Source organism: Pimephales promelas, chromosome 9 (assembly GCF_988280905.1).
Source record: "Pimephales promelas chromosome 9, fPimPro1.hap1.1, whole genome shotgun sequence".
Lineage (NCBI taxonomy): Eukaryota > Metazoa > Chordata > Actinopteri > Cypriniformes > Leuciscidae > Pimephales > Pimephales promelas.
In genome coordinates this window covers 1859184-1983453 of record NC_142777.1, presented here as the reverse complement: position 1 = coordinate 1983453, position 124270 = coordinate 1859184, and the positions used below count along the sequence as shown (strand labels likewise).

General features: G+C 38.2%; 5 protein-coding genes and 2 long non-coding RNA genes across 11 annotated transcripts; 4 read left to right on the top strand and 3 right to left on the bottom strand.

The window, feature by feature from the left end:
* The first annotated feature begins 9907 nt into the window (after nucleotides 1-9907).
* On the top strand, nucleotides 9908-19169 carry LOC120464396 (E3 ubiquitin-protein ligase TRIM39). Of its 2 annotated transcripts, XR_016169629.1 has the most exons (7): nucleotides 9908-10566; nucleotides 14010-14105; nucleotides 14312-14542; nucleotides 14660-14682; nucleotides 14764-14882; nucleotides 16654-18893; nucleotides 19012-19169. XR_016169629.1 is itself a non-coding variant. In XM_089134663.1 (6 exons), the coding sequence occupies exons 1-6, from the start codon at nucleotides 10171-10173 to the stop codon at nucleotides 17190-17192; spliced, it is 1404 nt and encodes a 467-aa protein (XP_088990789.1). In that variant the 5' UTR covers nucleotides 9908-10170; the 3' UTR covers nucleotides 17193-19169. The 2 variants fall into 2 exon arrangements, 1 of the variants encoding a protein (XP_088990789.1); XM_089134663.1 differs by having other exon boundaries at nucleotides 16654-19169.
* A 3591-nt stretch (nucleotides 19170-22760) lies between these two features.
* Nucleotides 22761-23815, bottom strand: LOC148977461 (uncharacterized). The gene is made up of 3 exons (XR_016169770.1): nucleotides 23651-23815; nucleotides 23497-23541; nucleotides 22761-22830 (listed from the first exon to the last, which is right to left on the bottom strand). It is a non-coding gene; the product is annotated as an uncharacterized LOC148977461 (long non-coding RNA).
* An 897-nt stretch (nucleotides 23816-24712) lies between these two features.
* On the top strand, nucleotides 24713-38667 carry slbp (stem-loop histone mRNA binding protein). The gene is made up of 8 exons (XM_039653869.2): nucleotides 24713-24872; nucleotides 25549-25656; nucleotides 27934-28038; nucleotides 28191-28253; nucleotides 32781-32930; nucleotides 33025-33165; nucleotides 34835-34946; nucleotides 38264-38667. The coding sequence occupies exons 1-8, from the start codon at nucleotides 24817-24819 to the stop codon at nucleotides 38321-38323; spliced, it is 795 nt and encodes a 264-aa protein (XP_039509803.2). The 5' UTR covers nucleotides 24713-24816; the 3' UTR covers nucleotides 38324-38667.
* A 732-nt stretch (nucleotides 38668-39399) lies between these two features.
* Nucleotides 39400-54850, bottom strand: LOC120464417 (E3 ubiquitin-protein ligase TRIM35). Of its 4 annotated transcripts, none has more exons than XM_089134666.1 (6): nucleotides 54250-54846; nucleotides 53579-53674; nucleotides 53236-53466; nucleotides 53096-53118; nucleotides 52896-53014; nucleotides 39400-40916 (listed from the first exon to the last, which is right to left on the bottom strand). In XM_089134666.1, exons 1-6 carry the CDS (start codon nucleotides 54643-54645, stop codon nucleotides 40375-40377), a joined length of 1407 nt encoding a protein of 468 aa, XP_088990792.1. In that variant the 5' UTR covers nucleotides 54646-54846; the 3' UTR covers nucleotides 39400-40374. The 4 variants fall into 4 exon arrangements, with proteins under 4 accessions (XP_088990792.1, XP_088990793.1, XP_088990794.1 ...); XM_089134667.1 differs by lacking the exons at nucleotides 52896-53014; nucleotides 53096-53118; nucleotides 53236-53466; nucleotides 53579-53674 and adding exons at nucleotides 41098-41216; nucleotides 41298-41320; nucleotides 41438-41668; nucleotides 41781-41876 and having other exon boundaries at nucleotides 54250-54845; XM_089134665.1 differs by lacking the exon at nucleotides 39400-40916 and adding an exon at nucleotides 51381-52743 and having other exon boundaries at nucleotides 54250-54843.
* Nucleotides 48082-52001, top strand: LOC120460391 (uncharacterized). Its single transcript, XR_016169631.1, has 5 exons — nucleotides 48082-49440; nucleotides 49598-49703; nucleotides 50427-50514; nucleotides 50984-51098; nucleotides 51323-52001. It is a non-coding gene; the product is annotated as an uncharacterized LOC120460391 (long non-coding RNA).
* Nucleotides 54851-61494: 6644 nt separating the features above from the next.
* ccdc142 (coiled-coil domain containing 142) lies at nucleotides 61495-85223 on the top strand. Its single transcript, XM_039653806.2, has 14 exons — nucleotides 61495-61768; nucleotides 61882-61908; nucleotides 61992-62048; nucleotides 63645-63703; nucleotides 65081-65144; nucleotides 68001-69413; nucleotides 72033-72119; nucleotides 72192-72335; nucleotides 73917-74080; nucleotides 76045-76164; nucleotides 77547-77661; nucleotides 80743-80920; nucleotides 82488-82699; nucleotides 84179-85223. The coding sequence occupies exons 3-14, from the start codon at nucleotides 61997-61999 to the stop codon at nucleotides 84433-84435; spliced, it is 2865 nt and encodes a 954-aa protein (XP_039509740.2). The 5' UTR covers nucleotides 61495-61768; nucleotides 61882-61908; nucleotides 61992-61996; the 3' UTR covers nucleotides 84436-85223.
* Nucleotides 85224-94100: 8877 nt separating this feature from the next.
* On the bottom strand, nucleotides 94101-98989 carry LOC148977460 (uncharacterized). The gene is made up of 2 exons (XM_089135193.1): nucleotides 97509-98989; nucleotides 94101-94715 (listed from the first exon to the last, which is right to left on the bottom strand). The coding sequence occupies exons 1-2, from the start codon at nucleotides 98610-98612 to the stop codon at nucleotides 94101-94103; spliced, it is 1719 nt and encodes a 572-aa protein (XP_088991319.1). The 5' UTR covers nucleotides 98613-98989.
* Nucleotides 98990-124270: the final 25281 nt, after the last annotated feature.

The following is a 124270-nucleotide window of genomic DNA, read 5'->3' as shown; positions in this document are numbered from 1 at the left end:
CACCGGCGACAAGGTGTTGGACACCAAGACTCATCGATGGACGAGGGCAATGATGGCTATCCCGTCTGGTCCGAGCCAACAGAAGGTCTAGTGTGGCATAAGTCACCATTGGTTCTGCAAAGGGAATAATTGTTTAAGGTCTGGTGTTGTCCAGACAAATATGGGTGAGGAACAGACAAGTAAAGTTTGAGTCTTCCTGTGTCCCGTTTTGTGCTTCCCATAGGGTTGCCAACTGTCCCAAATTAGCCTGTAGCACCACAGCGTGACACAGAACAGTCAGGGGTCAGAGGCAAAAAGAAATCCAGGGAACAAGCAGGGAATCCAAAAACCAGGGAGAAACGCTCAGAAATGCAGTGTGACAACATACAAGACTTCGCAGTGAGTGAATGAATGAACATGGTATATACAGACAGACTAACAGAATGAGACACAGGTGAATGCAGTCAGAGAATGAGGTACAGGTGAATGTGATCAGCGACGATGAGTCCGGGCAGTGAGTTCTGGGAAATGTAGTTGTGAGTGAAACATGAACATCTGGTGTGGAGTGGGCACTCCACCTGGTGACCGTTACAGTTACTGTGAAGAAGAAAAAATATAAAACGTTTAAATATCAATCTGCACATGTGAGGGACATTGGTTTTGCTAACCTTTGCTCGCTCCTTTTAAATTTTCTTGAGTAAAACCGAAAAAAAAAAAAAAAACGGAAGCGATGTGATCTGTTTTACAGAATGCGGAAGTAAGTTGTGCATAGAGCCTATTACTTTATCTTCCGAGTCTTTCGTTCATTTGACACGTGACAGACACAATGAACGGATCAAACCCTGCATCAGATACAAACCTCTTGCAGAGGCAGTGATCAGTAGCCTGACTACGTCAGACTTCCTACTTCCGCTAATTTCATTTCGCTCCTGTAGTGAGTCTGAGATAGCGGCCTATCTTTCAGTTTTCCACCGGCCTGAAAACAGCCGGCCAATCAACGAACAGAGGGCGGGCTGAGAGCCGTGACGTAGACACTAAGCGGCGAGTGTACATTGAGGGTTAGAGAAATCGAAAACCGAAATAACCGCAGAAATGGGAAACAAGACACGGGATGCAATTCGCTCTGTTATGGAGAACATTCCGGGGTTTTTCAAACTGAAGCAAAGGTCGTTTACAGCCATGTTCACTCCGGTATTTCGCTCGCATCATCAGTGTTTAGAGCTAGGACCGGCGCGTGCACTTCTGCCCCTCTATTTGCAACGTATCCCTGCTGAAAAATCCAGCTAAAACCAGCCTAGGCTGGTTGGCTGGTCTTAGCTGGTTTAAGCTGGAAGTAGCTGGTTTTAGTTGGTCACCCAGCCTGGCTTAGCTGGTCAAGCTGGTCTCCCAGCCTGACTTAGCTGGTTAAGCTGGTCTCCCAGCCTGGCTACCAACTTGACCAGCTAAGACCAGCCTGACCAGCTGAAAAAGTGTTCAAAACCCCTCTAAAACCAGCCTGATAAACCAACTAACCAGGCTGGGAGACCAGCCAAAACCAGCCAACCAGCCTTGGCTGGTTTTAGCTGGATTTTTCAGCAGGGATACCAGCAAAAACCAGCATGCTTGGCCATTATGTAGCTTGCACAACGCGCATACACTTTGATTCTCTCATCAACACAGATGCAGCCGTTTTCATTTTTGCAAATCATTATAACAAGGAAAAACACTTCAAGCTTAGGCATTTAGGCTACCCAATTTTTTCAGGCTAATTGTAGTAATGATGGCTCAGACCTGTTTGGCCATAACTATATGCATAACTATAGGGACATAACTTACCCCATTCAACGTCAGTTCACCGTCTTTTACGGCCATGATAAGAAAGTCGGTCTCCTCGGCTGTGAACGCTCCTGGCGTGCTCTTATTATCATATTATTATTATCATAATTATAATAATAATCCACCATATTTCGTTTCGACATCCTGCTGCATTAGTCCCAGATATGTGATTCATGAACGATCTGTTCATTGTGTATGTCACGTGACAAATGAACGTAACTCGGAAGGTAAAGTGATTATTTATGTTCCCAAATAATTTTTTACTGCATTATGATTTCTTAATTCAGAATATGATCAACATTGCGTAGGTGGATGTGATCGGGGAATTTGGCTGTTAAAATTATAACATTAAGCCACTTAAATAAACGAAATGACTCGAATGACTCAGAGAATCAGTAAAATGAACTTCCTATTCATGACTCGATAACCTAGTTTGTGAATTGTTCATTCCCGGTTGGCACACATTTTGCAGCCCTTACAAAAGCGCCGCTCCCTGTTTACAGTGGAAGTTCGATCATAGATTTGAGTTCGATGCGTAATGTCTCGATGCGGCCGTGTCGACGCATAACATACGTCATAAATAAACTTATCTGATTGGCTTACGAGTAACCAATGATTTTAAACTTCAGAGAAGCGCCCCCTTGCGAGAGAGAAAACACTTCTCTATTATGCCATTCCAGACTCTGTCTACGAAGCAAAGTGAAGTAGCAGAGTCTGGTATTACCAGGCTAAGTGATCAGGCCAAACTGCCACTGTGGTGTATATAACAGGCCTAATTTGTGAAACTTGTGTGTTGTGGTTTTCCTGGGAGGTGGAGTAACTATTATGTGTCCCTTTGGTTTTGAGATTTCTTATTGTTTAGATTTAGTTTTACATGTTTGTTATTTGTTATTTAATCACCTCTATCTTTATTTGATTTTTTATAGTGCAATCATTAAATTAATTGTACATTTTGAAAAAAAGAAGAAGAAAAACGTTTCCATTCTATTTTTTGTTGTTCTTGTTGCATAAATCAGGGTTTATACTGAGTAAACAAGGACTGACATTTTTTAAAGGTTCTCTGAGCGATCCTGGGTGTTGACGTTCGGAATATTTTCAAACAAATCGGAGGCTAGCTAGACCCTCCCTCCTCCTCCGCATCTCATCTCCTCCCCCTCCCTTCCGTGCTTCCTGCGTCGGCGTAAAAGTTGTCAATACTCTATAAATGAACATTCTAATTCATAATAAACAGTTGATGAAAACACTCATTTACATAAAATGTCGCTCTACTTATAATTTTATTGATCATTTACAATACAGATGGAACGCAAGCTGTTAAAAACAGATGTTGTATCCACCAAAGTTAACGCTGACTGCATAGTTCTAGCTAATTATATCCTTGTGTGGGTTTGGCGAACATCAGCGTCAATTTAGAAGAAAAAAAACAATTTAACGTTACCCACCTGTCCAGCAAAAATAGAGCAACCTGAATGTCGAACTGGAAGCCCTTCTGCCGCCGGAGTTCTCGCCATCGTTCAAAAGCTTTGCTACCGATGTAAATTCGGAACTTCGCACGTTCTTTATCCGACTCCTTCTTCTTTTTAATTTGTTCTTCAGAACGACGTCTCTTTGGTCGTGTGTAGGCCATTTTTCAAACTTCCCTCTGATGATACTTCTCTCTCCTTCACACACACACACCCTTCATGTGCACGCGCACTAACCCCCCAGACCCACCCTCAAATACTTCTTGCCAGTGATTGGCTGGAACACTGTTTGTTAGGTTTCGTGGTCCGGGTGAGACATGATTGTTTTTGTTGCCGTTTGTGGAGCCTGTGGTGTCTACAGAGACCATGTTTTTTTACAGTGTGTTTAGGGGACAGGCAGCTAGCCGATAGTGAGGAGACGTTTGATGTATGTGACAAAAAATGTTTTGGCCCCACATCGCTTAGAGAGGTCTCAAACTCGCGGCCAATTTTATGGCCCCCTACTTGATATTAAAGTTTAATGTTAGTGCGGCCCGCTGTTGCGTTTGCCGCGTTTTTTTATTATTAATATTTTTATCCCTTATGGGCTACCATATATAGTCTCGTGACAGCTTACGGTGGGTTTGTTGTCCGTTGTCATAAACAACCACGAAGTACAAATATACTGCGCCTGGAAAAAATGAGCGCGTCGCTTCAATTATGAGCGCGCTGGGCGCTTGATGCGCGCCTACATCTGAAACGTACTTGAGCGTGCAAAATATGTGAGCGCGATATGTGAACAAGGCGAGCTACCACCACCAAATCAGGCCACAGCTAATGATAGCTCACGAGCGACGTGTTGGATACCCCTGCTCTAAAACAATGTGAGAATAATCATTTTGAGCTTGTAATATGCGTTGTGTCTGAACGCGTTCAATGAAAGATATAGTTCATGATCTCGTTCATATTTTGGGCAAACGTGAACTGAATTTACTTTCATCATCATCAATCCAATCCAAGTTTATTTCTATAGCACATTTTAGATTGGATTGGATAATAAAAAAGAAGCTCGCAGCAACATATGGAAAAAAAGAACTAACTAGTTCATTTTAAAATTTGTGAACTGAACTTTGAACTAGTTCATGTAATGAACTTGGTCGAACAGGTTGATAAGAAGGTTTGCTTTGATATGTGCAAAGTCAGTAATTTTAGCAAAAAAGAGACACTATACATGTGTAGAAAGAATTATTTGTATTTCAAAAGCAGTAATTGTTTTTCTAAGTATAATAAAAGGAAATGTGCCTTTCGGAAAAAAAAATTCAATATAATAGTGTTGTATAAAGAAAATAAAAAGCAAATTTGACTATCATAACGAAGATGTTGTGTATAAGAAAAAGACAGAAAGTTTGTAAAATGAACTTCAACTGTCAGAAGGACAGCTCATGAAGAACCAATCATGTACAGAAAGGATGTTCAAACAGTTCAGGAACAGTTCAAAAGAAACGTTAATAAAGATTGAGAAGATTGGATCAGTTGTGCTCCATTTTTGGAATACTTAAATACAATTTTTTTTTTTTTTGTAATACTTGATGCGGCCCGGCCTGACCCAGACTCTATCTCCAGCGGCCCCCAGTTAATTTGAGTTTGAGACCCCTGGCTTAGAGAACCTTTAAATTAGGGTTAGGGTTACCAAAAAAATTCACCACGCGCACTGAAATTTTACAGTCTCACTCCAGCTAAAGTCCCAAAGTTGGCAACCCTGATGAAACACAGAAGGTAATTCTGGCCAATTTAAGTAAGGAAGATGGTTGCTCTTTATGAACCATGCAGGTTTTTTTCATACGGGTATGCTTTTCGCAAAAGCATCACTCATGTGCATACACGTGTTAGCTTAGCTAATTAACATCAGTACACGTGAGCATACTTAATACGTACAAATAAATCTGTTCAACACAGATTTATTATCAGCTCTTCAGACAATACTCACTCACTTTCATGAATATTTTTTTTCCTCCATATATAGCCAACAGGGAACATCATATGTAGTTGTTCAGACTTGGGTTGTCTCACTGATGAATCGGGCGGAGATAAACCCGGATTCTCCGCATCACTCCATCCTCTGTGCCAATCAGATAAGATCTCGGGACTGACGACACCACAGATCCCTGCATGTTCTCAAATGGCATGAAACATTTTCAGTTTCTTTTACCACATGGATCTGGGTATCACAATCCTTTGTCCTCTTAAATGAGGTCTCCCACTATGGAAACATGCCCCTGTTCTTGCCAATAAGCAAAGTCCTTTCAGGCAAGTTATGTCACTCGGCCGCCATCTTGGCAGCTATTTCGGACTTAACAAGACCAGGCTCTCTCTAAATGAATGGGCAGAAAGTCAGAACTGCACTTTCACTGGTCACCGGGACATAAAAACTGCATGTATAGAAACAGCAGTAAAATACAATAAAAATCGCTGAAAAACTTTGATGACTTTGCCCCAAAATAAGGTTTATAACGCCGTTTTCCCACAGGTTACCCAGATAGCAAACTGACATTGAATCAACGTGGAAATATGACATCGAAACAACGTTGATCTGACATTGTTTTGCTCATCGAATTAACGTTGAACCAACGTCAGACGCGTCATTCTTTCAAAACTAACGGAAAATCAACTTGAAATCAACGCGTTGTTTCAACGTTATGAAAGCAAACCAATTTTTGATTTTCATTTAGCTTTGAAGAATGCCGCGTCTGACGTTGGTTCAACGTTAATTCGATGAGCAAAATCAACGTTGTTTCAATGTCATGAGAGACGTCACGTTGATTCAATGTCAGTTTGCTGTCTGGGTATACTTTTACTGCGCATGCGCAAGGGTTCTCTCGCTCTCTGTCGCACACGCGCTGCACAATGCTCTTGCTCGCTCGCTCTAGATTATGGGAGATTTTAACTAATTTGCGGGCATCAGCGAGGCTCTATCAATCTGCGGGAGACACCCGGAACTTCTGGGAGACTTGGGATGTCTGATATTTACACAACGCACACATACACTGCATATCAAATCTGCCGCCTTTTCAAACAGTAACGTATTTAAATGTTTCCCAGCTTGACCGTTAAAAGCAGACGATTGGCTGTCCAGCGGGAGGGGCGGGGCATTTGCATACAACCACCATCTTTGGTGTTTTGTATTAAGGACTGAGGAAGTGGCATGTCTCTATATAAATAGTTTCTGCAATAAGCTCAACAGCTCTTTCTGCATGTGACTTTTCTCTGGCCACCCAGACTGGCAGTACGGACGGATTTTCTCACAGACCGAGTCAGCTTTTTGTACATCAACTATTTGTTTCAGCCTTGTTTCTGTGGCTGAGCTCTGCACTGTCAGGAGTCAAATTTGATTCCTCAGCTTGTTTCTGTTCTCCCTCTCCTTCACGTACGCTCTCACACAGCTGAACACAATCCAGAAGCCATATCACCCTGTAACCCAAGACTGGTGGCCCACTGAAGCTAAGCAGGGTTGAGTCTGGTTAGTACCTGGATGGGAGACTCCTGGGAAAATTAGGTTTCTGCTGGAAGAGGGGTTAGTGAGGCCAGCAGGGGGTGCTCATCCTGGGGTCTGTGTGGGTCCTAATGCCCCAGTGTAGTTATTGGGACACTATACTGTAACAAGCACAGTTACTGTAATGGGATTAAAAATGGCACTTCTCGTAAAGAGTAGGGGTGTATCCCCGGTGTCCTGGCCACATCCCACTGTAAAGTGCTTTGGGTGTACAGTAGTACATAAGAAAAGTGCTATATAAATGCCTCACTCAATCTCAATCTGCGTTTATGCTCTCACTCTTCTTCCCACAGCTGTTTCCCATTTGCCCCAGTCATCTTGCTATTTAGATCTCGTGTTCTTCTCCAATCTTTGTTGGTTTATTGTTTGTTCATTCATGCCCTTTACATACGCCTCATCATTGTGAGTTACCTCTGCCTAATCTTGTCCCATGTTGTAGTACTCGAGACTCGGACTCGTCTCGGTCTCGAGAGCATATTTTAATGGTCTTGGTCTTGTCATGGACTCGTGTCCATTTGGACTCGGAATTGACTCGTACTCGAACATTTTTTTTTTTTAGGACTCGGAATTATTCCCTAGTCCACTCGAGTTCAATTAAAAATATTTTTCATGATTATTAATGTATGTTAATTAAATATTTCTTTAAATTGATTGACACGCCCAGTGATTGGTGATTTTCTAGTGCGCAACTGCGCATGACAAATTGTAATAAAATTACTTTTAACACCACCTACTATGTGGCCTTTTTACCCTAAACTGATCATATTTTTTAAACTCTAAGTAAATTCAGTAAAAAAAAAAAAAAAGGATTTCTCTAAGTAAATAAAAGTAAATTAGGTAATGAACCCTCACTGGTCTCGGACTCGACCGTCTCTGGTCTCAGACTCGACTCGACTCTCTATGGACTCCGTCTTGACACGGACTCGACTCTCTCTGGTCTCGGTGTCGACTCGGACTCGAGTGAGGTGGTCTCGACTACAACACTGTCTTGTCCAGTTCTGTCGTGTGTGTATCAGACAAGAGATATCACCTGTTATCCTGTGCCAAGCCTGCTAGTCTGTGCTGCTGTATCCACATATGGATTAGTGATGGTGAGTGCTCATCATCTCCTGTGTGTACTTCCTGTCTGTGCATTTAACCCTGCCTGGTTGCAGCCTGGTCCTTTTCAGTTTCATTGTCCTGTTCTGTGTCCGCCTAGATAGCCAGTGAAGGGCAGACAGCCTATTTTTGACATTTATCTGATCCTCAATAAACCTCTGCAACCAGCTTTCACTTTTGGGTCCTTTTTGCACTGTGAGAGAATAAACCAACCATGATGGACCCAGCGAACAGTGGAATTGGACCCAGATGGACCCAGCGAACGGTGTACCCAGTGAACTCTCCCTCAGGTTCTGGGCATCAAGGTGACGCTGTTGGCGTTAATGTGGAGCCCTGGAATCCTGTGACGTCAGCGCAGATCAAAACGTTTGTCTATACGAATGTGTGAGGGAAACTCTTGTGCAAAAATGTCATCCTTCAGCTCCTCATTCAAACCTTCCTAAAAGCGTGCCATGAGTGCTGCTTCATTCCACTCACAGATGGCAGGGAAAGTCTTAGGGCTCAACGGAGTAGCAGGGAGGATTGTCGCGACCGCTGTGTCATTTCCTAGATGCTTGGAGGGCTATTTCGGGTGTTTAACTTTTCCGAACCTTCATTGCCGCTTTGTTCAAAATTTCAGTCATGTTGCCGACATCTGACTGCGCTCACATTCGCAAAGTCTTATTTTGTCTGGTCTGTGCTCAACACGCTTTTGAGCGTCTTAAGAGATTCGCATCCGCTCAAATTCTGATTTTGCCTGATCCGGAGAGTCAATATCGTTGAGGTGGACGCGCCTGACGTCGGGGTGGTTTCTCAGCACTCCGCTCTTGATATTATAGTTCACCTGTGCATTTTATTTGCATCGGCTCTTGTCTGGTGAACATAACTATGATGTGGGGAACCATGAACTGGCCCTGGAGTAGTGGCGCCATTGGCTGGAGAGAGCCTCCAGTCCGTTTATCGTCTGGACTGATCATCTCAATGTAGAGTATATCCGCTCCGCCAAGAGGCTTAACTCTAGACAGGCTCGTTGGGACCTTTTTCTGGGCCGTTTCAATTTCACGACCTCTTATCGACCCCGGTCCAAGAACATTAAGCGTGATGCTCTTTATCGACAGTTCTTCTCTTCCGAGGGCCGACCCACCCCGGAAACCATCCTACCGGAGGATCGCGAGGTGCGTCGATTTGTTGCGTCGTGTTCTGTCTGTGTCCAGCAGAAGTCTCTAACGTTTGGAGGGAATCCTACTGACCTTTGTGGTCTTTGCCGGACCAGGGAACGCACCCGTCGCATCGCCAACCGTCGCCGAAGCTCACAAGTATGTGTGTGGACAGAGTTTGGCTCTTCATAACAATCTGGCCCTCAGGCGCTCAGATCTTTATTCCCACCCATTACACTGACAAAGATTTGAACATGACAGAAATTTAATGCTGAATTTTCTGATTGTTGTTTTTGATGTAAACTCCCTTTTTTTGTTTTTAGATATTTATTTTGTTGTACAGCAACAACTGTTGTTTTTGTTGTGCTACAAAAATACAATTGGATTTGATTTTATCATGACAGACCCTGGAAAAACTCTTACAAATAAAGAGCAATAAATAAAACATGTATAAGGATTTTGAGATTGTTTATAATTAAAGGACAGGTTTGGTATTTTACACTTAAAGCCCTGTTTTAAGATCGTTTCTGATGAAATAGACTTGATTTCATTGACTTGACTTGACAAAAACTACAATAAAACTTGTTGGAAAGCATCAGTGAACACCCCAGACCATTTGGTGAGTTTCACGTCTTTGTAAACTTAAGTTTTATCATAAAATAATGGGGGTGCAACCACAGAAACCAAAAATTCTTGGGACAGCAGCATGTGTCCAAATTGTCCACTTATCCTTTAATAGTTTTGTATTTTACTTATTCTTTGGTGTTTTATTCAAGGTTTTACAGCATTATATTTTAACATTTCAATGCAAGTCCATTAGGAATACATTTTGCTTGAAGAAATCCTGACATTCCTGTTTGACCTGTTTGTACACACCCAAAGGTGATCATAAACTCCTCCTTCTTACAACACTCACCAGGAAGAGACTGACTTGTTATTTCTCCTTTCGGTCACACTGACTTTGTCTCAACAAAAGCAATAAAGAAAAAGCAATCAATGGAGAACAAAGAGAAAAACTTTACAGAAGGATTTTTGTGATGTTCATTTTTGAACAAACAGCAGATCTTTGACTCTCATTGTGATTCATTTTTGAAAACCGTCGTTCAGAAAGTGAAAGTAAAGTTTAGTTTGCGAGACTCAAACGGTGAAAATGGCTTCAGCAGCTGAAGAAGATTATATTTGTCCTGTTTGCTGTGAAATCTTCAAGGCTCCTGTTCTTCTGTCCTGTAGTCACAGTTTCTGTAAAGAGTGTCTTCAACAGTGCTGGAGAACTAAGAAAACTCAGGAGTGTCCTGTCTGCCGGAGAAGATCCTCAAGAGATGATCCTCCAGTTAATCTAGCGTTAAAAAACTTGTGCGAGTCGTTCCTGAAGGAGAGAAATGAGAAACGTTCATCAGGATCTGAGGAGATCTGCAGTTTACACAGTGAGAAACTCAAACTCTTCTGTCTGGAGGACAAACAGCCTGTGTGTATAATTTGCAGAGACTCAGAGAAACACACCAATCACACATTCAGACCCATCAGTGAAGTGCTTTTATCATATAAGGTATGACAAATGTTTCTTGTTTCACATGTAAAGAACAATAATTAGTCAAACATAGATATCATAACATTCATGCTTTACTATTTAAATTTTTACTCAACTTTATACGACATTTACTGTGCGGTAAAAGTATTTGCCCATCTAGATTTCTCATGTTTTTGTGTCTCATAATAAATAATGACTGACTGAAAGATCCAGAAAAATCCAGACTGAACATTTTCATAGATATCATTATTTTGCACACAAAAAAAGAGCACAATTGAGCAGACAACTTTAGTTCAGCTTCATTTGAGGGTTTTTAAGCATGAACTGCCTGTTTAAGGTCCTGCCACATCTTCTCAATTGGTTTCAGGTCTTTGACAAGGTCACTCCAAAACTGTAATTGTGCTTTTTTGAGCCGTTCAGAAGTGGATTTACTCACTATTCTCTGAATCAGTGTCTTGTTGCTTGAGCTTCAATTTACAGACTAATGATAGGATATTGTGCTTTAGCATTTTCTGATAGAAAGCAGAAAAAAATCAGTTTCTACGTTGTTGTTCTTGGCCTTTGGTGACTTTGAGCCACTTCTGGGAAGGTTTTCTGTGCCGAGTTTTTGGATATAACGGCTCTCGCTGTGGATCTTTGAGTCCAAGAGCCTTTGGAAAAGCTTTGTAATCCATCAAGACGGATGTATTTCAATCACTGTCTTCATCATTATTCCTGGAGTTTCTTTCACCTTTGTCATAGTGTTACGGTTTTAGACCTTTTAACCAACTTCATGCTGTTGAAAAAGTCCTATTTAAGTGTTTATTTGATTGAACATCTGCAGTGATCAGGACTGGTTGTGTTTAGTCCAGATGAACAACATTATAAATACAGTTTCATAGATTTGAGGAATTAGTCACTATGGGGCAAATACATTTTCACTCAGGCCCAGTTAGTATTGGATAACTGTTTAGCTTCATTAAATAAGATTATTATTTACAAACTGTACTTTCTGTTCACTCAGGTTGCCTTTGTTTTATGATAAGATTTAAAGCCACAATATGTATTTTTTTTCTGCTTTAAAAATAGCAAAAATAACTGTATCTACGTTATATATTTCTATTAGATGTGTACTTACATTATCCCGACAGTTTCCACCAACTTTCAAATACGGAGAAATTTATAGTTTAATTTGAAGACACGGGACGTTTCTTTATTTCCGTTTCGTCGCCCGTCTATGGCGTCATATAACCTTTGACTCCTCTATTTTCTCTAACTTCCTTGGGGAACCCGGCGAAACCACCAAACACAAAGGGGAACACTGGACTACCGCCAATAAAGCAAAGAAAATGACGAAATAAAAAAGTAGTACGTATTTTTATGTGTGTAAATCACGTGCCCGCTCACGAGTGCTCACTCTTAACAGACACTGTCCCCGGTGATGCTCGTGCATAAAGCGCTCCCCGTTCACAGTAACCGGGTCGTCTCATTCAAAACAGCCAACTGTTGCTGTTAGCGAGCCGCGCACATTGAATACTCATATGAGTCAGGCTGCGAATGTAAGTTACGTGCGCGCTGTAAGTTCAGCGCGCTCATGCTTACTAAATAAACGCCTCATCTCCGGCGCCGCGCACTCACTACAGTCATTCCCTTTAGCCTTACATAGTGGATGCATAACGCAAACCCAGTCAAACGTTTCTACAGTATCTTATGTGCCTTATAATCCGGTGCGCCCTATATATAAAAAATGTTCTAAATAGGTCATTCATTGAAGGAGCGTAATATAAATATTTATATTCGTCTGTATTATGGTTATGGACCACGATTACGCTTTACCTGCACGTTCTGCTGCTACAGCCAGCTCAGTAAAGCCCAAACGTACGGGTGAAAAATATGACCCGAAAAGGGTTTGGGACAGGAGAAGCATGACACAGGTAAACATTGGGGTTGCATTTAAAGCTTCTTGACAAGCTAAATCTACAGAGAGATGCCGTATCCGTATATTTTGTGAAACGATGATGTCATGTCATGAGCTGAGCTGGTTGTCATTGACAGCGACAACAACTCCCGTGAGTCCACGCTCTTTCCCGACGTCATCAAAGTACGTCTTTTGTTATTATTTAAAATAAGTGACCCCTGGTGGCCAAAAATCGCATACTGTACGCAGTGGCGGCTGGTGAAAAAGATTGGAGGGGGGGCTGAATAAGAGGGGGGTCTGGTGGTCCTCCCCCAGAAAATTTTGAATTTAGTAGATGTGATTTCCTGCATTCTGGTGCATTTTAGGCCTTAGGCCATGCCCTTACCTATACCAATAAAATAACTTAAACCAGTCAATACCAATGGTCAAATAATACAATAATAATAATAATAACAGTTTGACAGTTAATGATAATGAACAAGTTGCATGTTTATTAAGCTCTGTGTGCAGACAGAAAAAGTGCAAACGCATAATATTGATAAATTATAATATAGGTAATACAAAAAATAATAGATAATACAACAATCTAGTTTAATCAATCCCCAGCTGACTACATATTTTTGACAAATTGACAATTGGATAATGGATAACAATGTGTTGATACTAGCGAAAGAGAGAGAGAAAAGGCTCTGAAAGAGAGGGTGGGACAACATTCTTGAGGGTAACACCCAAGTATGAGAAGAAAGTTGATTTTAACTAGTATGAAACACAGTAATCTAGCTCAGAACTTAAAAACATCAAAAGCAAACACACAGGTATTAATATTCCTATAACTATTTTAATATCAAATGTGTGTGAAACAGTGTTTATGTGTGTGTGAGTGAGTGAGTGACAGAGACAGACAGGTCAATTCCCACGACTAACTTTACATTATTTCCACTCGACGTCACTGGCGCTGCCATTCTGCTCTCATCTGAGGTAAAAAAAATGTCCCGTGGTGCGCGTGCACGGTGCACTCCCCTAATCTGATACTGTGGGCGATATTTTCAGCACCCCCAAACCATAAAATTTGACGACGCTGATTGGCGAAATATAAACTTTTTTGCATAGCAACCGGGGAACTATTGGCTTAAATTCCAGCACTGTGGGGCTGAGCGAACTGGCGCCCTGAGAAGACAGCCTATTGGCTATACTACTACACCAACATGATAAAAGTAACGAAAGTGAATGCAAATATCATTCTTGTGAGTTCAAAACACTTTTCAAAGTAAAACCATTATTAGCATATAATTAACACTGATTATTTTTCAAAATGATAAATTATAATATATATTAAAAAAACAGACAGACAGGTCGGAGGGAGGGCGGCGCCCCAACGCCCTCTATGGGCGAGCCGCCCCTGACTGTACGTTAATTTCTGAATCAGTTTAGTATGAGATTTACACAAAAACAGAAGAAATCAGGGTGGGGGTGAATATTTTTGCACAGAATTGTATGATCATATCACTGTATTTTCTGCTCTTCACTGTAATCTGGTGTTTAATGTATTTTTGTTCAATTCTAGGAGGAGCTCAATACAGCACTGAAGTCCTTACAACAGAAACTTCAACACAATGAAGAAAAGAAAGGAGAGTTTGAGAAAACAGCAAAACACATCAATGTGAGGAAACTGAATCAAGATCATTTTCATTACAGCTCTAGGATCACTTTATACAGTTATGAACTGATATATTTAATATTATGAATTCCAGTTGATTATTTCTGTAAATGACAAGCAGCTTCTGCTTCTGGATTTGTTTGTTATATGTCGTGTATCTGAGATTTGTGTTGACTGAGATGACTGAAGTGAATGTGATGTGATTTCAGTCTCAAGCTGAGCACACAGAGCGTCAGATTAAAGAAGAGTTTGAGAAGCTTCATCAGTTTCTCAGAGACGAAGAAGAAGCTACAATCACTGCACTGAGGGAGGAAGAGGAGCAGAAGAAGCAGAGGATGAAGGAGAAGCTGGAGGAGATGAACACACACATCTCAGCTCTTTCACACACACTCAGAGACATGGAGGAGATGATGAAAGACAATGACGTCTCGTTTCTAAAGGTGACAAATCAATCTGGCTTCATTCTCTGTGCATAAAACAACTTGTATAGAGAGACTCATTGACAGTGAGAGTGTTTGATAAGATATTAAAATGTTTTCCATCTCTATATTTTCCAGAACTATAAAGTCTGGATGGAAAGGTAAGTGAGCTGCTCGTATCTCTTCTCTCAGTGGATCTGAACTCAAATTCACTGCAGTTCTGACTCCTGAATGTTCCTCAGAGTCCAGATCTCACAGCCGGATCCACGGATGAGTTCTGGAGCTTTGATTCATGTGTCGCGTTATCTGGGTAACCTGCCGTTCAGAGTCGGGAAGAAGATGCTGGAAACTGTCCAACACAGTGAGTCTCGCAGATTTGACACAGAGCAGAAGATAGTTCAGATATAAACACACAAAATCAATATAATATATATTAAAAATCACTGAATCTGAACTGTTTTAAAGTAAATCATCAGTTCATACAGCAAACTCATTATAAAAGTCTATTCCTCATGGTTTATGTTTATGTAATAGGATACAGTAGTGGGTAACACTTTAAAATAATGGTCAGTAGTTAACAAGTAGCTATGCAGGAAGTAATAGGTATTAGGTAGTACTGCATTAACACCGAACTTAATACTATTAACTAATATGGAAGCAATATTAACTAAGCATTAAGTAATAGGTAATTTAGTACAAAGGTAGTTCCTTGGTAGGTATTTGATTGTTACTAAAGAAATATATCCTCAGTGAGAACTACTTGTGAACTAAGAAATAATAACTAATTAATTACTAATCACAAAAGTAACATGTATAAAAAGTGAACAATTGTGGGGGTTTTAATCTTAACATGGTCATAACATTTCAGAAGCATGTGCCTCAAATGGTTTCTTTGTGGAAACCAGTTTATGAAGTTTATACATCCCCCCAAATACATTAGCTAGGTTGAGATTGTGACCACTACTCTTGCCAGGATGGACGCATGTTCTCTGTTTATTTAAAACTTAAACATAAAATAATCCTAATAAAGACAGTTTTTAAAAATAAATCTTAAATAATTAGGAAGTGATGCTGACACTCTCATGATTGGATTAGTTCACTATTATGAGCTCTATTGAATGTCAGTCACATATATCTCAGACTCCAAAGACCTATAACTTTATGTTACAGTAGCTGCCTGAGGAGGACTTCTCTTTAGGACATGAATATAAACATTGATGTTCACTTGTCAAAAACAATTTGTATCTTTAATGAAGAAATTGGCTGCATTTATGTTACGATAAGCGCAAAACCACATCTTGCAGATTACAGTGTTTGTTAGAATATTAGTGCCTCACAGAACCTGTACAGTATGTGTCAAATATAAAATTAAATTAACTTGTATCATTTGTGAAAAACATGTTAACTCCTCAATAACTACTTCCTTGTCATCCCGCAGGAACTACTAGTGATGTGGCCCATTATTTTAAAGTGAAAAACATGTTAACTCCTAACTAACTACAAGCGTTAACTACCTTTGTAACACAGTCTCATCCCAAAAAGTCATACAACTGACGTCTTGGGGCGTATTTTGACCATACGTCAATATCCGCCTTTTTAGGGCCCCCTTAAACGTCGGTAGATGGCGATCCAGGGCCGTCATACAACTGACGCTTTACCTTTAACGTCAGTTAGGTGACGGGTTAGGTTTAGGTCTGGGGTAGAGTTAGGATCCCATAACCTCATCTACCGACGTTTAAGGGGGCCCTAAAAAGGCGAATATTGACGTATGGTCAAAAGACGTCCCAAAACGTCAGTTATATGACGTCTTGGGATGAGACCGGGTTGACCTTTGTACTAAATTACCTATTACTTAATGCTTAGTTAATATTGCTTCCATATTAGTTAATAGTATTAAGTTCGGTGTTAATGCAGTACTACCTATTACTTACTGCATAGCTACTTGTTAACTACTGACCATTATTTTAAAGTGTTACCCAGTAGTGTTTATTGAATACTGATATTAAACCTGGAGCCTCAATCCATTCTGACAGTAACTGAGAGACCATTGTTATTATAGCATGATTTATGATTTATTTTCATTTCTAATCCATCATATATCATCCTGTAATCTGATGTTATTCTCTTTGCAGCTCCGTTGACTCTGGATCCAAACACAGCACATCCTCGTCTCAGACTCTCTGCTGATCTGACCAGTGTGTCGTACAGTGATGAAGATAAAACACTTCCTGATAATCCAGAGAGGTTTGACTGTTATGCATGTGTCCTGGGATCTGAGGGCTTTAACTCAGGAACACACTGCTGGGATGTGGAGGTTGGAGACAATACAGACTGGGCTCTTGGAATAACCACAGCATCAAACCAAAGGAAGGGAAAGGATTTCTTTAAGTCTAATGTCTGGCGTGTGCGGTTCATAGACAGCAAATACATCTCACTATCCCCAGAGCAAGCCTCTTACTTTCCTGTTAAACAGAAGCTCCAGCGTGTGAGAGTTCAGCTGGACTATGACAGAGGAACAGTGTCATTCTCTGATCCTGTAACTAACACACATTTACTCACATTCAGGACATCCTTCACAGAAACTGTCTTTCCATTCTTATATAATCGCTGCACAACTCCTCTGAGGATCTTACCAGTTAAACTGTTTATTACAGCAGAAAATCACAGTTAAATCTGCTTCTGCTTCTAGATTAATACAGTTTTGCTAATTATACTTCAATAATAACACTGTAATCAAAGGGACTCATTGATCAATCACACTTAAATGTTTCTTTGAGGACATGTTTGTCTCTTTCAGTTTATTTTATTTTTGTATAGTTTTTTCTTGTGTTCTGCATCGATTTTGGCACAGTGGAATTTTCTTATTTCCTTTCATAAATCACTGGGTTCACACAATAGAAACCCATTAAAACTGCAAATTTCTTTTTATCTCAGGGCCGTTTAACTATAAAATGATGCAGTCTTAGTTATTAGACTTTTGGTCTGTTGGCAAGGCTTTAAAGAAAACGTTTTTTTTTCTTTTTTCTTCTACAAGATGGTGCCGTTTTCTCAGGTTTGTTCTATAAAGTGAATACTATTTTTTTTCCCTGTGTTCTGCTTCTGCATATTAGAGTTAATTGGATAAATTATTGTGTAATAATTGTGTTTGTGTTCATTTGAGGTTTGTTTATATGTACTAACATTTTTATTTTTGCATGCAATAGTTGATAAAGAAAAATTGTTGTATTTTAAATCCCAAAGTAATTATTTGTATTATACATTCAATACCTCATATGTTCATATGTTTATTATCCTTTAACTCGAGCTCTTAAAACATATAAATGCACATATGAAATGATTCAGCTGTTTATTTTTTATACTTCTTTAGTGTAATGCTACATTCCCTTGAGGAAATAAAACTGCCTGAACAGTATATACAGATAATTAGTGATGGGCAGATCGAGGCTTCGTGAAGCAATGAAACAGTTGAAGCAAATGTGCCATATTGTTTCGAGGCTTTGAATCCGTCTCCACGGCGACACCTAGTCTTTCTTTCTTTCTTTGTATCTATCCATTCTATGTAGGCTATCTATCTATTAATGTCTACAGTATCTATTAATCTATCCGTCTATATATATTTCTATCTATGCATCTATTAATGTGTCACTATATGTACTATGTCTGTCTCTCAGTCAATGTGTAAATTTAAATGGAAGCCTAAATATAATGTGGGGATCTACTCAGGCAGGCATACAACATACAGTAGCTGCAGCACATCCAGGCAACACCCAGAATCATGTGATCTGTTATAAGATCACATGACTAATCAGGAACTGATAAATGTTTGCTAGCTGCAAAGCAGACATTCTTTTCGGTTGATGCTAGGTGTGGTTGTGTGAGTTGGACTCTCATTTCATGCAGGGTAATTCTAGAAGTGCACGTCTTCTCTTCACGGGGGACACAGGCTTCTGTTTGGAAGTTTAACTTTTATGAGATCACCTCCATTGTGACTCGAGCTGCAGGAACGCAGTGCACTGCAACGGAACGTTCCCCTTTTATCTGCATGTGTTAATGCGCTGTGGCCTGTGGGACAATTGAGCATACTGAAAAGGACCAGGCCAGCCACTGTTTCAATGTGATTTTCTAAGCATTTCTTTATTGCTTCCTGTTGCTTAATTTTTTGTTTGATCTTGTTTGGTTATCTGTATTTTTGCCACTCATGTGCCACAGTCATATTAGCATTTATTTTTCTTGACTAAGTGTTGCCTTTTATGCTGGTGGTTCTCCTCCCTGACTATGTCTTTTGCGTAGGTTATCCTTGTACAAGGCCGGATCTAGACTGATGCGTTGCCCCTTCTCTTCAGGGGACCACACTGGGCGAGACACCATAGTGGTGTGTACTTAATAACTACAACACGGTGTGACATTTTGTAGTGGTATCTAAAGGTCTTAAGTGTGTACAGCTTGCTGTGTTGCATGCTTCGACTGGTACTGGGTTGCTGTCTCCCTAGGGGCCTCCTGAGCAGGGGTTGTGCATTCGCTGATCCGACCTTCCTATATGGAGGAAAATCCACCAGCCATTTATCCCAGCATTTTTTAAGATCTATTTTAATAACTTTTCTACGTCTTTTTGCACAAAATTATGTAATAAATTTGGAGTATATTTACATATTTGTCTCTTGTTGACTGTCCCTTTGTGGGGATAAACTATAAATGTCACTATAAATGTCACTATATCACCAAAAATCCGCTACCTCAAAACCACCTGATGAAACACTTCGAAGCTTCATTTAGCCGTAGTCACGTGACGTGGGGGTTTTGAATCACGCTTCGGATCAGTGTTTCGAATCATCTGCGCTTCGGGATCTCGCAAAGCTTCGGAACGTCTGTTTCGTGTTCTGAATAAAGTGTATATGATAATTCATTTTTATGAGTGATTTGTGGATATCAACAAACGAAACCGGTTAAACTTGAATACTTGTATTAAGACGGGGTGTCCCTGGAGCGTGATGCCTCCTCGCCCCGCCTGGTATTACATCTCCAAATCCAGTTCAGGCCTTTGGCGACGACGTCCTCATAGTATCAAGAGAAGAGAACGTCATCACCAACATGCCGTCATACACTGATCGCTTTTTGCAATGGTCTGGTCTTGAAGTCAAGGGCCGTTTCTCAATATGTCTTCTTGTCTGTACTTGTGGACTTGTAATCCGTCATCAGTCGTGGCCCAAGTACTGTCCCAACAAGTTTGCATTTGGGCAAGAACGGTTAAAAATCCCGGATGTGTTCTTGACACTCCCATTTTACCGAGGATGCATCGGTTGGTAACTTGTGTGAACTTGACCCAGAAATATCCCATAATTCATTTCGGCGTTTGCGGAAGGAGCGGGAAGCAGAAAGAGGCAGGTCTATTTTAAGTTACCTGAATATTACCGGCGTGTTTTCCCGCCGTTGGCTAGTGATGTACTCAAACAAACAACAGAAGCAGAATTAAAATGAGACAGGTGTTGCTCTATTGTTATGAATATATATTACATTGTGCATGTAGAGTAATCCTTTAGGCTTGGGCGATAAAGCCTGGCTGTTATCGTCAATAATTCTCGTTGTTTGGGCACTGCAGACGGCGTCTGTGCGGGGGTAACGTTACTATTGCGCAATACCAGCAAGAACACATCGTCTCAAACTATCAGCAGCGCTCTGTGTGCTCGTCACCTCGTGAGTTCGTTCTTCCAAGAACAACTAGCAAGAGCTTTCTCTTCAAGAACACAAGTCCGTTGTTTGCATTCTTGGTTTTGAGAAACGGCCAATAATAACAAGTGTTCGGTGGTCTACGAGCGATGCAGCGGTGGCAATAGATGGTATATAGAGACAAGTATGATCAGCCTCTATCGTTCACAATCGCGGGAAGCACAATCAGAGTCTATTCAAGACATGAATCATACAATTATCTAGGACACATATTTAATGTTGCAGGAGAATGGCAAGAGCAAGTGAGTGATATCTGTAAGGAATACTCGAGCAGACTGGACATGATAGACCAGTGTCCCCTACTGATCTGCATGAAGATCCAGGCTGTTCGAGATATAGCTCTATCTAAGATTCAACATCTGTTTGCCAATGTCCACATTGATAAAAAACATCTGAAGGAGCTGAATAATAAGAGCAGGTAAGAAAATGGTTAAGTCTCAATACTCACACATCAAGAAGTATTCTCTTCATGAACAAATCAGAAAGGGGACGGGGATTCCCAACATTGAATGGATTTATACAGCTACCAGAATAAAACATCTACGGCACATGTTAAATAACGACGACCTTACAGTACGAGAGGTGGCCCGGTGCTGGATCTGAGTAAACGCAAGGTCCCTTACGCTGCAGATGGAGAACCAGGTTTCCTCGGCTTCTGAACGAAACCCAGTGGGAAGCTGGACACCAGGGGCCGGTTGCACCAACTGTGCGTAAGTTACAACTTAGCCTAGTTTTGACGTAATTGGGCACTAAGTTACAACTTACACACTACTAAATATTTTTCCGTTGCACCATTAAACTTAGTTTAAACGTAACTCTACGTTACAACTAAATATTTACGGCAGCCCCGATCAGGAGTAGCGTTTGGAATCAAATATCAGATCGATGAACTGCATCAATATAAGCTCTTCTTTTACCTGACAGACTTCAATTCTTTACACATATATGACAATGCTGACACACACTCGCTTACATTTTAAGAGAGAGAACATTATGTGAAAATAATACTTTGTTAGCAGCCCTTTAACACGAACCCGTCCTAAACAGCGCCACTGTGGGCATCGCTACATGTTGTGCATGTCAAATATCCGTCATAATCAATAAACATAATTTCTTGTTTTTTTGTATCAATATTTATTCATTGATGCTTACTAATTTCATTTCAAATACAGTTTCTGAATGTTATTCATATATAAAAACACTTATGTTATTCATGATCAAGTATATCGTATTAAATGGAAACTTATTTTTACCGTTAACGTGAGGCAAAAGAAGTTAGAATGAAGGATAAACTGAAATTCACGGCATTTCCACATAACTTCTGCTCACGCATTTGAAGGCTATTGGTTCATTGAGGCTAAACGTCATATTATGCGACTACGCATTACTTTATGGAGAGTTTACGACTTACTATACGTTCTACCTTACGAACAAATGGTGCAACGGAATAAAGTAAATAGTTAGTTACAAACTAGCTAGTAGTTACTAAGCCTCTAGTGTGGACTTTACGTTACAATTTAAGAAAGAACTTACGAACGGCTGGTGCAACCCTACCCAGCGACTACTGGGTGAACCTGCGCCTCCAAGGTAAGCTCGCATGCAGTGCGCGGACCACACAGTTTCACATTCTGCGTCGCGAAATTCAGCCGTTAATGAATGTATCCTAAAATTTGTTATTAAAGCTCGGCTACAAACTCTCTCGACTAAGTACAACCTCTCCATGTGGTTCCCAAAACATCACGAACCATTCTGCTTATTACACAGTGACAAAATGATGGAATCTACAGCGCACATAATGAACGGGTGCCCTGCGTTCAAAGGCCTTTACATTGAGCGCCACAATTGCATCGTAAATACAACAGCTGCGCAAAGTTTCTGGACAAAGTGCAATACATACAAATAAGACTGTTCGGACTAGTTGGTTTTTAAATCTGAATGGTAACATAAACTCTTCACGAAATGTCTTCAGGGACACTCCAGACATCGTAGTCGTCAATGAACTCTCTAAAAAAAATTCTGATTCTGGAAGTGGGCTGTTGTTTTGTCAGTCTTGTGTGTGGAGGAGGCGATGTCATCTTTATCCATAGTTTTTTTATTTATATATTCATGTGATTGTGACTATTGTCGATGTGTGTATTGTCGGGTGAAACATAACAGGCTCTTTGTGAATATTTGGATGCTGTGTTGTTTTAATCAGTATTGGTCATTCTAAATAAAATAATCAAATGTGCCATGCCTTTTTGTTCAGTCTTGAGCCTATGTTACCAGTTGCAAGCCAGCCTGTTAATGTTTAAGTTTATATCGTTGGACCCTTGTGTCTGTTTTTCTTTTACTGTTTCTTGGAAGCCTGGCTTCCTTTGTTTTGTTGTACCTTTTATCAGTAAAGAAGATTGTGTTTCGTTGAAGACCTTCGACTCCTTGCCTTTTTGACCACCTCTGCTCCTGGATTCATCCATTGGGGAGTTAGAGCTCAATCTGTTTAAAATTTAAAATTAGCTGACCAATATTATACTTACATAATTTGAAATCCAGCATAGTATATGTATTTTGTTTGGTATCCAAGTTCTTCTAGGAGTATTCTTCTTCTGAAAGAGGATTAGAATAAAAAAGTGATACAATTATCAAATAATTTTTAATTTGACAAAAAATATCAGCAAAATATAAAAAGCTGCAATACCAGCAACATCAGCTTGTTTTCTCTTTCTCCCTTCCACAATTTGCCACATTAGCAAATAAAGTAAGCAATTAAACACGTACAATATCAAAATTAATTGAATGCAAGGATGCATTACATTGATCACAAATTACAGTAAAGACTTTTGTAAATACAAAAAAAAAATCATCAAATTAATGGTCCAATTTTAAATATTTTTTACAACAACATTTCAAAATCTTGCCAACCCCTAATAGCATTAAGAACAGATATTATAGGAGTTTGCTACCTTTTCACTCAATAGGAATATATTTTTACTGAAATAGTGTTATATGAGCGAGTCACTAAATCATTCCGCTCCATGATTTCCCAAAACAGTTTACAGAGTGAACAATATTTCTTCACTTCTTTAAGGGTTTCTTAAAAACACCATATGTTAAAAGTGAAAAAGTGAAAAGAGAAATTTTCAAGCAAGATGGCACTCCACCATTTTCATATGTTCTTCATGTTTAGCTGTGTACATAAAGTTATGAATGAGTATAATTTTCAATTATATTAAAATGCATATAGCTACAAAAAAATAAATAGGCCTACTTACTTCAGTGAAGTCAGACTTCTGTCCCAGAACAACATACAGTGCGTACTTTAACATGCAAAGAAACACAGAAAAAGTTAAATGGGAAGCAGCACTTGATTACGATTGGATACGATCTCCTATAGTGAATATAACAATAATATTTTTGTTAACTTACACCTACTACCACCCAAGATAAATGGGACTGAAGGTGGCCTGTTGCCTGGATGTTCTCATCAAATGTTGTATTGTCCTTAGGACAAAGTGAAACTGTGAGAGTGTCCTGCATGCACATCTTTCACTGATAAGTGAACCTAAAACACAATTACATGCGTTTCACATTTATTTCACTGATTGTTATGAGTAATACATTTGATAAAATAATTTCATTAATCACGCACTGACACGCAGAAAAAAGCATAACTACAACAAAAACAAGTTAAGACATTTTTAAGACTTTTAGAATTTGAAAGTCAATGCAGTCCTAAAACGCACAAAAATAACACTGCCACAATACCTTATTATGGTCTTCAGAAAACATCTGGAGAGCAAATTGTAGAAAGAAATAGAATGCGGAAAAGATCTTGTCATGCACATTACAGATTTTGTCATTTGTGTGCTACTAAATTAAAACTACAGAAATTTATTTGGATACACTTTAACCTTATTGTTTTTGAATACACCAAAGACTAAAAACAGTGTAGCTACAAATGTTGAATTCCTGAATATAATTTTTTTCTTGGAGTGAAGGTCAACTTAAGAGCAATGAAACAAGCAGTCAGGACTGATCTCTAAAGCCGATGACAGAAGATCAATTCTGAGGTTATCTATATCTCAAAATTTAACGACACCATATTCAACTGATGATCACAAAACTAACCGTTTTTCTTGTATGAAAGAATTAGTTTTTAAAAGTGAAAGCCCCATTAGTTTTCCACCAGTCTCTTCATGACGTAGGCTACATATTACTTTTCCACCCTCATATAGGGATCAAACTAACTAACTTATATCATTTTTAAGAAAATAGGGCTTCAAGCAGTCCTTGTAGGCTTTGTCTGTTTGGATTCCCGCCATAGCTTTCTAAAGCGAAAAACAGAGCACTGACGCTATTTTACGCGCTCAACTCTTGATGTGATCTACACACTATAGACTGAGAGGAAAAAACAATCCCGATGATGTGAAGATCGACGGATGTGGGCGGGGCTGTGTGCGAGACGCGTCACTATCGCCGCCCCGCACCCGTCACGTGACCTGGATGTTGACGTACACTGCGGGACGTTGGCGCGGTTTAATCCAAACCCGGCTGTTGTTCGTGTGTGCGGTTTGTAATTTTCACTTGAAGAAATGTCCGAACAGCAAATTTACGGCTACGAAAACGACTGCAAACCTGACGAAAACAGGTAAGAATTTAAAAATGTGCTGTGTGTGTGGTTGTTTTTACTTTTCATGGTTATTCACCTTTTTGCTAGCATAGCAAGACACTAACGTTACAGCTATTGTCTTCCGGAGTGCAACATTTAGTCTATTTTGGGTCATTAAAGCATGTGTTTTTGCACTCCTTTTAACTTATTTCAGTTCCCCCGCATGTAGGCTATTCCTAACTCTTTGGGTATGGACACATTTCTGCAGCTAGTGAATGAGGTGTGAAGATCTCCCGCCTTCGTTTGGAGTGTAAATGAGTATTTGGCGCCATGAGAACATAATATTTTACCACCGCATTCATGAAAACTACATTAAACTACGTCTCTCAGTGTGTCTGTGTTATCCACTCGCTATATTTCTGTTGTAGTGAGCAGAGTGTGTGTTGACAGCAGATTATTTGTGGCGCCTTGGAAACAAAGGCTAACTTAACCAGCAATATTAGCCTGTTTTCTGTTAAAAAGTTGCTTAATGGTGCAAAAATAATATGTATAACATGGTAGATTTTATGGCCAAGTGTGTGTAATGATTAATGTTTTTGCATTGAGTTCATAATTTACAAAATAAATAGTGTTTATATTTGAATGCATGTGCAATGTTCAGAAAATGTGTATAAATCATTGTTTTTTAATGCTTCTCATGTCTTTTGTCTTGAAGGAACAGAGGCGCTTCACGATGGTCCCAGTGTAGGAAGCGGGGAGCAGATGGTAGTCTGAGGAAAGCTCAAGCTGAAGAAGATCAGAGATGTTTACACCGACCCGAGAGGTGCGTTCAGTGTCTGATCATAATAATCTGTGCATGAAACACAAGAGATGCAACTTTGCTTCGACATTTTGTTCAGTATATCAGATGCATCAATTCTATTCTTTGCTAATTTAATCAAATTCCAACTAATCTAATACTGGCATCCGAATGATGGTCAGTTAAATGGATAGTTCACCCAAAAATGAAAATTAGTCCATGATTTACTCACCCTGAAGTGCATTTCTCCATCATAAATTCCTCCATCATAAAAGTGCATCCATCCTAGTGCTGGGCGGTTTGACCAAAAATTTGTATCACGTTTATTTTCTAATTTTATTTTTTATTTTTTCATGCATAATCAGCTATTTAAAGCATTTTCTACTGTTGATAAGAGGAATTACTGCAATAAATTGACTTAAGGTGGTCTATTTTTGTCTTTAGTTAATGTTGTACAATATAGTGCCCAGTATAACCTAAAATTTCTTAATGTTCTAAAAACATTCTTATAACCAAGCGAGAACGTTAATACAATTCATAGAACATTCAGAAATAACGTTTTTATAACTTAATGGGAATGATATGAAACCTAAAATTGTTATCTGGGGACGAGGAGAGGTCGTGAGCGAGGACGAGAGCGAGCCCAGAGAAAATAGACCTATTCTTACATGAGCAGTGTGTATCTGAGAGCGGGTTAAATTAGATTCACGCTCATGCATTATATTAATTTACTTTCGCGCTACAATAGTGCGCTCTTGTGTGTAATTAAATTCATCCGTATGGCGGTATATTAAAAATGAACATCTTGACAAGAATATACACCGGTTTTCGGTATGAACCGGTATACTGCCCAGCACTAATCCATCCACCAAAAGTGCATCTATTAACCATAAAAGTGCATCTGTCCATCATAAAAGTCCATCCATCATAAAAGTGCATCCATCCATCATAAAAGTGCATCCATCTATCATAAAAGTGCGTCTGTCCATCATCAAAGTGCATCTATCCATCATAAAAGTGCATCCGTCCATCATAAAAGTGCGTCTGTCCATCATAAAAGTGAATCTATCATCATAAAAGTGCATCTGTCCATCATAAAAGTGCATCTGTCCATCATAAAAGTGCATCTGTCCATCATAAAAGTGCATCTATCCATCATAAAAGTGCATCCATCCATCATAAAAGTGCATCCATCCATCATAAAAGTGCATCTATCCATCATAAAAGTGCATCCGTCCATCATAAAAGTACATCTATCCATCATAAAAGTGCATCTGTCCATCATAAAAGTACATCTATCCATCATAAAAGTGCGTCCGTCCATCATAAAAGTGCATCTATCCATCATAAAAGTGCATCTATCCATCATAAAAGTGCGTCTGTCCATCATAAAAGTGAATCTATCATCATAAAAGTGAATCTATCATCATAAAAGTGCATCTGTCCATCATAAAAGTGCATCTGTCCATCATAAAAGTGCATCTGTCCATCATAAAAGTGCATCTGTCCATCATAAAAGTGCATCTATCCATCATAAAAGTGCATCCATCCATCATAAAAGTGCATCTATCCATCATAAAAGTGCATCTATCCATCATAAAAGTGCATCCGTCCATCATAAAAGTACATCTATCCATCATAAAAGTGCATCTGTCCATCATAAAAGTACATCTATCCATCATAAAAGTGCGTCCGTCCATCATAAAAGTGCATCTATCCATCATAAAAGTGCATCTATCCATCATAAAAGTGCATCTATCCATCATAAAAGTGCGTCCGTCCATCATAAAAGTGCGTCCGTCCATCATAAAAGTGCATCTATACGACTCTAATAAAGGCTATCTGAAGTGAAGTGATAAATTTTGTAAAAATATATCTGTATATTTATAATTTTCTAAAATATAATATATAAACTATTATAACTATAATCACTGTAGTTCCTGTGGAAGAGTGACCTCAGAGCTTTCCCAATCCGATCTTTATTCCCCCTTTGTTCTAAAACAAATAAAAATCCTATAAACACGGCATCGTCTCCAGAAATCTCTGCGTACGTGTGTAGTATACATGCCAAACCATTATGTGGCGCTGTAATGGAAGGAAACAGAAAGAAGCTTCTTTTTTTATTTTTAACCAAAAACTTTATTGAACAATACACGTGCATATATGACACAAAATATGAAATGTCTTAATCTGACAAGAATCATAGAATAAGAAAATATAAATAAATAATAGAGGCTCAGTATACGTGAACCTCACTGAACGTGTCTGACGTGATGTGTGTGTGTGTGTGTGTGTGTGCAGTTTCACGACCCCGGAGAGCGAAGGGCCGGTGTCGAGAGTGAGGAACTGGGGCGACGAGGTGGAGGCCGAGGAGATGCGCTCAGACGTGCGGCGCGACATGCATCGGTCCGTTGCCTCGCTGCATTCATGCTTTTCAATCAAATCAGATTTATATTGCATGCATGGCCATTTTACTGGGCTAAATATACATTTGATTTGTTAAAATGAATGTACAGGTGTCATTGATAAGCCGTTAATTGGAGATTTCTCTTTTCCAGATACAGGAGGAGGATTCTTGCAGTCGATGTTCCTCAAAGAGACAGAAAACACTCATCTGGAAGGTTTGTGATTGTAACATTTCCTGTGTTTACGGCCCTATAAAATCCATTTTATTCATTCCCAAATTCCGTTTTAATTTTTCGGAATTTACTTTTTTTTTAACCCTTGGCTGTTATTTTAGTCATAAAAAGAGTGTGCTTTTAAAGTTAATGATTAAAATGTTCACAAATAAAATAGGAATGACCTTAAATTTATTGAGGTATCAGACATTTACTCGGTAGCCTTTTCAGGACGAATACTGCATGATGCAACATAACACTGCACTCTTCAAGTAACAACACAATATAGTTATGAGCTTTAAACTGTCCACGGGGTCTTAAAAAGTCTGAAATTCTGAACTTTAAATTTAAGGCCTTAAAAAGTCTTAAAAAACGGCTAGATTTTCATCTGAGGTCTTAAATTTGATTTAGTCAGGTCTTAAAAAGATTTTACCCTCGTTCATTTGCCAAAACTCTGGCCGCAGAAAGTTATTACAAAGTAGCAAAACAGTATTGAGTCGTAGCCTACAAAGCGGAGCTCTAGTGCAGGGGTTCAAACCGGTTCAAACACGCCGCTCGCGTGCTAGCATTAGCTCGTGGCTTGATAACATAGCTTGATAGCGGTTTAAACGAACCGAAGAACCAACCAATCAGCCCCTTCCGTAACAACACTGAAAGCTCAGTCATCATGAAGGATCGCGGTGCACCCAAACACTACCAGCGTTTTTCTCTTCTCCGTGAATAAATCTTGTAGCAGACCTGACATTACAGCAAGCGTTTTTCGGTGGTGAATCCTTTGGCTACTAAAATGTCTTTGTCGTTATGGAGAGCGCAGTGCATGGTTGCTTAGCAACGACAGACGCAACAGGAAAATCGGCCCAAATTTTACTATTAATAATAAAAGATAAGGGGATGTGAATGTCAGTAATTTATCATTTTTTGACTCAATCTTTTTATAAAAGATTATTTAAAGGCTGAAATACGTGAGGTTTATCTGTTTATAAAACTATTTTTGTGAAGACTTTATTTTAACTAGACTTAACCTGTTGCAAGACACTCCTTTAAAATCTGGCCATCATTTTTAATGGTATTTTAATGTTTATGTAAACAAAAAGTGCATATTCATGCTAATTTTATTTGCTGGGTTTCGACATACATTTGGCAAATTGATTTCATAGTAATCATGAAATGAATTGTTCATGCCATTTCATCTCTGGGTATGATCAACTAAAATCTGTTTTTTTACAGTATAAAATGCAAAGTACAAATTTCACCTACACACACACACACATTATATAAAATCATTTTTTTCCGAATATTTTCTTATTTGAAATTTTGGTAATGCGTTGTGTAGGTCTAAAATTTCAATGTTTATGGTCTTAAATGTCTTAAAAAGGTCTTAAATTTGATTTACTGAAACCTGCAGAAACTCTGTGTCCAGTAAAAATAATTCTGTTAGTTTATATAAGTTTAAATAAAGTCACACTCTTTCTCTTTCTCGCCCAGTGTCACTTAGGCTTGCCACGGTAGTCGTGTTACGACTGAACACCGGTTTCATGACATGCCCACCGCGGTTGGCATGTGAAAAAAAAAAAGTTTAAAGCCTTAAAAATATTGAACGCAATTATGCAGTAGTAGTAAAATCCTGCCTATTAACACGCACAAAGACGCGTGTCGATATCAAGTTCTCTTTCGGGCTTGAACAAACCATAACACACAAATTATGCCAAAATGTCCATAAGAGCAGTCTTAAATGAACGTAGAGGTTTGTGAGAAAATGTGACGCGTGTCAGATCGCGTCTCTGTCAGCAACGGCTGTCCAAATTCGCTCACTCGTTTTTACTTGCTCCTTCTCATTCACTCCTTCAAGTGAACAGTATTAGTGGACTAATGAAGGGAATAGGCCTAGTAAATGAGGGTTTAGGGGGCGATTTGGGATTCAACCCATGTTCTCGAGGAGTAAAAAATAGAGGACACTGACAACGCGTTGACGGACAGGACCAAGCAGGTAATATTTAATATGAAACAGTCTCAACTTTCAAATTTGGTCAGTCAAAGAAAATCAAACAATAAATAGGCCTACCGTTTTGTGGATCTTTAATGTGTCGTGACAGATTGTCTGATAAAGCCAAGTTCCACCGACGTTAATCTACTCCTGACTGATCCTGTCAGATCATGTCTGTCAATCAAACTCAAAGCGAAGGATGACTTGACGCTAATTTAAAAGTGAAAGTTAGTTTCGTTTTCAAACTAGTGCATATTCAGGGCACAATAACAAAACAGTTCTTTCCCGAACTACAGCACCGTTATGTATGCCTGTGAAAACGTGCGCATTTTACGTTTGCCTTTAAATTAGCGATTTAAAAGCCCCCGCCGGTGAGACACCGGTATTACCGGTGTTGTCACAAGTCGATTAACCGGTGAGAAAATATCCTCACCGTCACAACACTAGTGTCACTCACGGAGTTCGCTTGGATTTTGTTCAGTCCGGCGCCTCATAGACAGACGCGGTGTGCACGTTGTGTGTGTGTGAGAGAGAGAGACGGAGGGAGAGCTGGGAAAGGAAATACAACTGTAAGAATACGCTGCGTGTTTTAAATAGTGTTAAAAAAATAAACGTAACACAATATGTGGCGGCGAATTAGTCTATGTGTAGGAAACACTGCATAAGTCACGTGCGAACTAGAGCCAGACCGATATATCGGCAGACCGATATTATCGGCCGATATTATGCATTTTCCAAACTATCGGTATCGGCAGTTATAATGGCCGATAAATGAATATTTCAAACATAAAATAAAAACGGACGAAACGCGCTTGAACCATGTCATGAGTGTTGGAGTTGTATAGTTTGTCCACCAGAGGGCACTCTACACCGTTCCTGTTGGCAACACTCGTTGAGTTGGTCACGATACATTCATTGCTTAAATAACAATTAAAAGAACATCCCCATCAGTTCTCTTAACTCAAATAAGCATGACAAAATTTGTGACTATCATGTCCAGTTTAAAAAAATAATTAAATAAATAAATAAAATATCGGCCGATATATCGGATTTTAAAACCCAAAAATATTTGTATCGGTATCGGCCTTCAAAGTTCTTTATCGGTCGGGCTCTAGTGTGAACTGCTCGGCTCGGCACTGACTGCTTATAGCGTCGAGTTTCTTAACTTTTTTGCCGACTAAAGTGGAGAGCCGCTTCGCCATGCTTTCGTTGTTTTGATTTCGTCATTGTAGCTGAAATGACGGGAGGGGTTGTGTCGCCCAGATTTGCTTCCCCCGGTCTGTATTTTCATCACACATGTTCTTCTCGCACACAAAAACAGAATTTCAAACCAATTATGTGAAATTACGCGTTGACACTAGATTCCACGATTATTTGCCAATTCCGTGATCGCGGAAATCATTTACGGGACTCTTTCCCATGTTAAAATCCTTTCTGCTGCTGATCCTGTTGGTTCCTCTGAAGAGCGCAACACTAAGACTGTGCTTTCAAAACAATGCAGGAACATCGGCTCAAACAATGGTGTGTTTGGTGAACAATGGCGGGTTTTTTCGGGAGGATATTTTTTATTTACTTTAAGCAAAATCTAAGAACGAAATCATGTGACGTCATTTCATGCAAAATTCAGGCCGATACGAAGCTTGTTTCGGGAGTTCAAAACCGCTTGCTGTAGAGAACTGTCCAGGAGGGTTCCGGCCTTCCAGCTCCCATTGGTCCAAATAGTCATGATGTCATAGGTAGGTGTGGCTCTTTATTGTGTTCTTACTTGTGTCATTTCTTGTGTTCATTCCGTCGAGGTCGAAACATGAACACACTGGAAAGGCACTATGAGGTTGAAAGAGACATTTCACTGTTTTTCCATGTTGCAGAGCTCTGCAATTCAACATTTCAGTATCATCATGTATAGTTATACTGCACTTTATACAGCATATTGCTTAAAATCAAGCAGCTTTACAGTATTAAACATGTAAAATAACTGTCGCTTTCAATTAGAATTACATTTTCTGTTATGTAGCGCCTCTCCATTGTGTTCATGTTGTTACTCGCATCTGACCTCTGGACTGAACAGGAGAAATTAATCACACAAGATTTATAGCTCAAAGTGGGCGGAGCCTCAGAGCCACACCCACATATTACATCATCACCATACGGACCAATGGGAGCTGGAAGGTGTTTAGTAGCAGACAGCACGAACTTCTCCGGAAAGTTCACTTTGGCAAGCGCTTTCAAACACAAAACCAACTATTTCAGACACATACCTCAAAGAATCCTGAAATAAAAATGTAAATAACTGTTTTCGACATTGATAATCATAAATGTTTCTTGAGCATCAGATCCTCATATTACAGTGATTTCCGAAGGATCATGTGACACTGAAGACTGGAGTAATGATGCTGAAAATCCAGCTTTCGGTTTTTGTATTTTTAATCAAGTAAATGCTGAAGAGTTCTTTTAAAACATTAAAAAGCGCCCTGATCCAATCCTTTTGGACGGCAGTGTGTGTTTAGGTGTATCGAGTCGTAACCCAAGCTTTTCTTGTCCCCCAGTTCCGACTCCAGAGACTCACGGGACTCTCGAGACTCTTCGGCTAAAGGCGAGATGGAGACCGACGAGGCCGTACTCGTGCGCCGCCAGAAGCAGATCAACTACGGGAAGAACACTCTCGCGTATGACCGATACATCAAAGAAGTGCCCAAGTGCGTGAGGGGTCTCTAAACACACAAGTAATCTCCTACGACCTCTCGCATAGTCTTCTTCTTACAGTATTTATGATCACTTTGATTATTTTAGGCCTATGAGAGAGCCGGGCGTTCATCCAAAGACTCCAAACAAGTTTAAGAAGTACAGCCGGCGCTCGTGGGACCAGCAGATCAAGCTGTGGCGGGTCAAGCTGCACGCCTGGGACCCCCCCGCCGGAGACCTGCAGCAGATGTGAGACATCACAGCCCTACACACACCGTTAGCAAGAGGATCGCCATTGGCTGGGACATTTTTTTAGTTTACTCGCCAGACTGATGTACTATTTACATGTGAAATTTGACAAATTTGAGTATTGTATTTCAGTAATTCAAATTAAAAGGTGAATCTAATATATTTAGTATATATAACTATATACATACGCATGATTATACTTTTCAGAGGCTCCACATTTCTGTGTTTTCAAATTTTTATTTTTTTTAATTTCATGTAATATTCAAATTTCCTGAGATTTAAAATTTGGGGTTTTCATAAACTGTACGCCATAATCAAAATTATAGCCATTGCACGTTCTAATTTTTTGAGTTTCATCTGTGTGTGTGTGTGTGTGTGTGTGTGTATATATATATATATATATATATATATATATACATACACTACCGGTCAAGCATTTAAAGATCAGTACGATTTTCTTTGTTTTTAAATGAAGTCTCTTCTGCTCACCAAGGCTGCTTTATTTGATAAAAAAAAAAAAAATGACAAGCAGTAATATTGTGAAATATTATGACAATTTAAAATGACTGTTTTCTATTTTAATGTATTTTAAAATGTAATTTGAAAGCTGAATTTTCAACATCATTACTGTTGCTGATTACACATCAGTTTTCAGTGTCACATGATCCTTCAGAAATCATTCTAATATGCTGATTTTATGCTCAAAAAACATCAATTATTATTTTCAATGTTGAAAACAGTCGTGTACCATTTCCCCCCCAAAATTCAATGATGAATAGAAAGTTCAAAAGAACAGCATTTATTTAAAATATGATCTTTTCTAACATTATAAATGTCTTTACTGTAACTTTTGATCAATTTAACTCATCCTTGATGAATAAAAGTATTTTCTAATTTCTTTCCCCCAAAAATAAATTCTAAATGAGCCCAAACTTTTGAACAGTAGTGATAAATGTTGCAAAAGCTTTCCATTTCAGATCAATTCTGTTCTTTTGAACTTTCTATTCATCAAAGAATCCTGAAATAAAAATGTAAAAAACTGTTTTCAACATGGATAATAATCATAAATGTTTCTTGAGCATCATATTATAATAATTTCTGTAGGATCATGTGACACTGAAGACTGGAGTAAAGATGCTTTGATCACAGGAATAAATTACACTTCACTATATATTCACATAGAAAACCGCTGTTTTAAATTGTAATAATATTTCACAATGTTACTTTTTTTTTTTTTTTGTATTTTTTATCAAATAATTGCAGCCTTGGTGAGCAGAAGAGACTTCTTTTAAAAACATAAAAAATCTTACCGATCTAAAACTTTTGACCAGTAGTGTATCAATATAAATATATAGTCAGTCTACCACACAATAACGCGTAGCTCAGTTTCGTTGGGTAATGTTGTGTTCACGCCCGCGTCTCTCACATTAGGAGTGCGCTTGCAACGTGTGACGTCCCTGCATTTGACATAACAAAATTTTGGTCAGCAGGAAAAATGGTCCAACGAACTGAACGGTTCAATCCGAATACGTGTATCGCTACATCCCTATTTTTTAGGCTCAAATGCGAGTGATTTATTCTCATTGTGTGGTTCAGCACAGAGGTAACACAATGATTAATGGTGTTTGAGTTCCCAGTGCTGGTATACTCAGTGTTGTGTTTCTGTCAGAGAGGAGATTGACCTGGGTGAGATCATGGACTTCGAGTTGGACGTGGAGTGTTCTGCGGATCCCGAATCCCAGTGTCCGACAGCCAACGCGGCGCCGCAGTCCCTGACACAGGTGAGATTCCCAGTTCCCAACACTGGCGCACATCAGATCACACACACCAGGAATACACCTTTTCTGTGGGATTAAAAAATGTCCAGAATTTTGTGAACCTCATTATATTATGGCATACAACATTTACAGCATTCCTACGCAAAGTATGGAGATTTGATTTTAGTCATTTCCAGGACTGGATGAGTGTGGGAAAAAAATACATTTTCAACACAAATAGTGTTTTCTATGCAAACGTTCAGTGATCCTTTAGTGATCGTCGAACACAATTGAATAAATTCAAGGTGCACATTTTTTTACTATGCAAAGCTCTTTGTCTGCCACTTTAACAGTGATGTTGAACTTCACTGAATGAATGTGTGTGTCCCACTCAATGTTTCTGCCATAGAAAATAACAATATTTACAAATGACTGTAAAAATGTTTTTTTTTAACTTAGTATTTCTGTCTTGTTTCCAGTCTAATATCCAAATATCTAAAAATTCCTAAATCAAGAAGCTTTTACTAGAGTAGTCCAATGACAGAGGTCAGAAAAATAACCTTATTGTAAATGGAAAACTGAAAATAATAATATCGGTTTGAATATCAATATTTTTCAAGGTTTCGTATCGAAATTAGAAATTCCAGTATCGTGACAACCCTAATGCCAACATGTATATTCAAAGAGGACCAATGCAAAATACCATTGTATTTCAGTTAAAGGTGTAAATCTACGGTAGAGCTGTCATGAGGAACCGTATTGTATTATAGATTGGAAATACTAATGTTTTTGTATTCTGTTTAGATTTGTTTGTCAACATTATAATGACGTAATACAATCACTTTTATTTGATTAAAATATGAGATGTTTTCTAAAAGGGTAGGCATTATAAGCAAGAGCTTCATCTACACCTGTTTCAGACTGCTGGAATTATGCTGCTGTTTGTGTTGAAACTGTCTGAAATAAACCAAATCAATTACCAATTATAAACCAATTACCAATCATGGGCTCTCGTAAAGCTAGAAAAGGTCTGAAAAAGTGTCTTTATTTGTCTTCTGCCGTTGTAACTTATCACAGCATGACTGTTGCACAAACATGGACATGAATAGGCATGGAGACTCTTGAGTCGGTACTAGTGCTGGACGGTTTGAACAAAAAATTATATCTCTCTTTTTTTTTTTTCAAAATGAAACTGGTTTGACTTTTTTTTTTTCATGCATCAGGTGCATGAAAGTTCAAAAAAGTTCAGGTGTTCAAAGCTTTTTCTACTGGTCTGGTTGATAGAGGAATTACTGCAATAAATCGACTTAGGATGGTTTATTTTACTGTCATTAGTGAATATTGTAGAATACAATAGCGCCCAGTGTAACCTAAAATTGTTATTTCTCTAATAACATTCTTATAACCCAGCAAGAACGTTAATACAACATTTATATAACAGGAAAACTGAACGTTCTTTTGATGTTTTGAATAACGTTCTTATAACCAAGAAATAACGTTAATACAATGTCTAAAACAACCTGGATGTTTTGAATGTTCCTAGAACATTCAGAAATAACGTTTTTATAACTTAATGGGAACGTTATGAACCCTGAAATTGTTATCTGTGGAAGAGGAGATTTCCACGTGCGAGCAGACAGATTTGCGCTCCCGCATTATATTAATTTACTTTCGCTCTGGAATAGTGCGCTCTCGACATTTGACAGGAAAATAACGCCATAGTTCTGCATCATCCACCTTCCCTGTAACGAGCACTGCTGTTTGGTTTACCCTCGCCTCACCGGCGCTGCTCAGAAGTGCAACAACGATATGGCGACGCTACTGCGATACGCATCACCTCAGATGAGCAGCTGAGCCCCTATTCATCAAGCTAACGCACCGCGATATATCGCAAATCAAAGTGACAGTAAGTCGCAGACGCTTAACACTACCATCTTCATTAAAAGTAAAAAAACGAAATGATCTTACCAGGGCTGATGCCGCTCTCTCTTATTGCTGTCGTTGTTGATTTTGAAATTAGCCGATGATCAATAAAATTCTGCTCATATCTGTTGCTTTCGATGACGTGCACTTCATTAAATCTGTATATAGCGCGGGAATTGAAGAAAACACATTTATGTGACCAGGTGTAAGGAATCGTTTTGATGAATCCGAGCTATCCGATCTGAGAAAACGCATGAAGTGGCCAGGTGTAAACAGCACCTAAATGTTTATTTTAGTAATGTTAGATGTCCCTCTAGTGGACCGAACGTGTAATAACAACCACTGGCTATAGTGGCATTGACGATCCTTAAGAATGTTGGTAACACTTTAGAATACGGTTCCTTCGTTAATGAATAACTACACAATAACTAATGAGTAACACAATATTAACAATCTAGTAACTATTATTAACTAACAAGAAACTCTGATTAACGAACTAGTAAGTAATAGCGCACAGACGAAAGTGGTAGTTCACTATTAAGTAATCAATAACTACTATTTTTTTAATACTTCCCAGAGAACTAGTGAAAAAGTTTATTAATAATCTAGTAACTACTTTTAACTAAAATAAATTCTTATTAACGAATTAGTAGCTCACAGATGAAAGTGTTACTAGATACTTCTGTGGGAATTACTAATTATTTGGATTTGTATTATAAAGTGAAGATCATTGGAACTAACTAGTAATTACTCAAGTGTTACTAAAGACATTTTCTAAAAGTTACTAAAGTTCACCAAAAAATCTCAGACATTTACACAAATCATGACTAGATCATGTAGTAACACTTGAGTAATTACTAGTTAGTTCCAATGATCTTCACTTTATAATACGAATCCAAATAATTAGTAATTCCTAGTAAGTATCTAGTAACACTTTCATCTGTGAGCTATTACTTACTAATTCGTTAATACGAGTTTATTTTAGTTAATAGTAGTTACTAGATTGTTAATAAACTTTTTCAGTAGTTCTCTGGGAAGTATTAAAAAATAGTAGTTATTGATTACTTAATAGTGAACTACCACTTTCGTCTGTGCGCTATTACTTACTAGTTCATTAATCTCATTAGAGTTTCTTATTAGTTAATAATAGTTACTAGATTGTTAATATTGTGTTACTCATTAGTTATTGTGTAGTTATTCATTAACGAAGGAACCGTATTCTAAAGTGTTACCAGAATGTGTAATGTCGTAAATATTAATAATAGGATAAATTTGAGCATTTAACATTCAAATATTACATAGAATAAGGAATGGAATTCGAATAGTATTATAGAGGAAGATTGACAGCCCTAGTGGTCGGTACCACTTCAGAATTTGAGGTTTTGAATGGTTTCTGAGCATGTCCTCTCGTCCTGCAGGACTCGTTCACAGGAACCCCTAAGAAGATGATGAAGATGGAGGATGCGGAGATGTGCTGAGAGTCGAGTCTCCGAGGGATCCCGAGCATCTGGACCGGTTTAATGCACTGTTCGTCTCACTGTTGGTTTGAGGATTAGACCGCTGTGTGTGATCCACTGATGGTGTCGTCCTCGCCCTCGTCACCGACTCCACCGGTTTATTTTTTTGGGTCTTTGAAAAGAAAATGTAAATGTGTAAATTGTGGTGTTCTGTGGTGGTCGTCCAGCGCTCAGTGAACCTCGTGTATTTATCAGCAAATTTACAATGTTTTAATGTTTTTTTAAAAGAATTTCTTTTTTTGATTTGTTAATTTCTATTTTATTAAGAACCTTTTGAAAATAAATATTAAACTGGAATGACCATATTTGTCAGTTATTTGTCTTATCAGGAGAATGTGTTCATATCAAGTAAATGAATGCTTTTACTGTCTAATGTGGGTGTTTTTAATCATGATTATCTTCATTAAAGGGACCCCATCCTAATTTTAAAAGACTTATAGATTTAATTTAAGTTAGTCTTATATTTTAACATTTCTTATATAAAGATCATTGCTCAAAATATTATTTTATGCCGTTACATCATTACCATATTATAATACTGTACTGTTATATTGCACATATTTAATCACTCATTTACTTATTATAATCTTTTTTTTTTTATTATTAAAAACAAGATATTCTCCATTTTAACCAATCAAAAAATCGATTGACATTCGGGAAGCTCTTTGATTGGTGGATCGTCTCTACAACGCAACAGCCTGACACAAAATCTTGTGCTTTGTGTTTTTGCATGATGATGAAAAATTGTATTTTAAGTAATTAGCTCCATAATCGTCATATCAAGTTCCTCATCAAAGTACTTTTGACTCAGAGCTTGAGTATATTTTAGAGAAAATCCTACAGTTGACTCTTGATATGAGAAGCGTATCATTATAACCTGAGAGCAACTGTACAAGTCATTACTAGTATTGTTTCACCAAATCCCAGCATGCACTGCAGTCACTGGTGCTGAGAATGAGTCCTGTTACATCATCAATGGTCATTATGTTGTATGTGTGTTATTATGACTTGCTGTATATTTATCACAGTAGTTGATGTTGTTTTTTTATTTATCCTTTATTTTACCAGGTGATGTCCCATTGAGATGTTCAAATCTCTTTTACAAGGAAGCACAAATTTCACAGAATCACAATAACAAACACAAACAGCAAAACAAATTTACAGTATGTAAAACAATCAAATTTGTACTTAAAATCCATTTAATTCCATCATTTTGCATCTTGTGTGGGGCTTTATATATGTATATATATGGAAGTATAAAAAAATCAAACTCTTTTAAATAACGTTTAGTTAAAGTAAACTATATGATTTAGTTTGTCTTGTTATTCTGTCAATCATTATGCATAAATATATAAACCGCTGCTGGCCTCACAGTGCATTCATGTGTATCAGAGCTCGAGTTATAGGAGAATATACATATAAGATATGAGGATTTCACTGGAAAGTAGATTACTAAAATATGTCGACACTTTATCTTGTCTTATATATTGTAAATGTGAATTTAAACAGTTTAATTATTGTAAGACTTGAAATTTTCGTGATCAAATATTACATGCACAAACACTATTATTTTAGTACATACACACAGTTATTACACAATATTTTATCCAATTGACCCTAATATGCAGAAGCAGAAAACAGGGGAAAAGCCTTAAAGCCTGAACAAAGACTGAATCATTTCATAGTTAAATGGCGGCGGGAAAAAAAACTGAATTGTTTTAATGAGTTTCAATGGGGACATTTTTGTCCTTAAGGTCCAAACTTGAGTGTAAGTGATTTATGAAAGGAAATAAGGGGGAAATATGAATAATATACGCAATAAAATATGCAACATTGGCGCAGTTGTCATTAACAAAGTAAACATAATCCAAAAAAATCAAATCGAGAAAAAAAGTCCTTAAGGAATCACAAGGGTTAAATTGGCTCTAAATGTTAAATTGATCAATGAGACCCTTTGATTACAGTGTTATTATTGAAGCATAATTTGTATTAATCTAGAAGCAGAATCAGATTTAACTGTGATTTTCTGCTGTAATAAACAGTTTAACTGGTAAGATCCTCAGAGGAGTTGTGCAGCCATTATATAAGAATGGAAAGACAGTTTCTGTGAAGGATGTCCTGAATGTGAGTAAATGTGTGTTAGTTACAGGATCAGAGAATGACACTGTTCCTCTGTCATAGTCCAGCTGAACTCTCACACGCTGGAGCTTCTGTTTAACAGTGAAGACAGTGTCGGGTTGCTCTGGGGATAGTGAGATATATTCACTGTCTATGTAACACACACGCCAGACATTAGAGTCAAAGAAATCCAGTCCCATCCTTTGGTTTGATGCTGTGGTTATTCCAAGAATCCAGAGTGTACTGTCTCCAACCTCCACATCCCAGCAGTGTGTTCCTGAGTTAAAGCCCTCAGATCCCAGGACACATGGATAAAAGTCAAACCTCTCTGGATTATCAGGAAGTGTTTTATCTTCATCACTGACCGACACACTGGTCAGATCAGCAGAGAGTGTGAGATGAGGATGTGCTGTGTTTGGATCCAGAGTCAACGGAGCTGTAAAGAGAAAAACATCAGATTACAGGATCAATACTGAATGATGATTATAGAAAATTAAAACACAAATAAAGACTTTGTTGAAATAAATCATAAATCATGCTATCATAACAATGATCTCTCAGTTACTGTCATAATATCTGAACTATCTTTTGCTCTGTGTCAAATCTGCGAGACTCACTGTGTTGGACAGTTTCCAGCATCTTCTTCCCGACTCTGAACGGCAGGTTACCCAGATAACGCGACACATGAATCAAAGCTCCAGAACTCATCCGTGGATCCGGCTGTGAGATCTGGACTCTGAGGAACATTCAGGAGTCAGAACTGCAGTGAATTTGAGTTCAGATCCACTGAGAGAAGAGATACGAGCAGCTCACTTACCTTTCCATCCAGACTTTATAGTTCTGGAAAATATAGAGATGGAAAACATTTTAATATCTTATCAAACACTCTCACTGTCAATGAGTCTCTCTATACAAGTTGTTTTATGCACAGAGAATGAAGCCAGATTGATTTGTCACCTTTAGAAACGAGACGTCATTGTCTTTCATCATCTCCTCCATGTCTCTGAGTGTGTGTGAAAGAGCTGAGATGTGTGTGTTCATCTCCTCCAGCTTCTCCTTCATCCTCTGCTTCTTCTGCTCCTCTTCCTCCCTCAGTGCAGTGATTGTAGCTTCTTCTTCGTCTCTGAGAAACTGATGAAGCTTCTCAAACTCTTCTTTAATCTGACGCTCTGTGTGCTCAGCTTGAGACTGAAATCACATCACATTCACTTCAGTCATCTCTGTATGAACACACACTCCACTAATGTCAATAATAAACTGTGTGTGTGAATGTTGAGTGTTTAACTCTTTATATCCTCACCGTGATGTGTTGAATTGTTTCATCACACTTCATCTTCACTTCTTCTCCGTGTTTGAGCTTGTTTTGTAAGGACGTCAGCGCTGTATTAAATTCCTCCTGCAGGTTAAAGAGAAAATCTGAGAAACTTATGCAGCTATAAGAGGTTTAAATATTGTATTTTTATTTATATGATGAATGGGGGAAGCGTTTGTGCCTGACAATTGCAGGACATTTACTTTTTAATTATTTCATTTTTAAAACATGAACATCAAGAAATCATGTTTTCATCAAACAAATGTTTTTTTTTTTTTTTTTTTTCAATGGCCAATTCTTAATTATTATATCCATGCAGTTTTAAATTTATGGTTGTGCAAAACAAATACAGAAGGTGAAAGTATGTTGGTATCATACACGTTGTGGTGTGTTTTAAATCACATTATTACTGAAAAAACAATAATAACCCATGATATTTAAACATTTTCATAACACGTTTTGTGCCGACGCTGTTACAGTCGAGAAGATTTGATCATCAGAGGGTCGGAGATTAGTGCAGAATTTTACATGATTAATAAATCATAGAGATTTAGTCTGAGCAAATATAAACACTGGTCTATTGTATAATGATAATGTATAAAAGGCTTTGACATTTTTGGGTGCCTGCCGCTTTAAGACTCTTCTTCTATGGTTACGGTAAAGGAAGTGACGTGTGTGTGGGCTCGAGTGGGAAGAGAGAACGAGTTCAAGTAAACAGTTCGCTTCTAAAACGCGATGAGGTTAAATCAGACATTAAGAAACTAATATTGAAATTCTGGAATAAAGCAAAGTCCGAGGGTGCTTTTGGTAGCAATTGGGAACTTCTGAAATTTAAAGCTGGCCAATATTTTAGGAATTATGGTAGTATGTTATCTTAAAATCGTAAATTGGAGGAAGAAAGAGTGATCTCTAATATATTTACCTTTTACCAGAAGGATCCTGCAGATATTTCTGAAGAGGAACGGTTATCTTTAATTTCGGAACAACTTAAATTAAATGAGATTTACTCCAACAAAGCAAAAGGTGCCTTTATAAGGTCAAGAAAAAGGTGGATTGAAGAAGGGGAGCAGAACTCTGCCTATTTTTTCGGCTTAGAAAGATATCATGGGAAACTTAATTTAATCCAGCAACTTAATATTAATAATACTGTAACTGATAATCCGAAAAGTATAGCTGTTTTCTGTGCGGAATTCTATAGAAATCTATACAAATCCAAATATTGCCATCAATCATCTACTACTTTCTTGAACTCTCTGATCGTCACTCCAATCTCTCAAGATGATAGGAAACTCTGTGATGACCCTATAACTTTGAAGGAAATTACTTTTGCAATTGAACATTGTAAACATAACAAATCTCCTGGAGTTGATGGCCTGTCTGCAGAATTTTATCAGGCTTTTACACAAGACTTAGCGCCCTTTCTGCTTGAAGTAATATTAGAAAGTATTGAAAAAGGTTTTTTACCCCCCTCACTGACCCAAGGCTTAATTACGTTAATCCCCAAACCTAAAAAGGATCCACTGTTTATAGACAATTGGCGACCTATCTCTTTACTCAACACCGACTACAAAATTTTTGCCTCAATTATTGCAAAACGTTTAAAAAATGTTTTAGACCCTATTATTGACGAAATCCAATCAGGTTTCATGAGTAATAGACACATCTCAAATAATATTCGGCTTGTCTTAGATATAATTGATTATTCATTTTTATGTCCTGATGAGAGCTTTATCTTTTTCTTAGACTTTTATAAAGCCTTTGACACAGTAGAGCATAATTTTATATTTAAAACCCTTGAGAAATTTGGTTTTGGGGATTTTTTTTGTAATGCTGTTAGAACATTGTACTGCAAAGGCAATAGCTCTATCAAATTAAAAAGTGGGACATCACCGAGATTTGAGCTGCAGAGAGGCATCCGACAGGGCTGCCCTGCCTCCCCTTATCTATTCATTTTGTGTACTCAACTTCTTTCCACCCATATTAAAAATAGTGCTTTAAAAGGAATTTCAATTGCAGATAGAGAAGTTATTCTCTCCCAACTTGCAGATGATACTACATTATTTTTAAAAAATGCCAGCCAAGTACCAATCGCTATCAAAACAATAGAGTTATTTTCAGCAGCTTCTGGACTTTGCTTAAATCTGAAGAAGTGTGAACTTTTTTCCCTTAAAGAAAGCGATACCTCCCAGATTTGTAGCATACCGATCAAAGATAAGATCACTTATCTAGGTATTACTATAATGAAAAATGAGGAGGAAAGATGCTCTGTAAACTTTAATTCAATTAGTGATAAGACAAAGAAAAAGTTAAATCAGTGGCTGCAGAGGGATTTATCCTTAAAAGGACGAGTTTTGTTGACAAAGGCAGAAGGTTTATCCCGTCTTACGTATGCAGCTATCCCCTTATTTGTCAACAAAAAGCTTTGTAATTCAATTGATAAGTGTCTTTTCAATTTTATTTGGAAAAACAAGACTCATTATGTGAAAAAATCTGTTATTATGAATACTTTTGAACGTGGTGGTCTAAACTTTCTTGATTTTACAACCCTCAATTATACTTTTAAAATAAATTGGATAAAGCATTTTCTAAAAAATCCTACATCTACCTGGAATTTTATTCCTAATTATATTTTTTCTAAGGTTGGTGGTCTAGAATTTTTACTTTTATGTGATTATAAAATAGAAAAAATTCCCCTAATTTTATCGAAATTCCATAAACAAATGCTCTTAGCATGGTCATTAATCTACAAACATAATTTCTCCCCACATAGGTGCTTCATCTGGAATAATCAGCTTATTAAATTCAAAAATAAATCCTTATTTTATAAAACTTGGTTTAATAATAACATTTTTCTAGTATCCCAACTATTAAATGATAATGGTTTATTGCTAAATTATTCTGAATTCCTTTGCATTTTTGGCATTCCGATCACCCCAAGAGAGTTCGCAATTGTTATGGATGCCATCCCTTCTGGTATCTTAACTCTCTTAAAAAGGTCTGGAAAACCTGTTTGCCTACCAGCTTTGGACCCAAAGTTAACCTCAGTTGGTAATATTTGTTTCGCAATCACAACGAGGAATAATAATAGGAATATTCGCTCTTTATTCCAGAGAGATGTCACATGCATCCCTAACGTTGTTCCCTATTGGTCTAACTTTGCTGATAACCTGAATTGGGGGATTATTTGGACCCTTCCTTACAAATACCTCCTTACGAATAAAGTAAGAGAAATCACTTTCAAAATGATACATAGGTATTATCCTGCTAAGCAATATCTTCTAAGGTTTAAGCTTGACATTTGTGTTGACTGCTCTTTATGTGGTCTAGTTCCTGAAACAATGGTACACCTGTTCTGGCAATGTCCCTACACCATCAGTTTCTGGAAAGATCTGTCTCGATATATTTCTATTAAACTCATTGCTGATTTTTCTTTGTTATGGAGGGATGTGCTGTTTGGTCTCCATGCTGACAAAGGTAAAAAACAAAAAGAAATATACTTAATTAATCTATTGATAATTTTAGGGAAATATCATATTCACAAAGCCAAATTTAGTAATTCAAAACCTTCCTTTATTGTTTTTGGTAGGGAGACGGAACAGTATATCAAATCCATTTATGATTCACAAAATAAGAAGGCTGCTAAAACCATTCAGTTATGCTCTTTCTTTAATGTATTTATTTGAAGCTTCCCCTGGCTCTGTTTTTGTTTAATATTGTGTTTTCTGTATTAATGACTTTATTTGTGTCTTACTGTTTGTATTGTTAAGATTTAATAAAAAATAAATAAATAAAAAAAAAAAAAAGAACGAGTTCAAGTTTAAAGCAGCGCTCAGTAAGACTGGAAACTTCTTTGCTGTTTTCTCGCAGGTTTCTCTCTCGAGTTCCCCCTACAGTTTCGGAGTATATATACATGAGAAAACTGTCGTAAACTCGTTGTCAACTCCCCCTCCCATCTCGTTCAGGCAGGCCATGTGAATTTGTTTTCAGAGAAGCCGGCGAACAAACGGATTTTGTCCCCACCACTTTTGAAACATCTCGCGGCACAGATGTACCAATGCAAATAAAACATCTCCAGTTAACAGCATTCGTTTCATTTGTTTGTTAAATAACAGGCGATCTAGCACTGAAATGTGTTGGCTTCTCTCAGAAACGCGCTTCAATCCGTTGCGGAGATTCTTTCCGGTGAAATCACAAATAAAAATGCACACAAACGTGTCCCTTTTTCTCATGGTTTCTAATTCCTCTCTCGTATATTTTCCCCCACTCATCAAAACATATAAAACCACTGATAAACATTATATCAATTCAACCACTGATAAACATTATTGGTTTTGATGAGGGGGAAATAAAAACTATTCGAGTGCGGAACCTCTGGCCGGACCATCACTGTATTGTGCTCATTTTTATTTATGTGCATCAGGAAGCTATGGACATCGTCGTTCAAAATATTACCTACTCGAAAGAGAAAAAAAGAATGAATGCGTTACCCAGCACTTTTGAAAATGCCCTTCCGAATGCGTCTCTGTCCCCAGCACATTTCAAACCAAACTGACGCCCGAGCCATGTCCACTGAGGTATGATTCTCAGAACAATATTATTATGTTGAGATAGTGTATTTTTATTGTGTTACCAAACGTTATCAGTAACATTATGGTTAAAAATCAATAATACTATAAGAAATATTTCCGCTATTTATTTATTTTTAGTTTAGCCTACAGCTATAGCTACTTTGATTATGCATTATCAAAATACATGTTACGTTACATTCATCATTTTTCTGGTGATCCGAGTTGTCTATCGTAACGATTGACCAAAGAAAGTCAAACACGTTTAATTTGTTTATTACAAGTTTGTTTATTTTATTATTGAAGCTTGAGACTGGTGGTACTGGTGGTCTGGGGTGCCTCGGAGTTGATAACACTTGCCAACGCTTGTAGCTAAAAAGGAAAAAGAAAATGTATCAATCTTTTATCAACATATCATTTATAGACAAGGTCAAAATAGCACAGATGGAGTTGCATGTGTGAAGTTGCAATGCAATTTCTCGTTTACTTATAGTTCTGTTTGTGTTAAATGTGGGTAAATAAATATAAAAAAGTTGCATTATTAGCTAGCAGCTCTCGTGTCGGTTTATGCATTATCAAGTCAGCAGCACAGTATAACGTTACTAATTCTGAGGCTGACGACAAGCTAAACTAATGCATAATTTGTAGAATTTCATATCGATTTATAGGCGATCTGAGAAACACAAATAAACCCTGATAGAGGAACGGACAAAACACTTACTTACAGAAAACAAGCAAGTTTGTTTGCTAATGAAAATGCTAACATCTAAGTTACAGTATCTAACGTACTAGTAAGCCGGTAACAGACAGCGAGCATAATATAATAAAAAAAAAAAACAGACAATAGCAAACATCCCGACTCCCGAGGTCACAATTACAAGAAATACAAACATTAAACACAGTTTATTATAAAGATACTTACAAGTGCAACAGCAAGAAGGCCAGGTCAGCATCGGTTTTGCAGGCTTCGCTTTCTTTCAGTTCTCTCTATTCTGAAAAAGCCGGTCCGTTTCTCTTCTTTGTTCCTCTGATAAACACTTCCGAGCTGTCTTCTTCTTCTTTTACATCAGCCATCACGAAAACTTGAAGAATTCAATATCTAGCGTTACCTTTTTCTTATAGCTAGCCGGCTCCTGGATGGCCGGGGGCGTGTACGCATGCGTGTGCGCGTATAGTGCCGTAAAGCAATTCGTTACCTCGCGAGACCTGAAATCTCACGATACTTCCTAACACTGAGGCCGGCGAGCCGCCGGCCCAAAGTTGCAAGGGTGGTTTTGCGGCTCACAGGCACCAGGGGGGTGCGAGATGATCACCATTCAACACGAAATCAGTAATATTAACATTACAATGACTCCAAAGCTGTTCAGTTAAGGTAAAAAAAGTTACTTAGTTCTGCTTTAACAGTGAAGACAGTGAGGCGTTGCTCTGGGGACTGTGAGCCGTATTCGCTGTCCATGTACACAGGAAAAATAGCAGAGTAGTTTTTCCAGAGTAATTATTTTTTTCCTCAAAAAGAGTTGTTTTTTATCTATTTTGAGTGAACAGAGTAAAATGTGTCCATAGAGTGGGAGCAAAATTCTAGAGTAACTGTGACTCCTCCCCAAAATCTTCTGCTCCCTAAGTTTCGTTTGTCAGCCATTACTGTTCTACACGGCCATCGCGATCGCGGTCTGCATTTGGATTTGGAAGAGATCGTTGTGCTACTGTTGGATTTAAAAGTAAGTAGAATTCCAAAGTTTTAGTACCCATTTTCATAAAAATCGCCTCTGTTTTGAGCTCAGATCAATTCCGCGGTTTTTGAACATTACATAGATAGCTTTCTCATGTTAACTTGATGTGAAGTTTAACGTGACCGTTAAGGTAGTGCTCGACAAGAAAATCACTAACGTTAACGTTAATCACTTGTTTGTTAAATGCAGTTGTACAGCCAAAATGCTAAGCCTATGTTAGTTAACTGGGAAGGCGAACACATAAGGATCACATTTTAAACTGGGCCCAAGATTGAACTAATGGGATAAATTAACTTATTTTTGTAATCACCCCAAACGCAAACAACGTTAGATGACATAAGTTATAGCTTAAGTAAACGTTAACACTAGTGAAACTAGCTAGCTGCATAATTATATGTGTCCACTGTCCAGTAAGCGGCTCGAGTTGTGCGGCACATGTACGTGACTCTATTAAGAGTTAAGTTAACGTTAGCCTTAATTGGAATGATGGAGGCTATTTACAAGTTATAGCTTACATAAACTTTAATTGACACTATTGAAACTAGCTAGCTGCATATTGATGTGTCCAGTAAGTTATACGTACATTAACGTTACATTACTGTGACGATGAGCGGCTCGAGTTGTGCGCCACATGTACTTGACTCTGTAAAGAGTTAAGTTAACGTTAGCCTTAATGATGGAGGCCATTTTGAGTGTTAACAATGCGTTAAATATTTGTTCATGATGAATAACTTACACATGAACAAATGATTAATGCATTATTAACGCATGAACAAATGATTAATGTATTATTAATGCTCTAGTAGAAAATATTAACTAACGAATTCTGATTAATAAATAGTGAGTAATAGCGCTCAGAATGTGGTAGTTCACTATTAGCTAATCAGTAACTTTTTCATTCCTCCCATAGGATTACTAATAAATAATAACTACTACTGCTTGCAGGTTCATAATTAACGTGAATAATGCATAATGTATAAAATTTTGTAATGTTGGTAACCCACTGATTATGACTCAAGTATTACCAAATAGTTCATAGGGAACTACTTATTATTTGGAACAGTATTCTAAAGTTAAAAGCATGATAACTTCCTTGTAATGAATGACTAAAGTCATTGTAAGCTTTTGATATAATCAGGGCTTCATCTGACTGTGAGTGTTAACGCCTTAACTGTCTTTTTGGTCCCTCCAGAATGCAAACCAACAACGTTGTGAGACTGAGAGTGAAGTTCAAAGACACCAGGAAATATATTTTTTCTCCAACACCTTTTACATTTCAAGAATATGCAAAGAAAATCATCTCCCTATTCCCATACTTGGCAGAATGGGTCACCCAGGAGCAAGCTTGGTTATGTACGTAGCTGTTGCCTCTCAATATTTTTGATTTACAGGAGGATGATATACTCTGTATACTGCAGAGTAAAGATTATCTACATTATTATTCATATGGTATTTATTTCTTTAATTGTGTAATGTATAACTACTAGGTCTGTGTTTGTTCTGGTCATAGGAGCATTATTACAATCCAGAAGATGGAAGTGGATATCTGGCATGGAGAATAAAAACCCTGCAGAAAGAAGCATCAGAGGGACGGATGAAACGGCAACCACAAACAGGTGTGAGATTTGATGTTTAGTCTGCTTTTATTAGCTTGAACGGAATGATTAATAAACTTTTGTAACTTTTTTATTGACCATACAACTTGGTTATTTTACGCATCTGTCTTTGAAGTATTATTTTGTTCCAGATTGGTCAGTCATTAAGTCATAATGTAAATAAGGTCGAGAGTAACATAGTATCTTTTCAAAATATAATTGCTGTTCTCAGGGATGGGCAACAATTAATCGCGAATTCGCGATTAATCGCATCCAAAATAAAAGATTGTGTTTACATAATATATGTGTGTGTAGTGTGTATAATTAATTTATAAATATAAATACCCACGCATGTATGTGTATATTTAAGAAGAATGTGTTATTAATATATCAAATATTTATATATAATATTAATTATGTGTAAATATACATAAAGTATATACATGCAAATATTTCTTAAATATATACATGCATGTGTGTATATTTATATATACAAATTAATTATACACACTACACACACATATATTATATAATTTTATTTTGGATGCGATTAATCGTTGCCCATCCCTACATGTTGGGCAAATTTAAAAGTCTGGGATACTCTCACTCTGGGATTATCCCACTCTGGGATACTGTATGTTTTCTATGTTTTTTCCTGTCATCTAGTTCTGGTATAAATGTGTTGTGCTTTTGAAAGAAAAGGAACAAAATATTTTGTTTTCATATTGTCTTAAATACTTTCAGGTGGGCCAACTACTGACAGGGAGCCCTTCAAAGCCGCGAGGCCTCAAACAGACTAGTGAGCTCCAAGACGTTATCCAAAATGCTGAAGGTAACTATTGTGCTATAACTTAAATTATTTAATTGGAAGTTATGCATTTATGACAGCATAGCTTTATTCAGATCTATAGAGTTTACTCTTTACTTTACCCATTAGACATGCTTGATTCATATGCAACACAGACTTGCAATGGGTAAACTGTCAGAATGAAAATCACATGTTTCTCTAACATTTCTACCCTGATCTTCTCTCAAAGACCTAGTAGAGGAGTTAACAAATTTACAGTTTGAAATGGCTTTCATATTGGTCTCTGAATAACAAAACTATGGTTGAATGGTTGAGATTTAGTATATAAAGTTTAACTCTTTGACCTCATTTCAATTTCTGTAAAAACGATATAAACACTGTTCGTTTTCTCAAACAAACCGCTCGTTTCGTGTCTTAGGCCATCAATGTGTACTTACATTTACGAGTCATTCAATCATGTTTAATTTGGACTTCTCTGTGCATGCTCTTTGAGGTGGTGACCATAGACCTCCATTATATGACTGACAGACAAGAACGGTTTGACTGAAAAATGTCAAAATTGAAAATACTGTGGAAACAAAGACACCTACATCTTGGATGCCCTTGAGGTAAGCTAAACCATTTTAAAAAATTAATTTCAAAGTGAACTATCCCTATAATACTTATTCTGTGTGCAGTATAAACTAAAGTACTGGAGTGGTTAAAGTATTTATACTGACACATCATCCAAGTGAAGTTAAGTCTACGTAAAACTAGTTCAACTGAGTATGTTCATCCCCTTCTACCTAAAAAACTAAAACAAATGTGTTTATTTTGTTTTCCTTGTCTTCAGGTTGGGACAGCGACATGTCATCGATTCTGATGCTGGTTCACCTTTTGCCACCCTCAAGTTAAGGCCGGGAAAGATCTCAGCGAGAAAAGCGTGATTCTTGTGAAATTCATCAAGGTGAAGCAACTGATGAAGCAGATAAAATGACACTAGTTCATATGAAGAGTTCAGATGCAAAAGCCTCTAAGTGCCATTTGAAATTTTCTTCTAGAATGATCATTTTTATCAAGCCTGTATATTTAAGTTCAGTAATTTAACTTAAATGGCAATGAAGATTACCTATTGATTGTCATTTAAGTGAAATTACTGAACTTAAATATACAAGATTGATAAAAATGATCATTCTAGGAGAAAATTTCAAATGGCACTTAGAGGCTTTTGCATCTCAACTCTTCATATGTTGTGTTACTGTGTGACCTTGAACTTGCTTATTTCTCAGACAGGTTCTTATAGATCACCTACCATCCAAATTGTTGTTCTTGTGCTATTCTTTTCTGCTTAGTACAGTAACAATCTGTTGAAACTATGTAATAAAGAAACTTTGGGGGAAGACACAATTTTATCACAATTTTCGATTATTTTATTATTATTGTTAATTTTTATTTTATTTTTTTGATCACAAGTGAATTGAGTGTAAGTGCAACATTGTTTAAACAGGTGCTTGAAAAATAAAATTGAGATATGAGTATAAAGTTGTTGATTTTTTTTTTCAGACAAAGCAAGTTTTTCATTTATATTTTTACGACTTTTTGAGGGTAAAACATGAATGGTGCAATTCAGAAAAATAATTTACTCTTTATAGTTTACTCATAATTGGTAATAAACAACTCAGAAGGGGAAAGTAAATTGTGGCAGAGTAAATTTAAAGTTCCCCTGAACAGAGTTAAAAAGTAGCAGAGTAATTTTCTTGTAGCTCTAAACTGAGTAAAATAGCATGAGAGTTGATTTTAAAAAACACTAAATAGAGTTAAATATCGTAGGAAAGAGTAAAATTGTATCACTAAATTGAGTATAATTAACTCTGGAAAAACTGCTCTATCAAAAGAGTAACTTTTACTCTTTTCAGAGAGGGACCAAATGTTATCTGGAATAGAGTAAAATTTTCTTCAATTTGAGTAAATTTTACTCTGACAAATTTACTGTGTAATCCACACACCAGACATTAGACTTAGAGAAATCCTGTCCCTTCCTTTGGTTTGATGCTGTGGTTATTCCAAGACCCCAGTCTGTATTGTCTCCAACCTCCACATCCCAGCAGTGTGTTCCTGAGTTAAAGCCCTCAGATCCCAGGACACATGGATACTCATCAAACCTCTCTGGATTATCAGGAAGTGTTTTATCTTCATCACTGTACGACACACTGGTCAGATCAGCAGAGAGTGTGAGATGAGGATGTGCTGTGTTTGGATCCAGAGTCAACGGAGCTGCAGAGAGAATAACATCAGATTACAGGATGAGATATGATGGATTAGAAATGAAAATAAATCATAAATCTTGCTATCATAACAACGGTCTCTCAGTTACTGTCAGAATATCTGATCTATCTTTTGCACTGTGTCAAATCTGCGAGACTCACTGTGTTGGACAGTTTCCAGCATCTTCTTCCCGACTCTGAACGGCAGGTTACCCAGATAACGCGACACATGAATCAAAGCTCCAGAACTCATCCGTGGATCCGGCTGTGAGATCTGGACTCTGAGGAACATTCAGGAGTCAGAACTGCAGTGAATTTGAGTTCAGATCCACTGAGAGAAGAGATACGAGCAGCTCACTTACCTTTCCATCCAGACTTTATAGTTCTGGAAAATATAGAGATGGAAAACATTTTAATATCTTATCAAACACTCTCACTGTCAATGAGTCTCTCTATACAAGTTGTTATATGCACAGAGAATGAAGCCAGATTGATTTGTCACCTTTAGAAACGAGACGTCATTGTCTTTCATCATCTCCTCCATGTCTCTGAGTGTGTGTGAAAGAGCTGAGATGTGTGTGTTCATCTCCTCCAGCTTCTCCTTCATCCTCTGCTTCTTCTGCTCCTCTTCCTCCCTCAGTGCAGTGATTGTAGCTTCTTCTTCGTCTCTGAGAAACTGATGAAGCTTCTCAAACTCTTCTTTAATCTGACGCTCTGTGTGCTCAGCTTGAGACTGAAATCACATCACATTCACTTCAGTCATCTCTGTATGAACACACACTCCACTAATGTCAATAATAAACTGTGTGTGTGAATGTTGAGTATTTAACTCTTTATATCCTCACCGTGATGTGTTCAAGTGTTTCATCACACTTCTTCTTCACTTCTTCTCCGTGTTTGAGCTTGTTTTGTAAGGACGTCAGTGCTGTATTAAATTCCTCCTACAGATTAAAGTGAAAATCTGTGAAACTTATGCAGCTATAAGAGGTTTAAATATTGTATTTTTATTTATATGATGAATGGGGGAAGTGTTTGTGCCTGACAATTGCAGGACATATATTTTTAATTATTTCATTTTTAAAGCATGAACATCAAGAAATCCTGTTTTCATCAAACAAATGTCTTCTTTTTTTTTTTGTTTTTTTTTTTTGCAATGGCCAATTCTTAATTATTATATCCATGCAATTTTAAATGTATGGTTGTGCAAAACAAATACAGAAAGTGAAAGTTTGTTGGTATCATACACGTTTTGGTGTGTTTTAAATCACATTATTATTGAAAAAATAATAATATTAACCCATGATATTTCAAATTTTTCATAACACGTTTTGTGCCGATGCTGTTACAGTAAAGAAGATTTGAACATCAGAGGGTCGGAGATTAGTGCAGAATTTTACATCAGTAATAAATCATAGAGATTTAGTCTGAGCAAATATAAACACTGGTCTATTGTATAATAATAATGTTTCTATGTTTAGCACTGTATTCAGCATATGAAATGAGAGATGTGTCTTACCTTGTAAGAGGAAACCACTTCACTGATGGGTCTGAATGTGTGATTGGTGTGTGTTTCTGAGTCTCTGCAAATTATACACACAGGCTGTTTGTCCTCCAGACAGAAGAGTTTGAGTTTCTCACTGTGTAAACTGCAGATCTCCTCAGATCCTGATGAACGTTTCTCATTTCTCTCCTTCAGGAACGACTCACACAAGTTTTTTAATGTGAGATTAACTGGAGGATCACCTTTTGAGGATCTTCTCCTGCAGACAGGACACTCCTGAGTTTCCTTAGTTCTCCAGAACTGTTGAAGACACTCTTTACAGAAACTGTGACTACAGGACAGAAAAACAGGAACCTTGAAGATTTCATAGCAAACAGGACAAGAAAGCTCTTCCACAGATTTTGAATCCATTTCCTCGTCTTGTAAAAATCTACAATTTACTTTCACTTTCTGAACTTTGGTTTAAAGAGTAAAGAACTATTGCAATCAAAATCTCATCGAGGTTCAATCAGAAATAAACAAAAATGCTATAATATAAAGTGTCTCCCTCTGTTCTTCACAACTCGTTTCAGCTTTCAGTAAAAATGAAAGTTAGAAATAATGACTAGTCACTTCCTGCTTTCAGCTTTCAGTAAAAATGAAAGTTAGAAATGAAGACTAGTCACTTCCTGGTAGATTAAGAGGGTGGAGTTTCTGATGACCTTCTGGGACTGGTTGCATAAACCGCTGAAACTTGTCTTACAAGTTAGTCATCTTTTTTTTTCTTTAAGACTGGTCAAAACTTTAAGTCAGTTTAAAGATTCTGACCTGATACGATATGGTGAATTTGCATATAATAATTAATAATTGATATTTAATAATTATTCATACAGGTTTGGACCAGATCAGCCTTACATGTTATTAAATCTCCCGAGACGGGATGAAATGTTACCTGTATCTGCATGCATGTGTACCTCGGCAATCAACCACAAATTGATTGTGATTACTTGCATAGACGTTTTACAGACAGGTAAAATGAGCTCAATTGTATATCAATATTTAATCAAACAGATTATAATTAAATATTAATATGTCAATTATTGTCTATCATGTGTTTACTGCGACGATATCCCTGTGAATCAGTTTGTGATCTGATGATCTGCTTGTCCAGCAGGCTAATTGTCATGATCCCGGTTCTTCCCTCTCTTTTGTGGGTATTTGTCGCCATCTTCTGGCTGTTCGCTCTCGTTTCTTTTCCCTTTCTCGCTCTTAATGGGCTCTATGCACGGCGGTATTTCCGGTGAAGATGTAATAATGCTCGATAACTTCTGCCAATCGTAGAGTCCAATGCAACACTGAGAATTTATATTGAATTTTATACTCCATTGTTATACTAAAGAAACGTTAGTCACAAAAACAGATAAAACAAACACCCCTCGTTGTGTTTATGCTTCTTTTTAAAATTATATTAAATAAACATAACTATATATAAAATTACATCTAAACGTATGTACGTTTCGTTTCAAAGACGGGAGGACAGTAAATATTGAAGACTCTGCCATAATCCCGTTTTCTCCGGTTTTCCTCCACTTTAATCTACACAACCGGAAATGGACGAGCATCCTTACGTCAAATGCGGAACTTATGCGTGCATATAGCCCATTACTCATCTTCTTCAGTTGGTTCTCGTTCGCTCATTCCCGCACCTGCTCGCTATCGCATGTCATTAACCGCTCTCTATTTCTAGTCTCTCTTTTCCTCCTTTTTTGTCAGATTATTGTTGACCGTCACGTAAGCTACAAAACACCTAATCCGGTGGATGAACGCCCCATTCAGAATGTGTTTGAGATCCAGGGAGCTATGCTGAGGAGACATGAAGAGGATCTTGTGGCTTCCCTCCAGGTCGTCAAGACGCTGGCTTCCCGATGTCTGATCTTACCGAGCAGTTTCTCCTTCTCCGGGCAGACTCCTCCAGACCATCAGACACCACCACACTTGAGCCTCATGTGAACAACCCCCCCCCCCCCCTGCTATGCGGGTGAGCCGTCTGAGTGTATGCCTTTCCTTACCCAGTGTGAAGTTGTCTTCTCGCTTCAGCCCCACACCTATACTAAGGAGAGCTGTCGCACACATCATCTCTCTTCTCAAGGGACGGGCTCGTGAGTGGGGAACAGTGGAGTGGAGCCTGCCTTAATCACTGTTCCCCTTTCAAGGAGGAGATCCTGAGAGACTTTGACCGCTCCGTGCGTGGCACTGAGGCTTCTCGTCTGTTATCCTCTCTACGCCCGGGAAGACGCACGGTCGTGACTTCTCTGTGGGTTTCCGCACTCTCTCTACTTCTTGTGACTGGATCGTGCCTGTGCTGGTAGTGCGTTTTGTTGAGGGCCTGAACGCAGAGATCAGGGATGAGGTTCTGGCTCGAGAGATTCCTTTATTTCTCGACCCCCTGATCGACTTAGCTTTGAGAGTGGAGAAACGGTTTGATCTGCGATGCTGCGCCCACGCTCCTGTCTCTTCCGCCTTCCCGCCAGCTACGGGAGGTTCCTCCTCTGCACCTACGGCTGATCAGGAGCCAATGCAGCTTGGTGCCGGCTGCCGAACGCCAGCATCGAATCATCAACCGACTGTGTCTGTACTAGGGTTGGGTATCGTTTGAATTTGAACGATTCTGATTCCGATTCCGATTCCTTGTTTCGATTCCGGTTCCTAACGATTCTCGATTCCGATTCTTTTAAGAGGCAGGGTCAAAAAAGTTAAGCTAACCAACGGCCTTTCTGAAGAAAATAATCCTTTCTGAAGGAAATACTCCTTTTGTCACAAATTTTGCATTTTGCCGAGATTTCGTTATTTTTAGAAAAGTGAAGCCACACTTTGGATCGCCAACGTAAGGTACTCATGTTCGACTCGCGCGGTTATGCCAACACTTCCGGTAGACGCTTCTTCATTGGTGTTGTTCAGCGGTTTCTTCTTCCGCTCGGCGGACTGTGAATATCGAAACTAGGAATCGAAATTTCAACTTTTGAACGATTCCGGGAAAAACGAAAAGTTAGTCTCGGTTCCAATCGATACTCGATTCTCGATGCCCAACCCTAGTCTGTACTGTGGTGCAGACGGTCATTTCGCTACCACCTGCCATTTAAAAGCCAAAGCTCACCAGTAGAGAGAGGGTTACTGGTGAGCGCTTCCTCTCTTCACCCTCCACATCCATGACGGACTACTTTTCTGGTTCACCTCCGCTGGTCCAACTCCAGAGTGACCTGTCAGGCTCTTATTGACTCTGGTGCTGAGGGGAATTTCGTGGATGAGTCCTGCTCTCTTGAGCTTTGAATCCCTCTTGTCGATCTTCAAGACCCCGCCGTGGTGTTTGCCTTGGACAGAGGGTCCTCACCAGGGTTCATCGAGCCACCATCCCTTTGAGTCTAACCGTTTCCGGTAATCACTGTGAGACTATTTCCTTTGTTGTCTTTCGTTCACCCAATATTCCTGTTGTCCTGGGTCACCCGTGGCTGTAGAACATAACCCGCAGATTAATTGGTCCGGAAGTACAATTTTTTTCCAGGAATTTGTCATGTTAAGTGTCTGCTGTTTTTCCTGTCTCTGTTTTTCAGGAGGAACCGGGTGATTTGTCCGGGGTCCCTGAGGAGTATCTCGATCTGAGAGTGGTCATCAGCCGTTCCCGAGCCGCATCCCTTCCTCCTCATCACCCTTATTATTGCAGCATAGAGCTTCTCCCGGGGTAAATTTGAATACAGGGTTTTACCGTTCAGGCTGGTCAACGCCCCCGCCGTTTTTCAAGCCCTAGTCAATGATGTTTTGCGTGACATGTTGAATATTTTTGTATTTGTCCATCTCGACGATATCTTGTTTTTTTCACCTTCTCTCCAGGTCAACACAGTCTCATCCCAAGTCGTCATATAACTGACGTCTTTTGACCATACGTCAATATCCGCCTTTTTAGGGCCCCCTTAAACGTCGGTAGATGGCGATCTCGGGCCGTCATACAACTGACGCTTTACCTTTAACGTCAGTTAGGTTTAGGGTTAGGTTTAGGGTTAAGTTTAGGTCTGGGGTAGAGTTAGGATCCCATAACCTCATCTACCGACGTTTAAGGGGGCCCTAAAAAGGCGGATATTGACGAATGGTCAAAAGATGTCCCAAAACGTCAGTTATATGACGTCTTGGGATGAGACTGCGCTGTCCAGGTTCACATTCAGCACGTCCGTCGTGTTCGTCAACGACTCTTTGGGAACACATTATTTGTCAAGGCTGAGAAGTGTATGGTCCACGCCCAATCCGTTTCTTTCCTCGGTTTTATAATCTCCGCCCAGGGTATCAGTATGGATCCTGCCAAAGTCCGCGCTGTCACTGATTGGCCCACTCCTGATTCTCACGTCTTGCTGCAGCGTTTCAATTTTTATCACCGATTTCAGTCAAGAACTTCAGTCAAGTAGCTGCCCCCCCTTACTGCGTTAACTTCTACCAAGTCTTGTTTTGTTTGGAGTGACACTGCGCAGACCGCTTTCGACCATCTGAAAACACTGTTCACCTCCGCACCCATTCTCGTCACCCCTTACGTTTCAAAGCCTTTTATAGTGAAGGTCAATGCCTCAGAGGTGGGTATGAGAGCTATCCTCTCGCAGTGGTCATCCGCTGATAGGAGGATACACCCTTGCGCCTCCTTTTCCCACCGTCTCTCACCTTCCGAGCAAAATTAAGATGTGGGTAATCGCGAACTCCATTGGTCTAGCACTGGGTGAATGGCGGCATTGGCCTGAGGAATCATCTGTCCCGTTCGTCATCTGGACTGACCATCGAAACCTCAAATACATCCGCACAGCCGAGTAATCATGCGATCTTTATCGATTCTCATACAGAAAATAATTTCAGAGACAGGAAAGGAAATTTCTGGCCGTGAAGATAATCTACCTTTTTTCACAAAGATAGCCTGCTAACGTTAGTTAAAGTACTTTTATACTTTGAAAGCTTTGTAGCCAAGATCGTACATTTTAGTGACCAGTATATGAGCAAGAGACATGAATCAATCAATGAATATAAATGAATTTAATAAAGGCAGAATAAGTATACTAAGGTTACATGGGATATACAACAGATAACAAACAAGCACGGAGAGGAGTTTTAAAAGTGAAAGTAAGAGTGGGAGAGAGAGAGCGAGAGAGAGAGAGAGAGAGAGAGAGAGAGAGAGAGGTAGAGAGAGTGAGAAGTTTGGCACAATTCACCTAGACAGTTTAAACCCTTTTGTACAACACAGAAAAACACAATCTTAATGCTCTGAAAGCTTGATAAAGAAATTATCAAACTTGCAAGTGGTTCTTACGGAGGCGTATTGCATTCACTTGAAGAAAAAAAATCTACTTTTTCTGAATTAACAAGTTAATTTTTCATGAGAAAAAAAAATTGCTCTGTTTTTCTGAATTAACGAGTTAATTTTTCATGAGAAAATTTATTTTTGCTGTTTTTCTGAATTAACTCATTAATTCAGAAAAACAGAGCAAAAAAATGTTCTCATGAAAAATTAACTCGTTAATTCAGAAAAACAGAGCAAAAAAATTTTTTTCTCATGTAAAAAATTAACACATTAATTCAGAAAAACAGAGCAAAAAAATTTTTCTCATGAAAAATTAACTCATTAATTCAGAAAAACAGAGCAAATTTTTTTTCTCATGAAAAATTAACTCATTAATTCAGAAAAACAGAGCAATTTTTTTTTCTCATGAAAAATTAACTCGTTAATTCAGAAAAACAGAGTAGATTTTTTTTCTTCAAGTGAATGCAATACGCCTCCGTAGGTTCTTTTTGTGTTGCTGAGAAAGCCTGCGTTTGGTGAGTGGCCTTGCGTTCGAACAAACGTTAGAAGTCTTTGAGGTAAATTACCAAAGAAACAATTCAGTTAAATTCATTTCCTTTTCTAGGTAGAAATACTTAAAGGTACTCTATGGAGTTTTTAGCGGCCTCTAGCGGTGATGTTTCAGAATGCAACAAGAGTGCTCGTGCTCGTGTGCGTGCTAGATCTCAAGAGCGAGCATTCACTACCGGCCACACGGAGACTTTCAATGCAACTGAACTTAAATCACATCCAGTTTATTAGCAACACGTGCACGAGCGCGAATCCCGTGATATCAGACTTTGATCTCACAGGTGTCCGACCCACTGTGAGAACCCAGATTTGTCCAGCTTGCCTGCGCTTTTTTCACTCCTCCTCTCACTGCAGCCGCCTATTCTCGCATACATTTCAGTCGAGGCTAGGCACATCTCAAACAAGCCTAATCGAACGCACATGGCGCCCATTAACGTCATGCTTCGGTTATGGGTAGGTCTGGGGTAGGGTTAGACCACTAGGAGGCGCCTTCTGGCCCATATATATCTGCGTCTCATATTGACGCTAAAAGGGGGCCATGTGCGTTGGATGTATACGCATTGTCAAAAACGTCAGTATATGACGCCTTGGGCTGGACCATGCACAGCACACCACCATGATGCGAGTGATGTTTCCAAATGTGTCTATATTACTGTGTGCAAAGTCCAAACTCCTCAAAAACATCTGATAACAAGTCATTCTGAGCAAGCACGCTTTACTTTCATATATTATGATGTTCAAGGCAAAATAGCGAATTAACTATCAGGCATTTCAACTGAAACTGTCATAATAATGTTGTCTACTAGAGGGAGCCAAAGGATTAGGGATCTTTATCTCTCAGAGAAGATTCAAGGTGGACTTTGCTGTAAAACCACATCATAAGACACATTTGAATCGATGACAGTTGTTTTTACTGTTCTTCACGCATTTAATACGAAAAAAAGAGAAGAAATAGTCTTTAAAAATTATTCTACTCGAATCGTTATGTCATTTGAAACTTTATTTGAATCACCGTTTCTTTCTTAACATTTCCACGGACCCGTAGCCTGTTCAACCACACTTTTAAAACCCCAGAAAACAAACTTTATGTATGAAATGACCTTGATTGAAGCTCGCTTTCTCTTCAGTGATGCAGTTTAGCGCCATCCGCTTCTGTTTCAATCTTATGGACTATTTTCTCTCTAGACAGTAGTACACTCTCCTTGTTATTCAAGTCTAATGACAAAAAAATGTACAATTTTAGGTAAGCTACATCTAAATATTATTTAGCGAAACAAAACATAATATAAAACACTTCTGGGCATCGGTAGTGTATTTCGGGCGTCATAAACGCTGCTGTCTATCTAGGCAGCTCGCTAGGTAATGACACACTGCCAGAGTCTAGCGTTCTCTCCTCTCATTGGCGGATCTCCTCATGCTATGCTAAGTTCGGGAAATGTGCTTAACTGAGGATTAACTAACCTGTTGCCACCAACATACCTCTCGAAATAGGCGTCTTCCTATAATAGTAATTGAACTGAAGGCTTGTCGTGTGCACTGATTAGTAACTGTTATTGCTAGCGGGCTGTACTGGCCAGTTAACTTCAGCTAGCCTGTTAGCATCAGTGTATTATGGAGGACTTTATACCAAAACACTGGAATAAAACACGTCCTGGAGCTTTCATGTGGGTCCAGTGACAGGTGTGTGTCGACCTAGTGTTGTGTTGTTCACCTGTTATTTATACTTAGCAAGGCTGTGTATTGAATCATTCTTCTGCTATTAATAATTTGCGCTTTATTTACGGGGACTTGAGATGAGAGATGCCCGTTGAGATGAACAGGTAAGCTCTCAGACGTAACGTTACTGTTACTATGATTGTGTTGTTTCTGTGGGTTAGTACGTGATGTTTGTGTGTGTGTTCAGGAGAGATGGCTCAGTCAATAGGAGGATCTCAGGAGGAACACACTCACACACACACAGGTGCCATCTTCACCTTTTAATCTCTCTTGTTGTCTTTAAAACAGGATACTGGCGCAGTCTCGCTAATACCAGCTTTATAGGTTGTACTTGTAACCTGGCAAATTGCCTTGAATTTTCTGTGGCAAATATTGACTTTTGATGGTTGCATAAACTACCTGTCAAACGTCACTACCGTTCAAAAGTTTGGGGTTGGTAAGATTTTTTTTTTAATGAATTGAAAAACGTCTGACATATGAAATAATAGGAAGGTTTTAATGGTATAGTATGATAAAGTGAGAACTTCTCAGTTTTATTCAGAGACTCAAGCATGAATACTGAAAATGTCTCAAATTTACCCATTTATTCCCTGAGCCGCATTAAGACCTCCATATCTCCGAGATTGAACCATATAGAGCCTTTAAAATGAAGATATCAACAGAAAAGTTTGATTTAAAAACTGATCTGAAACCAGAATCTAAAAGGATATTAATATATATTTCATTTTTCTTGAGTTACAGGCATTCAAACTTGAGGCAAAAAACACAAGAAGTGCTTTTTTTCATGTTTGAACTGTCACTGTTGGCATATACTGCAACAAACATTGATAAAATGAACAGATTTTACTAATTTAATATTGATTTACTAATAGTAATATTAATGATGCCGCCATCTTTCCAAAGTAATATTTACACCCCTGTAATTTGGCTCCAAATCTCTGGTGAATATTGTAATTTGACCCATTACTCAGTAAATATACATCTGTGACTTTTAATATTTTGGCTTTGAAATCTATTTATGTTTGTCTTTCTACCGAAAAAATATGAACAAAATCTAAAAATTTGAGCAGGGGAAGTTTCTGAAATTTGGTTGATTTGACACGGAATGTTCCTTACATAAAATGCTTATAAATAACAATATCTACCAATAATGTCTTAGTCAGATAATATTTCAATGATCAAAGCCCTGTAGTTTTAACACATATAATGCAATACAATACAGCGATGATTGAGAGATGAACAAATAAACCTTCCTCAAAAGCCTGATGATCACATTTGACACATTTAGTCTGATATAGTGAGATATCATCAGTTAGATGACGAAAGGGTTTCTGCAGAGTTTTTGATCATTTAGTTTCAACATGATAAATGGACCAACATGATCATTGATGTTGATGCAGTTTTAAGGCATTTATTTCATCAAAAAATACAGTCAAACTACAATTTACCATTTTAAAATAGCGGTTTTCAACGTGAATATATTATAAAGTTTAATTTATCAATGTGAATAAACTCAAAGCTGAAGTTCAGCATCATTACTCCAGTCCTCAGTGTCACATGATCCTTCAAATCACTCTAATATGATGATCTGATGATCTCGAAACATTATGAAAGAACACAAATGGAAGTAGTGACCGCAAAAACAGTATTAAATGAGGACACTTTTTCATGTGATTCTGATCAAATGAATAAGAGTTCAGATCATTGAGTACTGAGTGTAGAAACCGTTGTCCAGTGATGTCCGTTTATATTAAATGATCAAACCAGATCAGCAAAAGCCAATCAGTGCCATTGAAGCCTCAACATTTGCTTGTGTTCTGCCTTTCCTGATCCCTAACAGACAAAACGGACCGTTCTGCTGCTGACGGTCCTGACAACCAGCGTCCGGATCATGGACAGGTCAGACCCACCGCCTCACGCTCCCAAACACACCTGCGCATTACTGACCTCATTCACAGAACATGTTAAAGGTGTAGCTCACCTCAAAATGAACATTTCCTGATAACTTACTCGCCCCAATGCCATCCAAGATGTTCATGTCTTTCTCTCTTCAGTGGAGAAGAAGTTAAGTTTTTTGAGGAAAACATTTCAGGATTTTTCTCCACATGATGGACTTCAGTTGCAACCAACGTTTTGAAGTCCAAATCAATGCAGTTTCAAAGGGGTTTGAGGAGCTTCACACGGCTCTGCTGAGAAACAGGGTGTTATCTAGCGAAACCAGCGACCATTTTCTAAAAATAATAAACATTTATATTAGGGCTGTGCAAAAGTTAATTGCGATTAATCGCATCCAAAATAAAAGTCTGTGTTTACATAATATATTTGTGTGTGCTGTATATAATTATTTTCTATATATAAATACCTATGCATGCATGTATATATTTAAGAATTATTTGCGCTTAAATTCTGTATATATTTATAAATACATAATCTATATTATATAAATACAAATATTTTATATATGAATAACACGTTTTCTTAAATATATACATGCATGTGTGTGTATTTATATATACAAAATAATTATATACAGCACACACAAATATATTATGTAAACACAGACTTTTATTTTGGTTGCGATTAATCGCAATTAATTTTTGCACAGCCCTAATATATATACTTTTTAACCACGATTGTTCGTCTTGTGCTGGTCTGCGACGCATTATAACTGCCGATACTGATAGTTTGGAAAATGCCTAATATTGGTCTGCCGATATATCGGTCTGGCTCAAGTAATTACGCATGCAGAGGGAGGATGGGAAACCCGGGAGCGGTTCTAACAGACCAATCACTGCGCTTGCGGCACACGTAGTATTGACGTGCATGTCAGGGTATGCCGAAGGGTATGTGCGCTACACAAAACTTAAAAATATATAAATGTTTATTATTTTTAGAAAATAACCACTGGTTTTGCTAGATAAGACCCTGTTCCTCAGCAGAGCCGTGTGAAGCTCCTCAAACCCCTTTGAAACTGCATTGATTTGGACTTCAAAACGTTAGTTGCAATCCATCGTGTGGAGAAAAATCCTGAAATGTTTTCCTCAAACTTAATTTCTTTCCCACTGAAGAAAGAAAGACATGGACATCTTGGATGGCATTGGGGCGAGTAAATTATCAGGAAATGTTCATTTTGAGGTGAGCTCCTTTAATGACCGTTCTGCTCATCAGTGAACTCTGAGATAAATCTCTCTTGAGTTATAACCCCAGCAGACAAGGCGTCCTCACTCATGTGTTATGACATGTTTCTGATAATCATATTTGTGTGTGTTTTTACAGAGCAGGCCAAGTGACCTTTCAGAGATACTTCCTGAGGAATACATATCGAATGAGAAATATGATGGTAAGTAATGCCTGGCTCGCACTACAGGAGTTATAGGCCGATTATCCCAGATTTTCCCCTTCCGAGAATCGGAGAACAAATCTTATTGAGGACCTCGATCGTTTCCGATGTTCGGCGCATTTCTCCCATAGGAACTTAAAAAAAGTTATCTTGTCCTTTTAAAGAGTAACTAAACACTTAACCAACTTTTTCTGGTTAATGATCTGTAAGAATGGATCTTTATTAATACAGTCATTGATTCGAGTAATTTTTTGACATTTGTTTATAAAGTCTTCTATTTCTACAATATATGGTGTAAAAACGTCTTAGTGCTGCCCTCTTCAGGTTGAACGGTGGCTACTGCAGTTGGATGTTCCGCACTTCGTGACGTACGCAGGTTTCAGCTCACCGCACGAGCTACGCCCTTGGCAGTATAAAAACTATCTTGTGTCGTCAAAACCACTGTAGGGAGTCAGGAGTTGGAATTGTGAGTATTGAAAACGACCAGGATAGTGTTTTAGCATCTATTTCGTCCCCTCTTTCTCCGCTGGGAGATCAAATATTGCCAGTGGGTGGAGTCAGGCTCTGACCAGGGGTTTAGTTACCCTTTAACCGTTCTAAGGAGTTTTCCGTGCCCTGACACGCTAATCATTTGTCAGTTTTCTTCTCCGTGTTCTCAGTAAGGCTCAATCCCAATTCACCCCTTGGCCCTACCCCTTGTTTTCAATTGTACCCCTTGGCCCTTAAAACAGAGGTTGAAATATTCCCCTACGCAATGGAACAACCCTTCATGAACCCAATACGTCATCAGTCGTCGGCGATGGCTCTGCGTTATTATTCTGTTATTACAGAATTTCTCCATAACAACGACTGACAATCAGCGCAGCCTCTCTTAACCAGGAAACATGATGATTATAACATTCCTTCCTTCTGATTCGGATAGTAATTTATTATACCATTTCTCAATTTAAATGACTATAGTAGTATTATAAGGGTAAATAAAGTGCATGGTGGTGTCATCTGATGCTAAATTTAAATGTTTAACCGTTTGCGAAGCCATCTCGCCGGTGATTTGCGATGCATTCTGTGAACTTTCTCGTAGTCCTCCGTTTGGAGTGTGCATCTGAAAAATCTCCATTTCAAGGGCTATGTAGCCCTATCCCTTCGCCCTACCCTTCGATCTCAACAAGAATCGGGACACCCTACCCCTAGACGTGAACGCCCAAAACGGAGGGGTGAATTGGTATTGAGCCTAAGTTTCAGTCCTTTCAATATAAAGTCTTCTCTACTGACAGACTCACTCATAAACACGGTCTTTACTGACCCCTAATGGCGAAATAATGTTCTTCCGCTGCTGTTCACGGTCAGGGACTATTTTTTCCAGCGGAAGGAATGCTTATAGTGATTTAACCTCATAAAAGTTGCATTGATGCATGTTTTTGGGCTTTAAAGCTGCACTGTGTGATTTTTACCCCCATCTAGTGGTGAAAAGGTATATGACCATCCAGTGATTATTAGTTTCCGTTCCTCTCAATTCCGATTTCGTTTTGACTCCTACGGTGGCCAATGTAGTCCAAGATTAACATGGCTTCCGGTTCGACCTCGTCCATGAGTGTTAACTCAAACGTAAACGCGAAAGGCGAAGCGGGAATGTCCCTGTTTGGCTAATGTACTTTCAAGATGGAGGGGCAACATGGCGAACCCCTTACCCGTATGTATTTTCAATGGCATATTATACACTCACGAGAATACTTTATTACTCGAGCGAAGTAAATATACATTAAAGGTTTAGTTCACTTTTGAAAAAACTTTTGCTGATAATTTCCTCACCCCCATGTCATCCAAGATGTCCATGTCTTTCTTTCCTCAGTCGAAAAGAAATTTAGGTTTTTGATGAAAACATTCCAGGATTTTTCTCCATATAATGGACTTCAATGGGAACCGGATGGTTCAAGGTCCAAAAGACAGTTAATAACAGTTTCAGATGCAGCTTCAAATGTCTTTAAACGACACCAGACGATGAATAAGGGTCTTATCATGCGAAACGATTGGTTATTTCAAAGCTTATTCCAAAAATGTAACTTTTCTAAGGACAAATGCTAGCCTAGCTCTATTCAGGCGCGTTTGTAACGTCACGTAATACGTAATTACGTTCAAAAGGTCACGGGCGACGTAGCCGGAAGTACAGAATCAAAATCGTCCGACATCGTTGTTTTACCTTTTAATTCCTTTTTTGTAAACGGCGTTTGAGTTAGTTTTCACGTTCAACCTATGCGTTCAACTTGTAAACACTCTGACTCTGTACTTACGGCTACGTCGCCCGTGACCATTTGAACGTAATTACGTATTACGTGACGTTGCAAACGCGCCTCACAGAATAGAGCAAGTCTAGCATTTGTCCTTAGAAAAGTTACATTTTTGGAATAAGCATTGAAATAACCGATCGTTTCGCATGATAAGACCCTTATTCATCGTCTGGTGTCGTTTAAAGACATTTGAAGCTGCATCTGAAACTGTTATTAACTGTCTTTTGGACCTGAACCATCCGGTTCCCATTGAAGTCCATTATATGGAGAAAATCCTGGAATGTTTTCATCAAAAACCTAAATTTCTTTTCGACTGAAGAAAGAAAGACATGGACATCTTGGATGACATGGGGGCGAGTAAATTATCAGCAAAAGTTTTTTCAAAAGTGAACTACTCCTTTAATCAGCACATATATTTTTTTTATTTTAGCTAAGAATAAAGTAAAAGAGTTACACAGTGTAGCTTTAATATTTGTATTGTGTGATTCTTTAGCCGGCCTGTGACTTAATCACGATACAGCACTAGCCTCTTGTACAGTATTGCTTATTCTGCCTTTCTGTGTCCTCCCAGCGTCCTGGTACCAGGGTCCGTTCACCAAATCCCTGCAGAGGGCGGAGGCTCTGTTTCGCACACGCTTGAACCCCAGCCTGAAGTGGCTCATGGGGCAGAAGAGCAGGGACGGCAGCTGGGACTCGGAGAGCGAGAGCTGCTCCTCCAGGAGTGTCCAGCGCTTGGGTCAGGCGTTACAGAGCCTCGGCTCTCAGTGCCTCACGCTCCACGACCCGGCGTCAGGACGTCCCTTCGGCTGCGTCACAAACCTCTCTCTCTCCTCGTGCCCTGAGGAGTTTCACCATCACGCCCAGGCTTCAGCCTTCTCCCAGCATTACTGCCAGCTTCAGCAGCTGATGGAGCAGAGATCCCAGCTGCTGTTCCTCAGCGAGTACGCCCGGCGAACACACCTCGCCTCTTGTTTCGTAACTCAACTAGGTTTGGTTTTAGAAAGGACTCGCCTCCTGTTAGCCGACAGAGGGCAACCGAACTCCACGTGGAGCCTCAGCCTTAAAGCGTTATGTCTGGAAATGCAGGTTCACGTAAACCATTGGGATCTTCTCAGGACTAAAGCTCGGACTGATCGCAGTCTCCGGCGTGTGCTTTTCGTCCGAGTCGAAACGCTCGCGTCAATGCGGCGGACGCTCGATCTGTTAGGCTCACAGGCGGTGTGGCTGATGGAGCAGTGCATTCACACGGCTCTCCGCGCTCTCGCCGAAGCCCAGCCGGATCGTGTGCCTCGAGACGCTTTAGTGGACCTGCTGTGTGCCGTCGAGCTCTTCAACCAGATCCTGCAGGACAAGAGGAGTTTAGGGCTTCGACGCACCAAACCGTTCCCCGTCGAGCGGCTAATGACGATCCTAGCCCGGAGTCAAGCGAAGAAAGCCGCTGAGCAACTCTACACATGGTCTACCCAACAGAGTAACCTCGTACACATCGCAAACAACCCTCGACGCGCATCCTCACCCGCGATACACACACACACCGAAGCCGCTGTTGACGAGGCGTCCCGAAGGCCCGTTCACAGCCTCTGGTCCTCGAATCTTCCCTTCGCCTCCTTCATCTCTCGAGACCGAGAGTGTCTCGATACTCTCTTTCAAGTCCTGGTGACGTCCACCAATCTCTTAGCGCCGCATATTCCCAGGAAACCAGCGTTGGATCTGGAGGACTCGATGGTGATCTGTCGCCGGGCCAGCGAAGGCGAGGAGAGGCCTCTGAGCCGACCCAGAATGCCCTGCAGGACGATCAGTGTGGACCTGGGCGGTATGAAGCTCTTCGCTCACTATAAAGACCTGCTGTGGAGGGAGTTCGGGGACGCGGCCGCTCGACTCTTCCACCGTCAGTCGTGCAGCGCCGCTCTGGGAAGCCTCAACCTGTGGAGCGACGAAGCGCTCACGCTCCTGGTGTCGTGGCTCAGGCACGCGTGCGTGGAAGGTGTGTGTGTGATAATGATGGGGTGGAAGTGTCAGATGTGTGTAATGTGTATGTAATGCTAATAGATGAATCTTGCAAAGAAATGGCGTGGTCATATTTCACATCAAAATCTGTTGCACTTTATTCGGTATCACTTTATTTTACAGTGTGTTACATGTACTTACCGTAGCAATAACAGTAAACTATGCATAATTACATGCAATTAACCCTAACCCTTTAGTAAGTATGTTAATTAATATTACTCCGTACTTAAATATTAGGGCTGGACAAATTTCACAATTCGATTTGATTTCGATTATGATTCAATTCGATTATTTTGGATATCAGTTACAATAAATGGCGATTTTTCTCAAGGGAATCAAATCTCTTAACTAATGCTGTAAACTATGGGAGTCTAGTTGTAGCCTATAGGCTTCATTAGCCTAATATGAAGGTAATAATGAACTGTTTTGTAGCTATACAAACACTTAAATTACACTTTTATCTATTTTTATAATAAGAAGATTATATGAAATATAAACATTTAAATGGTGGCTGTCATAAAAACTTGCCAGATTTATTCAAATATGCGTTAAATATTGAAGAACATTAACGAGTGTGGACTAACGAGTTTATGTGGGTTTTCTGAGGTAAATATGACGATACATGACATTGATTACAAGCTGTTTAACTGACGTCTTTCCACGGTTGAAACGCTGATTGAGCGAATCAATGTGACATGATCCGGATTTCGATAAGTTGTACTATATCTTTTAACACACTTTCAGATGCTCATTCATGTTTATTTGGCGCTGTGACTGGTATTATTAAGCCGGAAGTGAGATCAGCGCTGCTGCTTCTCCAGAGCGATCTCACGCCACAGCGCCAAAACACTATCTATGTTTTTGAATTTCTAAAGAAAATGGACGTAATTTGAAAATTGAGACTTTGTTTCATATCAATAGTAACAAAGGACAAAGATTATTGCGATTTTTTTGGATGCGCGCAGCCGCGATACAATGATCCATTCATTCAAATGAAACAGGATGACTAATCGATTCTTGAGATTTAAGAATCGATATCGGTTCGTAAAAATGAGAATCGATTAATATCGAGAAATCGATATTTATTACCCAGCCCTATTAAATATATAATTACACTGTAACAATGACACCTTAAAAATAAAGTGTAACCCTTTATTTCAAGGTATCAGTGTCAGTGTAATTATACATTTAACTACTAAGTAATAACAATTAACTACCTGTACGTTCTCACTATATGGTTGGGGTTAATTGCATGTAATTATGCATAGTTTACAGTTATTACTACGGTAAGTACATATCAAGACACTGTAAATAAAATGTAACCTCAAATTCAAAAGAAAAACTACATGCAATCATGATTGTACACTACCGTTAAAAAGTTTGGGGTTTGTAAGAGCTTCTCATGTTTTTGAAATGACATGTTATGGTATATTATTACAATTTAAAATAGATGTTTTGTATTTAATATATTTTAAATGTAAATGTTGAAAACAAAGTATTTTTGTGAAAACCACATTTCCCCCCCAGGATTATTTGATGAATATAAAGTTCAAAAGAACAGCATTTATTTAAAATAGTAAAGATATGTAACAAAATATTCTTCTTTTTTTATCAATTTAATATATCCTTGCTGAATAAAAGTAATTCATACTGACCCCAAACTTGCTACTGACCTAAATATGTATCTATATTTTACGTTTTCTAGTGTGATCAGGACACTTTAATTCATTTATGTAAGTGAGGAGAGCAAAATAAAGTAAACTGTGATATATTATACCCATAAACTCTCTTATACAAAGACTACCAGTGACATTTATAAATATTTGGGAACAAAAATGACTCCTCCACTTTGAGCTGATGATGTTCTGCTGAAGTGTGTTTTCTGCTCTTTTTACACACACACTGAACAACATGAAGCATTGCTTGGTCACTGGTTGAGCTAAACTGGTATTATCTAATTGTGGAGTTCAATTTAACAGATATTCAACATAATTCATGTGTGAGAGTCCAACAGAAGGACAAAACCAGTCAAATATCCACTTCTGCTCATATTTATCTCCATTTTATAAACTATAGCGAATAAACTGATAATGTGAGAAATGTTGAAGTATATGTAATTGATGTATATCTCAATTTGCTTGCAATAAATTAATGACATTTGGGAAAATTTGCATAATGTTCATACAAATTACGTCTAATTCTCATCGGCTTAAGCTTCTTTATGCATTACTTGTTTCATTTTGGTGTGAAATATGGACATATGTGACCGTTTTTATGTGATTCTCTAAAAAAATGTTTTATTTCATGTCACGTTTCCAAGGGATGCACTTAATTAGACATGTTTTGCTGTGTTTTGTTGGCCAATTACAGATATGTGTGTACTTTTCTTACATTTATAGATTCTGTACAGACGTGTTCACAACGTCTGAAAATATGAACAGCAGAAAATATGAACAACTGTTTAAGATTTGAAACAGTGTTAACCAATACTAATATAGTGACTGATACTGTATATTGTGCGTAAGGTTTGACTTTTGTTATTCTGATATCAAAGTTGTGTTTAAACCTCTTCTCCGTTCCCTTTGTGTGTTTCCAGATCTTGTTCCAGAGGAATGTAAAGCAGGTTTGAGCAGTTTCTGCTCTCATGTTTCGTCTACGGCCGCCTTCTCACGCTGGGATGAGAGTGAGTAGTGTGTATTATCACATTATGACCCATCGGATGAGTCTTCGGAGGTTGATTGTGGTTGTGTTGCAGTGATGTGTGTGTCGCTGGGCTCGGGACTGAGAGAGAAGTGTGATCCTGCAGTAAAGCAGGAGAGATGTGTCGTGAGAACGGCCACGATGGATCTGATCCTCCAGCTCTTCCCTCCTCTACACACCGTCCTGAAGCTCCTGCCCGGTAACGTCACACACACACACACACACACTCCCGTCATCTTTTCAATTCACGTTTATTTGTATAGCGCTTTTCACAACACACATAATTTCAAAGCAGCTTTACAGAAAATCCACATATTACAGTTTACAGTGTAAACTTTGAAGTTGTTTGTTAACAGATGATGATGTCATTTAGAAAACTAGCATCATCTACACTACCGTTCAAAGCTTTGAGGCTGGTGACATTTTAATGTATTTGAAGCTCTTTTCTGCTCACCAATGCTATAGTTATTTATCAAAAATATAGTTAAAATTGTGAAATATTATTATAATGTAAAATATCTGCTTTCTATGTGATTATATAGTAAAGTGTAATTTATATCCTTTGATCAAAGCTGAATTTTCAGCATCATTACTCCAGTCTTCAGAGTCACATGATCCTTCAGAAATCACTCTAATATCTGATGCTCAAGATACATTTATGATTATTATCAGTGTTGAAAACAGTTTTTCTGTGGAAACTCTGATACGTTTTAATTTTCAGGATTCTTTGATGAATAGAAAGTTTTAAAGAACGGCATTTATTTGATATTTTTTTGTAGCCTTACAAATCTCTTTACTTTAATGCCCCATTGAATTACAATATTGATTTATTAAATAAATCACTAACATTCAAAAGTTTGGCATAAATTCACAGCAAAAACTAAAATGGTATATATAACTAAATAATATAAATATAATCAAATTACATTAAAATTAGTGCTGCGCAACAATTAAGCACATCTATAGTACTGTGTATAATTATTTTTTATATATAAATACACACACATGCATGTATATATTTAAGAATTTTTTGAATTATGTACTGTATATATATTTACATAATTTATATTATATATGTAAATATTTTATATTTATAAAGCACATTTTTCATAAAAAAAACATACATGCATTGTATATAAATGCATGTATTTGAAGAGTTCAGATGCAAAAGCCTCTAAATGCCATTTAAAATTTTCTTCTAAAATGATCATTTTTATCAAGCTTATATTTTCAAGTTCAGTAATTTCACTTAAATGACAATTAATAGGTAATCCTCATTGCAATTTAACTGAAATTACTGAACTTAAATATACAAGCTTGATAAAAATGATCATTCTAGAAGAAAATTTCAAATGGCACTTAGAGGCTTTTGCATCTGAACTCTTCATTTATATCTACAAAATAATTATACACTGTACACACACACACATTATGCAAACACAGACTTTTATTTTGGATGTGATTAATCGTTGCCCAGCACTAATTAAAACATTATTTGATACATTTTTCTATTAAACATAGCTTGGAGTTTTTCCAGATAATAAATTAACTATTGTTAATAAAGTAAATATGAAATAAAGAAATGACAAGCAATAATACAAATAAAGTAAATAGCTAAAAAATAGTGTATTGTGAATATAATTTCATATATTTTTTTATATATTCTGATTTTAATATTGCCTCTGTAAGGAAGTGGCAGTATTTTCCTATCCCCGGTTTGGCCTCTGTTGAAGGTGCACGAGACGCCTGAGCTCATCCCGCTGATGATGTGTTTCCCCAGGTGAGCGCTGGTGCAGGAGTCTCCGGGAGACTCACCTGGGGCTGTTGTGCAGGGCGGTCGTCACCGTCCAGGCCTCCACGCTCTGGGTCATGGGTAAAGCCTACCAGTTTCTGGCCTCCTGGTCCCTTAGTAAGTTCCTGCTGGTCACACAAGGAGATCTCAAGGTAAATTAAACACTCACCTCCACCATCCATACATATTTACATCTAAAATATAAAATATTTACATATAAAATACATATTTTTCTGCTAAAGGATATACATTTTAACAGTGTTGTAGTCGAGACCACCTCACTCGAGTCCGAGTCGACACCGAGACCAGAGAGAGTCGAGTCCGAGTCAAGACCGAGTCCATAGAGAGTCGAGTCCGAGTCGACACCGAGACCAGAGACGGTCGAGTCCGAGTCGAGACCGAGACCATTGAGGGTTGATTACCTAATTTACTTTTATTTACTTAGAGAAATCCTTTTTTTTTTTTTGCTGAATTTACTTAGAGTTTAAAAATATGATCAGTTTAGGGTAAAAAGGCCACATAGTAGGTGGTGTTAAAAGTAATTTTATTACAATTTGTCATGCGCAGTTGCGCACTAGAAAATCGCCAATCACTGGGCGTGTCAATCAATTTAAAGAAATATTTTATTAACATACATTAATAATCATGAAAAATATTTTTAATTGAACTCGAGTGGACTCGGGAATAATTCCGAGTCCTAAAAAAAAAAATGTTCGAGTACGAGTCAATTCCGAGTCCAAATGGACACGAGTCCATGACAAGACCAAGACCATTAAAATATGCTCTCGAGACCGAGTCCGAGACGAGTCCGAGTCTCGAGTACTACAACACTGCATTTTAATCTAACATAAGGGTTAAATTAAATAGACACCGATTCTTATTAAAGCTACTGAAGTTATGCAGTCAGGAGCAGTGTGTGCTTTTCTCTTTGTCTTTAGTTGTTTGATTAACATTAATGGGTCACTTCACCTCTGGAAAGATGAATGTGTATTTAAAATGGGTCATTTATGTATTAGAAATGTGAAATTATTTTTGAATTTGTAGCTTTCTAGACTGAGAAAAGCCAGAAAATGTATTTTTGGCTTATGTGGATGAAAGACAACAACTCCCATAATGCACTTGCTTCGCTGCCCTAGGAGGCCACGCCCACCGGTAACAGAGCGCAGTCGTTAAACAACAAGTCTAGGCTACTAGTGAGTCTCCGTGACGAACTATACTCTGAAAATAGTCCTCAGCTCGGTATTAGCCTATTTTCAGGCGCTGCGTCATATCATTACGCCTGATGCACTCGTGATACGGCAGTGAAGTTTCTTGATTAATGAGAGTATAGTTCCTAGCCATAATAGACTGAAAATCGCAACTTTACATTTTCCGTCGGTCTTAGTGCACGATGTAACTACAGAAGAGTCAAGTTTTAAATAGGAAAAATATCAAAAAACTTTAGTAATTTTTTTTTGAGTAATGCTAATGGTCATGTGCACTTCAATGATGTATGCTAAGCTATGCTAAAAGTGGTACCGCCAGAACCGGAGATCGGCTGAATGGATTCAAAAACGGTAAAACTCAACACTTTAACTCTGGGGGAGTTGTAAAATGAGCCTATTTCCAAAAAAAGTGGAGTATCCCTACCCATTTAGGCCTAAAACACCAGCTAAACAAGGCTTTTTTATGCCTAAGTACTTTTCTAAAAACCCCTCCCTTGGTTTCCAGAAATATTTGTCAAAATTTGTGAAATCCTACTAAAATCTTAATTTCTCAGGCTCTATAGCAGATAAAAACATGGCATAAAAAGCAGACACCATTAAAAATGATTGCCGGGCTTAATGGTGATTACGCTCAGATGCGCGAACCGGTCTTAAAGGTAAACACACACAGATGCGTGATCTGGTTTTAATAGGTTAAGTCAGAACAGTGTGTGACCAGAAAGTTCAGCTGGCAAGGCTTTAAAATGCAATGTCACGTGAGCACAACCTGCCTTACTGAACGTGTGTGTGTGTGTACTGTGTGTTTGGTCACAATACTACGAAGGCAAATCGTGGAGACGTTTTAATCGTTCACAATCTAAATCATCATATCACACAGCCCTGATGTAGTGTGTGTGTGTGTGTGTGTTCAGGATCTGAAGGGCTCGGTGGAGAGCCTGGTCCAGCTCGCTGCAGCCGTCGGCAGAGACTCGGATCAGCGTCTGGTGGTTCAGCACACAGCCTCACTCGCTCAGGCTCTCACACATCTACAGGTGAGCGCTCACAGCATCGGGATATTACAGGTCAAACTACAAACATTACAATATCAGGCAAAAGTTTGTTTATTTCAGTAATTCAACTTAAAAGATGAAACCACATCTCATTATATGCAAAACAAGATATTTAAAGCCTTTATTTGTTATAATGTTGATGATTATGGATTACAGCTTATGAAAACCTTTTCACAATATTCTAATTTTGAATTTGGGGTTTTCATAAGCTGTAATCCATAATCATCAACATTATAACAAATAAAGGCTTGAAATATCTCATTTTGCATGTAATGAGTCTATATAATATATTAGTTTCGCCTTTTACGTTGAATTATTGGACTTTTGCAGAGTTTCACCTGTTCATTGTTAGTTGCATTGTTCACCCAAAAAATTGCAGTTCTGTCTTCATTTACTCATCCTCGCATCTTTTCCAAACTTGTTTGACTTTGTTTCCTCTTTGGAATATAAAAGACGATATTTTGAAGAATTGAAATCCATACAAAGAAAGTAAAGGGTCACCAAAATTATTTAGGGTCACCATCTTTTCTCAAGTTCTATTCACAAGCAAATGTTGAGGCTTGAATGGCACTGATTGGCTTCTGCTGATCCGGTTTGATCATTTAATATAAACGGACATCACTGGACAACAGTTTCTACTCTCAGTACTCAATGATCTGAACTCTTATTCGTTTGGTCAGAATCTCCCTAAATGAAAGCACCAAAAAAAGTGTCCTGTATTTCCATTTCTGTTATTTCATAATGTTTGTAGATTTCACAATTATTCCAAAATTTTTAAAAACAGTAATAATGAAGATTAAGTACATTATCGTTCAAAAGTATGGGGGTCAGTACGAGTTTTCTTCGACGGAATCTACAAGGATGCATTAAAAATAAATATCATAATTTTATTTAAAATAAATGAATTTCTTTTGAACTTTCTATTCATCAAAGAATCCTGAAAAAAAGAATTGTCAACACCTGATAATAATCATAAATGTTTCTTGATCATCAGATCATCGTATTAGAGTGATTTCTGAAGGGTCATGTGACACTGAAGACTGGAGTAATGATGCTGAAGATCACAGGAATAAATTACACTTCACTATATAATCACATAGAAAACAGATTCTTAAAATTGTAAAAATATGTAACAGTTTTTACAGTATTTTTGATCAAATAAACACAGCGTTGGTGATAAAAAGAGTTCTTTTGTAAATAAAAAAAAAATCTTTATCTGAATTAAATCTGACTAACCCCACGCTTTTGAGCCATACCGCTGCAGAAACATTGAAATTAACGTTGTAAAGTAACAATAAAATGATAAACTCATTTGATCAAAATGCCTTATGAGAAAGATCTGTGCTTTCTGACTCGTATTGCAGGCTTTCTCGGATCTCGTCCTGAGGAACTTTTCTATGGACTGTAAGAAGATGTCTGTGGAGATCTTCCAGCAAACCATGCCGTCAGCGAAACACTGGAGGACCAGTCACAGAACGGGTACAGACACTCTAGTTAATAGGGGCTTTCGCACCGGACGCTTCCCCGAGATCTAATGTTTCCCATAGGAGCGTTTTCCTGGTTGCGTTCGCACTGCTAGTAACTCTGAAGTGACGTAAGACACACTTTTATTTTGACGGCGCTCACATTCTCCGTGTTCACAGTATACAAACTGTCTGATGGTCTAATACGCCGTCAGACAGAACTGTTGTACACAAGCAGACAGTGATGAACCGTTATTAGCGTGTGCCGAGATGTCCAGTGTTGCTCAGCAGAAACACAGTCATTTGACAACTTCTCACTTTGAGCACACAAATGCATGTGTAATTTTTTTTAGAAGGTAAACACGGAGAACAAATGCCGCTGACAAGCGCCCCACGTCATCATCCATTCAGAGCATTTAAAGTCCTAACCCCGCCCACATTTTGGCCAATCCATATATGGGTATGCTAACTGTTGCAGTGCCACTGCCCACAAACATTGATGCTAAATAGTAGGGCTGGGTAATAAATATCGATTTCTCGATATTAATCGATTCTCATTTTTACGAACCAATATCGATTCTTAAATCTCAAGAATCGATTAGTCATCCTGTTTCATTTGAATGAATGGGACATTGTATCGCGGCTGCGCGCATCTAAAAAACGCAATAATCTTTGTCATTTGATATGAAACAAAGTCTCAATTTTCAAATTACGTCCATTTTCTTTAGAAATTCAAAAACATAAATAGCGTTTTGTCGCTGTGGCGTGAGATCGCTCTGGAGAAGCAGCAGCGCTGATCTCTCTTCCGGCTTAATAATACCAGTCACAGCGCCAAATAAACATGAATGAGCATCTGAAAGTGTGTTAAAAGATAGAGTACAACTTATCGAAATCCTTATCATGTCACATTGATTCGCTCAATCAGCGTTTCAACCGTGGAAAGACGTCAGTTAAACAGCTCGTAATCAATGTATCGTCATATTTACCTCAGAAAACCCGCATAAACTCGTTAGTCAGCTAGAAAAAATAACTCTAGAGAGGAGCAATTTGCTAAATATATACACCATATTACATTATAATCTTAATGTTCTTCAATATTTAATGCATATTTGAATAAATCTGGCAAGTTTTTATGACAGCCACCATTTAAATGTTTATATTTCATATAATCTTCTTATTATAAAAATAAATAAGTGTAATTTAAGTGTTTGTATAGCTACACAACAGTTCATTATTACCTTCATATTAGGCTAATGAAGTCTATAGGCTACAACTAGACTCCCATAGTTTACAGCATTAGTTAAGAGATTTGATTTCCTTGAGAAAAATGGCCATTTATTGTAACTGATATCCAAAATAATCGATATTGAATCGAATCGAAATCAAATCGAATTGCAAGCTTGTGAATCGAAATCGAATCGAATTGTGAAATTTGTCTCAATACCCAGCCCTAGTTAATACTGCTAACTTAAGTAAAATAGTAGTGGAATGTCACTTACCGGAACAAATGGAGTGAAGTACAGTGTCGGTTAGTGCAGTTTATAGCAGAGCAACCCGTTTTATGTAGGATATTTCAATACAAATGTTCAGAAAGGATACAGAAGTGATGATGTGTTGTGTTGTGTCTTCTCGGTGCAGCCTGTTAGTTATCAGCTGTCAATCAAAGTTAACCATGCCGTTATTTGTCATATATTTAATATCTATATACGAACTAAACTAACAAGTTAGAAAAAAGATCCCCCCCCCCCCCCCCCCCTCACAGTTGTCAGGCACTCGGAACCGATCCAAAAATACAATAAAAGTGCATAGCTAAAACTAACCTGTAAAAGCATGAATCTATGCTGTGAATAACACGGGGTCTATTTGCTCCCTTTGGGACCGGCCTCTCGCGGATTTTCGCCGTATTGCAGTTTTTTGAACTAGGCTTAATTTTTCAGATTAGACTGTTGCCGCTTGATAGAACTGCATTTAATATCAAAGGTGAATTATTATGTATGTCACATTCATAAAGGTTGAGAGGCTATTACTGTTTTAAATGGCCGTAGAGTCGAGTTAGTTTCTGGAGTAAATATATAGGCGTATATATAATGTATAATGTGTGTGTGTATATATGAAGAGTTAAGATGCAAAAGCCTCTAAGTGCCATTTGAAATTTTCTTCTAGAATGATCATTTTTTATGAAGCTTGTATATTTAAGTTCAATAATTTCACTTAAATGGCAATGATAATTACCTATTAATTGTTATTTAAATGAAATTACTGAACTTAAATATACAAGTTTGATAAAAATCATCTTTAAAGAAGAAAATTTCAAATGGCATTTAGAGGCTTTTGCATCTGAACTCTTCATATATATATATATATATATATATATATATGTATATATAAATATAATATATAAACATTATATATATATATATATAAATATATAAACATATAATAGCCTATATAAATATATAATCAAAAATATATAAATATTTACTGTGTAAATATAATGTATATATATATCCCATCTGTGTGTTCACACAGCTTTTTTATAAATGGCAATGATAATTACCTATAATTGTTATTTAAGTGAAATTACTGAACTTAAATATACAAGTTTGATAAAAATCATCATTAAAGAAGAAAATTTCAAATGGCATTTAGAGGCTTTTGCATCTGAACTCTTCATATATATATATATAATGTATATATAATGTATATATAAATATAATATATAAACATTATATATATATATATAAATATATAAACATATAATATATATATATATATATATATATAATCAAAAATATATAAAGATTTACTGTGTAAATATAATGTATATATATCCCATCTGTGTGTTCACACACCTTTTTTATAAATGGCGGCTGCTGGTGTTTCGCGTGTGTTCAGCCAATCAGTGAACACTAACTCTAAGGTGGTTCCTATAGCGCCGGTTTAGACCGTCTCTAAAAGAGATCCTAGAGCTAAAATCGTTCCCAGTTCCTGCGGTGCGAACACGGCCAACACTGTTGCGAAAGCCCCTCATGCTCGTCTGCAGTGTGTGTGTGTGTGTGTGTGTGCTCGTGAGCCGCTAAACCCTGGCTGTTTGCAGAGCTTCCCAGCAGGCCGAGCGAGTACGCAGCGTGTGCGGCTCAGAGCGTGATCGGGCAGGTGATGGAGAGCGCTCAGACCCTGCCGGATGAAGCCCGTGTGCCGGCCCTCGCCGAGGCCACCACCGCCTTCATGGAGGCCTGGATGGAGCACATACTCACACAGAAGATCAAGTTCAGGTGTGTGAACACACTGCCAAACCAAACACACGTCAACTAACTCTCAGTAGAGTATCAGTAGACGGAGGATAGGGCTGGGATAAGTTCATACTGCGGTTTAAACCTTTGGGATCGGTACGATTTTAACATTTTTTTTAAAAGAAGTCTCTTCTGCTCACCAAAGCTGCATTTATTTAATTAAAAATACAGAAAAAACTGTAATATTGTGAAATATTATTCTAATGTAAATCATCTGTTCTCTATGTGAATATATAGTGAAGTGTAATTTATTCCTGTGATCAAAGCATCATTACTCCAGTCTTCAGAGTCACGTGACCCTTTAGAAATCACTCTAATATGAGGATCTGATGATCAAGAAACATTTATGATTATTAGCAGTGTTGAAAATAGATATACACATATACAATTCTTTTTTCAGGATTCTTTGATGAATAGAAAGTGCAAAAGAACAGCATTTATCTGAAATATAATCTTTTGTAGCATTATAAATGTCTTTACTGTGATCAATTTAAAAAAATTTTGATTAATAAAAGTATTGATTTATTTTATTTCTTTCCCCCCCAAAAAATAAAATAAAAACTCTTACTGACCCCAAACTTTTCTATTTCAGATAAATGCTGTTCTTTTGAACTTGCTATTCATCAAATAATCCTTAAAAAAAACAATGTAAGTCATCTGTTGTGAATAAAATGTCTTTACTGTGACTTTTGATCAATTTAATTAATCTTTGATGCATAAAAGTTCTGATTTCTTTGATTTCTTTCCCCCCAAAAATAAAATAAAAATCCTTACTAAACACAAGCTTTTGAACAGTAGTGTTTAATGTTTACAAAAGCTTTCTATTTCAGATAAATGCTGTTCTTTTGCACTTTCTATTCATCAAAGAATTCTGAAAATAAACTGTACATAAATAACTGTTTTCAACATTTAATAATAATCAAAAATGTTTCTTGAACATCAAATCATGTTCACAGGAATAAATTCACAGGAATAAATTACACTTCACTATATATTCACACAGAAAGCTACGGAGGCGTATTGCATTCACTTGAAGAAAAAAAATCTACTCTGTTTTTCTGAATTAATGAGTTAATTTTTCATGAGAAAACAAATTTGCTCTGTTTTTCTGAATTAATGAGTTAATTTATTTTTTTTTGCTCTGTTTTTCTGAATTAATGAGTTAATTTTTAATGGAATTTTTTTTTTTGCTCTGTTTTTCTGAATTAATGAGTTAATTCAGAAAAACAGCAAAAATAAATTTTCTCATGAAAAATTAACTCATTAATTCAGAAAAACAGAGCAAAAAATTTTTTTCTCAAGAAAAATTAACTCATTAATTCAGATTAATTGCAATACGCCTCCGTAGAAAGCAGATGATTTTCATTGCAAAAATATTTGTAAAAAAATTACTGTATGTTTGATCAAATAAATGCAGCCTTGCTGAGCAGAAGAGACTTCTTCTTTTAAAAGCATCAAAAATTTTCCCAATCCCAAATTTCTGGCTGTCGGTGTGTGTGAGGAGTATTGGACGAGCGCTTCACTGTGTGTTTGCGTGATCGTCCCTCAGCATCCAGGGCGCTCTGCAGCTGAAGCAGGACTTCGACTCGATCCGAGACCTGGTTCGCTCGGAGGAGTACCGTCTGTCGGAGGAGCTGCTCCAGAAGCTGCTGTCTCTCCGTGTGTTTCATCAGGTGGACAGTGCCATCGTGTGCCTGCTTCAGCAACCCTTGGCCAAACCCTACCTGCCCTCCCGCGGCTGGGAGCCCTTCAGACACTGCTGTGAGTCACACACACAACACGAACACATCCGTTAATGACTCCTTTGAACCGATTCATTTTAATCAATGGTTAAAACAATCAGTCCTTCAGTCACTGATCGGATCAGTCAGAGTAAATGGAGAAAAAAAAATAGGTAGAGTAAAATTAAATATATTTTTTAATAATTATTATATATTATTATTGCATATATTTTATTAAATATACAATTAAAGGTGTAGTTCACTTTTAAAAAAAACGTTTGCTGATGATTTACTCGCCCCCATGTCATCCAAGATGTCCATGTCTTTCTTTCTTCAGTCGAAAAGAAATGAAGGTTTTTGATGAAAACATTCCAGGATTTTCTCCATATAATGGACTTCAGTGGGAACCAAACGGTTCAAGGTCCAAAAGACAGTTTCAGTGCAAACTGTTCAAAGGGCTTTAAACGACTCCAGACGATGAATAAGGGTCTTATCAAGCGAAACGATCACTTATTTAAAAATTTACTTGCTCTGTTCTGTGATGCGCGTTCGTGACTCTCCTGTTCGAACTCGTTCATCAAAATGAATGAATCTTTTTCTGAGTCAATTCGTTCATTTTGTTCGTTGAATGAACCAAATGACTCGAAAAAAGATTTGTTAATTTTGATGAACAAGTTCGAACAGGAGAGTTACACAGAACAGAGCAAGGCGAGCATTTGAGCTTATAAAACTTAAACTTTGTTATTTATTTATTAAATGAGCGATCGTTTCGCTTGATAAGACCCTTATTCATCGTCTGGAATCGTTTAAATCCCTTTGAACAGTTTGCACTGAAACTGTCTTTTGGACCTTGAACCGTTTGGTTCCCATTGAAGTCCATTATATGGAGAAAATCCTGGAATGTTTTCATCAAAAACCTTCATTTCTTTTCGACGGAAGAAAGAAAGACATGGACATCTTGGATGACATGGAGGTGAGTAAATTATCAGCAAAAGTTTTTTTAAAGTGAACTACTCCTGTAATACATTTAATTTGTACAGAACTATTTTCATAGGCACCACCACAAAAATATTATTTTAATGTGTGAAAATTGTGTAATATGTGTGTAAATAAAAGTAAAAATGGAAAATAATAGACCAGAAATATAATGACAAAACTGTTTAAATATCGCCTATATATGAATTGATGTATATGTGACACTAAAAGGCTGTTTATTATTTTGGCCGGTAAAAAATATGCTTGGCCGGTGGATTTTTTCATCTACCAGTCCCCGTGGCGGGTGAGCCAAAACGCTCATTTCGGACCCTGATTTTTGCTCACCCTCAAAGTTGAACACAGATGCACTTTTATGGATTTCAAAACAGAAACGGGCATTATAAAACTTGGAAGAGCCAGGACATTTTTTAATATAACTTAATATAAGAATGTCATACACACCAAGGATGGCTTGAATAAATCATGGGCTAATTTTCAGTTTTGGGTGAACGACCCCTTTAACCCCGTGTGCCGTGTCCCTCAGGCCCGAACAGCGCTCAGGTGATGGATCAGGCGGCGGGTCATCTCCATAATCTGGAGAGCATGGATGTGCAGGCGGCGTGGCACCAGGCCCTGACCCGAGCCGAGAGCTCACTGACCCCAGACCTGCTGACCGCCCCGCCCGAGTCCTGCGAGTCCTACCTGGCCTCGGCTCAGCAGGAGTGGCTGGACCTGCGGATACACACCGGCTCCCGCTGGAAGCTCCCGGGCCTGCAGTGCTTCTCCAGATCCGAGCCGTAGCCGGAGACGGGCCGCATCCGCCTGTCAATCACATCAGACGGACTCACCGATGAAGTGACTGAATTCACACGTGTAGCACTCATTGCCTTTCTGAATAAACTGTGAAAATAGTTACATATTTCATATATTCATTTCCAAAAGTCTATTGCCAAAGTATCTAAATGCTGAGTAATTTTATTATTGTGATATTTGATGGGGATTTTACTGTTTGTTTGTTTTTTACATAAATTATTAGGGGTGTAACGATTCCCTCATGTCACAATTAGATACAACTCACGATATGATATTATTGCAATACTCCAAGACATGATGAATGATTAACAAAAAAATGAACTGTTGATTAAAATGCTAAATGTGATATTGCAGTGTGTGTGAATGAATAGTGTTGGTGCTGAAACAGGACAATAGAGACACCAGAATAACAATATTCATGATTCTGAAGATGAAAACACTGAATTATTGTAGATGAATATGATGATGTCTGTCTCTGACTAGATATATTTATAATAATGTCGGACACTTTTACTGGTAACATCTGGCATTATCAGCACACACACATATCACCCCACTGCATCATACATTATATTCAACATTATATATAGTAGTTTAGTGTAGTACTGTAGTCATGCACAGTAATTATAATTTTGGGTGAATTATCCACAATACATGTTGCATTTTTGTATTCTGATATATTAACACAATATATTGTTACACCCCTACAAATAATGCATACTAAAGGATAATGACAGAACATTTTATTAGCTGTATTAAATTCTCAGTTGATCATATGAAAATATTTTTCCTGTATTTTTTCATTACAGGTTTCCCAAGAACAGATTAATATGCAAATTAAAGTGTAGATATTATATTGTGTATTGAATGGGACTACACGTTTATGGCCATTTTACCCAAATATTGACTGAAGTAAAGTAGTGTATCAATTCATTCTATTATATCTTTCATAACATAGTTGAGAATCATCTTTATTCAAAGTTTGTTTAAAAAATCCAGAAACATAAAAACTGATTGGTGAATGAAGAAAAAAAAAAATCCCATTCATATTGAATTTAATTAATGTCTGAGTCCTGATGTCACAGAACACGTAGCATGAGATATGAATAACATCTCTTATTTAAAAAGGTTAAAATAAAAATGTTTCTTATGCTCATGTTTCTTATGTAATGGCATGAAAAACTACTAAATTTAAAAGAGCTTTTTTTCTGGGTCTCAAGAGGATATCACAGAAGTCTGACAGAACATATAAAGCTTTTTAATGAGTTTCATGAGCTCTATGAAGGGCAGTCAGAGTTCAATCTCACGTGACCGGAAGATGGCGACAAAACATCATGAAAACACTTTGAAAACACACGGTGAACTGTTGAGCATCAAAATAACCTCTTATCGTAGGCCTAATAACACACACACACACACACACACACACACACACACACACACACTTGTTTACCTTGTTATATTTGGTGTTTATTAATGAAAAAATAAAGGAATGATCGAGAACTGGGAGCAGAAAAGCCAACATTTGTACCAGATGTAAGTTTATACTGTTTATGCTAATTTACTAACGATTATAATTACTAATTATATTTCTAGTTGCCAATTTACTCAAGAATTTTTTAAGTATATAATGGGTATCCCAAATGATGTACAAATGTTTTCCCGCCAAACATTTAGCAATTTGCAGCATAGCACTACAACAGAGATGCTAGTTTGATGTATAACGTTAGCTATGTTATTGTTAGCTCGGAGCTGTTATACAGATCATAACATCTGGCGATATGCAGTACCTTTTCTGATGGAAAATATCCTCACTTCATTAGTCTAGTCTTGCGTGGTAACTAATTAATTGTCGATAACAAACATTATGGAAATATTAATTTAAATGTTCATTAATTTATGATTTTTAGGCATTAAAGGGATAGTTCACTCAAAAATGAAAAAAAAAATATGTCACTATTTACTCACCCTCAAGTTGTTTCAAACCTGAATCTTCTGCTAAACATAAAATAAGATATTTTAAATAATATTGGTAATCAGACAGTTGATGGAAGCCATTGACTTTACCAATATTCTTTAAAATACCTACTCTACAACTTGAGAGTGAGTAAATGTTGACAGAATTTAAAGTTTGGGGTGAATTGTCCTGATTAAAGTCAATGTGAAGTTCCAACAATGGAAGACACGAGATCTCCACGGCTTGAGCTCCGGGAATGACTGACCCGTCCCACTAGTAATTAATTTAAATTGACCATTACGGCTGCGAGGGAGACTTGTGATGAATTTTCCCAATATCACCGGCTCCCCAGAAGGCCCGTCGCACACCTGGGAAATGTATGATAAAGCCTGATTGGCCATGGAGGAGCTCCTTTCCCAGCATGCACTGCGGCTGAGTTATGGCCGCGCGGGCCACCTCACTGTTTGCTGGCATGTAATTTGAATACAGATTAGTCGGCCCCGGTGTTCCAGTGCTCTGGCATTACCATTACAGGGGACAGTAATTTGAGTGATGAACACACGGGTTATCACAAGGTCATCACCTTCAGCGAGGTACGGGTGTGTGTGTGTGCCAGCCAAAACACTCCTGGAGCCACCAGCCAAGGCCTTCGATAGCATAATTAGTTCCTTTAATTAAGAGGTGAGCCAGCTGATTGAATAAATCCGCTGCTAATGGAGCATCCGATCCCCGTCCCAATAGCTCACGCGTACTTCTCTCCGGCCCTCGCCGTGAGGAGGGGAAAGGTTTGCAAACTTGCAAACTCAATCCATCTTAACCTTTAAAATCTCGTCCGAATACGTTTTTGATTTCTATGGCTTTTTAAGATTTAATAAAAAAAAGTGATAGTTGTATGACTAACAAATCATTGTTTGTGTGCAGATTTCCGCAGATTGGTAACGACAGGCTGTGTAACGCTTCACTGTGAAGGTGAGTTATAGAAATATGTGTTATTATATGTGTCTTATGTATATAAGATATATATACATTATATGTGTATATATGTTATTATATGATTCTATAAACGTGTGTCTGTCCTCATCATATCTTATCTTAAGTCTCAATGTTGGATAAAATATATAAAAATAAGGCAACACTTTAGTTTAGGATCCAGTTTTCACTATTACCATAACTAGTTGCTTGTTATCATGCAAATTAAGTAAGTAAGTAAGTAAGTACATTTATTTGTCCTCGTGAGGAAATTTGTTTGCATAGCAAATAGGATGAAACAGCGAGAAGGGACTCACAGAGGCAGATTAAACGACAAATACAGCTGGATAAGTATAGCTATAAACAAAAGATAGAGGCCACTCTGGCATCTGGTAATCCTAGAGAGGCATGGCAAGGAATTAAAATTATGACCAATGTTCCACACAAGGGCAGGGGAAATTCTCCACTGGTTTTGCAGAGTGATGAACCTGATCTGGCAAACCAGCTAAATACATTCTTTTGTCGTTTCGAGAGGGGAAATAGTATGGAAGCAACCACTGGGTTACCCCTTCCACTCCCTTGTCTCCCTCTCTCATCTAACTTCACCATCAAGGAATCAGAAGTCCTTCAGCTTTTTAGGAAATGTAATTCTCGGAAAAGCTCAGGACCAGACAACATATGTGGAAGGGTCATAAAACATTGTGCTGAACAGCTAGCACCAGTGTTCACTGACCTTTTTAGATCTTCTTTTAACCTTCACAAGGTCCCAACACTATGGAAAACATCCATAATTATACCAGTGCCAAAAACTCAGCGACCCACTGGACCAAATGACTATCGACCAATTGCACTAACGTCGCTGGTCATGAAGTGCTTCGAGCAGTTAGTAAAGAGGTACATTGTATCTGAAACTCAGCATCTCTTGGACCCCTTGCAATTCGCCTATCAGGCCTCCAGGGGAGTTGAAGATGCCATTGGGACACTATTGCACTTATTGCACACTCACCTTGAGAAACCAAAGACCCACGCTAAGATTTTATTTGTGGACTTTTCCTCGGCCTTTAATACTATCCAGCCCAGTATTTTGGCGGATAGACTGGCCTCAGAATTTTCACTTGAACCTGGCTTGATTCTTTGGATTGTTGATTTTCTTAGTTGTAGAATCCAGCAGGTCAGGACAGGAACTTCTCTCTCGGTCAAGATGTCTACTTGCACAGGCTCTCCTCAGGGATGTGTTTTATCTCCTTTATTGTTTATTTTATATACGAATTCTTGTACCAGCACTTTACCAAACAGGCACCTTATTAAGTATGCAGACGATACTGCTTTGTTGAGTCTACTGTATGATGATGAGGAGGATCATGGGCCAGTTCTTGACTATTTCTTAAATTGGTGTGAAAAGTCAAGCCTCCTTCTAAACACCACAAAAACAAAAGAAATGTCCATTGATTTTAGAATGACACAATCATCAAATTTAACTTTTATTAACGGGGAGGCTATACAATCGGTTACAAATTATAAATATCTTGGCATAGTGATTGACCATAAGCTTAAATGGGATCTGTGGTCTGACCTCATCAGTACTAAGACTCAACAAAGAATGTACTTTTTAAAGAAATTGTCATCTTTTAATGTTCACAACAAAATGCTTCAGATGTTTTATTCTTCTTTTATTGAAAGTGTGTTGGCCTTCTGCATCATCTGCTGGTTTGGAAATGCTACTGAGGCACAGAAGAAGTCTGTAAGGAAAACAGTAACACTGGCCAGTAAACTATTAGGGATCACGTTACCAAGTGTGGAATGCATTTACAGGGAAAGAGTAATGAACAAGGCAAAAACCATTGTGGGAGACAAGAGGCACCCTCTTGCCTCTTCATTCGAACTACTGCCTTCTAGGCGACGGTACTGCCTCCCTCTATTCACTAAAAATAGATCAAAGTCTTCATTTGTGCCTCAAGCAATTAAGCTTTTAAATAGCTAAGTTACATAGGTATAGGATACTCAGCTGGTCTGGTATTGCTTAAATCAAATAGGTAGTTAATAAGTGTAGGGTATGTGGAATTATGGGCTAAGTGTAGTAGTATGTGTCTTTGTATCTTTTCTTTTATTTATTTATTTTTGTGTGTGTGTATGATGTATGTCGTATGTATGTTGAAATGCCTACTTGATTGCTATGCAAACAAATTTCCTCACGAGGACAAATAAATGTACTTACTTACTTAAATAAATTAAACATACTTTTTAAGAAAAATTATATTTTTAATATTATTAATATAATTTATAATTTGATATATATTCATGTAAATCGTAAGTAGCCTACTGTATTAGTTGCCTTTAATCGCAGTTTAGTGAACTCACGGGTGAATTTAATTCGTTTCACTGTGGTTTGAGTGGATGTTTCTTGAGATATTAATTATTTTCTTAAGAAAATATTGTCTTAAGAACTTCTTCTTTCTTCTTAAGGAGAAAATGGTTTTGGTGTTATTATTGCAGTTCAACTCAATTTTAAAGTCTTTTTGCAGATTATCATAATAACAATCTAATGCTTCATATTTGAGATGATAAATTGATTAAACATCTAACCGTTGAGGATTTCAATTCTGAGGTTATACTAACTTTAGGAGGATATTAACAATGATTTTTTTTTAAACATTATTTTCAGGAATTCAAATTCTTCTTGCGCTTTGTCATTAAAAATATAAGAACATTCCTTAAGAAAATGTTTTGGGAATACAAAATATTATTAACTTTATTGTTTAGATATAGAAAATAAGAATAAAATACTTTTTTTCAATGTTTATACTTTTGTGAATCTGGCATCTTTCTCTGATTTAATTATTTCAAACAAAACGTTTACTTGGGAATATCGTCTTCAAGTCCCCCTGCAGTCAATCATTGTATCCCTTAAAATTAATCTTTGATAATCAAAATGACATATTTAAACATTTTCTCCCTGTGGAAATGCCTTAAAATAGCCTGAATGTAACTCGACACCCTGACTTCATTTAGTATACACAGATTCATGAATATGCAAATGAGCCTGGAAATGGTTTGCAGGAAACAGGGGCGTGTTTTTGAGACTGTCTTTGGTTCACTGCAGTTTTAAGGAGGAAATACTCAGCAATCCTGTCCACTTTGCCTTAAAGCACATTAAAAACACCACATAGCCTAGACTGGATTTTCACCACAGGGGGACTTTAATTGATAATCAATGTATAGTTGTTTTATGCTTTACCTGTTTGACTTTTAAAAAATCCCCTTAACCTGTTAACTGTCACCCCCCCTTTTTTGAATAGACATAAAAATGCACATTTCGAACTTAAATGGTTGTAATTCAAGAATGCTTTGGAATATAGACATATGATTGGTCTTGTTTTAAAGAAGACATTTGGCAGATTTTTGTAGAAGTGAAATAAATTAAGAAAGTGAAACAGAAAAAAAGTTATAGAAGTTAGAGTTTATGGAAATGTACAATGTAAAAATATTAATTATTCATATTTTACATAAAATATATATTTTCAAAACCTGGGCTACTCTAAAATGGCAGAAAGATCAAAGCCAAAAATCTGAACAAGTTGTGTTTCAAATTTTAGGTTGATATCTCAAAAAATGAGCTTTCAGTAAGATTTTGTTTGAGCGCAGTACCCAACTTTTTCACTAGGGCACAATCAGACTCCATTACTGCCCATATAAGGGCGTCTGCATTTCCATTCATGTTTTGAGTGATATGAACCATTATTTTCACAATTTTCACACAATTTCTGAAGTAGAGATCCTATTCAGAAGTAGCATGGGAAGTTTGGCAGATTTTGATATGAATTGAACCTCTAAGAAACACATACAAAGAACACGTATGTAAGTCATAGCTAGCTGCCACGTCACAAATGGTGAATTTATTATTTTTTTCTTGATATTTTAAACTTTTCAGACCTTTTTTTTTCCAAAATAATTGAATGGATTCTATCTTTTGAACTTTTGGCATGAAAACAAACTGAGGTATCTACCATTTTTTCATGATTTTTCATGTTTATTGCTATTTTAAAACAAAGGTCTGAACACGCCTTATGAGTATGAAAATATTATTGTTTTATATTGATAAATTATGGCTCCTCTGTAATATATTTTGAAAATCAGACACCAAATATGGAAACTAGAGATTGTAAGCTTTCAAATGATATATAGTTTGTCAATATTATTTAAGGTATTTACTAAGATATTATTGTTTTAAAAATATAGTGGCAAACGTCCCACCTGTGGGACGGTGACAGTTAAGTGGTTAACTAACAAAAACCAGTTCTCAATGGCCAGGAAGTGACATCACTGTGGAGGGAAAACAACCATGCAAACATCAGTCAGTGGGATTGAGGATTTCTGGGAAGATTTTGTCAAAACTATAAAATAACAGAAATCAATATGATTTCAAATTAATTTCAGCTAGCTGTCCATCCCTCACTGAGTGAGCTACTGGCTAAATGTAATTTAACCTTCACATCTTTTGTGTGTGCCTGAGCTTGAATTGAGCACGTTTCTGCTATGGCCTCTTTACACAAACACTTTGTTAAACTGCATATTGGATTAATCGTAGAGTTCATAAGGCGCTGCAGAACAGGAGTGACCTCGCACCGAATCTCATATTGTACCCGGAGCTCATGCCCTCCATTACGCGGCGTCGAGTGCATATCTCGCCTCATCATTTCTGCATTTTATGGTGGTTAACACACCTCTTGACTCTGTGATCTTTTAATCCCTGTGGGCTATTATTATTGCCATGAGCCTCCCTCTCTTACTCCATCACTGCTTTATCTGTGTAAAGGCTACATGCACCTGTGCTAATAGATATGCACGAACACGCCATTGCTTTGACTGTTCTTCTGCTACAGATTAAATATGTTGAAAGACGAAAGAACATTACAATATTTGAACATCAGAGCCGCGTGTGCTGGAATGGGACTTATCTTTTTGATATCCTTTCTAGCCTTCTCACCGGGAGATAACAGCATGTTATCTACTCCAAAATCCACCCGACATAATTAAACAGCAATGATCAACTGATAGTTATAAAAAAATAAAAGTGTCCTCCTTCAGCAGTCCTTCAGTGCCACTGAACTGAGACATCTCCTCGACACTTCAGGAGAGTTTTCACACACGTTTTGCTGCTAAAATTACATTTTTGCCATAATTTGCTGATTTTCTTAAAGTCCCCCCAATCATTTTATCCCTTAACTCATCTTTGATCACCAAATTTACATATTTAAACGTTATTTCCTAAAATATCTTGAGTGTAACTCGACACCCTTGCCTCATTTAGTATGCGCAGTTCTATGAATATGCAAATGAGCCCCGCCTCCACTCACTGGTTGACGATCACACGTTGATCTGATTGGTTACAAGGTGGTTTGTGACGTCAGAAACAACAGCGTCTTTTGTTTTAAGGAGGAAATACTCAGCAATGCTGTCCACTTATCAACTTACACATGTGTGTGTTAAAGCGGATTATACACACCACATACACATATAAACAACATTAAACGCTGGATTTACACCACAAGGGGACGTTAATAAAACTTAAAATAAATGTAAAATAAAAATTTTATTAAAATGGTAAAAAATACATAAAACTAAGAAATCATATTTATTATGATTTGATAATAATAAAATAAAATTGTATTAAATACATAAAATACAAAAATAAGCACTTTGTCATAATTACAGCAGAAATATGGTGGACATATCTAACCTATGAGTATGAGTGCACTAAACTAGATTTTGCAAAGAATAATGAGTAATCGCGAACAGGTTTCCTGAACACTCTGTCAATTGTTAGTCAAACATATAGTCTCGCCTCATTGGTTGAGTCTGTGTTGTTGTTGTGTTTCCCGAAAGCATCGTTAGCCAGCTATGGTCGTAAGTTTCGTCGTTATCAGCAGTTCAACGAGTCGGTGTTTCCCGAAAACCATCGTTCCAACGAACATTCGCAAACAGCATCGCAGAGGTGTGTGTGTGAGTGACAGATCTCAGACTCAACAAATCCTTATCCTGAGCAAATATCCTGACAAATATCATTTACGTTGTAAGAAATTAACATTTAAAGTCACTTGCGAGACACGATCACACTTGAGATCATACACCCGACCTGAATTCACCCACACATTTATATGATTTAATATGAACAATTATCATACAGTGTTATACATGTTTGGTATCATCTGAAAGGTCTCGTTCCCACAGAAGTAGACCAGACAGGTAATACGCCGTGGAGAGTTCAGAGATCCGCTGTTAACAGATGTGTGTGTGCCCTCGTGTCCATCAGCTTCGGCCCCAAGTGAGTCTGGAATGGGGATTCATGCTAATTCTCAAAACGGCGCTATACTACGCACATGGCACCCTTTATCGTTAATATACTGTAACACACGCTGTGATGGGTAGGTTTAGGTGTGGGGTAGGGTAGGGTAGTCTCATATTACACAAAAGGATTTATGACGCCATGGGTTCACGTGTTATATTAACGATGTGCGTAGTATAGCGCCTGTGGTAAGGTTCAGACGATGTGATGGAAGAAGGCAAAGGGGTCGGCCAATACTGGAGCTTGTGTGCTTTATTCAGACAGATCAAATAAAAATACTCTTTTCACAGCGACTGCGCGCTTCAACGTAACATCAACAAAATAATATCACAGACTCGTTCCCGCTGATCCACAGCTTCCTTGGGTTTCGGACAGTTCCTCTGTTCACAGCTTTCCAGCTCCCGGTGTCTGCACACAAGCTCCAGACTCTCTCAAAAGAAGCGTCTCACTGAGCCGCTTATATACTCTCCCAACGCCAATCACTGCAATCACAGACAGGTGTTTATCATTTGCACTTGACCCGCTTACTTCCCGCTCGACTCCTCCCCCGCTCTCCCGCTGCAGACAGCGCTGAACCACGCCCCCCATACCACATACCCCCACCGCCCGTCTCAGGCCGGGGAGCCGTCCGGCCTGCAGCCTCCCCCCCCCCCTCCGGGAGAGAAAGTCAGCCACAGCCATCTGTGCACCCGGCCTGTGGATCACTCTGAATTTGAATGGTTGTAAAGCTAGATACCAACGAGTGATCCGCGCGTTGACATCTTTCATGCGGTGGAGCCATTGCAGGGGAGCGTGGTCCGTACACAGGGTGAACTCCCGACCCAGGAGATAATAGCGGAGGGTGAGGACAGCCCACTTGATGGCCAACGCCTCTTTCTCAATGGTGCTGTACATCGTCTCTCTCTTGGAGAGCTTGCGACTGATGTACAGCACCGGCCGTTCCTCACCCTCCATCTCCTGGGCCAAGACCGCCCCCAGTCCTCTGTCCGACGCGTCTGTCTGCAGAGAAAAGGGAAGAGCAAAGTTAGGAGCCTGTAAGAGCGGGCCGCCACACAGAGCTGCCTTTATCTGGGTAAAAGCCTGCTGGCATTGCTCCGTCCACTGGACGGTATCTGGCGCCCCCTTTTTAGTTAGATCAGTCAGCGGGCTAGCAAGGTCCGAATAATCAGGCACAAATCTCCTATAATATCCTGCCAGCCCCAGGAACTGTCTAACCTCCTTTTTGGTCTTGGGTCTCGGACAGGTCGCAATCGCGGCGGTCTTGTCAATTTGGGGACGCACCTGTCCGTGTCCCAAGTGGAAGCCCAGATACCTGACCTCCACGCGCCCAATCGCACACTTCTTCGGGTTGGCCGTGAGCCCCGCCCTCCTCAGCGACTTGAGAACCGCTCGCAAATGCTGCACATGCCGCGGCCAATCGTTACTATAGATGATAATGTCATCCAAGTACGCCGCAGCATATGCAGCATGCGGCCGTAGAATCCGGTCCATCAAGCGCTGGAAGGTGGCGGGTGCCCCGAACAAACCGAACGGAAGGGTGACAAATTGGTGTAATCCGAACGGCGTCGTGAAAGCAGTCTTTTCTTTGGACATTGGAGATAAGGGGATCTGCCAATATCCCTTCGTTAAATCCAGTGTCGAATAAAACCGAGCCGTGCCTAGCCGATCGAGTAACTCGTCAACCCTGGGCATTGGATATGCATCGAACTTCGATACAGCATTCACCTTGCGGTAATCCACACAGAACCGGACGGTGCCGTCGGTTTTAGGCACTAAAACTATCGGGCTTGCCCAGTCACTGTTGGATTCCTCTATTACCCCCATATCCAGCATCGCCGCTAATTCATCCTGAACTACCTTTTTCTTATGTTCAGGTAATCTATATGGCCGGCTGCGAACCACCACGCCCGGCTCCGTCTCAACGTGGTGCTGTATGAGATTCGTTCGGCCAGGGAGGGGTGAGAACACATCTGCGAATTCCGCTTGTAGCTGTTGGATGTCAGCGATCTGGGACGGTGAGAGGTGGTCCCCACAAGCGGCCAGAGGGCGGGATTGCACTTTTACATTCGCCTCTGGCCCGAGATCCTCCTCCCCACTCACCACCGTCGCCAGCATCGCTGACTCCACCTCATTCCATTTTTTAAGGAGGTTGAGGTGGTATGTCTGATGTGCTCCCCCCCTATCTGAACGAATGATTTCATAGTTAAGATCATTAACTCGCCGTGTAACCACAAACGGTCCTTGCCACTTGGCGAGTAATTTCGAGCTGGATGTGGGAAGTAATACGAGCACTTTATCTCCCGGTGCAAATTTACGTAGCTTAGCCCCCCTATTGTACAGCCGACTTTGTCTGTCCTGAGCCTGTAACAAATTCTCCATAGAGAGCCGCCCCAAAGTGTGGAGTTTTGTTCGCAGGTCCAGGACATACTGAATTTCGTTTTTGCTATTAGAAGGTCCGTCCTCCCAAGCCTCCCTAAGGACATCCAAAACCCCGCGGGGCTGGCGTCCATAGAGAAGCTCAAAGGGGGAAAACCCCGTGGAGGCTTGGGGGACCTCCCGTACAGCGAACAAGAGGGGTTCCAACCACTTATCCCAATTTTTGGCGTCTTCCCGCACGAACTTACGAATCATGGATTTTAACGTGCGATTAAATCGTTCTACCAGACCGTCGGTTTGTGGGTGATAGACGCTGGTGCGAATCGATTTAATGCCCAATAATTCATATAGTTCGCGTATCGTACGTGACATAAACGCCGTGCCCTGATCGGTGAGAATCTCTTTTGGGATTCCCACCCGGGAGATTAATTGAAACAGCGCACTCGCAACGCTTTTAGCCGAAATATTGCGTAGTGGGACTGCTTCAGGGTATCGCGTGGCATAATCCACCAGGACTAATGCAAAGCGATGCCCCCGTGCTGATCGCTCTAATGGCCCGATGAGGTCCATGCCAATTCGCTCGAAGGGGACCTCGACTAACGGCAGGGGGCACAATGGTGCTTTACTATGGGCCGGAGGGTTCACTAACTGACATTCATGACAAGACGCGCACCACCTGCGCACATTCTCATGAATGCCCGGCCAAAAGAATCGGGCCATTAAACGATTTAACGTGGCTGTCTGCCCGAGGTGTCCAGCCATCGGATTAGAATGAGCCGCCTGGAAAAGCATTTCCCGACGGCTTTTAGGTACTAACAACTGGGTTGTATCGTGCTTTGTCTGGATGTCCTGAGTCACCCGATACAACCTATCTTTAATCATGGCAAAATATGGGTACGTGAGCGGCTGATCGGGCCGCACCGGCTGCCCGTCGATGACCTGGACCCGTTCAAACGCGTTTTTTAGCGTATCATCTCGGGACTGTTCCAGAGGAAAATCATCACGGACCGAAAAGATGGGTATCTCGGCCCCGTTCCGTTCCTCTGGATCAGCCGCCGATGGTCCCGGAACAGCTTCGCCGGCCTGAACAGTCGCCCCCCCCCGGTGCCGTTGTTTTTTCCCAGGAGCACCCGCACACAAACAAGCCAATAACGATTGAAACCCCGGCCAATTGGTACCCAAAATCAGCGGGTGCCGGAGGTGCGGATTAACTGCCACCTCCACACTATGTTTTTGTCCCCTAAATCGGATGATGACTGGCACGACGGGATACCCCATCACCTCGCCGTGCACACACCGCACCATAACCTCGCGGCTCTTATCCAATGCCCCTGGCTGAATCAAGCTTTGGTGGATGGAGGTCTGGTTACAACCTGAATCCACCAAAGCTTGACACGTAACCCCCTTAATACTCACGGGTATCTGATACAGCCCAGTCTGATCGGGGGCAGCCTGTGGCGCATAGGGGACCCGAATGAAGGTGTCCACCTCCATCAATGGACACCTGTCGATAAAGTGCCCCGGGTCCCCACAACGCCAACAGGCCGGCCCAGGCCTCCCCGCCACTCCGGCGGCGGGAAGCGGGTCAAGGGATTGGCGTTGGGAGAGCGCGGGGCCAGCGGACGCCGGAACGCTCCCAGGCAGGGATCCTCCCCGAGGTGGAGCACGGGGCGCCTCCGTGCTCGGGCCGGACCTCCAGCGGGGTGCTGGTCGCGGGGGAAATCCACCTCGAGACCTGGGAGCGGGGACAGGGCGAGAGGGAGAGGGAGAGGGGAGAGAGAGAGAGAGAGAAGATGATGGTTGGGGCTCGCCGACCCCTGGGCACGCCACCAGCTGGTCCTCCGCCAACGTGATGGCCTGGTCCAGCGACGTCGGCCGGTGGCACTGGACCCACTGAGCGGTTTTCTTGGGTAGCTTGGTGATAAACTGCTCCAGCACCACCAGCTCGATGACTCCTTCGACGTCGCGGCCCTCGGCCACCAGCCATTTGCGGCAGGCGTCCCGGAGCTGCTGTGCGAAGACGAAGGGTCGGCCGACCTCCCCCAGCTCTAGGGAACGGAACCGCTGGCGGCTTTGCTCCGGAGATCGACCGACCCGCTGCAAGATGGCACGCTTGAGGTCCTGGTAGACCAGGAGGCTGCTGACTGGCAGTTGTTGGGCGGCGAGCTGCGCCTCCCCGGACAGTAGTGGAATGAGGCGCAGCGGCCAGTCAGTTTCCGGCCACTTCCCCGCCCCGGCCGTCCTCTCAAAGAGGTCCAGGAAGGCCTCCGGATCGTCGAGCGGCCCCATCTTGTGGAGGGCTGGGGCCGCGGGCGGGGAGCGGACCCCCTGGTCCACCCAGCTCCGGAACTGCTCGCGGGCCTCCCGTTGTTCCTGGAGGAGCGCGTCGAAGCGTCGTTCCTGCTGCTCCTCCATCTTCAACAGGGCTGCCTGGTGTTGCTGATGCAAGCCCGCGAGCCCCTGGATGATCTCCGCAAATGGCGAAGACAGAGGATTCCTGGCGGCGGCTGCTTCTTCCATCCCGGGTTTCGGCACCAGTGTGGTAAGGTTCAGACGATGTGATGGAAGAAGGCAAAGGGGTCGGCCAATACTGGAGCTTGTGTGCTTTATTCAGACAGATCAAATAAAAATACTCTTTTCACAGCGACTGCGCGCTTCAACGTAACATCAACAAAATAATATCACAGACTCGTTCCCGCTGATCCACAGCTTCCTTGGGTTTCGGACAGTTCCTCTGTTCACAGCTTTCCAGCTCCCGGTGTCTGCACACAAGCTCCAGACTCTCTCAAAAGAAGCGTCTCACTGAGCCGCTTATATACTCTCCCAACGCCAATCACTGCAATCACAGACAGGTGTTTATCATTTGCACTTGACCCGCTTACTTCCCGCTCGACTCCTCCCCCGCTCTCCCGCTGCAGACAGCGCTGAACCACGCCCCCCATACCACAGCGCCGTTTTGTCATATAGCGTTCTGTGTGACGCTAAAGGTTAAGAACGGGCTGCAATTTGAAAAGTATTTAGGCAAGATCACTCAGCATCATGTGTTTTATATCATGTCAGGTTCGCATCTTCTCTCTTTATTCCAGAGCATTTGATATTTTGTATCTATTATCTTTGACATGATTATGAAATTAGCATGATATTTTTACCTGACATCATAAATTGCAAACATTTGATTATATTCTGACTGATTCTGAAATTGTTTTCCCAAGTGGATTAAATGGATTCGTATGTGTTACCGCAAGTCTGCGTCAGATTAGTGACGACTAATATGTGGCACTAATTCAAGTGTACTTAAAGCTAAAATGCTTCTTGACCAACCTAAATCTGGGTGCGTCTAATTACCTCTGTTTTAATTGAATGGTTCTTTAGATAAGTGTACATCCTCAGATGCCATTTATAGCAAAACGTGTAGCATTAATTCGATCTCAAACAGATTCATTAAAGAAAGGTATCACTCCACACCTGCGTGACATCTTTAACCAACGTGGTTGAACGACTAATTTGAGACAATATGGTTTTGGGAAGCAGTCGTGACTAGCTACACTCTTAGAAGAAAAGGTCCTATATAGAACCTTAAAAGGTTCTATCAGCGCTACGTATTTGGAACCCCTAAAAGGTTCTATACACTCTTAAAAAAAGGGTTCCTCTGGGTTCTATATAGAACCCTGGGGTTCCGTACTTGGCCAATAGAACCTTTTATAGAACCATTTTGGAGTTCCATATATGAAGCGGGGGATGGAACCATTTCTGGTTCTAAATAGAACCATTTCTTCTAAGAGTGATAGCTGATTTCTTCAATGACGCCTCGTACTGTGATAGTGAATCAGCGAGTAACAGCGCTGTACAGGAAACACACCCCTGGTTGTTATGTTTAAAGAAGTCATGCTTGGTTATTGCTATTGGGTTTTCCTGCTTGAATGTTGATTATTCTCCTCATATTCTCCATTGTTGCGGCTCCTCTCTTTCCAGTCTGTCAGTAACGCTCTGTTTACTTCCTGTCTCTATGAAGCCCCTCCTCTTGAAAGCATACTGTTCTCTGATTGGTCGGTTGGCGTACTATGTTGTAATTGGTGGAGTGCTTCGAGAGTGTTTGGGAAATGTCCCACCCCTTTCCATAACCGCCAGTTTAACACACTACTAACTAACTCAACCAGGCCCCGCCCCTTTATTCTGCGTATGAATTATTATAATGAGGAATATTGTTCGTTCCCGGAAGAAACTCAGGAGTTCAGAAACACTGACACTGATATAGAGAAAAAGTCTTTTTCGTGCTCAATCAGCAACATCACACACTAAAGACAGATGAACATGTGAAAACAGCAGAATATGTTTGACTGTGCGTTCACACCGGACAATCAAATTCGCATCTACCGCGTCTAGTTTGACACTTTTGTGTTAATTCGTGCGTCAAGAGTGAAACTGACGCGCATAAAAACAAAAGTTTGAAGCGAAATTTACGCACGTCAGAATGGAAACCCATTAGCGGCCATCTTTTTTATGTTGTTCGAGCGTTCATCGAGAGAGTCACCGCTCTGTATTTACTCTGGAGATCAGAACAGCGGCGTGGGGATCATCGTCGCCGTATTTGTGTCCACCGGACCCTTCGGAGGCAAGCCGTTTAACGAGTTTCACCATTTGCTCGCTCCAGGAGCTGCGCTGGATGACGGCCGCTGTCAGCGGTACTTCCGCCTGTCTCGCGCCCAGTTTGATGACCTGTAGTCCCGCATCGGAGCGAGGTTCACTCTCGCCCTCATCCATCTAATCTAGCTGTCATTTATAAAATATTTGCTTTGTTGTGATTTAGAACCACACCAGGCATTTAGTCATATTACAAAATTTATCGAAGCGTCCAGATCCTTCACCACGTGACAGCAGCAGGCTCCTGATTGGTTAACGCGGCGTGAGTTTGACGCCAACGTTCAGATTTTTCAACTTGGGCGGCAGACACGAATTCACGTCAAACGCGTGAAAGCACAAATAGCACTGACTAAATCATTCGCGCGTAACGCGCCAGACGCACAATTCGCGCCATTTGACGCGTGTAACGTGTCTTTGCATTGACTTAACATTGAAATCATTCGCGCCTGACCGGTGTGAACGCACCATAACAGATGAATTTGGTCACGACACATTTTAGTCTCTGCAAATTAAACCAGTGTGCACAATTTGTCACACAGTAAAAAAACAAAAAAACATTGGGTTATTTTTAACCCAACTGTTGGTTTACACATATTGGGTCACTATGTTGGGTTATTTTCTAAAAAAAATTAGGTCATTTTTAAAATCGTAGGGTAATTTCTAGTAATAACCCGGCTGGTTGGGTTAAATATGTATGTTATTCACCTTGTGTATTTTGAATCTACAGTATGTACACAATCATATACACTCTAAAAAATGCTGGGTTGTTTTAACCCAATTTTGGGTCAAATATGGACAAACCCAAATGTTGGGTTAAAAATGTAATGTAAAAATTTAACCCAACGGCTGGGTTTGTCCATGTTTGACCAAAGTTGGGTTAAAACAACCCAGCATTTGTATATTTACATTAAATTCTAGACTCCACAAAATTTAGTTTGGAATTTTAAAAATATATTTGTTGAGACATATTTATTGTTTTATACAAATAAACAATCTGTATTTGAAAACCAAGTGTATTTTTTTTTATTAAAATAATGTCATACATAAAAATAAATAGTTAACTTAAATTCACTGGGTTAAAATAACCCACTGTTGGGTTACACCACGCCATAGTTGGGTTACTCGTTGGGTTATTTTTTAGGTGAGCATGCATTTGCTTGAATATGAAATCCTTTCCCTGAATCTACAACTGTAGTAATTAAGAACCGCTTCATACTCTCTATACAGATCCGTTTTGTAATACATCATTTGTACATAATTTGAACGAAGCCTCAAATGTTCATATAAGCGAGAAGCGTTTGGCACCAGTGCAGGCAAATGGCCATCAGCAAGTGTTGAAGCTAAAGATTGAGAGACGTTCACAAGAGTTATGCTTCTTTTCTCTGACTGTGTAAAATGCATATGTGATTTATTTAACAGCTCTCTTATTGTGTTGAAAATCTCATTTCAATCACACATGGCAGTGCATGATTTAAGAATGCATTATTTAATGGGCTTGCCATTCCCAAATTTAAACTAATTCAATTAATCAGCAAAGCATTCAGTGTGCCTGATGTCTGAAACTCACTTAGGCAAACAAAGGCCTTTTAATATAAATTTTCCACAAGATTTCTTTATTGATTTGGTGCAAAATGATTTGTGTGATACATTCACGCCAATCAATAAAGGCCAAGTCAATAGTGTTTATAAAAAATCATAGCACCATAGATGAAGTGTCAGCTTAGCATTGACCCGCAGCGTATACTACATTGGAAAATACACTCATAAAAATCCACTTGGCACATCATTTCCCGAATGACCTGTTTGATGGGTCTGACCAATACATTGCATTTATTGGTTAACTGATAAAGCAAACTTTTTATACCTGTAATGATTATGGTAGTAAACTTATAAAAACTTCATGCACAGTGGAAGTAGCAAAAGTTTGTGTTATGAGCAGAGCCGTCCTGTGGTGTTTTTATTTTGGCAGTGTTTTCCTTGATATAGAGCCTCAGCAAATGTACAAGATGACTTTAAACCATTCAAATTAATACAGATGAAACTCGAAAAATTAGGAAACCGTGCAAAAGTTCATTTATTTCAGCAACTTAAACGGTGAAACTAATATATAGACTCATTACATACAAAGTGAGATATTTCAAGCCTTTATTTGTTATTATTGTTGATGATTATAGCTTATGAAAACCCCAAAATCAAAATTGTGAAAAGGTTTTCATAAACTGTAAGCCACAATCATTAAATTTATAACAAATAAAGGCTTGAAATATCTCACTTTGCATGTAATGTGTCTATATGATATATTAGTTTCACCTTTTAAGTCGAATTATTGAAATAAATGAACTTTAACACCATTGCAGAATAGAATTAATATTAAATATAATTATTATTTTAACTGTTTTAGTGAATAAAAAAGATTAAAATCAAGCAGATTCATCATAATTATAGCAGAAATACCTTACCTTAAAATTGGGCTACAAAAATCGTGTTGGACACTATGCGCTTTTCCACCGTCGGGCCAGTGCGAGCCGGGCTTTCACCGGGCGGGGCGGGGCTAATAGCCTCGGGTCTGGACCACCGAGCCCAAAACACACTGCGTCTAGGGCTGTAATCTCCCCGTCGACTAGCCGATTTATTGGCCAATACGTTCTGGCTCGACCAAAATTATGTTTGGTCGATTTTTCGTCAGGTGGAAAGCAGTAATTGCTAATGGGGGTGTTTTCAAAGTACCCCAAAACACACCCCTTGTTTTCACTTTTTTTGTGCTAACCTAATGGATGTTCGTACTTGTTTTGAGCCTATGCTTTATTTTTCAGTTATGCACTTATTTCGTTTCTGCTCTCGTCTTGATCTGGTTTGTTTAATAAATATATATATTTTTTATTAAAGTGTACGTGCCTTAAGTTAATAGTCTATCTGTACAAAAACGATTGAATATGCTGCAAATAGCCTACTAGTTTTTATGTTAACTTATGATTCATTTAGGTGTACAAGGCTACCAAGTACTGTGCAGCTAATTAATCTAACGTTTTTTTGTTGATGTTGTTGTTGTTTTTTTCCCAAACCTCCCTTTTAGTTGATTTCTAGGCGAAATTTCAGGACTTCATTTGACAAGTTTATTCTTTGGTTGAATACAGCCCTAGTTTCCACCGTCGGGCCCGAAGCTTCTCAGCGCTTCACTAAAACGCACCTTTCCGGAACAACCTCACTCAAACCCATCATTTCACCAACAAGTGTGATCAGAAAGAAATACCTGGAAGCTAGAATGCAAAACGAACATGATAAAAGCGTCAGTTTGTTAATTACTGTTGTTTAAAGCTACTATACCTAAGATTTTATGCCGCTAGAGGGCGCTACATTCAAAACAACAACAACGGCTTTGCTTGATGACGCCGTGGAGGAACGCGGAATGATGCGAACTGTTGTTTTCAACTCCACCGTGGATAAATCAGTCAGACGGGAATCGAAAATTAGTTGTCACGGATGAGGTAAAGTTCGATTTCTATAACTGTTGCGTTTAATGACATGCTTGTTTTTCATTGAACTGAAATAACCACAAGAAAAGTCAGGTTTAAAAGTAAATTAGTTATCACAGTTGTCAGGGGAGAGCCGGGACAGTTGAAACACTTTTCAGATAAACGTCGTTTTCTAAGATACAGCCAACAGTTCATATTCCGAGAAGTATTCGCGGTGAATATGACCTTACGATTTTTCACATCATATGCATAGACAACAAGACATTCTAACAATAATACTAATTGTTTTGCATCGTTTACTGACATGAAATTTGAATACAGAACACGGTGTTACTCACCTGTCAAGTAAAACGCATGCAAGATCGGCGTCTCTTTCTAGTTCGAGTTTTTCACGAAGTTCTCTGCATTTAGGAAATGCCACGCCGATGTTGAGATGGTTTTATTTCTCTGGGTCGTTTGGTTGACCCGTTCGTTGACGTTTGCGTTTCTGAGACTTGTCTTTGTCGACAGAACCAGGTGCAATCGCTAAAGAATAATTGTGCTCCATTCCATAACAAATGCGCGAAACAAGCTGACGTTTGTTGCTTGATAGACGCTAACGCACAACTACAACTTCCACATTTGTCCAGGACTACACGCAGTACGAGCGGAAACCGAGGTAACGCGGATATGACGCGATTGACCCCTGCTCACACGCCCCGTTTCCTTGGTTAAAATCTCAATTTTCTCGCGATTTAAACGTTGTTTGAAACATTTGGAATATTGTAAGTATTCAATATTCGTTAGTTATAACTTAAAATGATATAGTTAAAATATCATTTCAACTAAATATATAACACTGGCCTTGTGATTTTGGGATATTTTAATGCAAAAATCTTAGGTATTCTACGGAGGCGTATTGCATTCACTTGAAGAAAAAAATCTACTCTGTTTTTCTGAATTAGCGAGTTAATTTTTCATGAGAAAAAAAATTTTGCTCTGTTTTTCTGAATTAATGAGTTAATTTTTCATGAGAAAAAAAATTTTGCTCTGTTTTTCTGAATTAACGAGTTAATTTTTCATGAGAAAAATTTTTTGCTCTGTTTTTCTGAATTAACGAGTTAATTTTTCATGAGAAATTTTTTTTTTGCTCTGTTTTTCTGAATTAATGAGTTAATTTTTCATGAGAAAAAATTTTTTTGCTCTGTTTTTCTGAATTAACGAGTTAATTTTTCATGAGAAAAAAATTTTTGCTCTGTTTTTCTGAATTAATGAGTTAATTTTTAATGGAATTTTTTTTTTTTTGCTCTGTTTTTCTGAATTAATGAGTTAATTCAGAAAAACAGCAAAAATAAATTTTCTCATGAAAAATTAACTCATTAATTCAGAAAAACAGAGCAAATTTTTTTTCTCATGAAAAATTAACTCATTAATTCAGAAAAACAGAGTAGATTTTTTTCTTCAAGTGAATGCAGTACGCCTCCGTAGTATTCCACCTTTAACGTTACCTAAAGAATTAAAACCTAAGCACTGATGTTTACAATAAAAAGTGACACATTGATCATAACGAATTAACTTGTGTCAAGATTGCACATTAGTCACTCATTAATAAAGTGATATACTGTTATTTCACAAAAGAAGAGGACACGTACTTATTCAGTCGCGTCTGTTTCTGTTTATTTAGTCACAGGACCGTATGTTTGTATCACATTTGCTCTCCTCACTTACATAAATGAACTATCGTGTCCTGATCACACTAGTAAAGAAATATCAAAAATGATATCTGGTGTGTGAATCATTTTTGGTTTGACTGTAGATGTTTGTGTAAATGATTTGAATCCTTGTATTATTTATAATGCAGTAATTCCCCGAAGCGCTTGATCCGTGAACAGCTGAACTGTGGACAGAGGATTGTGGGAGCCTGTTCTGGGGTCAGTCTGGCCAATTGCTCTGGGCCTGCTTGGCTGGGTTTGGTAGGGTGAAGTAATGTCAGCGTGAGGACGATGATAAATTGTGTTTGTTTAAGCCATCATTACATTGTACTTTTCTTCATGGAGGTCAGTCTTTAATAACAGTTGTAGTTGATGGAGGCGTGGGCGTCCCCACTGGTCAGCCGGGGTGACGGGCCATGACTGCAAACATGGAGATATTACAGAGCCGGGATGTTGTCGTAATCTCACACAATCTGCTGCCTGCTCTAGTGTGTAATGTCCTGCTGAAAACTTTCGCTCGGGGAGACCCGTGAAGGTTGGGGGGGGGAAGTGGGGCGAGTTGCTTTAAATTACAGCCGGCCAGCGCCCTAAGTGAGTAACCTCTTCACCTCGGCACTTTATAAACTCAGGGCCCTATCTCGCACACGGCGCAATTGACTCTGTAGGCCGACGCATGCATCATTCCTATTTTGCAGGAACTTTTCCCTCCACAGACACACGTCGGTAAACTAGGGAATGAACTTGCGGAAAGAGGAGGCGTGATCCGGCGCAAACGTTATTGTGCGGTTTCGGAAAACAATCCGGCCGTGTGCCAGGAGAAACCGAGTCTGAAGTCAGTGCGATATTCAGATGCTGTTTTAAAGGGATACTCCACTTTTTTGGGAAATAGGCTTATTTTACAACTCCCCCCAGAGTTAAACAGTTGAGTTTTACCGTTTTCGAATCCATTCAGATGATTTTCTGATATTTAGAAGAATTTCAGTGACCAGACAGTTTCTGGTCTCATTGACTTCCATAGTATATTTGTTTTCCTAGTATGGAAGTCAATGAGACCAGAAACTGTCTGGTTAGAGATAAAAATCCATTATCCAACTGTTCAATATGACACTTAACATCACAGTACGAGTCGACTATTTAAAAAGGCAATACACACATTACATTTCAAATGAGTGTCTATTCACTTCCTTACACCGATCTAACCATCAATTGATACAACTGCTCAAAATGAGAAGTAAGTGTTGCGTTACTCTTAAAGGAGTAGTTCACTTTTAAAAAAACTTTTGCTGATAATTTACTCACCCCCATGTCATCCAAGATGTCCATGTCTTTCTTTCTTCAGTTGAAAAGAAATGAAGGTTTTTGATGAAAACATTCCAGGATTTTCTCCATATAATGGACTTCAATGGGGACCAAACGGTTCAAGGTCCAAAATACAGTTTCAGTGCAAACTGTTCAAAGGGCTTTAAACGACTCCAGACGATGAATAAGGGTCTTATCATGCGAAACGATCGCTCATTTAAAAACTTATTCCAAAAATGTAACTTTTCTAAGGACAAATGCTAGCCTTGCTCTATTCTGTGAGGCGCGTTTGTAACGTCACGTAATTCGTAATTACGTTCAAAAGGTCACGGGCGACGTAGCCGGAAGTACAGAATCAAAATCGTCCGACATCGTTATTTTACCTTTTAATTCATTTTTTTGTAAACAGCGTTTGAGTTAGTTTGCACGTTCAACCTATGCGTTCAACTTGTAAACACTGACTCTGTACTTACGGCAACGTCGCCCGTGACCTTTTGAACGTAATTACGAATTACGTGACGTTACAAACGCGCCTCGCAGAATAGAGCAATGCTAGCATTTGTCCTTAGAAAAGTTACATTTTTGGAATAAGTTTTTAAATGGCCGCTCGTTTCGCTTGATAAGACCCTTATTCATCGTCTGGTGTCGTTTAAAGACATTTGAACAGTTTGCACTGAAACTGTCTTTTGGACCTTGAACCGTTTGGTTCCCATTGAAGTCCATTATATGGAGAAAATCCTGGAATGTTTTCATCAAAAACCTTTAATTTCTTTTCCACTGAAGAAAGAAAGACATGGACATCTTGGATGACATGGGGGTGAGGAAATTATATAGCAAAAGTTTTTTCAAAGTGAGCTACTCCTTTAATGCATAGACACACAATCTTCCACGTTTACAGTAAATCAAGAAAGTTTCAAGATAACGAGATTCAGTGTCACCAGTTAGCGTGGAGCATGAACCAGTTACACTACATTATCCATGGATGTAGCCTAATATTTTATATTTTTGCTTTGATTCCACAAAACGTATGTTGTGATGGTAGTGTTTTGCATCAATATATCACACACTTTGTTCAATGACTCCACTATGTGTGTATTCTCTCTTCTACTGCAGTGCTTTCAGAGATGTGCTTACTGTACATGTAGTGCCTTAATGAAGCCTGCATCACCTAAAACTATCAGTTGCTTGTGTGTGTGTGTGTGTGTGATCTATAGTTATGTTTCAATGGCATTTCACAGTAAATTTGTTTTTTGAACCAATGATTGTGCAAAATTTCTTTAACCCCTTAGCCCTTTTTGAGAATGGGGGTTAAAATGCACTATTCAAACTTAAATGGTTTTAATTTAAGAATGCTTTGGAATATATACCCAAGTTTGGTCTTGTTTTAAAGAAACCACTCAGCAGATTATTGCTGAAGTGAAAACACTTCAAAAAATGAAAGTATGAAAAAGTTATGGAAGTTTTAATTCACAGTAAATCAAATATACTGTACTATATATTTTTTTATTTTATATAAAATATATATTTTACAAATATGTTTTACTCTAAAATTACTATAAAATCAAAGCCATAAATCTTATCAAGTTATGTTCCAAATTTGAAGTTGATATCACAAAAATTGAAGTTCTCATGAGATTGTGTTTAGGCGTAGTACCAAAAATACCATTGAATTCCATTGAATTTAGTTGTATACATTCTGCCTTAACAAATCAATACATTTCTGTCCAAATACCAATTCTGTCTCAAAATGTGGAACCTTGAGACTCAGACCTTTCTGACAATATGTGTTTTGTCAAAATTAGAAAAGGTTTTGATCATAAATTATAAAATATAATGATGCCCAAAAGGGGAGGAGCCTGATAAAATAAGTACCGTTTCTATGGTAACGCAACATTCAATTATAAAACAGTTTTCACACAATGAATTCTGAGTTTATAAGCTTTCAAATGATACCTAATTTATGATAACTACTAAAATATGTGATATAATAAAAAAGGTGATAAAAAATAATATTATATTTTAGAGGATAATAAATATAAATATCATTTTTAGAGGTTAATATTATACTATAATTTTTTTTTATTATTGAAAAATACTAATTATATGTTTTATTATAAACTTTTAGCATAAAAACAGAAGTTTCAATGATTAAAATTCGGGTGCATCGACTTGAAAGGTCAAAACTCCTGTTATGATGCCGATTTTTTGAGGTGCACTCTTGTAATAAATTCATCAATTACTCTTCCTACATAATTTGTAACACAAAACAGGGGTAGAATATCTATTTAGAAGTCTTAGACCTTTCCAACGATATATATTTTGTCATAATTAGATTAGGATTTAATAGAAATATACAGAAGATGTGAACGCACAATGCAGTGTTTTGAACATTAGACCGCCTGTGTTATAACCGCTGAAAATGACATCAAGGATCTGAAAATAGTAGCAAAGTGATTGTAAAAACTGAAGTAGAAACTACCCAATGATTTAAAAAATGACCCAACATTTTGGTAAAATAACCCAACATAGTGACCCAATATGTGTAACCCCCCAAAAATAACCTTTTATTCACCGTGTCGCAATACAAACACTAGTTAAGAGGTAACGGGGGGCTAATAGAGGCTTCTCCGCGGGAAACGGCTGTCAGCGCCTGTCACCTGTTCACTATCCCATCACCATCTAAACTGTGTACTTCTGCTGGGGACATATTCTCCGCTCGAGTGGAGAGTGATGGAGATCTAACCCAGCCATCAACCCTTCTCCAATGATGTGACCTGCCAGATATCCTTTAGCTCCTCCGCCACACACTGGTCATCCCAGCAGAGGCACAATAAACAAGCCCACATCAGCCCTGTTACGGGAGTTTTAGCACAGGAAAGTGATTCTTTCGAGCTGTCAGATCAAATCATGTGTTTTCTATGATGGCCAATGCACTTTCACTGACATTTATCAAAACGTGACAGTACTGGTAAAGCTGCTTCATAGGAAATACACTACAAAAATGTTATGTATGCAATAAGATCAGAGAGGCAGAGCTGGATCTCGAGGCAAACATTTTTGGCAACACTTTACAATAAGGTTCATCAGCATGCATTACTGCCAATGGTCTTGAGAAGAAAATTATACTAATTTAGTTTCACTTAACAGTAAACGTCAATATTTAAAACGGTTTATTTAGACTTACATGATGAGTAACATTATCCGAGAGACGCGATTGATTGTTACTAACAGAGGAATAATAATAATAAACTGATTTATATTTAATGTTATTTTCTTTATTTTTGCATGATATTATTATCACCTATAATTGTCCACAGTACCACTGCACGTTTACGATGATCAAACCAGTTATTTTTGAAAAATTGTCTATGGGCTGGAAATATTATTTTATTTAAATTGGACCGTATTATAAAGTAAGTGCATGAAAAAAAAAATGTTTTATACAATATGTTTTCTCCAAACTTTAATTTAATCACCATGAAATAGACTTTAGTTGTAATTAATATTTTGTGATGTGTCTAATTCTAATGCTCTTCAGTGTGATGTGTTTGTATCTTGCAGTTCTGCAATAGAGTAAGATGATCAGATTGAGCGCTCCCCTTTAAAGAAGTAGTTCACTTTTAAAAAAGCTTTTGCTGATAATTTACTCACCCCCATGTCATCCAAGATGTCCATGTCTTTCTTTCTTCAGTCAAAAAGAAATTAAGGTTTTTGATGAAAACATTCCAGGATTTTCTCCATATAATGGACTTCAATGGGGACCAAACGGTTCAAGGACCAAAAGACAGTTTCAGTGCAAACTGTTCAAAGGGCTTTAAACGATTCCAGACGATGAATAAGGGTCTTATCAAGCGAAACGATCGCTCATGTAACCCTCAATCGGGTCATGGGGTCTATACAACCCTAATCAACTTTTACTTAATTAAAAAAAAGGTTCCCTTCATCTCAGTAGAATAATATTTTGTGACTTTTCATACATTTATCTATTTATATACACACACACAAAAAAAAAACTGGGCTTGATTCGGTTGTTCTGAAGGTATGTAAAAAAAAATGTTTACACTTCTGGTCTTCGGGGTCAATATGACCCCACATTGAAATGAATCGGAAATGTGAAAAAAAAACCTAAATATGTTTTCTTCATGTGTCAAATAAATAAATAAATCCGGCATAAATCTGAAAATTTTCACTCAGAAATGAAGGCCTAGTACTAGAGCAAGTGTATCATAAAAAAATTATTAAAAAAATTAAAAATTATATTTCATATGCAAGCTAATGGTGTAGTTGAGGAAATATGTGGTATATGGATGCAAAAGTACCAAAAACACAGCATTAATGAATAGATGAGAAGTAAACAACAACAACAAAAAGATAAATTATTTGAAATGTATATTTTTTGTACAAATACTCAATCAATTGTTGGGGTCGTATAGACCCCAAAGCCCAGAAGTATAAACAGGAAACAAAGACCATTTGAAGGTTAATAAATTAATAACAAAGTTTAAGTTTTATAAGCTCAAATGGTCACCTGCTCTGTTCTGTGACACGCGTTCATGACTCTCCTGTTCGAGCTCGTTCATCAAAATGAACAAATCTTTTTCCGAGTCAATTCATTCGCTTCATTCGTTGAATGACGAGTGAAACGAATCATTCAACGAATGATCATCATTGATGAACGAGTTTGAACAGGAGAGTCACGAACGCGCATCACAGAACAGAGCAAGGCGAGCATTTGAGCTTATAAAACTTAAAATTTGTTATTTATTTATTAAATGAGCGATCGTTTCGCTTGATAAGACCCTTATTCATCGTCTGGTGTCGTTTAAAGCCCTTTGAACAGTTTGCACTGAAACTGTCATTTGGACCTTGAACCGTTTGGACCCCATTGAAGTCCATTATATGGAGAAAATCCTGGAATGTTTTCATCAAAAACCTTAATTTCTTTTCAACTGAAGAAAGAAAGACGTGGACATCTTGGATGACATGGGGGCGAGTAAATTATCAGCAAAAGTTTTTTTTAAAGTGAACTACTCCATTAAGAACATCTTATTTTTCTTTTTTGTTTGTTCAAAATTAACCGTTTAAATAATGAGTCGATACATCATCAATACTTGCAAACGTGTGTTTGTTTAGCCAGAATCACTATGGCAAGTGTATATATTTTAGATCTGACCGGATGGTTTTCACAGGGACATTGCTAAATTTAAAGTCCCCCTGTGGTGTAAATCCAGCGTTTAATGTTGTTTATGTGTGTGTGTGGTGTGTTTAATCCGCTTTAACACACACCATGTGTAAGTTGATAAGAGTATTTCCTCCTTAAAACTGCAGTGAACCAAAGACAGCCTCAAAAACACGCTGGTGTTTCTGACGTCACAAACCACCTTGTAACCAATCAGATCAACGTGTGATCGTCAACCAGTGGATCTCTGAGTGAGTGAGTGGGGGCGGAGCTCATTTGCATATTCATAGCACCACGCATACTAAATGAGGCAACGGTGTCGAGTTACATTTAAGACATACTTTTTTAAAGGGAAACTGTCTAAAAATGTCATTTTGGTGCTCAAAGATGAGTTTTAAGGGATATAATGATTGACTACGGGGGGAATTTCCTCACACATGTCCCTGTATAAGTCTAAGTGTAAACTGCATTTTCTTAAAGCCTTTTGAGAAATCATAGCGATCCTAATGACATTATCTTTACATCTGCACTACAATCACTTTATCATCATTAACTTTATTCTAATGAATTAGTTGACAGTCAAGACGAGTCGAACATTTACACTTGGTATCGTCTGCAGCGCACCTGTGTGAAGGCCAGTGACAGCACAATCCCACGGTACAAATGGTTAGTATTTTAAATCATATTAACTCAATTATAGCTATACGTTTTATGATTGCCAGGCTCACATTTATCACAAGTGCACTGAATGAGGTTATGTCAAACATCAGGCGCTGAAACTATGACACTTCATTAAACGGCGTCCGTAGCGGGGTACTCAATCCCAATCCACCAGAGACTGGCCGATTTTATCAAAAGCCTGGAAATTGAAGCCATCACTATAGGATGTCTGGGAATTAAAGCGGTTCAGCCAGCCAGAGAGATAGAGCTTTTACAACACAGATCTGGGATTTCTTTGTTGGAGACATTATGCATTGAAGGAAAGGCATCCTATCGGGAAAGATATTACTGCATTTAGAAAAATCTTTTTTTGAGCAATGGCCGTCCCAGAAACGGTTCGGAGAGACAACGGTGTGATAATGCCGTGACAAATGTGCCTGAGTGTCCACACAACAGACTGGGATTTCAAAACTTCTGATTTATATCGGCATTTGAAATATATCTCTGTTTGTTTGCCGTGGATTTTGGCTATACACAGCTTTCTTTAACACACTATTACAAATAAAGGTTCTTTTGATGGTTCCATGAAGAACTTTTAATATTTCCAACGGACAAAAGGTTCTTTATTCTGGAAAAGGGTTCTAAAAATTGTTTCTGTGAAGTCCATACTTGTAAATTAGGGCTGTCAAACGATTAATCGCGATTAATCGCATCCAAAATAAAAGTTTGTGTTTACATAATATATGTGGGTGCACTGTGTATAATTATTTTATATATATATATATAAATACACACACATGCATGGATATTTAAGAAAAAATATAATTTATATATAAAATATTTATATATAATATAAATTATATATAAATCTATATACAGTATATACATGAAAATATTTCTTAAATATATACAAGCATGTGTGTGTGTATATATACAAAATAATTATACATAGTGCACCCACATATATTATGTAAACACTAGGGCTGTCAAAACGATTAATCGCGATTAATCGCATTCAAAATAAAAGTTTGTGTTTACATAATATATGTGGGTGCACTGTGTATAATTTTTTATATATATAAATACACACACATGCTTGTATATATTTAAGAAATATTTTCATGTATATACTGTATATAAATGTATTTATAATTTATATTATATATAAATATAAAGATTTTATATATAAATAATATATTTTTTAAAATATACATGCATGTGTGTGTATTTATATATATGCAAAATAATATATATTACACCCACATATATTATGTAAACACAAACTTTTATTTTGAATGCGATTAATCGCGATTAATCGTTTGACAGCCCTAGTAAACACAAACTTTTATTTTGGATGCGATTAATCGTTTGACAGCCCTATTATAAATAAATATAAATGGGGCTATAATTCATTAAAACTAAGTATTTCTATTCTGTAAATATATTTATACAGACTCATTAAGACATACAGTCAAAAGTTCATTTATTTCAATTCAACTTAAAAGGTGAAACTAATATATTATATAGACTCATTACATGCAAAGTGAGATATTTCAAGCCTTTATTAATTATTAACCTTGGGGTATTCATAAGCTGTAAGCCATAATCATCAAAATTGTCTGAAATTATTGAAATATCTCACTTTGCATGTGAGTCTGTTAGTTTCACCTTATAAATGAACTTTTGCATGATATTCTAATTTCTCGAGTTTCACCTGTATATTGCATTATAAGAACAGTCATACTTACATTTATATTATTTATATAAATATTTATAAGTCATGGATTTGCTTTTTCAATGCACCTGCTCGCATAATCCATAATACACTGATTTATAAATGATTGAAAATAGATCAGGAGACACTTTAGTTATCAATGTGGCTATTGTTTGCATTCAAGGTCATGAATTATGATTTATTAAATCTATATCTTCTCAGCCATATGCATGATATAGTTTATAGCAGTTTGGAATTATACTTTAAACATATTGCTGCATTATTTTGCTAGTATATAACATTAAAAAAGATAAACATTTTCAGCTGTTTGTACACTGTAAAAAATATTGTTGGTAAACTTTGCCTTTATATTTTAAGTTCATTGAAATGGAAAAATTGAGTTAATACAATGAAGGAGATTCATTTAATCATCAGAAACTAAAAATATTATGTTATCTGAACTACATAAATTATCTCAGTTGATTTTACAAAAGAAAAAATGTTGTGGTCACAAATCATGAAAATATATTTTTTCAGTGTATTAATGATTTCTGCCACCCCCCCCCCCCCCCCCCCCCCCCCCTATCTTCATGAATTCTTAACATTTGCTTTAGGAAAATTGCAGATGTTTTCACTTAAAGTCATCAATGATGCATTTATAGAGTCAGTAACTGTATTATCACTCTCAATAAGTATTTATAAGAACACAACACGGCTATTAATAACAATATGTTCACTTATTCGACTGCAAAAAAATCTGAATTAATAAAAAGTCATTGTAACTATAATATAACAATATTATAGCAGTGCAGGCTGCAATAATTAATACTTAAATCAGTGTATAATGGATTATGAGCATATACGCATTGAAAATGAAAATCCATTACTTAAAAATAATATAGGTGTAAATATAACTGTTTTTTTTTTTAGCAGTCTTTATAAATTCATTTATAAAATGGTAATACCTATAAATAAGTATAAATTGAGCTCATTATAATCGTGAAAGTGTACCAGTAGTTATTTTAATAACTGATCACTGGAAGGTTTGGGGAACAGATGGTATTTCAACGGCAAAACCACCTTTATTTTTAAGAGTGTACCCTAAACAATCCCCCTTATAATATAAAAAAGATTGGCAATAGCGAGTTTGTTTTAACAGATAAACCGAGAATATCATTCATCATCGGGAGCTTGTGCTGCTCCCCTGATTTTGAAGAGCTCAGGTCAAAGCGAATGACACAAGTGGACAACAAGCCTTTATTTAGCTCACAGGCCCAGTGTAATGTGTGTGTGCTTGTCTTGGCGGGGAAGGTTACACTGTACGCCATTGATTTAACTACCTCAGCCAAATGAATATAGCCGTAACCCAGGACATACATGTAAATTGAAATCAAGCGGCTGATGCATAAAACCACCATGCAGAACACACACACACACACACACACCGTCTCTCTCTCCGGAACAATGGCAAGGGAAATGTTTAAAATGGGAAGTATTATACGGCTCATCCAAATGAAGGATGTCCAGAGATGCATATAGACGGCTGCAACAATTCACCTCTGAAAATACACATCAAAATATTTAGATTTATGGCTCATCACTAATTGCAGGCTTTTACTTATTATTTTATGGGGCGGAAAAATAATAACCTAATACGTTTTCTTTGTCTGGCACTAAGGTCAGGGTTGAGGGTCTTTGTGAATATAGATAGAACAAAAAATAAAGTCAACGCAATCATCTCTATTAATAGAGAACGTTGGGTTGGGTAAAAAAATGTTGGGTTATTTTATTAATCCAACCATTGGGTTACAAATATTGGGTCACTATGTTGGGTTATTTTCCCAAACATTGGGTCATTTCTTATAATAACCCAGCTGGTGGGTTAAATATGTATGTTGTATGTTCACTTGTGTCTTTTGAACACAAAATGCAGGGTTGTTTTAACCCATCTTTGGGTCAAATATGGACAAACCCATATGTGTGGTTAAAAATGTAATTTAAAATTTAACCTAACGGCTGGGTTTGTCCATATTTGACCCAAAGATGGGTTGAAACAACCCAGCATTTTTTTTAGAGTGCACAATTATGTTTATTTAAAAAAAATGCTGGGTTGTTTTAGCCCAACTTTGGGTCAAACATGGACAAACCCAGCCGTTGGGTTACATGTTTACATTACATTTTTAACCCAACATTTGGGTTTGTCCATATTTGACCCAAAATTGTGTTTAAAACCCAGCATATTCTAGACTCTCCAATATTTAGATAGTAATTAAAAAATATATTTGTTGAGACATATTTATTGTTTTATACACATAAACAATCTGTATTTGAAAACAAAGTATTTTATTTATTAAAATAATGTCATAAATAAAAATAAATAGTTAACTGTCGGGCTACTTTTAATCCAACTGGCTCTTAACTCAATGCATTGGGTTAAAATAGCCCACAGTTGGGAAGGTGCTACACCACCCTATAGATGGGTTACTCATTGGGTTATTTTTTAATTCAACCGTTGGGTTACAAATATTGGGTCACTATGTTGGGTTATTTTCCCAAACATTGGGTCATTTCTTATAATAACCCAGCTGGTGGGTTAAATATGTATGTTGTATGTTCACTTGTGTCTTTTGAACACAAAATGCAGGGTTGTTTTAACCCATCTTTGGGTCAAATATGGACAAACCCATATGTGTGGTTAAAAATGTAATGTAAACATGTAACCCAACGGCTGGGTTTGTCCATATTTGACCCAAAGATGGGTTGAAAAAACCCAGCATTTTTTTTTAGAATGCACAATTATGTTTATTTAAAAAAATGCTGGGTTGTTTTGCCCAACTTTGGGTCAAACATGGACAAACCCAGCCGTTGGGTTACATGTTTACATTACATTTTTAACCCAACATTTGGGTTTGTCCATATTTGACCCAAAATTGTGTTAAAACAACCCAGCATATTCTAGACTCTACAATATTTAGATAGTAATTTAAAAATATATTTGTTGAGACATATTTATTGTTTTATACACATAAACAATCTGTATTTGAAAACAAAGTATTTTATTTATTAAAATAATGTCATAAATAAAAATAAATAGTTAACTTAACTGTTGGGTTACTTTTAATCCAACTGGCTCTTGACCCAATGCATTGGGTTAAAATAGCCCGCAGTTGGGAAGGTGCTACACCACCCTATAGATGGGTTACTCATTGGGTCATTTTTTAATCCAACCGTTGGGTTACAAATATTGGGTCACTATGTTGGGTTATTTTCCCAAACATTGGGTCATTTCTTGTAATAACCCACCTGGTGGGTTAAATATGTATGTTGTATGTTCACTTGTGTCTTTTGAACACAAAATGCTGGGTTGTTTTAACCCATCTTTGGGTCAAATATGGACAAACCCATACGTGTGGTTAAAAATGTAATTTAAAATTTAACCCAACGGCTGGGTTTGTCCATATTTGACCCAAAGATGGGTTGAAACAACCCAGCATTTTTTTTAGAGTGCACAATTATGTATATTTACATTATATTCTAGACTCTCCAGTATTTAGTTTTTAATTTAAAAATATATTTGTTGAGACAAATATGCTGTTGGTTGGTTTTACCCAATTTTGGGTCAAATATGGACAAACCCAGCCGTTGGGTTACATTTTTAAATTGCATTTTTAATCCAACATTTGGGTTTGTCCATATTTGACCAAAAATTTAGTTAAAGCAACCCAGCATTTTTTAGAGAGTATCGTTTTATACACAAACAATCTGTATTTGAAAACAAAGTATTTTATTTTATTATGTCATAAATAAAAATAAATAGTTAACTTAACTGTTGGGTTTCTTTTAACCAATGCATTGGGTTAAAATAGCCCACAGTTGGGAAGGTGCTGTACCACCCCATAGTTGGGTTACTCGTTGGCTAATTTTTAAAATTGTCGGGTAATTTCTTGTAATAACCCGGCTGGTGGCTTAAAATATGTATGTTGTATGTTCACTTGTCTCTTTTGAACACAAAATGCTGGGTTGTTTTAACCCATTTTTGGCTCAAATATGGACAAACCCTTACGTGTGGTTAAAAATGTAATTTAAAATTTAACCCAACTGCTGGGTTTGTCCATTTTTTACCCAAATTTGGATTGAAACAACCTAGCATTTTTTTTTATTGAGTGCACAATTATATACATTACACTCTAAAAAATGCTAGGTTGTTTTAACCCAACTTTGGGTCAAACAAGGACAAACCCAGCCGTTGGGTTAAATATTTGCATTACATTTTAAACCCAACATTTGGGTGTGTCAATATTTGAAACAACCCAGCATTTTTTAGAGTGTATATTCCAGACCGTCTAATATTTAGTTTTTAATTTAAAAATATATTTGTTGAGACATAATTATTGTTTTATACACATTTGAAAACAAAGTATTTATTAAAATAATGTCATAAATAAAAATAAATAGTTAACTTAACTGTTGGGTTACTTTTAATCCAACTGGCTCTTAACTCAATGCATTGGGTTAAAATAGCCCACAGTTGGGAAGGTGCTACTCCACCCTATAGTTGGGTTACTCATTGGGTTATTTTTAACCCGATATTATTAAGTGAGTTACTATTGGAGTATTTGAACTGTTCCCTGCGTATTGGCTTTGTATTGCTCCAAAAATGTGAGACTTTGTTTTTTTGTTGGGTCAATGCTGGGTTGTTCTAACCCAATCTTGGGTAAAATATGGACAAACCCAGCCATTGGGTTAAAAATGTAATTTAAAAATGTACCCCAATGGCTGGGTTTGTCCATATTTGACCCAAAGTTGGGTTAAAACAACCCAGCAATTTTTAGAGCGATGTCGTCTGTGGTTGTGTTTCAGTTCTGCAGGGCTGTGTACATATACACTGGAGTCGTTTCGTCCGGAGGCCCGGAGTTATCCCGAGGGAATTTAATTGTCTATCTCCTTTGCCCCCGCCCATTTTAAACAGATTGCTAAAACTGTTAATTTGATCAATACCTAATTTTTTTCACCTGCCTCTTTTTTCTCTGTTAAGCAGTGATAAGCGATGGTAGGGTGGCAGGTGGAGTGAATTGTCAGATTTTTCCCCCGCTCTCTGCGGGCCCTTCTGCCATTTGGAGTGATGTAATTTATACCACAGTAGTGGCTCTGCAATTACCCTGTCTATTGCTGTCGACAGTATCTCACTATCTTTTAAATGGATCCAGCTTGACTCGTCCAGCCAGGCAAACAGTACAAATGATGCCATTCCTCATGCTGCAAGTCCTAAAGAGATAAGTTCCTTAAAGAGCGGCCCATTTATCAGTTGATACAAGCAGGATACTTACAAGCCCACTCTATTGTTTAGCTGTTTTGACAGTCAGCCTTTTTCGTCGGGATGGTGGTGGTGGTGTGAAGATCCCTTTTTTCTGGTAATCATTCCACTGGGGGTGTCAATAATGGGGCTGATTTGTTTCTGAAGGCTTGAGTGGATGGGACGTCTCTTGTTTTCCAAGCCTGCACACAGATTTATATTTTAATTTCATTCCAACGCATGCAGCGATATCTCAACTTTTGGTCGGATCGCGACGAAAATACAGAGGTACGTCCTAAAATGACTGTACTGGAGCTCTTCCAATTTAAGCCCAAACAATCTCAAGGTTCATTTGTTCCTACATCACTTCTTGAATTGTGTTTAAAGATCACTAAAGCACTGTAATTTAAGCACTTAGACACACACACACACCACCATTTATGTCTCCCCATTAACTTGATTATTACACTAATTAATTAGCTGGAGGGAGGAATTTCACAACCAGTTAACAGTCAGATGGCTTTCCTTAAGTGAGAACAATCGCTTTAAAGTAGCGCTTGAAAAACTAATCAACGCTGGAATAGAGGAACAACTTGTCCTTGAAGGATTTTGGGTTAGTTAGAGAGGATTGCAATTCACGGAATGGGCTAGAAACATTAAAAGTAGAGTTGATCCAAACTCCATTGGGTAAATTAAATGTGGTAATTACAACAAAAAAAATCATTATATCCCTTAAAACTCATCTTTGAGCACAAAAATTACATTTTAAACAATGTTTCCTTGAAAAAAGTCTTGATGCCGCTTAAAATATCTTGAATGTAACTCGACACCCTTGCCTCATTTAGTATGCGAGGTTCTATGAATATGCAAATGAGCCCCGCCTCCACTCCGAGATCCACTGGTTGACGGTCACACGTTGATCTGATTGGTTACAAGGTGGTTTGTGACGTCAGAAACACCAAAGCGTGTTTTTGAGACTGTCTTTGGTTCACTGCAGTTTTAAGGAGGAAATACTCAGCGATGTCACTAAAGTTCATCAGCATCTTACTGTTTAATTTTAAAAAAACTATTGTTATATCCTTAACACACTATCCACAACCTATCAAAATAAACGTGTAACTTGATAATATATTACTATAGAATTTTGATATGTCAATTTAAAAATGATACTAACACTAATAATAATAAATTATAAAAAAAACTTTTTTGTCTATGTTGTATTTTTAGCAGTACACTCTAAAAAAATGCTGGGTTGTTTTAACCCAACTTTGGGTCAAATATAGACAAACCCAGTTTTTGGGTTACATTTTTTAAATTACATTTTTTAACCCAACGTTTGGGTTTGTCCATATTTGACCAACCCGATCTCACGACCAAATCGTACGAATTCGACGAAAGATTAAAAAGTGGCTAATTCGTAACAATTCATACGACCTCACTCGTGCGAATTAGTACGATATTGCTAAATCGTACATATTTTACGAATTGGCCAATTCGTATGAATTTGTACGAATGACCTACCACTTACCCCGCCCCTAAACCTTTAGACAAATCGTACGAATTCGTACGAGTGAGGTCACTTTTTAATCGAATTAGCCACTTTTTAATCATTCGTCAAATTCGTACGAATTGGTCGTGAGATAGCGTAGATTTGACCCAAAGTTGGTGTATAAAGTATAAAGCAGTAAGTTGTGACGCATGTTGTTTGACCAAAAAAGGTTTAATTTCATATAAAAGATCAATTAAATTTATGTTTTATGTCTTCATTTGATTACTCACAACAAAACATTTCATAGAATTGTTTAATTACTAAAATGGTTGTTTTTTATTAATATTCAATAGCAGACAGCGACCAAGGCTGCTCTGGTGTAATGTCAATAACTCCTCTACAAATGACTTAGTTTCTTTACATTATTGAGGTAAACATGCCTAAATGACTGAAGTTCGGGTACCGGTGTTCTGGCGATTTTTGCTGCCTCGTCGAAAAATGCTACCGTAGCGCGAATTGATCACAGAATGCCGATTAAAGTCGTATGAAATACAATTATAATACAATTCTAAGTTATGAGTAGCTACTGTATACTGTTTTTATTTTTAAAACGGTGTGAAAAGTAAAAATTATCATAAAATAATAATAAAAAAAACTGTGAGTCTGCACATGTGCATAACCGGTAAGTAGCAAATCTCGATGGGTAGCATGAATCGTCAAAACACCGGCATCGGTTAAAATGTCGACTTATGAATTTGCACATGGTTTGTCTTAAAGCGTACTGTGTTGAACACACTATGAAGGCTATTTTTGACCTGTAATTAACAAGTGTTGCTGGATTGCGTTGTTTTAGCGGCCCAGTGTCTGTTCCACACGGTTACCTGGTTAAAGACACTTTCTGGATTTAAAATGATCAAGCTGTGTGTCGGCGGCTTTGACAGAAACTGGAACATAAATCTGCTTTCCTCCACCTATCTGACCTGCTTTGCTTTGTGAATGGGATTATGGGTAATAAATCAATTCCATGCTCTAAATTGACCTGATGTTCATCTCACACTCCGAGTTGTCACAAAAGCACACACACACACGGCAGAGCTTTTACTCGAGACTGAATCTGTGGGATTTAAAAGATTTTGAAAGCACTGGATTTATTAAAAGTAAGTCAGTGATTCGTTTTATAGCGGCTGGAAAAGCTCTAGTGGAAACTGCTTTTCTTCATGAATAGTTCATTGAATGAATAATCATAGTCGTTAATGGAGAAAGTGAAGCTGCAGAATAATGACCTTGTGAAAAGGAAAAAAAGAGTGTTTCAGGTTCGCCAGTCAGATTGCACCTGTTTTATTATCCGTCCAAGGAAACAAATGTGTGTTTACAAGCTATGAGGCTGTTACGGAGAGGAGCGTTGTCATGTTTGACGAGGTTTGAGAGCTTCATTGTGCCAAGAGTTTTATTTGAAGTAGTTGGCTGCAGGAAAATTGGGAGCAACTTCCCATGAGAAATCATCGTCTCGAAGCACTTTTATTTTGGCATCTTTGAGGGATTACGTCTCTGTTCTGAGAGTAAGAAGTCGCCTCTCGTTGGCCACAAAGCTGCACTTGAACACACCGAAAGGCCTAGCGACTGTCAACTAGCATGTGCGTTCTAGGAAATATCTGTGAAACTTGAAACAATATGGTGCAAAAGTTCATTTATTTCAGTAATTCAGCTTAAAAGGTGAAACTAATATATTATATAGACTAGGGCTGTGAAACGATTAATCGCAATTAATCGCATCCAAAATAAAAGTTTGTGTTTACCTAATATATGTGTGTGTGGTGTGTATAATTTTTTTGTATATATAAATACACACACATGCATGTATATATTTAATAAATATTTGCATGTATATATATTTATACAAAATTAATATTATACATGAATATAAATATTTGATATAACACATTTTTCTTAAATATATCCATGCGTATGTGTGTATTTATATATACAAAATAATTATACACAGTATATCATGTAAACACAAACTTTTATTTTGGAAGCGATTAATCGGATTAATCGTTTCACAGCCCTAATATAGACTCATCACATGCAAAGTGAGATATTTCAAGCCTTTATTTGTTATAATTGTGATGATTTTGGATTACAGATATGAAAACAGTGGGGTTTCATCATGTAATGAGTCTATATAATATATTAGTTTCACCTTTTAAGTCGAATTACTGAAATAAATGAACTTTTGCACCATATTCTAATGTTTCGAGTTTCACCTATATAACAGCTGGCGTCAATAGTCTATATTTGTCATTTAAAAAGGACCAAACTAGTATTGCAGGGCCATAAGAAACTTGGAAAAAACATTCAAAATCTCACCGTATCTCAAATAAGACCATGCTTGATTCAAATTTAATAAAAAATATTTAAAACTCCTCAGAGATGGTCAAAAAGCACATGTAGTATACAGTATATTGCATGTGTTTCTTTCTGATATATATACCGAAAGCAAAGCAGTGCTTGCTTACCGTTTTGAATCACGCTGATCACTTTATCATTCCTGTCGGCTCATGTTATTATGAAAATAGTCGAATTATGACATCAAATTATTACATGCTTCTGTAGGTGTGCCTTTGCTTGCTTTCATCACCTTCACTGTTTTCCTCACGTGCTTTTTAGTTCTCCTGCGAAGTTCGTATTTAGGATGGAAGTCGTGTTTCTATCTATTCCAGTATTTGAATATTTAATATA

Coding starts and splice junctions, on each gene's coding strand:
- LOC120464396 (XM_089134663.1), top strand. CDS start 10,171: ATGGCTTCAGCAGCTGAAGAAGATTATATTTGTCCTGTTTGCTGTGAA. Junction 14,106..14,311: donor AAACAGCAAAACACATCAAT/GTGAGGAAACTG, acceptor ATGTGATTTCAG/TCTCAAGCTGAGCACACAGA. Junction 14,543..14,659: donor ATGACGTCTCGTTTCTAAAG/GTGACAAATCAA, acceptor TATATTTTCCAG/AACTATAAAGTCTGGATGGA.
- slbp (XM_039653869.2), top strand. CDS start 24,817: ATGTCCGAACAGCAAATTTACGGCTACGAAAACGACTGCAAACCTGAC. Junction 24,873..25,548: donor TGCAAACCTGACGAAAACAG/GTAAGAATTTAA, acceptor TTTGTCTTGAAG/GAACAGAGGCGCTTCACGAT. Junction 32,931..33,024: donor TACATCAAAGAAGTGCCCAA/GTGCGTGAGGGG, acceptor TGATTATTTTAG/GCCTATGAGAGAGCCGGGCG.
- LOC120464417 (XM_089134666.1), bottom strand. CDS start 54,645: ATGGATTCAAAATCTGTGGAAGAGCTTTCTTGTCCTGTTTGCTATGAA. Junction 53,675..54,249: donor AAGTGGTTTCCTCTTACAAG/GTAAGACACATC, acceptor TTTAATCTGTAG/GAGGAATTTAATACAGCACT. Junction 53,015..53,095: donor TATAAAGTCTGGATGGAAAG/GTAAGTGAGCTG, acceptor AATGTTCCTCAG/AGTCCAGATCTCACAGCCGG.
- ccdc142 (XM_039653806.2), top strand. CDS start 61,997: ATGGCTCAGTCAATAGGAGGATCTCAGGAGGAACACACTCACACACAC. Junction 65,145..68,000: donor ATCGAATGAGAAATATGATG/GTAAGTAATGCC, acceptor GTGTCCTCCCAG/CGTCCTGGTACCAGGGTCCG. Junction 82,700..84,178: donor GGAGCCCTTCAGACACTGCT/GTGAGTCACACA, acceptor CGTGTCCCTCAG/GCCCGAACAGCGCTCAGGTG.
- LOC148977460 (XM_089135193.1), bottom strand. CDS start 98,612: ATGGAAGAAGCAGCCGCCGCCAGGAATCCTCTGTCTTCGCCATTTGCG. Junction 94,716..97,508: donor CTGGGCTGTATCAGATACCC/GTGAGTATTAAG, acceptor TTTTCTCTGCAG/ACAGACGCGTCGGACAGAGG.